The sequence below is a fragment of the Triticum urartu genome, chromosome 4 (assembly GCF_003073215.2).
Source record: "Triticum urartu cultivar G1812 chromosome 4, Tu2.1, whole genome shotgun sequence".
NCBI lineage: Eukaryota > Viridiplantae > Streptophyta > Magnoliopsida > Poales > Poaceae > Triticum > Triticum urartu.
The window spans coordinates 608807619-608951797 of record NC_053025.1 but is presented as its reverse complement, the minus strand read 5'-3'; the positions used below and the strand labels follow the sequence as shown (position 1 = coordinate 608951797).

General features: G+C 45.6%; 2 protein-coding genes and 3 pseudogenes across 3 annotated transcripts; 2 read left to right on the top strand and 3 right to left on the bottom strand.

The window, feature by feature from the left end:
* Positions 1 to 8491: 8491 nt before the first annotated feature.
* LOC125554396 lies at positions 8492 to 22726 on the bottom strand. 2 transcript variants are annotated; one of them, XM_048717963.1, is made up of 3 exons: positions 11028 to 11169; positions 10567 to 10692; positions 8492 to 8679 (listed from the first exon to the last, which is right to left on the bottom strand). In XM_048717963.1, the coding sequence occupies exons 1-3, from the start codon at positions 11053 to 11055 to the stop codon at positions 8519 to 8521; spliced, it is 315 nt and encodes a 104-aa protein (XP_048573920.1). In that variant the 5' UTR covers positions 11056 to 11169; the 3' UTR covers positions 8492 to 8518. The 2 variants fall into 2 exon arrangements, 1 of the variants encoding a protein (XP_048573920.1); XR_007304396.1 differs by lacking the exon at positions 8492 to 8679 and adding an exon at positions 22474 to 22726 and having other exon boundaries at positions 9717 to 10692; positions 11028 to 11153.
* Positions 22727 to 64702: 41976 nt separating this feature from the next.
* LOC125554982 (putative F-box/FBD/LRR-repeat protein At3g49030) lies at positions 64703 to 66791 on the top strand. Its single transcript, XM_048718317.1, has 3 exons — positions 64703 to 65626; positions 65731 to 65877; positions 66393 to 66791. The coding sequence occupies exons 1-3, from the start codon at positions 64718 to 64720 to the stop codon at positions 66789 to 66791; spliced, it is 1455 nt and encodes a 484-aa protein (XP_048574274.1). The 5' UTR covers positions 64703 to 64717.
* A 5237-nt stretch (positions 66792 to 72028) lies between these two features.
* LOC125554980 lies at positions 72029 to 73596 on the bottom strand (annotated as a pseudogene).
* An 11297-nt stretch (positions 73597 to 84893) lies between these two features.
* Positions 84894 to 87862, bottom strand: LOC125554979 (annotated as a pseudogene).
* Positions 87863 to 101508: 13646 nt separating this feature from the next.
* LOC125554978 lies at positions 101509 to 135911 on the top strand (annotated as a pseudogene).
* Positions 135912 to 144179: the final 8268 nt, after the last annotated feature.

Below are 144179 nucleotides of genomic sequence, written 5' to 3'. Positions count from 1 at the left end.
TCCAACACATATCGTCATCTCACTTTTAGCTAGTCTCCGTTTATTCCGTAGCTTTTATTTCGAGTTACTAACACTTAGCAACCGAACCGGTATCTAATACCATGGTGCTACTAGGAGTACTTAGTAAAGTACACATTAACACAATGTATATCCAATATACTTCTATCGACCTTGCCAGCCTTCTAATCTACCAAGTATCTAGGGTAATTGTGCTCCAGTGGCTGTTTCCCTTATCACAGAAGCACTTAGTCTCGGGTTTGGGTTCAACCTTGGGTTTCTTCACTAGAGCAGCAGCTGATTTGCCGTTTCATGAAGTATCCCTTCTTGCCCTTGCCCTTCTTGAAACTAGTGGTTTCACTAACCATCAACAATTGATGCTCCTTCTTGATTTCTACTTTCGCGGTGTCAAACATCGCGAGTATTTCAAGGATCATCATATATGTCCCCGATACATTTATAGTTCATCACGAAGCTCTAGCAGCTTGGTGGTAATGACTTCGGAGAAACATTACTATCTCATCTGGAAGATCAACTCCCACTTGATTCAAATGATTGTTGTACTCAGACAATCTGAGCACAAGCTCAACAATTGAGCTTTTCTCCCTTAGTTTGCAGGCTAAGAAAATCGTCAGAGGTCTTATACCTCTTGACATGGGCACGAGCCTGAAATCCCAATTTCAGCCCTCGAAACATCTCATATGTTTCGCGACGTTTCAAAACGTCTTCGGTGCCTCAACTCTAAACCGTTTAACTGAACTATCACGTAGTTATCAAAACGTGTATGTCAGATGTTCGCAACATCCACAGACGACATTCGAGGCTCAGCACACTGAGCGGTGCATTAAGGACATAAGCCTTCTATGTAGCAATGAGGACAATTCTCAGTTTACGGACCTAGTCCGCATAATTGCTACTATCAACTTTCAACTAAATTTTCTCTAGGAACATATCTAAACAGTAGAACTGAAGCGCGAGCTATGACATAATTTGCGAAGATCTTTTGACTATGTTCAGGATAATTAAGTTCATCTTATGAACTCCCACTCAGATAGACATCCCTCTAGTCATCTAAGTGATTACATGATACGAGTCAACTAGGCTGTGTCCGATCATCACGTGAGACGGACTAGTCAACATCGGTGAACATCTTCATGTTGATCGTATCTTCTATACGACTCATGCTCGACCTTTCGGTCTCTTGTGTTCTGAGACCATGTCTGTACATGCTAGGCTCGTCAAGTCAACCTAAGTGTTTCGCGTGTGTAAATCTGTCTTACACCCGTTGTATGTGAACGTTAGAATCTATCACACCCGATCATCACGTGGTGCTTCAAAACAACGAACTATGGCAACGGTGCACAGTTAGGGGGAACACTTTCTTGAAATTTTAATGAGGGATCATCTTATTTACTACCGTTGTTCTAAGCAAATAAGATGTATAAACATGATAAACATCACATGCAATCAAATAGTGACATGATATGGCCATGATCACTTTGCTCCTTTTGATCTCCATCTTCGGGGCTCCATGATCATCATCGTCACCGGCATGATACCATGATCTCCATCATCGTGTCTTCATGAAGTTGTCTCGCCAACTATTACTTCTACCACTATAGCTAACGGTTAGCAATAAAGTAAAGTAATTACATGGCGTTGTTCAATGACACGCAGGTCATACAATAAATAAAGACAACTCCTTGATCACATCGGATGAACCACTCGGTAGGACATCATCATAATGTGCACAATGTGATCAAGGAGTTGATCACGGGATGATGTGTTACGGAACGAGTAAAGAGACTTGCCGGTAACGAGATTGAACAAGGTATCGGGATACCGACGATCGAATCTTGGGCAAGTATCGTACCGATAGACAAAGGGAATTGTATACGGGATTGATTAAGTCCTTGACATCATGGTTCATCCGATGAGATCATCGTGGAACATGTGGGAGCCAACATGGGTATCCAGATCCCGCTGTTGGTTATTGACCGGAGAACGTCTCGGTCATGTCTACATGGTTCCCGAACTCGTAGGGTCTACACACTTAAGGTTCGATGACGCTAGGGTTATAAGGAATAGATATACGTGGTTACTGAATGTTGTTCGGAGTCCCGGATGAGATCCCGGACGTCACGAGGAGTTCCGGAATGGTCCGGAGGTAAAGATTTATATATGGAAAGTCCTGTTTTGGTCACCGGAAAAGTTTCGGGTTTTACCGGTAGTGTACCGGGACCACCGGAGGGGTCCGGGGGTCCACCAAGTGGGGCCACCAGCCCCGGAGGGCTGCATGGGCCAAGTGTGGGAGGGGACCAGCCCCAGGTGGGCTGGTGCGCCCCCCCACCAAGGCCCAAGGCGCCTCCAAGAGGGAAGGGGGGCAAACCCTAGGGCAGATGGGCCCTAAGGCCCACCCCAGGTGCGCCTCCCCCTCTCCCCCTTGTGGCCGCCACCCAGATGGGATCTGGGGGCTGCCGCCACCCCTAGGGAGGGAACCCTAGGTGGGGGCGCAGCCCCTCCCCTCCCCCTATATATACTTGAGGTTTGGGCTGCCCAACAAACACAAGTTCCTCTCCTTCTTGGCGCAGCCCTACCCCTCTCCCTCCTCGTCTCTTGTGGTGCTTGGCGAAGCCCTGCTGGGGTACCACGCTCCTCCACCACCACCACGCCGTTGTGCTGCTGCTGGATGGAGTCTTCCTCAACCTCTCCCTCTCTCCTTGCTGGATCAAGGCATGGGAGACGTCACCGGGCTGTACGTGTGTTGAACGCGGAGGTGCCGTCCGTTCGGCACTAGGATCTCCGGTGATTTGGATCACGACGAGTACGACTCCTTCAACCCCGTTCTCTTGAACGCTTCCGCTTAGCGATCTACAAGGGTATGTAGATGCACTCTCCTTCCCCTCGTTGCTGGTTTCTCCATAGATAGATCTTGGTGACACGTAGGAAAATTTTGAATTTTTGCTACGTTACCCAACACTTGGCTCTCTCTCGGTGACTTTAATCTTATTAGATATCCCGGGGAGAAGAACAACTCCAACTTCTGCGCCTCTCTCTCCTCTCGTTTCAACGCCCTCATCGCGGCTTTGTCATGGCTTGAGTTGCCTCTTTCTGACCGCCTGTTCACCTGGACGAACCGCCGCACTCCCCCTACCTTGGCACGCCTTGACCGTGCGTTCTTTAACACCGACTGGGATGCAGCCCTGCCAAACTCCTCGCTGGTCTCGAGGCCTCGGGTCACCTCCGACCACTTCCCCCTCCTTGTCTCCGCCACCACCTGCGTTCCGGTCTCGCGTCAGTTCAGGCTCGAGAACAAATGGCTGCTCGATCCCCTTTTCCTTCCCTTCACAGTCCCCTCCTGGGCTCGCCCAACTCTTGTCCCGGACGGTGCTAAGGATATCGCTGCTCGGGTCAAGTCCTTTCGCCTCGCGGCAAAGGTTTGGAAGCTAACCACCGGTTCGTCCCCCTTTTCGATAACAATTGCAGATTTCTCATTGAGCTGTTTGACTTCCTGGAGGAACACCGTGTACTTTCAGGCGATGAGGTGGCCCTGCGCCGTGACGCGCGCACCGCTCTAGCCCTCTTGGTGCGCCAGCAGGATGCCTTTTGGCACCAGAGGGGGAAGTTCAGGAAGGTGGGCAAGGGTGACGAGAACACCCGGTTCTACCATGCTCAAGCCTCCCACCGGTTCCGGGTTAACCGGATCCGGGCGCTCGACGTCGGCGGCACGGTGGTCACCAGCCACGCTGCCAAGGCGGACGCCCTGCATGCCTTCTACGCCGAGCTTCTAGGCACGGCCAGGGAGCCGGTGTGGCCTTTCGACCTTCGGGCTCTGTACGACGGGACGGCGAGGGTGGACGGCGCCGCGCTCGAGGCCCCATTCCAGCTCCAGGAGGTTGTGGCCGCCGTGCGTGGCCTCGACAGGACCAGCGCGCCGGGGCCCGACGGCCTAGTGCCGGCGTTCTTTCAGGCGGCCTGGCCCGTGGTCGCCGATCACGTTATGCGGCTCTTCGACGGGGTCTTCTCCTCCACGGTCGACCTCACCTGCATCAACCGGGCGCATATTGTGCTGCTGCCAAAAGGCGATGGTGTCCTCACACCCAGCGGATTCCGGCCGGTCTCGTTGCAAAATTGTGACATAAAGCTGGTCTGCAAGGTGTTGACCACCCTTCTACAACAGCAAATCCCGGGGATCATCAACGTCGACCAGTCCGGCTTTATCAAAGGCTGGAGCATCTCCAAAAACTTTGTCTATGCCGCCGAGGTGGTCCAATGCTGTGACCGGAGGAAAGCTCCGTCTCTCGTCCTGAAGCTCGACTTCGCAAAGGCGTTCGACTCCATCAACTAGCAGAGCCTCCGTAGGATCATGGAGGTGCGTGGCTTTCATGCCCGGTGGTGCGACTGGATGGATGCCATTTTCACTCCTCCATGTCCGCGGTCCTCCTGAACGGGGTGCCGGGGCGCTGGATCTCTTGCAAGAAGGGGCTGCGCCAAGGGGACCCCATCTCTCCCTACCTCTTCCTGCTGGTGGCCGACGTGCTGCAAAGGATGATCAAGCTGGATGGGGGGATGGCTCACCCCCTGGTGGCTGGTGCTCCGCCCCTCGTTCTGTAGTATGTGGATGATACTCTCACCGTCTTGAAGGCCGAGCTGGGCACGGTGCGGCACCTTAAACGCATCCTGGATGACTTTGCAACTGCGATGGGGCTCCTCATCAACTTCCACAAAAGCACGGCCGTGCCCATGCACGTCGAGGGCAACGAGCTCCATGACATGGTCCAGGTCATGGGCTGTCAAGTTGGGAGTTTCCCACAGGTGTACCTCGGGCTCCCCCTCTCCAATCGTAAGCTGACGATAGATGACTTTCTCCCCCTCATCGCCAAGGCCGAGTGCTACCTGTGGGGGTGGCGAGCACAGCTGCTCTCCTTCCGGGGGCGGCTTGTCCTGCTCAATGCCGTCCTTGATGCGCTGCCCACATACGCCATGGCGGCTATGGAGCTGCCACCGTCGGTTCTGCGCGCCCTCGACGCGCTTCGGTGGGCCTTCCTATGGACTGCGGCGGAAACGGCCTCCGGGGCCCAGTGCCTTGTCGCCTAGGAGAAGGTGGTTCGGCCTAAGTGCGAGGGAGGGCTCGGAGTGCGAGCTCTTCCGGTGCAGAACCGCTCCCTTCTGCTGAAGCTGGTGCACCGCCTCCACTCGAGGCAAGACTCCCCCTGGGGCACCTGGGTCTGGTCTGAGCTTGGGCGCTCCCTCCTCACCCCCTCCGCTGCGTCGGCCCTGCCGGGGCCGCACTGGAACTCGCTGGCTGAGCTGATGCCAATGTACCGGGCGGTCTCTTCTGTCCTGGTGGGGGACGGGCGGACCATCGCTTTCTGGCTCGACGCCTGGCTTCCGGGGGGCGCTCTAGTGTGGCGATTGCCGTCGCTCTTCTCCCACACCACCATGCCGGAGGCCTCCGTGGCCCAGGTCCTCCGATGCGGCCTCGACGGAGCTCTTGTCCCCCGAGTAAACCACGCGGGGGCCGTGATCGTGCCATCCTTCTTCGGAACCTGGTAGGGGTGACCCTCACGGACGAGCCTGACGAACGATGTCTCCGTCCCGAGTGCGGGAAGGGCAACCTCCTTTCATCGTCCGGCGTCTATCGCCTATGTCACTTTGGAGGGGTGCGGGTGCCTTTCGCTGCTTTCGTCTGGCAGAACTACGCTCCGAGTCGGGTCCGTTTTTTCGCCTGGCTCCTGGTCCAGGCCCGGATCCACACGCGGGACGTCCTTCTCCGCAAGCACATTGTTGAGGCCGAGGGCGCTGGTTGCCCCCTATGTACTTCTCCCCTCGAGACGGCGGACCACCTCATCTTCGGGTGCGCGTTCGCCTGTAGCTTTTGGCAGGCGGTCGGCAAGATCTCCTTTGAAGCCACCACTGTCAGCGAGCTCCACTTGCTCTCCCCGCCGTCGGGGGTCCCTGTTGCTTCGGGCCCAACCTTCCTGCTGCTTTGTTGCTGGAAACTTTGGAAGCACCGAAATGCGGTGGTCTTCCAAGGGATGCCTCCGTCCCTTTCTAGGTTGCTCCGAGCTTGTAGGGAAGACGCAGTGCTCTGGCGAGTTCGACTCCCCCGCCCCCTGAAACATGCGGCTGATGCCTGGCTGGCCTGTCTGCCCAGCCCCGACTGAGCCCCTCCCTCGGGGTTGCTCTGCCTCGGCTCCCAAACTCCCTCTCCCTGACTTGTCCATGTGTATGATGTAACACCTGACCTTCTGGTCTATACCTCTATAAAGATTCAGGTGGGGAAATCTCCCCCCCCCCCCGGTGAAAATTCAAAAAAAAAATGACCGCTCCACCACCACCCTGAGGCTCGACATGAGTCAACTTTAATCGTGTCAAATATACATTGTATGGATCCTCATGCACATTAAGCAACATTCTTAATTATTTTCTGCCTATAAACCACTATTCTTCTTCGTCTTCGTTCTCCTGCTCCTCTTCACTTACTATCTCTACCTTCCCTATCCAAGCCAACCGCAACCATCAATGGCCCATCCGGCTCAAAATCCCCAAACCTTCTACACCCACACTATGAATTTTGAGGGACTTTTTGCCAATATTTTCTCCTTTCAAGTCTGCAAACAACAATATTAATGTAAAGTAATTAGTGTAAACTTGTTTATGCCCACTCATGGCCAGTATGACCACAAACTCTGCCGTCTCGCCTACATGATGTGCGTCCACTCCCACAATTTCCCCCCTACTCTGGCGAGGCCTCCAGTACTTCCGAATATTTTGTTCGGATTATTTGCCATCAAGGATAAATTAGCATACTGCGCACGAACATATGTGATAAAAGTTCCTACGATTTGACACTACAGAGGTAGAGCAACATGAAAAATAAAAGATCATGCTTCTAATATTCAGACTTCTGTAGTTTAAAAATTGGTGATAACCTTACAACATTTTTCAGACTCCCGTCCTAATTGAAAATGATTGTTGCATTAAGGAACACCTATGGAATCCAAAAAAACTAACAGCAAGCGACAGTGACATGGATGGCTACCTTATGGCTTTGGAAGTGGATGGCATGAGCCGTCGCCCAGATGCACGAAACAGTCCCAGTCATGCACAGCTAGCCGAGAAACATTGGGTCAAAACAAGGGTGTTGGTACCTTGAGCAACGACGCCATCACGTTGACAAATGCCCAACCCAACTGCTCGTGGCCATCCTCGGCCACCACCTGGACACACTCCTCTAGACCCAGGCGTTCCGAACAAACATCCTCCCCGCTTCTCCTTTGCGATGGCTGACTACCGTAACTTCTCTAGAGCGAATCCTTCCAAAGGCGCTGCCGACAACATCGTCCCTGTGGCGCTGCTCCTTCCTTTTCGTGCCTTTTGCTCCATTGACCTCCTTCCTATGAAGTTTTAGTAACAAGGTACATTTCAGTAATCAGTAAAAAAATGCATATTTTAGTACAAGAAAAATGAGCCACTTGACAAAGTTTTAGTAGAAATTAGACTTTTGTACAACAAGATATTTTAGTACGTACTAAAAAGAATAGTACAAGGGCAATCATCCGAACAATATCATCAGAAGTATGAAACTGAACCTTTAGTCGCAGCAGGTGACTACCCTTGTCATCTCAAGATTCAAGCCTCTCCTCCTATCCTGCTCTCCGAGCATGCACTCAAAACTGCAAAAAATGCAGAACATGTACATGTGTGAACTGAAATAGTAGAACTCAAACAAACCTTCATCAATAGACCTTTTTTGAACTATATGGTCGATTATGTACATGGTCCTCATAATGAAAACTAAAATATTGAGTTAGCCTTTCCCATATGTTTTTTGAAGAAAATCATAAGCATCAGCACCTACTATGTGAAAGACAAATATCCCAGCTTCTATATGATTCAGAATTCAACTGCATTCAGGCCAATATGAATAGCATCTCAAGGATCTAGGCAAATACCTGGAACAAAACTCAATGAAGAACCATAACATCAGTCAAAACTAAACATGGAAATTCTGAACTCGCTGACTTTATGTCAGTCCAATAGTAATAGTAGTACAAGCGCAGGTAGAAAATGCAATTCTCAAGGTGCATATGGATGTGCTATTATCTTGCTGCTAGAAAATGTAGCGCTCAAGGTACATATAGATATGCCATCGTCTTGCTGTTAAATGGACTGCTTGCTTTATTAGCTGGATCAGGAAACCTAGGCTACATATATAAACTTAGCATCTGTAACTTAATGGTTTTGTGACCGCAGGAAACATAAACAAGAACACCTACAGTGTATATATATATATGAGAAAATCAAACTAAAACAAACACATGATTAACCGCCCTCTTCCTTAAACTTCTCCCATTTCATTCTGCTACAGATGTAACTTTCACACCGGCTCGAATGTCAGTCCACCATATGGGTCGTCCAAGACGAGATTCTGTTCTAACAGTCATTTTCGAGCCGATTTATTATGTCTGACTCATGCAGGTAGCTTCCCTTCCCCTACACAACTCAAGCTCGTCCCTCACCGGCTAAAGCGAACTCCACCAAGATCCACCATTCCCCCGCAGTCAATTCTTCCCCCGAAGAGATCTTGCCGCTCATTCCTGGCTTCGATTGCGGAGAGCAGATCATCACATAGATTGCCCATAGTGGGGCGAATGCCGGCAATCTGCCCCCGGTCACCTGCAACCACAAGAGTCCCTTTAGTATGAATCTGATTCACACCATAACCATTTGCAACAATCCAGTCCTCTAATCCAAGCCCATCATAATTCTCAATAGTCATTAAAATATGGAATCAACACAGCTAACAATCTATCATCTATCCAAAATTGACACCTATGCTTATCATACATGCCGGAACAAAATAGCTACAATATTGCTGTCAAGATAACATTTTGGAAGCATTTTCTCTCAAATCAGTATTAATAGATCAGGCACTGACAAAATGATTATGGTAGTGTAAACCAGACGAAATGACATGGCACACACACCAATCTATCCAGGAGTGTTACATTAATCCAGCAATTTGTTCAGCGCATGGTAGCTATATAAATAGTCCAGATAACATTCATGTTGACAGAAATTAGCAATGCTTCCAACTACATGCAAAATTGGCCAGAGAGAATTTCCTAGCATGCTGAGTTTCCAAAGACTGGACTTCTTAATAATGACACACCTTCGCGTACATGCAGGAGCTTTAGGTCGATCAGGCCATAGATTGCTTCGATGCTGGCGGCGAATCTTCCGTTCGAGCTTCTGTCGCCCCTCCGCCACACATATTTGTCCGTCTCCACTCACTCCCCTCATAGGCGGCAGTTGCTCGACATGTTGATCCACTCATGGACGTCTCCACTCACTCCCCTCAAAGGAATATTGAACCGTAAAAATATTTTCAGAGTATTAGGCTTGTATCATGAATTATGTTCGCTCCTATCAATGCTTCAAGACGCAAAGCTTTCTGTGTTTGCTAAGAAAACTAAGCAGAAGATTTTTTAGAAAAAGTTCGAAATATAAGGTGTCTTGCGTTGCACCACTCGTTTGAATAATTTTTTTAGGGATTTGATTACATTTACTTATATTAGGCAAACTCCTCTATTTTCTCATGTCAATTAGTCAGGTGTAATCTCGCCCAAAACTTGTGAAATTTTCACTCCACGTGCGTTCTTTAATTTTCGTGCCAAAAACTATACACCCTATATTTAGGAACAGAGGAAGGTAAAAGGAAATCATCAATATAATTCCACAAAAACTACTACATGGAACGGACATGAAATGTTGCGGAAATTGCTGAAACCTACTTTTCTGGAACAACGATATAGAGTGTTCACTACTGACTTGCACATACTTTGCAATCAGAAAAAAGCTTCATCAAGTATGTAGATGTGGCGAAAGGGAATACAACATACAAAAGCTAGATACATAATTCCAGATAGTAAAGCTAGATGGAGCTAACACGACACAATATGCTTCATCGTTTAGCAGGTACTCCCATGCATATACTAAATCATACTGACATACACTTCAACCATCAGAACTATGCCAGAACTGGAACTGGTTTGTTCTTACATGTCATTTCCAGTGAGAAAAGGGGATGCTATAGATTCCAAGTCGCAAAAATTGTCGTAGAATTATAAGAAGCAAACTAAAAATTATAAATAATCAGAAGAACTGCTCCCGCTGAGCGAAAACACATTGCATCTGAACAATGCAAAGCAACTGCAACACATAAGCTAGCACCTTATTCATGCTTTAAAGAAGGTGTACAGTTTGAACACCTACTGGTAGCTACTATACACATTCACAAGACATCAGGCGTTTCATGCAATATTTTTTTGGGCAACAAAACATTGCTATCTGACGTAACTCGTAGTAGTAGGTAAATTCACAAACTGTGTATGTCGTACCAATGACTCTGCTGTAATCAAACTTTGAAGCTACAATCAGATAATAGAATAATATGAACTTCATTTAACTGATGTAAAATAACGAAAAGAGGCATGTCTAAAGAACACAATGGAAGCATAGAATAAATGCATCTAGAAGATTACACATTATCTAATCATATACCTTGCCACCCAAAATCTTCCCTTTGTCGTATCAATGAGTTTGATGTAAATGAGGAAGTAGTATTTTTTGCACGTACTCTAGGTGTTTTGTCATCAGTTGAACGACAATCTTCTTCATTTTTGGAAACTACATGAACAAGACAACACAATTGTTCACAGTAAGTTAGTAACCCTAAAGGATCTACCTGCTCGGAGAAATTCATAAGAACAACTGCATATACAGTAAAACACAACGAGCTCTGAATCAAAGTATAACTATTTGAAAATCTTTGGAGAAGGTTCGAACAAAAGCAAGCAATACATCCTTGCATCACTACTCGGGGTCACTAACGGAGAGGCCAATTCCTTCGAGCAGGGGAAAGGGGAATTGAAGGTGCTCAGCACAAGAACTGGAAGGGGGGAGGAATGAAAACCTCAAACCCTACCATTTGAAGAGCAGATGATATATATTTAGGCACTCACAGAAATCATCACCGGAGGTCGTGTACATATACAAGTAGGTGGTGGCATCGCCATCTCAGCTCGGTTGTCCAAGCAACACAGAATGTCCTGATCACCACACAGTTGCAATTTAAAGTGTGGGCAACTCTGCAAATTATATATATATATCCAAGGATTTAATTGGGAGTTTATTCTGCACCATTTGTGAAAACACACACTCGCAATCAATTCGTTGAGTAGACACCGTGAAATAAAATTATATTGTGAAGAATACTATTTTTTTTAGAACAAAGGCTCGCGATGAGCCCGGCTTTGAATTAACAAAGCCATCAACCGGCCAGGAATTACAACACCACATCAAGCACATCGGCCGAACGATACAAAGGAGCACCCTAGGAAGCTTACAACTCAACGCAGTATACAAGCTCACAACACAAAGAAGAGAAAGCCCAAGCTAGTACACGCCGCAGACCACAGCAAACAAGAACCAAGGATTGCGACCAACATGAACACGACGAGGACCTGCCAAAACAGAGTGGAGTTGTGGACATGGCTGAGTCCAAGGTTGGAGGAAACAAATCATCTTCCTTTGCTCTCACCGTAGAGGGACCCTACCCTCTCGCCTTGGATCGAAAGGCGCCGCCGACGGACATGAGAGACGCTCTCCCTAGAGCAGGAGAGATGTCGACCTCGAGTCCTGGAACAGGCACAGAGCACACCTCCTAGGACATAAGCACACCTCATCTGACACACCGGCGCAACCAAGGACACCTGAAAGACAGCGGGAAAGCCACCGGGAGCAGCCACTGAAGAACAAGCAGCAAGGACATCAGGAGAGGCCGCAGAGCGACGAGGACGAACCAGACCTCCCCACTGCCACCGGATAACCAGAGCCGCCCAAAACTCCACCTTTGTCGCCCCTCACCCGAATGCACGCTCCCCAGGCAGCACCTCCAAGGAGGACACGACGCGCAGCGCGCCGTCACCCCCAATCCAAGAAGGATTTTGGGCTTTCAACCGGGAGGGGAACGGGGGTGGATTGGGATGGGACCTCGGCTGCACCTCCAATGAGGAAGGGCGTCGCTGCCGCTGGGCCGGACCAGCCGACCGATGGTTTCCCACGGTCTCAAAAGCACACCACCGGGCACCCATCCACACCTAGCCGGCGACCGAAGCTGCTGAAACCGGCGAGGATGAGGAGCCAAAGGGAAGGGGAGCCGAACCTCAGATCTGGCGAGGAGGGGGGGTCTCCACACCGCAGCCACCACCCGCGTGGTCGGGAACACCGGCCAGGATCCCCCCAGACGCCGCCAGCCGGGAGGGCGCCGCCGCCGCACCATGAAGGGCCATCGCCCCAGATCCGCCGTCCTCCGCTAGGAATGGAGCGAGCAGGGCCTCGCCGCCACCATCACCGGCGACCGCGCAGGCTTGTTGGCGGCCTCCTCGGGTGGCGACGAGGGGGGAGGAGGCGGGGGGTGGCGGCGCTAGGTGGGAACCCTAGTCGCCTCCCGAGTCGCCCGAGCGGACGACGTGGGGGCTGGGTGAAGGAAATATGCCCTAGAGGCAATAATAATGTTATTATTTTATTTCCTTATATCATGATAAATGTTTATTATTCATGCTAGAATTGTATTATCCGGAAACATAATAATTGTGTGAATACATAGACAAACTAAACGTCACTAGTATGCCTCTACTTGACTAGCTCGTTAATCAAAGATGGTTATGTTTCCTAACCATAGACATGTGTTGTCATTTGATCAACGGGATCACATTATTAGGAGAATAATGTGATTGACATGACCCATTCCATTAGCTTAGCACCCGATCGTTTAGTATGTTGCTATTGCTTTCTTCATGACTTATACATGTTCCTATGACTATGAGATTATGCAACTCCCGTTTGCCGGAGGAACACTTTGTGTGCTACCAAACGTCACAACGTAACTGGGTGATTATAAAGGAGCTCTACAGGTGTCTCCAAAGGTAAATGTTGGGTTGGCGTATTTTGAGATTAGGATTTGTCACTCCGATTGTCGGAGAGGTATCTCTGGGCCCTCTCGGTAATGCACATCACATAAGCCTTGCAAGCATTGCAACTAATGAGTTAGTTGCGAGATGATGTATTACGAAATGAGTAAAGAGACTTGCCGGTAACGAGATTGAACTAGGTATTGAGATACCGACGATCAAATCTTGGGCAAGTAACATACCAATGACAAAGGGAACAACGTATGTTGTTATGCGGTCTGACCGATAAAGATCTTCGTAGAATATGTGGGAGCCAATATGAGCATCCAGGTTCCGCTATTGGTTATTGACCGGAGACGTGTCTCGGTCATGTCTACATTGTTCTCGAACCCGTAGGGTCCGCACGCTTAAGGTTTTGATGACAGTTATATTATGAGTTTATGCATTTTGATGTACCGAAGTTTGTTCGGAGTCCCAGATGTGATCACGGACATGACGAGGAGTCTCAAAATGGTCGAGACATAAAGATTGATATATTGGAAGCCTATATTTGGATATCGGAAGTGTTCCGGGTGAAATCGGGATTTTACCGGAGTACCGGGAGGTTACCGGAACCCCCCGGGAGGTATATGGGCCTTAGTGGGCTTTAGTGGAAGAGAGGAGAGGTGGCCAGGGCTGGGCCGCGCGCCCCTTCCCCCTAGTCCGAATAGGACAAGGAGAGGGGGGCGGCTCCCCCCCTTCCTTCTCTCTCTCCTCTTTCCCCCTCCCGAATCCTATTCCAACTAGGAAAGGGGGGGGGGGAATCCTACTCCCAGTGGGAGTAGGACTCCTCCTGGCGTGCCCTCCTCCTGGCCGGCCGCACCCCCCTGCTCCTTTATATACGGGGGCAGGGGGCACCCCTAGACACACAAGTTGATCCACGTGATCATATTCTTAGCCGTGTGCGGTGCCCCCTCCCACCATAATCCTCGATAATATTGTAGCGGTGCTTAGGCGAAGCCCTGCGACGGTAGTACATCAAGATCGTCACCGCGCCATTGTGCTGACGGAACCCTTTCCCGACACTTTGCTGGATCGGAGTCCGGGGATCATCATCGAGATGAACGTGTGCTAGAACTCGGAGGTGCCGTAGTTTCGGTGCTTGATCGGTTGGGCCGTGAAGACGTACGACTACATCAACCGCGTTGTGCTAACGCTTCCGCTGTCGGTCTACAAGGGTACGTAGATCACACTCTCCCCTCTCGTTGCTATGCATCACCATGATCTTGCGTGTGCGTAGGAGTTTTTTTGAAATTACTACGTTACCCAATAGTGGCATCCGAGCCTAGGTTTTATGTGTTGATGTTATATGCACGAGTAGAACACAAGTGAGTTGTGGGCGATATAAGTCATACTGCTTACCAGCATGTCATACTTTGGTTCGGCGGTATTGTTGGACGAAGCAGCCCGGACCGACATTACGCGTATGCTTACGCAAGACCAGTTCTCCCGACGTGCTTTGCACAAAGGTGGCTAGCGGGTGACAGTTTCTCCAACTTTAGTTGTACCGAGTGTGGCTACGCCCGGTCCTTGCGAAGGTTAAAACAACACCAACTTGACAAACTATCGTTGTGGTTTTGATGCGTAGGTAAGATTGGTTCTTGCTTAAGCCCGTAGCAGCCACGTAAAACTTGCAACAACAAAGTAGAGAACGTCTAACTTGTTCTTGCAGGGCATGTTGTGATGTGATATGGTCAAGACATGATGCTAAATTTTATTGTATGAGATGATCATGTTTTGTAACCAAGTTATCGGCAACTGGCAGGAGCCATATGGTTGTCGCTTTATTGTATGCAATGCAATTGCGCTGTAATGCTTTACTTTATCACTAAGCGGTAGCGATAGTCGTGGAAGCATAAAATTGGCGAGATGACAACGATGCTACGATGGTGATCAAGGTGTCGCACCGGTGACGATGGTGAGCACGACGGTGCTTCGAAGATGGAGATCACAAGCACAAGATGATGATGGCCATATCATATCACTTATATTGATTACATGTGATGTTTATCTTTTATGCATCTTATCTTGCTTTGATTGACGGTAGCATTTTAAGATGATCTCTCACTAATTATCAAGAAGTGTTCTCCCTAAGTATGCACCGTTGCGAAAGTTCTTCGTGCTGAGACACCATGTGATGATCGGGTGTGATAGGCTCTACGTTCAAATACAACGGGTGCAAAACAGTTGCACACGTAGAATACTCAGGTTATACTTGACGAGCCAAGCATATACAGATATGGCCTCGGAACACGGAGACCGAAAGGTCGAGCGTGAATCATATAGTAGATATGATCAACATAGCGATGTTCACTAATGAAACTACTCCATCTCACGTGATGATCGGACATGGTTTAGTTGATTTGGATCACGTAATCACTTAGAGGATTAGAGGGATGTCTATCTAAGTGGGAGTTCTTTAGTAATATGATTAATTGAACCTAAATTTATCATGAACTTAGTCCTGGTAGTATTTTGCAAATCATGTTGTAGATCAATAGCTCGCGTTGTTGCTTCCCTGTGTTTATTTTGATATGTTCCTAGAGAAAATTGTGTTAAAAGATGTTAGTAGCAATGATGCGGATTGGATCCGTGATCTGAGGTTTATCCTCATTGCTGCACAGAAGAATTATGTCCTTGATGCGCCGCTAGGTGACAGACCTATTGTAGGAGCAAATGCAGACGTTATGAACGTTTGTCTAGCTAAATATGATGACTACTTGATAGTTTAGTGCACCATGCTTAACGGCTTAGAATCAGGACTTCAAAGACGTTTTTGAACGTCATGGACCATATGAGATGTTCCAGGAGTTGAAGTTAATATTTCAAGAAAATACCCGAGTTGAGAGATATGAAGTCTCCAACAAGTTCTATAGCTAAAAGATGGAGGAGAATCGCTCCAGCAGTGAGCATGTGCTCAGATTGTCTGGGTACTACAATTGCTTGAATCAAGTGGGAGTTAATGTTCCAGATAAAATAGTGATTGACAGAATTCTCTAGTCACCATCACCAAGTTAGTAGAACTTCGTGATGAACTATAATATGCAAGGGATAAGGGAAACGATTCCCAAGCTCTTCGTAATGCTGAAATTGACGAAGGTAGAAATCGAGAAAAACATCAAGTGTTGATGGTAGACAAGACCACTAGTTTCAAGAAAAGGGCAGAGGGAAGAAGGGGAACTTCAAGAAGAACAACAAGCAAGTTGCTGCTCAAGTGAAGAAGCCCAAGTCTGGTCCTAAGCCTGAGACTAAGTGCTTCTACTGCAAAGGGACTGGTCACTGGAAGCGGAACTACCCCAAGTGATTGGCGGATAAGAAGGATGGCAAAGTGAACATAAGTATATTTGATATACATGTTATTGATGTGTGCTTTACTAGTGTTTATAGCAACCCCTCAGTATTTGATACTAGTTCAGTTGCTAAGATTAGTAACTCGAAACGGCAGTTGCAGAATAAACAGAGACTAGTTAAGGGTGAAGTGACGATGTGTGTTGGAAATGGTTCCAAGATAGATATGATCATCATCGCACACTCCCTATAATTTCGGGATTAGTGTTGAACCTAAATAAGTGTTATTTGGTGTTTGCGTTGAGCATGAATATGATTTGATCATGTTTATTGTAATACGGTTATTCATTTAAGTAAGAGAATAAATTGTTGTTCTGTTTACATGAATAAAACCTTATATGGTTACACACCCAATGAAAATAGTTCGTTGGATTTCGATCGTAGTGATACACATAATCATAATATTGAAACCAAAAGATGCAAAGTTAATAATGATAGTGCAACTTATTTGTGGCACTGCCGTTTAGGTCATATTGGTGTAAAGCGCATGAAGAAACTCCATGCTGATGGGCTTTTGGAATCACTTGATTATGAATTAGTTGATGCTTGCGAACCATGCCTCATGGGCAAGATGACTAAGACTCTGTTCTTCGGAACAATGGAGCGAGCAACAGATTTGTTGGAAATCATACATACTGATGTATGTGGTCCGATGAATATTGAGGCTCGCGACAGGTATCATTATTTTCTGATCTTCACAGATGATTTGAGCAGATATGAGTATATCTACTTGATGAAACATAAGTCTGAAACATTTGAAAAGTTCAAAGAATTTTAGAGTGAAGTGAAAAATCGTCGTAACAAGAAAATAAAGTTTCTACGATCTGATCATAGAGAAGAGTATTTGAGTTACGAGTTTGGCCTTCAGTTAAAAACAATGTGAAATAGTTTCACTACTCACGCCACCTGGAACACCACAATGTAATGGTGTGTCCGAACGTCATAACCGTACTTTATTATCTATGGTGCGATCTATGATGTCTCTTACTGATCTACCACTATCGTTTTGGGGTTATGCATTAGAGACAACTGCATTCACGTTAAATAGGGCACCATCTAAATCCGTTGAAACGACACAATCTGAACTGTGGTTTGGCGAGAAACCAAAGTTGTCGTTTCTTAAAGTTTGAGGTTCCAATGCTTATGTGAAAAAGTTTCAACCTGATAGGCTCAAACCCAAATCGGAGAAGTGCGTCTTCATAGGATACCCAAAAGAAAATGTTGGGTACACCTTCTATCACAGATCCTAAGGCAAGATATTCGTTGCTTTGAATGGATCCTTTCTAGAGAAGGAATTTCTCTCGAAAGAAGTGCGTGGGAGGAAAATAGAACTTGATGAGGTAACTATACCTGCTCCCTTATTGGAAAGTAGTTCATCACAGAAATCTGTTCCTGTGACTACTAGACCGATTAGTGAGGAAGCTAATGATGATGATCATGTAACTTCAGATCAAGTTACTACCGAACCTCGTAGGTAAAACCAGAGTGAGATCCGCACCAGTGTGGTACGGTAATCCTGTTCTGGAGGTCATGTTACTTGACCATGATGAACCTACGATCTATGAGGAAGCGATGATGAGCCCAGATTCCGCGAAATGGCTTGAGGCCATGAAATCTGAGATGAGATCCATGTATGAGAACAAAGTATGGACTTTGATTGACTTGCCCAATGATCGGCGAGCCATTGAGATTAAATGGATCTTCAAGAGGAAGACGGACGCTGATAGTAGTGTTACTATCTACAAAGCTAGAATGGTCGCAAAAAGGTTTTCGACAAGTTTAAGGTGTTGACTACGATGAGAGTTTCTCACTCGTATCTATGCTTAAGTCTGTCCAAATCATGTTAGCAATTGCCGCATTTTATGAAATCCGGCAAATGGATAAACAAAACTGCATTCCTTAATGGATTTATTAAAGAAGAGTTGTATATGATACAACCAGAAGGTTTTGTCAATCCTAAAAGTGCTAACAAAATGTGCAAGCTCCAGCGATCCATCTATGGACTGGTGCAAGCATCTCAGAGTTGGAATATGCGCTTTGATGAGATGATCAAAGCATATAGTTTTATACAGACTTGCAGTGAAGCCTGTATTTACAAGAAAGTGAGTGGGAGCACTACAACATTTCTGATAAGTATATGTGAATGACATATTGTTGATCGAAAATAATATAGAATTATTCTGCAAAGCATAAAGGAGTGTTTTGAAAGAAGTTTTTCAAAGAAAGACCTCGGTGAAGCTGCTTACATATTAAGCATCAAGATCTATAGAGATAGATCAAGACGCTTGATAAGTTTTTTTTCAATGAGTACATACCTTGACAATATTTTGAAGTAGTTCAAAAATTGGAATGGTCAAAGAAAGAGTTCTTGGCTGTGTTACAAGGTGTGAAATTGAGTAAGACTCAAAGCCCGACCACGGTAGAAGATAGAAAGAGAATGAAAGTCATTCCCTATGCCTCAGCCATAGGTTCTACAAAGTATGCCATGCTGTGTACCAGATCTATTGTATACCCTACACTGTGTTAAGCAAGGGAGTACAATAGTGATCTAAGAGTAGATCACTGGACAGTGGTCAAAATTATCCTTACTGGAATAAGGAAATATTTCTCAATTATCGAGGTGACAAAAAGGTTCGTCGTAAAAAGTTACGTCGATGCAAGTTTTGACACAGATCTGGATGACTCTAAGTCTCGATCTAGATACATATTGAAAGTGGGAGCAATTAGCTAGAGTAGCTCCGTGTAGAGCATTGTAGACATAGAATTCGCAAAATACTTACGGATCTGTATGTGACAGACCCGTTGACTAAAATTATCTCACAAGCAAAACATGATCACACCTTAGTACTCTTTGGGTGTTAATCACATAAACGATGTGAACTAGATTACTGACTCTAGTAAACCCTTTGGGTATAGGTCACATGACGATGTGAACTATGGGTGTTAATCACATGGTGATGTGAACTATTAGTGTTGAATCACATGGTGATGTGAACTAGATTATTAACTCTAGTGCAAGTGGGAGACTGAAGGAAATATGCCCTAGAGGCAATAATAATGTTATTATTTTAATTCCTTATATCATGATAAATGTTTATTATTCATGCTAGAATTGTATTATCCGGAAACATAATACTTGTGTGAATACATAGACAAACTAAACGTCACTAGTATGCCTCTACTTGACTAGCTCGTTAATCAAAGATGGTTATGTTTCCTAACCATAGACATGTGTTGTCATTTGATTAATGGGATCACATTATTAGGAGAATAATGTGATTGACATGACCCATTCCATTAGCTTAGCACCCGATCGTTTAGTATGTTGCTATTGCTTTCTTCATGACTTATACATGTTCCTATGACTATGAGATTATGCAACTCCCGTTTGCCGGAGGAACACTTTGTGTGCTACCAAACGTCACAACGTAATTGGGTGATTATAAAGGAGCTCGACAGGTGTCTCCAAAGGTAAATGTTGGGTTGGCGTATTTCAAGATTAGGATTTGTCACTCCGATTGTCGGAGAGGTATCTCTGGGCCCTCTCGGTAATGCACATCACATAAGCCTTGCAAGCATTGCAACTAATGAGTTAGTTGCGAGATGATGTATTACGAAACGAGTAAAGAGACTTGCCGGTAACGAGATTGAACTAGGTATTGAGATACCAACGATCGAATCTCGGGCAAGTAACATACCGATGACAAAGGGAACAACGTATGTTGTTATGCGGTCTGACCGATAAAGATCTTCGTAGAATATGTGGGAGCCAATATGAGCATCCAGGTTCCGCTATAGGTTATTAACCGGAGACGTGTCTCGGTCATGTCTACATTGTTCTCGAACCCATAGGGTCCGCACGCTTAAGGTTTTGATGACAGTTATATTATGAGTTTATGCATTTTGATTTACCGAAGTTTGTTCGGAGTCCCGGATGTGATCACGGACATGACGAGGAGTCTCGAAATGGTCGAGACATAAAGATTGATATATTGGAAGCCTATGTTTGGACATCGGAAGTGTTCCGGGTGAAATCGGCATTTTACCGGAGTACTGGGAGGTTACTCGAACCCCCCGGTAACCTAATGGGCCTTAATGGGCCTAGTGGAGGAAGAGGAGAGGAGGCCTAGGGGCTGCCGCGCGCCCCTCCCCCCCAAGTCCGAATTGGACAAGGAGGGGGGGCGCCCCCCCTTTCCTTTCTTCCCTCTCCTCCTTCCCCCAAGTCCTAATCCAACTAGGGAAAGGGGGGGGAGTCCTACTCCCGGTAGGAGTAGGACTCCTCCGGGGCGCCTCCTCCTATGGCCGGCCGCACCCCCCTTGCTCCTTTATATACGGGGGCAGGGGGGCACCTCTAGACACACAAGTTGATCCTCGTGATCGTTTTCTTAGCCGTGTGCGGTGCCCCCTTCCACCATACTCCTCGATAATATTGTAGCGGTGCTTAGGCGAAGCCCTGCGACGGTAGAACATCAAGATCGTCACCACGCCGTCGTGCTGATGAAACTCTTCCCCGACACTTTGCTGGATCGGAGTCTGGGGATCGTCATCGAGCTGAACGTGTGCTAAAACTCGGAGGTGCCGTAGTTTCGGTGCTTGATCGGTCGGGCCGTGAAGACGTACGACTACATCAACCGCGTTGTCATAACGCTTCCGCTGTTGGTCTACAAGGGTACGTAGACTACACTCTCCCCTCTCGTTGCTATGAATCACCATGATCTTGCGTGTGCGTAGGAATTTTTTTGAAATTACTACGTTACCCAACACTGGGAGGGGGGGGGGAAGGTCCAAACCACCCAAGCCAATTCCAGTAGTATTTATCAAACAGGTGAAACAAACTAATCAGGTGCATCTCAGGGAGCTCTACAGGTGTCTCCAAAGGTAAATGTTGGGTTGGCGTATTTCAAGATTAGGATTTGTCACTCCGATTGTCGGAGAGGTATCTCTGGGCCCTCTCGGTAATGCACATCACATAAGCCTTGCAAGCATTGCAACTAATGAGTTAGTTGCAAGATGATGTATTACGAAACGAGTAAAGAGACTTGCCGGTAACTAGACTAGGCCTTAGTGGGCTTTAGTGGAAGAGAGGAGAGGTGGCCAGGGCTGGGCCGCGCGCCCCTACCCCCTAGTCTGAATAGGACAAGGAGAGGGGGGCAGCGCCCCCCCTTCCTTCTCTCTCTCCTCTTTCCCCCTCCCGAATCCTATTCCAACTAGGAAAGGGGGGAATCCTACTCCCGGTGGGAGTAGGACTCCTCCTGGCGCGCCCTCCTCCTGGCCAGCCGCACCTCCCCCTGCTCCTTTATATACGGGGGCTGGGGGCACCCCTAGACACACAAGTTGATCCACGTGATCATATTCTTAGCCGTGTGCGGTGCCCCCTTCCACCATAATCCTCGATAATATTGTAGCTGTGCTTAGGCGAAGCCCTGCGATAGTAGTACATCAAGATCGTCACCACGCTGTTGTGCTGACGGAACTCTTCCCTGACACTTTGCTAGATCGGAGTCCAGGTATCATCATCGAGCTAAACGTGTGCTAGAACTCGGAGGTGCCGTAGTTTCGGTGCTTGATCGGTCGGGCCGTGAAGACGTACGACTACATCAACCGCGTTGTGCTAACGCTTCCGCTGTCGGTCTACAAGGGTACGTAGATCACACTCTCCCCTCTCGTTGCTATGCATCACCATGATCTTGCGTGTGCGTAGGAATTTTTTTGAAATTACTATGTTACCCAACACTTGGGGGGGGGGGGGGGAAGGTCCAAACCACCCAAGCCTATTCCAATACTATTTATCAAACAGGTGAAACAAACTAATCAGGTGCATCTCTGTAAGCAAAGAAAAAGGCAGACCAAAATCTATAGGATATGCGACATATATACGTCATAATACCTTGACTTTCTTCCAGAGACTAAACATTGGTTTGTGGACTAAAAACTCAAAGAAAAAATTACCAGAATGGGTAAATGAGTAATGCAACAAACATGCACATTACTGAGATAGAACACATGTCCAGTGCATACAGTTATAAACAACCATACTTATATAATTTCCATGTGAGAGAAGTATATTAGGTTATGAAAGAAAGCACCATCATTCGTGATTTTAACATACACGACTGATGTCATGTCACAATGTTGCCAACCGGCTTGCCCATGACACGGCTAGATTCTGTCACCTCAGTCTTTGTAATGTCATCCTGTTAGGCCATGCCACATCTTGCAATGTTGTGAGTAGATGACAAATAAGATGTAGCAGTGTATAATGGAATTAGGGGTGGATCAGAAACCAAACATGCGTGGGGGAGGTACTCTGCCCGCCACTTCCCATCCCTTGAGGGGGCGTGGAGGGATCTCTCGGCGACCATCACCTTAATGCTCGACCCATGAGACTGCCATGGATGGATTCTCACCTGCGTCGATGCCACGCGCACGATGCCACGACCGCGGTTGCTACAGCCTAGCTGTAAGGGAATCCTTTGCCTTAGGGTTTTGGTGATGATGACAACACACGTGGACTAATCGTGCGCCATAGTTTTCTCAGGTACACATGGTGTGGCGCAAGACGGTTAGGTCTTCCCTCTACGCGGAAAAGATCGAAGACGGAATTTCCGACGTTTTTGTTCCTTTGGTCGTAGGATATCCATACAATTAAGAGGGAATCCGCATTGGAAGGTATTGGGTGAACCATTTCACGTACACATTCTTTGCACCCACCATATACCTTCCGTTTCGAGGAGAGAGAGGTTCCCCATCATCTATTCTGTGCAGTCCTGCTCTTGGCGGTTGCACCGCTTCATTGAGTGGTTGTACCGCTGGCTGGTAGTTTTGGTCCTACCACCGCCCCTGGTACCGGTCAGGGGTGACCCCCTTCTGGACCAGGTGCGGTTGTAGACCGGTGGTGGAACGGTAGTTCCGGTTTTTCTCGATAAACCGGTACTACCGGTGTTCAGGGCGGTAGTACCGCCTCGGACCCCACTGCCCAGGAACTTCAGGCCCAACGGTAGTTCCGGTCCAACCTCCGCTCCAACTACCGGCTTGAGGGTTTTTCTTTCTGTTGTGGCCCGGTAGTTGAGCGGTGGCTGTGCGGTAGTTCCGGTTTGTTCCGATAAACCGGTACTACCGGGTGCTCCACCGAAAGTACCGCCCTGGTGCCCTAGGAATGGTTTCCCGCATTCACCGGTTGTACCGGTGTCTTGTGCGGAAGTACCGGTCCCATGCATTTCTACACATAACGGTTGGATCTTGGGGGGCCTATTTAAGGAGGTGCTTCTCCTACCTCCCACCTACCTCTTGCCTCTCTCTCTCCTCCATTACTGCCATTAAATCTTTCTTGCCCGATCTCTCTACCTAGCCACCCAAACTTGTTGATTTGCTAGGGATTGAAGGAGGAGACCTAGATCTACACTCCCACCAAAGGATATTTGATTCCCTCATACTTTCTTGTGTGGATTTTGTTACTCTTGGGTGCTTGGGTGCCCTAGACGGAAGAGGTCACTTCAGAGCCACATTCCATTATGGTGAAGCTCCGAGGTTTCATTGGGAGCCTCCAATTAAGTTGTGGAGAGAGCCTCAACCTTGTTTGTAAAGGTCCGGTTGCCGCCTTCAAGGGCACCAATAGTGGAATCACGGCATCTCGCATTGTGTGAGGGCGTGAGGAGAATACAGTGGCCCTAGTGGCTTCTTGGGGAGCATTGTGCCTCCACACCGCTCCAACGGAGACGTACTTCCCCTCAAAAGGAAGGAACTTCGGTAACACATCCTCGTCTTCACCGGCTCCACTCTTGGTTATCACGTGCCTTTACTTGTGCAAGCTTATTTGTGTTTTATCCCTTGCTTGCTTGTGTTATTGTTGTTGTTGCATCATATAGGTTGCTCACCTAGTTGCATATCTAGACAACCTAGTTTGATGCAAAGTTTACGTTGGTAAAGAAAAGCTAAAATTGTTAGTTGCCTATTCACTCCCTCTAGTCAACTATATCGATCCTTTCAATTGGTATCAGAGCCTCGTCTCTTTATTAAGGACTTTGTCATGCGAAGAGTATGGTTGACACCGTAGACGGTGCGGAGGAGCACTCCGGTGTGAATCCAATCTCGTCTACGGCCGATGGGGGAACCACAGTCTCTCATGAGGAATTCAATGTGTCTTTCGACACATTGAAGACCTCCATGACGATCGAGGTTGAAAGCATGTTTAATAAATTCATTGAAGGGCTTAAACTTTCCACCGCACCGTTGAAAGTGGGTGATCCCACTAACAAGGTGACGGATGCTAACTCTGACAAGGGGGAAGCTACTAGTGAAAAAGGTCCTTCCTCTAGTGGTAAGAATGGCACCGACATCTTTTCCCATGTGGAACCTCCACTTGTTTCTGGTGGACCGATTCCTTCTACTCATTTGAATCATGCCGGTCCTCCCCTAAGATTGTGAAAAATGAGGACTTTGATTCTTGGTTTTATCGCTTTACGCGTCATTTAAATCATGTGAATACTAATCTTTGGAGAATAATTGAAGAAGGTTTCTATCCGCATGACCCAAGCAACTTCACCCCAAGAGAGGCCGTGGATAACCAATTCAATGAGAATGCTCTCTTCGTCATCCAAGATGCAATTCCACCCGAAGATCTCCCTCATCTTCGGCCCTTCGCCTTAGCCAAAGATGCATGGCTTTGTGTTGTCTCCCTCTAATGGGGTAGCGCAAGCATTCAACGCTCCAATTATGAAGTAGTGCAAGATGAAGCCGATGGGTTTGCAATGAAAGAAGATGGAGAACCTCGTGAGCTTTATCGGAGAGTAACCAAACTTGCGGTCTCACTCCGAGATCATGGGAGCAAGGACACTGATGACAATTGGATCAAGCGCAAATTCCTTAAGGCAATGATGCCTTACCACAAGGCCATGTCCTCCGTCATTCGTCAAAGGCCAGACTTCCACACCTTGTCCTCAAGTGAAGTGTTGGATGAGTTTGTGGCTATGAGCATCCTGGACAAGACCACCGACAATGCAGTGCTACGTTCTCAAAGAGCAAAGAAGCCCAACCTTGCATTAAATGTCAAGGTCAGTGTGGAAGAAGAAGAAGAAGAAGAGGAAGAAGAGGAGAGCAACCCCGAAGATACAAAGTATGATTATCATGAGCACATGGCTCTCGCTTCACGACAATTTTGGTGTAAGAAGAACTCAAGGCCCAACTTCAACAAGAACAACTCAAGTGGCAACAAGGTCAAGCAATGTGTGAGGACTTGCTATAATTGTGGCAATGTGAGCCATTTTGTTGCGGAATGCCCTTATGAGAAGAGAGAAGACAATGGTGGCAAGCTCATTCGAAAAGAAAAAGCCAAGTCTTTCCCGAACAACAGCAACTTCACCAAGAGGGCTCCTCCCAAGGGGTTGGTTGCACAAGAAGAGTACAATGAGGATGATGATGACGATGAAGGCGTTGACTCAGTTGCTATGGCCTCCGTGGCCATTGCAACAACTCCTCGGGTATCCCTCTTCGACTCACCCAATGAGAACATCATCGCCAAGTGCCTCATGGCTAAAGCAACCAACAAGGTAACCCCCAGCATCAAAACTACCATCATTTCTAATCCTTCCTTGACGGATTGCATTGATGAAAATGTGGGGCCTAATGAGGAAGAAAATGAGTTTGATTCCTTTATGAGTAAGCTCAAGGGTAAGTCCAAGAAGCACTTTGTTGCTCTCTTGGAACAACTTGGTGAAGCCAATGACACCATCGAGGCTCACGAAGAAACCATCTCTAAGATGGAGGGGCATAGTCGTGATTATTCCTATGAGATATCAGATCTCTCTAATGCTCTTGAGGAAGAGCGTGGTCTTAGTTTGGCTCTTGAGGAGTCACACAACGATGATCATGCTAAATTAAAGAAAGATCTTGATCATGCTTGTGTCTTATCTCGTGTGCTAAATTCTGAGAAGGCCAAACTTGAAGTTGATCTTGCTAGACTCAAGGAAGAGTTTGATATACTTGACAAGGCCCATAAAGCCTTGAAAGTTATTCATGCTAGTCTTAAAGAGTCTCACGATCAACTCCAAGTGAAGCTAACTAAGGAGAAAGCCACCTTTCTTCATATGGTTTTGATTGATAATGCAAATGCTACTAACCCATGTTGTGAGCATGTGCATCTTATTGAGGAGAATGCCAAGTTGAAGATGCAACTTGAGAAGGGCCTTGAGTCATGCATACAAGGTGAGAAGAACCTCAACGAACTTTTGAGTAACCAAAAGGAAGTTGTATCCAAGGAGGGGATTGGGTTCGCACCCAAGCCCAAGAACAAGAAGAAGAATTACAAGACCAAACGACCTCCTCCTCTCAAGCAAACTTTTGTGAAGGAGGGAGAGGGTGCTCCCAAGGAAAATAAGAACAATGCGAAGGGTGGTGGTGTCAAGAAGGGCAATGCCACCCCTTCCAACAAAGCCGACGACTTTAACCCTTCTTATGTGTTGTGCCGTGCTAGTGATGGGCATGTTTATGCCAAATTTGTTGGTTCTCCTTATGAGTACATTGAATGGTCTATTTGGGTTGCTAAGACCCTTGTCACTAACATCAAAGGACCCATTACAAAATGGGTACCTAAAACCAAGCATTGATCTCTAGTAGGTGTTTGCTTCCGGTGGAGGATCATGGTTGCTCGATAGTGGAGCTAAAAATCATATGACCGGAAGCAAGGACTTGGTGGTGGACGTGCACAAGATTCCATCTATGCCCACCAATGTCGAGTGGGGTGATGCCTCGTCTTCTAAGGTATTGGGACTCGGCAAGGTTGTCATTTCTCATGATCTCATGATCGAGAAGGTCATGCTTGTTGAGTCCCTTGCATAAAATTTACTTTGCGTTTGTCAACTTGCACTCATGGGGTTTTCCACCTTCTTTGATATCGATACCGTGGCCCTCTTGTGGAGAAAGACTCTTAAAGTAGCCTTTGTTGGGCATGTCGAGAACGGTCTCTATGTGATTAACTTTTCGGACCGACCCACTAAGACCGCGACATGCCTAATGGCTAAAGTTGACGTGGGATGGCTTTGGCATCACCGTCTAGCCCATGTCAATATGAGATCTTTGCAAAGTCTTCTCAAGGGGGACCATGTCCGTGGACTAACGAATGTTAGTTTTGCTAAAGATCGTGCTTGCAGTGCTTGTATCGAAGGAAAGCTACATGAAAAGGCTCACCCTCCCACGACTATCATTTACTTGAAGAGGCCTTTGAAGATCCTTCATATGGATCTCTTTGGGCCTCCATCCTTTGACAGTCTTAGGGGTAGAAAGTATTGCTTGGTGATTGTGGATGACTATTCAACATACACTTGGGTATATTTCTTCAAGAGGAAGAGCGAGACCCAACAAACCGTCATTGACTTTGCAAATGAAGCCCAATGTCAACACAATGCAAAGATCTTGACAATAAGAAGTGACAATGGCACCGAGTTCAATAACTACACCTTGGATGAGTTTCTTAGTGATGAGGGGATCAAGCATCAATATTCCGCACCGTACACCCCTCAACAAAATGGTGTTGCGGAGAGGAAGAACCGGACGTTGATGGATGCGGCAAGGACCATGATGGCGGAGTTCAAGTCCCCATACAACTTTTGGGCCAAATCCATCAACACTGCGTGTCATGCATCAAATTGTCTCTATCTCCGCAGAGGCTTGAACAAGACTCCATATGAGATACTCACCGGTAACAAGCCCAACCTCAAGTACTTTTGAGTGTTCGGGTGTAAATGTTTCATTCTCAAGAAAGGCGTTCATTTGTCTAAATTTGAGGCTAGAGCTTATGAGGGCATATTTGTTGGTTATGCTACAAACTCTCATGCTTACCGTGTCCTCAATAAGTCCACAGGGCTTATTGAGGAGACGTGTAACGTGGAGTTTGATGAGAATAATGGCTCCCAAGTGGAGCAAAGTGGCACTTATGATGTAGGTGATGAAATTCCTCCTCAAGCCATAAGAAGAGTGGGTGTTGGTTTTATCCTACCCATTGAGGAACCCCTTGTGGTCGAAGGAGAAGGACAATGTTCCACTCAAGTGGAGCCATCACCAACCCAAGGCCCACACGCTTCCGAAGAACAAAGTGAAGGCCCTCAACCTCGAGAACAAGACCAAGTGCAAGATCAATCCCAAGATGGTTTTGTAACATCAAGTGATGCCTAAGGTCAAGTTCTCTCCTCTGAGCAAGTTCAAGATCAAGAGCTTCCTCGAGATCAAGAACAAGCTCAAGACAGCGCCCAAGATGATCAAGTGACCGCTCCTCGACTCACCCCCGAGGAGGAATTGGAGCGTCGTGCTGCCAAGATTGCTTCCAATCTCTCCACCAAGGGTCATCTCATGAAGAATGTGCTTGGAAGCATTCAAAAGGGGGTAAGCACTCGTAGACAATTGGCAAACTATTGTGAACATCACACGTTTGTCTCTTGTGTTGAACCCCCAAAGGTATATGAGGCGCTCGAAGATCCGGATTGGCTTAATGCCATGCATGAAGAACTCAACAACTTCGAGTACAACAAGGTGTGGATATTGGTGCCAAGGCCAACGGGGAACCACAATGTCATTGGAACCAAGTGGATATTCAAGAACAAGCAAGATGCTCATGGGACCATCGTACACAACAAGGCAAGATTGGTGGCACAAGGCTACTCCCAAGTCGAGGGTGTCGACTATGGTGAAACCTTTGCTCCCATTGCTCGCCTTGAATCCATTTGTTTGTTGATTGCTTATGCTTCTCATCACAACTTTAAGTTGCAACAAATGGATGTTAAAAGTGCTTTTCTTAATGGTCCTATTAATGAGTTGGTATATGTCAAGCAACCCCCAGGGTTCGAGGATCCCTACTTTCCTGATCATGTGTATCAGCTCGATAAGGCACTCTATGGCCTTAAACAAGCCCCACGTGCGTGGTATGACCACCTTACTGAGTTGTTACAAGACCGTGGATTTGAAGTTGGGCTAATTGACCCCGCTCTTTTTACTAAGAAGGTCAAAGGGGAGTTGTTTGTGTGCCAACTATATGTTGATGATATTATCCTTGGTTCCCCTAACAAAGCTTTCAATGAGGAATTTGCCGCTCTCATGACCTCTAAGTTCAAGATGTCTTTGATGGGAGAGTTGAAGTTCTTCCTTGGATTCGAAGTCAAACAAGGGAGCAAAGGAACCTTCATCAACCAAGCCAAATACACTCAAGACATGCTAAAGAGATTCAAGCTAAGTGATGTCAAGACGGCTTCCACTCCAATGCCCACCAAGTGCCAACTTGACATTGATCCCAATGGTAAAGCGGTGGATCAAAAGGTATATTGCACCATGATTGGCTCCTTGCTTTACCTTTGTGCATCTAGACCGGATATCATGTTGAGTGTGGGAATTTGTGCACGGTTTCAAGCCGCACCTAAGGAAAGCCACTTTGTGGCGGTTAAGCGAATCTTTCGATATTTGGCTCATACCCCAAACATTGGCTTATGGTACCCAAGAGGAGAAAACTTCAAGCTTGTAGGATATTCGGACTCCGATTGGGCAGGAGACAAAGTGGATAGGAAGTCCACTTCTGGAGGGTGCCAATTCCTTGGTTGCTCTTTGGTGAGTTGGTCTTCCAAGAAACAAAGTTTTGTGTCTCTCTCGTCCACCGAAGCGGAGTATGTGGCGGCCGGTAGTTGTTGTGCACAACTTCTTTGGATGAGGCAAACTTTAAAGGATTACAGTGTCATTTGTGACAAAGTGCCTCTTTGGTGTGACAATGAAAGTGCCATCAAGATTTATCTCAACCCGGTTCAACACTTCAAGACGAAGCATATTGAGATTCGATATCACTTCATCCGGGATCACATTAGGCGAGAGGAGATCGAGCTCAACTATGTCAACACTCATGATAACCTTGCAGATATTTTCACGAAGCCTTCGGATGAAGCAAGATTTCGCGAGTTAAGGCATGAGCTAAATATCATTGATTCGAGAAATGTTGCTTGAACCCTTGCACACCCCACCATACTCAGCTTGTTATCTTGTTTAGGTGTAGGCATGGACATAGGGGGAGTGTTGTTCTCTCAATGAACTCTTCCTCCCCCATTATGCATAAATTGATCAACTCTTTCACATTAGCTATTGTTGATGGTACTTGTGCTTCAAAGGTGAGTTTTGGTCATGGGCCCAAGGATAACTCTTCGCGGCGCCATACCCTCTTAACTCAAACATAGGTGGCTTCGGCCACTGCCCTTGTGCTTAGGTGTTTTTCCTTGTTGGGAGTTTCCGTTTGCCTAGATGTTTGAATTCTCTAAAGAGTGGCTTTTCTTGGTTGCTTCTTGCACTCTTGAGAGTCTTCTTCATCATATTACAGTGACCTGCTTCTATCCTAAGCCTTCTTATCCCAAGCCATCCATTCCAAATGTACACAAGTTGATCTCCTTGTGCTTGGGATGTAGCAACCTGACGGTACAACCGATGGTCAGACCGGTTCTACCGGTCCTCCCCTCTGTTGTACAGTCTCAGCGGTACTTCTGGTCCTGCACGAGCGGTTCTACCGCTCCTGCCTGTACCAGTACTTCTGACCGGAACTACCGGTGTTTGGACGCGGTACTACCGCTGCTTCTGGAGCGGAAGTACCACTCTCAACCGCCTAGTAGTTACAGGACTGGTACTACCGCTCCTAGGAGTGGTACTACCTGTTGACATCTGGGGCGTATAAAAGGGACGTGGGCAGAAGGGGTCTTTCTTTTCCCCTTCATGCTCGTCTTCCCCTTTTCTCCCACGCCGCCGGTTGCTTCGTCCTTCTCCCCGGAGTGCCCTCAGGCTCTCCGGATCGGTTGGCCTTCCATCGGATCTGCTCCGTGGAGGCCGCCTCCTCTTCGATCTCTTCCATGGATACCGGTAATGCCTTGTTCTTCTCTTTTTTTAGGGTTCGTCGTTTTGAATCCAACCCTAGGGCATTGCTTGTATTCCCCCATTTTCGACCAAATGGTTGGTGGGAGAGATCCGTATAGCCTCTTTCTGCTTCCTGTGCATACGTAGTAATAGGAATATGGCATATAGATTCGAGAACGGGCGGTTCCAGTTCTTCCACTCGGCGGTTCCGCTCCCAGCGGTACTACCGCTCCTTGTGAGCGGTACTACCGCCCGGGCGGTACTACCGGTTTCTCTGAACCTATGTATCCTTTTTCTCTTCTACCCACGTATATGAAACATATTCCTCTAATCTTGTGTACATTCCTCTCATCTATGCTGGGGTTTTTGTGTGCTTTCTGTGTGCGTGTGCAGGTGGCTCTAGCTCTCGTGCTGCTTAGAAGCCTCAGAATACCAAGAAGAGGGCTCGTAGGGGGAAACCTTTGGGTGACAATGAGGATGATCATGAAGTGGTGATTCCTACCAAGACCACTCGTTGGGAGAAGTCTGTTGCTGCCAAGCAGCGTGTTGCTTTGCCTATGCACAAGCGGAGGATGCCGGACTAGCAGAAGTTTCGTTTCCAGGATCCCTAGTCTGTCGCACCGAATCCCCGTTGGAACAACTCTCAGTTCCGGAATGAGTTACAGTTGAGGATTGTGTCAGAAGTTTTAGAGCATCACAAGAACAAGTTCACCGGGATGTGGTCCATTGACATCAACCATTGGAAGAACAACCTTGATTACTTTGGAGAAGCTTTGGAGATCTGTGAAGAGTTTGACTTGATCAAGCTCATTACTGTGAACTATGATTTCGATGTGCAGCTCGCCCATCAGTTCTATGCTATAGTCCACTTCGGCTCTGATGTGGAATGCCATCTCTCCTTTATGTGCCGTGATGAGTTCTTTCATGTTCCATGGAGAGCCTTCTGCAATGCTCTTGGTTATGAGGATACCGGGATTGAGGGTCAAGGTGGCATCCGTCCTCACGACCGTGCTCACCCCATGGACAAGGTGAAGCTCGCCCCTCTATACATCCCTGGACATGGCATTGTGGGCAAGTCAAATGATCTTCTGCCAGTCTATGACATTATGCATCGTGTGTTCCGGTGTGTGGTGCTTCCCAAGGTTGGGAATCAAGATGATATCTATGGTTATCTGGTGGATTTTCTTGTGGCCATGAAGACCAAGAGGGGATCCGGTGCCATGTTGGATGTATCCAAGTGGCTATGGGAGGAGATGTACTACATGGTGTTGTACCGCAAGGTACCGATATATGCTCCTTTTGTGATGCAGTTTCTGAGCACCGTTTGGGCAGTCCGTAGGCCAGGAGAGCCTCTCACCGCTCCTGCCAACCTCATGGAGCATGAGGTCAAGGAGCTAAGGAAGAAGAAGCATAAGACTCCCCATTTTTCTATGGGCAATCAGAAAGATGTGTATGCTACCTCAGATGACGAGGACTTTGAGTTGGAGCCTGGGGTCTAGCCCACCTGGGTTGAGAAGCTGACTTCCATGATCAAGAAGACCTTTTGCTTGCAGACCCATATCCAGAAGAAGCTCTACAAGGCCCACTGATGACCCACAAGTATAGGGGATCTATCGTAGTCCTTTCGATAAGTAAGAGTGTCGAACCCAACGAGGAGCAAAAGGAAATGATAAGCGGTTTTCAGCAAGGTATTCTCTGCAAGCACTGAAATTATAGGTAACAGATAGTTTTGTGATAAGATAATTGGTAACGAGCAACAAGTAACAAAAGTAAATAAAGTGCAGCAAGGTGGCCCAATCCTTTTTGTAGCAACGGACAAGCCTGGACAAACTCTTATATAGAGAAAAGCGCTCCCGAGGACACATGGGAATTATCGTTAAGCTAGTTTTCATCACGTTCATATGATTCGCGTTCGGTACTTTGATAATTTGATATGTGGGTGGACCGGTGCTTGGGTACTGTCCTTACTTGGACAAGCATTCCCACTTATGATTAACCCCTATTGCAAGCATCCGCAACTACAAAAGAAGTATTAAGGTAAACCTAACCATAGCATGCAACATATGGACCCAAATCAGCCCCTTACGAAGCAACACATAAACTAGGGTTTAAGCTTCTGTCACTCTAGCAACCCATCATCTACTTATTACTTCCCAATGCCTTCCTCTAGGCCCAAATAATGGTAAAGTGTCATGTAGTCGACGTTCACATAACACCACTAGAGGATAGACAACATACATCTCATAAAAATATTGAACGAATACCAAATTCACATGACTACTAATAGCAAGACTTCTCCCATGTCCTCAGGAACAAAGGTAACTACTCACAAAGCATATTCATGTTCATATTCAGAGGAGTATTAATATGCATATAGGATCTGAACATATGATCTTCCACCAAATAAACCAACTAGCATCAACTACAAGGAGTAATCAACACTACTAGCAACCTACAGGTACCAAACCTAGACTTAGAGACAAGAATTGGATACAAGAGATGAACTAGGGTTTGAGAGGAGATGGTGCTGGTGAACATGTTGATGGGTATTTCCCTCTCCCGATGAGAGGAGAGTTGGTGATGACGATGACGATGATTTCCCCCTCCCGGAGGGAAGTGTCCCCAGCAGAACAGCTCTGCCGGAGCCCTAGATTGGTTCCGCCTCATGGCGGCGGAGTCTCATCCCCAAAAGCTTGCTTATGATTTTTCTTTGGACGAAAGACTTCATATATCAGAAGACGGGCACCGGAGGGCCAACAGGGGGCCCACGAGGCAGGGGGCGCGCCCAGGGGGGTAGGGCGCGCCCCCACCCTCATGGCCAGGGTGTGGGCCCCCACAGGTATTTCTTCTGTTCAGTATTTTTTATTATTTCCAACAATAACTTTCGTGGAGTTTCAGGACTTTTGGAGTTGTGCAAAATATGTCTCTAATATTTGCTCCTTTTCCAGCCCAGAATTCCAGCTGCCGGCATTCTCCCTCCTCATGTAAACCTTGTAAAATAAGAGAGAATAGGCATAAGTATTGTGACATAATGTGTAATAACAACCCATATGAAGGAAATATGCCCTAGAGGCAATAATAAAGTTATTATTTATTTCCTTATATCATGATAAATAATTATTATTCATGCTAGAATTGTATTAACCGGAAACATAATACATGTGTGAATACATAGACAAACAGTATGTCACTAGTATGCCTCTACTTGACTAGCTCGTTGAATCAAAGATGGTTAAGTTTCCTAGCCATAGACATGAGTTGTCATTTGATTAACGGGATCACATCATTAGAGAATGATGTGATTGACTTGACCCATTCCATTAGCATAGCACTTGATCGTTTAGTTTGTTGCTATTGCTTTCTTCATGACTTATACATGTTCCTATGACTATGAGATTATGCAATTCCCGTTTACTGGAGGAACACTTTGTGTGCTACCAAACGTCACAACGTAACTGGGTGATTATAAAGGTGCTCTGCAGGTGTCTCCGAAGGTACTTGTTGGGTTGGCGTATTTCGAGATTAGGATTTGTCACTCCGATTGTCGGAGAGGTATCTTTGGGCCCTCTCGGTAATGCACATAACTCAAGCCTTGCAAGCATTGCAACTAATAAGTTAGTTGCGGGATGATGTATTATGGAACGAGTAAAGAGACTTGCCGGTAACGAGATTGAACTAGGTATTGGAATACCGATGATCGAATATCGGGCAAGTAACATACCGATGACAAAGGGAACAACGTATGTGAAGGAAATATGCCCTAGAGGCAATAATAAAGTTATTATTTATTTCCTTATATCATGATAAATGTTTATTATTCATGCTAGAATTGTATTAACCGGAAACATAATACATGTGTGAATACATAGACAAACAGAGTGTCACTAGTATGCCTCTACTTGACTAGCTCGTTAATCAAAGATGGTTATGTTTCCTAACCATGGACAAAGAGTTGTTATTTGATTAACGGGATCACATCATTAGGTGAATGATCTGATTGACATGACCCATTCCATTAGCTTAGCACCCGATCGTTTAGTATGTTTGTAGGATCGAAAGTATGTCTAGAGGGGGGTGATTAGACTACTTGACCAAATAAAAAGTTAACCTTTTCCCAAGTTTAGTTCTTGGCAGATTTTCGCTATTTTAGGACAAGTCAAGCAATCATCACACAATTCAAGCAAGCATGCAAAGAGTATATTGGCAGAGGAAAGTAAAGCATGCAACTTGCAAGAATGTAAAGGGAAGGGTTTGGAGAATTCAAACGCAATTGGAGACACGGATGTTTTTCCCGTGGTTCGGATAGGTGGTGCTATCCTACATCCACGTTGATGGAGACTTCAACCCACGAAGGGTAACGGTTGCGTGAGTCCACGGAGGGCTCCACCTACGAAGGGTAATGGTTGCGCGAGTCCACGGAGGGCTCCACCCACGAAGGGTCCACGAAGAAGCAACCACCCACGAAGGGTCCACGAAGTAGCAACCTTGTCTATCCCACCATGGCCATCGCCCACGAAGGACTTGCCTCACTAGCGGTAGATCTTCACGAAGTAGGCGATCTCCTTTCCCTTACAAACTCCTTGGTTCAACTCCACAATCTTGTCGGAGGCTCCCAAGTGACACCTAGCCAATCTAGGAGACACCACTCTCCAAGAAGTAACAAATGGTGTGTTGATGATGAACTCCTTGCTCTTGTGCTTCAAATGATAGTCTCCCCAACACTCAGCTCTCTCTCACAGGATTTGGATTTGGTGGAAAGAAGATTTGAGTGGAAAGCAACTTGGGAAGGCTAGAGATCAAGATTCATATGGTAGGAATGGAATATCTTGGTCTCAACACATGAGTAGGTGGTTATCTCTCAGAACATATGAGTTGGAATTGTGTATGTGTTCTGATGGCTCTCTCCATGAATGAAGAGGAGGTGGAGGGGTATATATAGCCTCCACACAAAATCCAACCGTTACACACAATTTACCAATCTCGGTGGGACCGAATCAACAAACTCGGTCGGTCCGAAAAGGTAAACCTAGTGACCGTTAGAGATTTTCGGTGGCACTGACATGCAACTCGGTAGGACCGATATGGTTAGGGTTTGGGCATAACGTAATCTCGGTGAGACCGATTACACAAACTCGGTGAGACCGAGTTTGGTAATAAGCTAACCAGAGAGTTGGTCAGGTAAACTCGGTGGGACCGATTTGCTCTTTCGGTGAGACCGAAAAGTTACAAAAAGGAAACAGAGAGTTTACATTGCAATCTCGGTGGGACCGATTCGCTCTTTCGGTGAGACCGAAAAGTTACGAAAGGGAAACAGAGAGTTTGCAATCCCATCTCGGTGAGACCGAGATCCTTATCGGTAGGACCGAATTGCTAGGGTTTGGCAGTGGCTTATGACAAGTGAAACTCGGTGGCGCCGGATAGAAAGAATCGGTAGGACCGAGTTTGGCTTAGGGTTTAGGTCATTTGTGGATATGGGAAAGTAGTTGAGGGTTTTGGAGCATATCACTAAGCACATGAAGCAAGAGGCTCATTAAGCAACACCTCATCCCTCCTTGATAGTATTGGCTTTTCCTAAAGACTCAATGTGATCTTGGATCACTAAAATATAAAATGAAGAGTCTTGAGCTTTTGAGCTTGAGCCAATCCTTTGTCCTTAGCATTTTGAGGGTTCCACTTTCACATCCATGCCATGCCAATCATTGAGCTTTCCTGAAATAATCATCTTGGAATAGCATTAGCTCAATGAGCTATATGTTGTTATGAATTACCAAAACCACCTAGGGATAGTTGCACTTTCAATCTCCCCCTTTTTGGTAATTGATGACAACATATAGATCAAAGCTTCGACAAATGATAATAAGCATGAAATATATCGTCACTTTGAGAAGTATGTGACAAGTAAGAGCTCCCCCTAAATTTGTGCATATTTAAAATTTGCTTTGGACTGCAAATGCACAAGAAGTTAGAGTCATGGGTTACTCTTCCATGTCACATACATCTTGGTGGAGCGCTTAAAATGATAAGAATGAAATACATGCACTCATCACCAAGAGTAGTGAATGATCACATAAGATAGATAAGATAATAATATTAAGCAAACATTAAGTGTAGCTTTTGATCAAACACATGATCATCAATGTCTCACAGATAATGACGTAGTATCTCACACAAAAGCAAACAAAGTTTGAAAAACCACCAAATAAAACAAAAGAGAATAAAAGCAACACTCTCTCTCGAAGCCTATGATCTATACATTTTCTCCCCCTTTGGAAACAAGTTACCAAAAAGTTCCTAGAAAATGCATAGTGCTAAGTCGACACTCAGGCTTGATCTTCAGGTGGTGGTGGAGTCCGGAGCACTCCAAGGACGAAGCCTTCTGTAGACGTGGTCGGAGTCGAGGCTGAAGTGGACGCTGGAGCTGGTGGAACTGAGGCTGTAGCTGGTGCAGACGTGGTGGCTCTGGTGTCAGCAACTGGCACTGCAGACGACCTCGGACCTCGTGGCACTCTGGCAAAGGCATCAGTTGTAGTCTTGCCTCTCCTCTCCCGCATGTCATCCTGGAGCTGCTCCACTGCAATCTGAATCTCTGTCACTTTGACATCCAAGTCAAAGAACTTTTGTTCCATGATCCTCTCTAAGCTTGCCTGGTTCTGAGTTAGGGTGGCTAGTCCTTGCTCAATCCGCAGGGTGGATGCAATCAAGTAACCAAGCTGCTCTTGTTTGGTTTTCAGGAAATATTCAGATGCCTCCTCCTGAGTTGGCATCTTGGCAGCTTTCTCCTTCCTCGCCTTCTCCTTTTTGGCTTGTGCTTGGGCAGATGATGGCTCATTCTCAGTCATGACCACTTGATTATCTTCAAAGTCGGGACGGATGGGCAGGTGTTCCTTGTCCAATAAGTATATGCCCGTGCCCATCTTGGAGTTGATGAGCTCCTGAATCTGTGGGGCATATCCACAGCTCCTCTTCTAGTCTGCTGCTGTCCTCTTGATTGTTTCAATCATAAGGCTCATGACTTTGAATTTCTGTGGCACGTCAAAGATATGAAGCAAGTTGATCACGTGGCCTCTGATCATCTTGTGATCTCCAGACTTGGGCAATAGGGTGTGCCTCAGAATCCAGTTGATGGTTGGCAGCCCTGACAGAAGATAGTGTACTGAGCCAAACTTGAAAGTGTCAAGTGCTTCATTTGGAATCTCCTCTACATGTTTGACATTGAGTTGTGGTCCATCTTCTTCTTGGAATAGACATCCAAGTCATCCTCATGCTCTTCTGGGGCATTAATCAGCTGAGCCCATTCAGCAACTGTTGACTGGTACCTCGTACCCTTTGACATCCATACAATCCTGCCATCTGGATAAAAATGGGCTGTGGAGTAGAACTGCATGATGAGTTCCTCGTTCCACTTTGTGAGCTTCTGCCCAACAAAGTCCTCTACTCCACATGCCTTGAAGCTGTCCTGCACTCTAGGGTAGTACTCTTCGTTGTCCTTGATGTATTGCCAATCGACCCATCTCATATCACAGACAATGGGCTTCTTATCTAGCAGCACTGTCTCATAAAAATCTTGCTGCTCCTTGGTGTGAAACCTGTAGTCAACTGCAGTCCTTCTCCTTGAAGCATACGGGTCTGCTTCTCTCCACTTCCTGAGCCCTGAATCTCTCCTAAGCTTCATATCCTCAGCCACAGGATGAGCATCATTGTGGTCTGGGATCTTGGGCTTGAGCTTTCTAAGAACATTCTCTTCCTCTTCTTCTGCAGCTGAGGCACTGGGGCCTTGTTCTTCTCAGCAGCTGGGATGCTTCTTGTGTTCCTCTTTCGCTTTGTCTTTGGAGCTGGCTTGGCCTTGGAAGCAGCTGACCCTGATCTTATGGCATCACCCATCAGCTTGGGTGCCTTAGGTGCTGGTGCAGCTACCTCTTCTTCTTCCTCCTCATCTTCCATGATGGAAGCTATGCCAAGCACTCTGGCTACAGTTTTCTTCACCCTTTCTTTCCTCTTCTTGCCTTCAGCAGCAACTGGCTCAATGGGAGTGGGCTTCTCAGTTGAAGCTCTGGCCTTTGACATAGGCTGCCTGCCTGCTGGCCTTTTGATCTTCATCCCTGGTTTTATGCCCTGTGCTGGCTCAACTCTCTTGGAAGTTGCTTCCTCTTCTGCCACATAATCCTCATCTTCTGAGTCTGAGGTTCTCTTCTTTCTCTGTCTTGTGGCAGCTTTAGGCAGATTGCTAGGGGTGCTCCTGCTGCCATCATCTGAGGAACTTGAGGGACTAGTGCCCTCACTCATCTGCACTTGCTGCTCTGACAAGTTCTGGCTATCACTTTGGTCTGACATGATGCAAACTCTGACTGCTGACCCTGTGAATAGGTTAGAGATGAGATAGAGTGGATGAGCATCACAAAATGCAGAGATTTTTTAAAAAGAATAATTCAAAAACTTAGTTTTAGTTTCCCACTGAAAGCATCTCGGATCTACCAATTTCTAAACTCGGTGATACCGAAGCAGTTTTGGAACCTAAACTAGTGAACTCGGTCAGACCGAGTCACAGTTCGGTGGCAAAGAGACTGCTAGGGTTTCACAAAGTTCCAAAATCGGTCACACCGATAAGTAATTCTTGGTCAGACCGAGTCTCACTTGTGCAATGGCATAAGCCAAATCAGTGGGACCGAGTTTTTCAACTCGGTGGGTCCGAGATGGTTTCGGCGGAAACCTAACCCTAAAATTTTCGAATTAAACCTAATCTACAAGTTCATTGACTGGATAGGAGTTTATCAAATGTGGCAAGAATCATGATGATCACGATGTGCTAGGAATCAGATTGGAGAATAGCACAAAGATCGAGTCCATACCCTAGTTCGGCGGAGACTCGCTACGGCGGCAACGGCGGGGTAGAATTCCCGTTGACGGCGACGGAGACCAGCGACTGGAGGCAACTGGCGGCGAGAAGACGATCCGGAGACCAAGTTGGCAGAGCAGGCTATCGCGCGGGCGAAGGGGTTCGGAGAAATTTCCAAATTTTTCCCGTGACTATATATAGCCCAACCCTGTCGGTGTGACCGAGTGGAACAACTCGGTGGCACCGAGATGCAAAACTGTATACAGTTGTTGCAACTCGGTGTGACCGAATGGTTCAAATCGGTTGCACTGAGATCGAAAACCTAGATCAACTTAATGATCTCGGTAGGACCGAAAGTAGGATATCGGTCAGACCGAGAATCATAAAGAGGTTTTGGAAGTTTAAGTCTATGATGAATCGGGGACTCCGAGCGTTCCTCACACAGAGTGGTTCGAATCTGACTTGATCAAATTTTGTGATGTAGCATGAATAGAGTTTGCGACGAGAAAATCATAGATAGCTAGAGGAGGTTCTTAGGCATTCTTGTCCATCCACTTGGCAAAGGAAATAAAACCAAACAACCAAAACAACAAGTGGATGTCCTCGAATGAGTAAAATATGCAACCAACATGCTCACACAATAAGATGGCAAATGAAATATGTGACAAAGCATGCACAACCAATTCTAGCATCTATCAAGCAATTTGCGATGACTAGGTCATCTATATATGAGTGTATTGACTTAGGAGTCAAGTGAGAACACTTGATCATAGGTCATACTCATCGTTTAAGCTCAAGTGGGGTTACCACTTTTACAAAAAGCATTGTTGTGTTCACATCTTTAGAGTTGCTTTAGCTCAAGTCTTAGAGTAAAGCTCCCCCTAGATGTGATATCCCCCCTAAGAGGGATGAACTAACCTTGGGTTTTGTCGATGATGACTTCATGTAGATGTTGAAGATGTGGATGCTCAATGTTGATGTAGATCACTTGGAGCTATCCATTTGAGTGAATTGCACTTTCAATACCTACATGGGTTAGTCCCACAAGGAACAAACAAGGATATCCATAGACATAGAGTGATTCACACACAAGATGATGTCCATGAAAACTTTTAAGTTACCTTGTCCCTTGTCTTACCAACAAGAGGGTTTGTGACTCCTTGAACTAGTGCAAGATGTGGAAGTTGATTGCACTTGTTCTTGCCAAAATGATAAGAGTGAAGTATGTTGGCGGAGTCACCCTCAAGAACTCTCTAGTTCTTCTTCTTTTGGATCCACACCATCTTGATGGGAATCCTTGGAGTTGTAGTCGTACTTGATGAAGTGGAACTTGACGTGGTCTTGGGAATCCACTTGACTAAGGTCTTAGGAGCTTCTTCAAATGCATCAATTTCCTCTTGAAGCTTGTCCTTGCCTTTTTGCTTGTAGTCTTGTGGTGGAAGATCATCTTGAGCTTGTGTCCCCTCGAAAGAAGTATTATACTTCTCTTGTTGAGGAACAAACTTTGTCTTGGGGTATTGATCTTCTTCCCATTCAACTCCATTGGCATTGAACTTTCATTCAAAACCAACACCTTGATTCTTCCGGTGCATTCCTTGCTTGCGCACAATTTCCTCGAATTGCTTACTCCCGGCAAGGCTTTTGTACACTCCTTTCTCTATAATTCCCTTCAATAAGCTATTTTCTTGCTCAAGTGTAACTTGGCTAAGAGAATCATTAGTGGAATCAAGAGAACTACTAGAAGCAACAATATTGGATATAGCATGATCATTGTTAATACTAGAGGAAGCATCTTTCTTGTTCTTGTTACTGGACTTGACTTGAGGCATGTAAGTGGATAAGAGTAAATGCTTGGCAATGTAAGAAGAACTTTTCTTGCGGAGATCATCATTGATTGCTTTTAAGAACTCATGCTCTTGCTCAAGATTGAGCTTTTCAAAGCGTAACTTCTCATGAGCTCTCAAAAGTTCTTGATGATCTTCGAAGATAGTTTCATGAGCTAACTTAAGAGTGTTTAGTTCTTTAGTTAGAGCCTCAATCTTCTCCTTATCATTGTCATTCGTTTTATCTTGATTAGCATGATTAATTGACGTTTCATCATAGTATTCATCACTAGAGTTGTCAACAAGTAAATCATCACCTAACAAGTCATCTTCATCACTATTAAAATCAACATACTCGGGGTGTGTTACCTTAGGACCTTTGGCCATGAAGCATCTTCCAATTCCTTCATTTGGTGAGTCAAATATGTCGTAGGAGTTGGTTGACACAAGTGGTAGACCGGCAACACCTTCATCTTGAGTATCTTCGGAGTCGGAGTGATAACTTCTCTCGGAGTGGCTGTCGGAGTCGGAGCCGGATACCCATTCACCAACATGAGCTTGATGTCTTCGTTTTGTGTAGCTCCTTGATGATTTTTCCTTCCTTTCCGAATCCTTGCTTCTCCGTGAGTATCTTCTTTCATAACAATCATCTCTACTCCTTCTCTCTCTTGGTGGTGATTCTTTGCTTCTTCTTTTGGAGAATCTTCTCTTCTCTTGTGGGGAGCCGTACACTCATTGGAATAGTGTTCGGGTCATCCACAATTGTAGCAGTTTCGCTCTCGACTAGAAGATCTTTTGTCATTGTAGGACCTTGACTTGAAGCTTCTATCTCTGCTTCTGCTCTTGTAGAACTTGTTGAAGTTCTTCACCATTAAGCTCAATTCTTCGTTGAAGTTTTCTTTCTCACTTGACGATGTAGGGGCTTCACATGAGGCTTTGTAGGCACCACTTGATTTGTTGTGAAGTTCCTCTTTATCCTTAAGTGACATCTCATGAGCAACAATTCTTCCAATCACCTCTGTTGGCTTGAGATCTTTGTAATTGGGCATCATTTGGATCAATGTGCACACGGTATCATATTTTCCATCCAAGGCTCTTAGAATCTTCTTGATGATGAATCTATCGGTCATCTCTTCACTTACTAAGCCGGCAATCTCATTTGTGATGAGAGCAAGCCTAGAGTACATTTCAGCGACACCTTCACCATCCTTCATTTTGAACTTGTCAAGTTGACTTTGAAGCACATCCAACTTGGATTCCTTGACGGAGTCGGTACCTTCGTGCATATCAATCAAAGTGTCCCAAATTTCCTTTGCATTCTTAAGACGGCTGATTTTGTTGAATTCTTCGGGGCACAATCCGCTGAAGAGAATATCACAAGCTTGAGCATTGTATTGCAACATCTTCAACTCATCCGCGGTAGCTTCACGGTTTGGTTCTCTCCCATCAAAGAAGTCACCTTGCAAACCAACACACACAATAGCCCAAACGGTGGGGTTATGTCCAAGAATATGCATTTTCATTTTATGCTTCCAACTAGCAAAATTAGTACCATCAAAGTAAGGACCTATACGGTGATAATTTCCCTCGCTAGACGCCATACTCTCCTAGGTTGTGAAACCAAGGCTATGACCACCAAAAGCTATGGAGATCAAAGCAAATGGAGACCAAAGCTCTGATACCACTTGTAGGATCGAAAGTATGTCTAGAGGGGGGGGGGTGATTAGACTACTTGACCAAATAAAAACTTAACCTTTTCCCAATTTTAGTTCTTGGCAGATTTTAGCTATTTTAGGACAAGTCAAGCAATCATCACACAATTCAAGCAAGCATGCAAAGAGTATATTGGCAGCGGAAAGTAAAACATGCAACTTGCAAGAATGTAAAGGGAAGGGTTTGGAGAATTCAAACGCAATTGGAGACACGGATGTTTTTCCCGTGGTTCGGATAGGTGGTGCTATCCTACATCCACGTTGATGGAGACTTCAACCCACGAAGGGTAACGGTTGCGCGAGTCCACGGAGGGCTCCACCCACGAAGGGTAATGGTTGCGCGAGTCCACGGAGGGCTCCACCCACGAAGGGTCCACGAAGAAGCAACCACCCACGAAGGGTCCACGAAGTAGCAACCTTGTCTATCCCACCATGGCCATCGCCCACGAAGGACTTGCCTCACTAGCGGTAGATCTTCACGAAATAGGCGATCTCCTTGCCCTTACAAACTCCATGGTTCAACTCCACAATCTTGTCGGAGGCTCCCAAGTGACACCTAGCCAATCTAGGAGACACCACTCTCCAAGAAGTAACAAATGGTGTGTTGATGATGAACTCCTTGCTCTTGTGCTTCAAATGATAGTCTCCCCAACACTCAGCTCTCTCTCACAGGATTTGGATTTGGTGGAAAGAAGATTTGAGTGGAAAGCAACTTGGGAAGGCTAGAGATCAAGATTCATATGGTAGGAATGGAATATCTTGGTCTCAACACATGAGTAGGTGGTTATCTCTCAGAACATATGAGTTGGAATTGTGTATGTGTCTGATGGCTCTCTCCACGAATGAAGAGGAGGTGGAGAGGGGTATATATAGCCTCCACACAAAATCCAACCGTTACACACAATTTCCAATCTCGGTGGGACCGAATCAACAAACTCGGTCGGACCGAAATAGTAAACCTAGTGACCGTTAGAGATTTTCGGTGGGACTGACATGCAACTCGGTAGGACCGATATGGTTAGGGTTTGGGCATAACGTAATCTCGGTGAGACCGATTACACAAACTCGGTGAGACCGATTTGGTAATAAGCTAACCAGAGAGTTGGTCAGGCAAACTCGGTGGGACCGATTTGCTCTTTCGGTGAGACCGAAAAGTTACAAAAGGAAACACTGAATTTACATTGCAATCTCGGTGGTGGGACCGATTCACTCTTTCGGTGAGACCGAAAAGTTACGAAAGGGAAACAGAGAGTTTGCAATCCCATCTCGGTGAGACCGAGATCCTTACCGGTAGGACCGGATTGCTAGGGTTTGGCAGTGGCTTATGACAAGTGAAACTCGGTGGCGCCGGATAGAAAGAATCGGTAGGACCGAGTTTGGCTTAGGATTTAGGTCATTTGTGGATATGGGAAAGTAGTTGAGGGTTTTGGAGCATATTACTAAGCACATGAAGCAAGAGGCTCATTAAGCAACACCTCATCCCTCCTTGATAGTATTGGCTTTTCCTAAAGACTCAATGTGATCTTGGATCACTAAAATATAAAATGAAGAGTCTTGAGCTTTTGAGCTTGATCCAATCCTTTGTCCTTAGCATTTTGAGGGTTCCACTTTCACATCCATGCCATGCCAATCATTGAGCTTTCCTGAAATAATCATCTTTGAATAGCATTAGCTCAATGAGCTATATGTTGTTATGAATTACCAAAAGCACCTAGGGATAGTTGCACTTTCAATGTTGCTATTGCTTTCTTCATGACTTATACATGTTCCTATGACTATGAGATTATGCAACTCCTGTTTGCCGGAGGAACACTTTGTGTGCTACCAAACGTCACAACGTAACTGGATTATTATAAAGGAGCTCTACAGGTGTCTCCAAAGGTAAATGTTGGCTTGGCGTATTTCTAGATTAGGATTTGTCACTCCGATTGTCGGAGAGGTATCTCTGGGCCCTCTCGGTAATGCACATCACATAAGCCTTGCAAGCATTACAACTAATGAGTTAGTTGCTAGATGATGTATTACGAAACGAGTAAAGAGACTTGCCGGTAACGAGATTGAACTAGGTATTGAGATACTGACGATCGAATCTCGGGCAAGTAACATACCAATGACAAAGGGAATAACGTATGTTGTCATGCGGTCTGACCGATAAAGATCTTCGTAGAATATGTGGGAGCCAATATGAGCATCCAGGTTCCGCTATTGGTTATTCACCGGAGACGTGTCTCGGTCATGTCTACATTGTTATCGAACCCGTAGGGTCCGCACGCTTAAGGTTTCGATGATAGTTATATTATGAGTTTATACTTTTTGATGTACCGAAGTTTGTTCGGAGTCCCAGATGTGATCACGGACATGACGAGGAGTCTCGAAATGGTCGAGACATAAAGATTGATATATTGGAAGCCTATATTTGGATATCGGAAGTGTTCCGGGTGAAATCGTGATTTTACCGGAGTACCGGGAGGTTACCGGAACCCCCCGGGAGGTATATGGGCCTTAGTGGGCTTTAGTTGAAGAGAGGAGAGGTGGCCAGGGCTGGGCCGCGTGCCCCTCCCCCCCTAGTCCGAATAGGACAAGGAGAGGGGGGCGGCGCCCCCCCTTCCTTCTCTCTCTCCTCTTTCCCCCTTCCCGAATCCTATTCCAACTAGGAAAGGGGGGGAATCCTACTCCCGATGGGAGTAGGACTCCTCCTGGCGCGCCCTCCTCCTGGCCGGCCGCACCCCCCTTGATCCTTTATATACAGAGGCAGGGGGCACCCCTAGACACACAAGTTGATCCATGTGATCATATTCTTAGCCGTGTGCGGTGCCCCCTTCCACCATAGTCCTCGATAATATTGTAGCGGTGCTTAGGCGAAGCCCTGCGACAGTAGTACATCAAGATCGTCACCACACCCTCGTGCTGACAGAACTCTTCCCCGACACTTTGCTAGATCGGAGTCCGCGGATCGTCATCGAGCTGAACGTGTGCTAGAACTCGGAGGTGCCGTAGTTTCGGTGCTTGATCGGTCGGGCCGTGAAGACGTACGACTACATCAACCGCGTTGTGCTAACGCTTCCGCTGTCGGTCTACAAGGGTACGTAGATCACACTCTCCCCTCTCGTTGCTATGCATCACCATGATCTTGCGTGTGCGTAGGAAATTTTTTGAAATTACTACGTTCCCCAACAGTGGCATCCGAGCCTTGGTTTTATGTGTTGATGTTATATGCATGAGTAGAACACAAGTGAGTTGTGGGCGATATAAGTCATACTGCTTACTAGCATGCCATACTTTGGTTTGGCGGTATAGTTGGACGAAGCGGCCCGGACCGACATTACGCGTACGCTTACGCGAGACCGGTTCTCCCGACGTGCTTTGCACAAAGGTGGCTAGCGGGTGACAGTTTCTCCAACTTTAGTTGAACCAAGTGTGGCTACGCCCAGTCCTTGCGAAGGTTAAAACAGCACCAACTTGACAAACTATCATTGTGGTTTTGATGCGTAGGTAAGATTGGTTCTTGCTTAAGCCCGTAGCAGCCACGTAAAACTTGCAACAACAAAGTAGAGGACGTCTAACTTGTTTTTGCAGGGCATGTTGTGATGTGATATGGTCAAGACACGATGCTAAATTTTATTGTATGAGATGATCATGTTTTGTAACCAAGTTATCGGCAACTGGCAGGAGCCATATGGTTGTCGCTTTATTGTATGCAATGCAATTGCGCTGTAATGCTTTACTTTATCACTAAGCGGTAGCGATAGTCATGGAAGCATAAGATTGGCGAGACGACAACGATGCTACGATGGTGATCAAGGTGTCGCGCCGGTGACGATGGTGATCATGATGGTGTTTCGAAGATGGAGATCACAAGCACAGGATGATGATGGCCATATCATATCACTTATATTGATTGCATGTGATGTTTATCTTTTATGCATCTTATCTTGCTTTGTTTGACGGTAGCATTTTAAGATGATCTCTCACTAATTATCAAGAAGTGTTCTCCCTGAGTATGCACCGTTGCGAAAGTTCTTCGTGCTGAGACACCACGTGATGATCGGGTGTGATAGGCTCTACGTTCAAATACAATGGGTGCAAAACAGTTACACACGCGGAATACTCAGGTTATACTTGACGAGCCAAGCATATACAGATATGGCCTCGGAACACGGAAACCGAAAGGTCGAGCGTGAATCATATAGTAGATATGATCAACATAGTGATGTTCACCAATGAAACTACTCCATCTCATGTGATGATCGGACATGTTTAGTTGATTTGGATCACGTGATCACTTAGAGGATTAGAGGGATGTCTATCTAAGTGGGAGTTCTTAAGTAATATGATTAATTGAACTTAAATTTATCATGAACTTAGTCCTGGTAGTATTTTGCAAATCATGTTGTAGATCAATAGCTCGCGTTGTTGCTTCCCTGTGTTTATTTTGATATGTTCCTAGAGAAAATTGTGTTGAAAGATGTTAGTAGCAATGATGCGGATTGGATCCGTGATCTGAGGTTTATCCTCATTGCTACGCAGAGGAATTATGTCCTTGATGCACCGCTAGGTGACAGACCTATTGCAGGAGCAGATGCAGACGTTATGAACGTTTGGCTAGCTCAATATGATGACTACTTACTAGTTTAGTGCACCATGCTTAACGGCTTAGAATCGGGACTTCAAAAGACGTTTTGAACGTCATGGACCATATGAGATGTTCCAGGAGTTGAAGTTAATATTTCAAGCAAATACCCGAGTTGAGAGATATGAAGTCTCCAACAAGTTCTATAGCCAAAAGATGGAGGAGAATCGCTCAACTAGTGAGCATGTGCTCAGATTGTCTGGGTACTACAATCGCTTGAATCAAGTGGGAGTTAATCTTCCAGATAAGATAGTGATTGATAGAATTCTCTAGTCACCATCACCAAGTTAGTAGAAACTCGTGATGAACTATAGTATGCAAGGGATGACAAAAACGACTCCCGAGCTTTTCATGATGATGAAATCGATGAAGGTAGAAATCAAGAAAGAGCATCAAGTGTTGATGGTAGACAAGACCACTAGTTTCAATAAATGGGCAAAGGGAAGAAGGGGAACTTCAAGAAGAACGGCAAGCAAGTTGTTGCTCAAGTGAAGAAGCCCAAGTCTGGTCCTAAGCCTGAGACTAAGTGCTTCTACTTCAAAGGGACTGGTCACTGGAAGCGGAACTGCCCCAAGTATTTGGCGGATAAGAAGGATGGCAAAGTGAACAAAGGTATATTTGATATACAGATTATTAATGTGTATTTTACTAGTGTTCGTAGCAACCCCTCGGTATTTGATACTAGTTCAGTTGCTAAGAGTAGTAACTCGAAACGGGAGTTGCAGAATGAACAGAAACTAGTTAAGGGTGAAGTGACGATGTGTGTTGGAAGTAGTTCCAAGATTGATATGATCATCATCGCACACTCCCTATACTTTCGGGATTAGTGTTGAATCTAAATAAGTGTTATTTGGTGTTTGCGTTGATCATGAATGTGATTTGATCATGTTTATTGCAATACGGTTATTCATTTAAGTAAGAGAATAATTTGTTGTTCTGTTTACATGAATAAAACCTTATATGCTTACACACCCAATGAAAATAGTTCGTTGGATCTCGATCATAGTGATACACATAAACATAATATTGAAACCAAAAGATGCAAAGTTAATAATGATAGTGCAAACTTATTTGTGGCACTGCCGTTTAGGTCATATTGGTGTAAAGCGCATGAAGAAACTCCATGCTGATGGGCTTTTGAAATCACTTGATTATGAATCAGTTGATGCTTGCGAACCATGCCTCATGGGCAAGATGAATAAGACTCCGTTCTTCGGAACAATGGAGCGAGCAACAGATTTGTTGGAAATCATACATACTGATGTATGTGGTCCGATGAATATTGAGGCTCGCGACAGGTATCATTATTTTTCTGTTCTTCATAGATAATTTGAGCAGATGTGAGTATATCTACTTGATGAAACATAAGTCTGAAACATTTGAAAAGTTCAAAGAATTTCAGAGTGAAGTGGAAAATCATCGTAACAAGAAAATAAAGTTTCTATGATCTGATCGTGGAGAAGAGTATTTGAATTACGAGTTTGGTCTTCAGTTAAAACAATGTGAAATAGTTTCACTACTCACGCCACCTGGAACACCACAGTGTAATGGTGTGTTCGAACGTCGTAATCATACTTTATTTGATATGGTGCGATCTATGATGTCTCTTACAGATTTGCCGCTATTGTTTTGAGGTTATGCATTAGAGACAGCTACATTCACATTAAATAGGGCACCATCTAAATCCGTTTGAGATGACACCGTATGAACTATGGTTTAGCAAGAAACCTAAGCTATCGCTTCTTAAAGTTTGAGGTTGCAATGCTTATGTGAAAAAGTTTCAACTTGATAAGCTCAAACCTAAATCGGAGAAGTGCGTCTTCATAGGATATCCAAAGGAAACTATTGGATACACCTTCTATCACAGATCCGAAGGCAAGACTTTTGTTGCTAAATTCGGAAACTTTCTAGAGAAGGAGTTTCTCTCGAAAGAAGTGAGTGGGAGGAAAGTAGAACTTGACGAGGTAACTGTACCTGCTCCCTTATTGGAAAGTAGTACATCACAGAAACCTGTTTCTGTGACACCTACACCAATTAGTGAGGAAGCTAATGATAATGATCATGAAACTTCAGAACAAGATACTACTGAACCTCGTAGATCAACCAGAGTAAGATCCGCGCCAGAGTGGTACGGTAATCCTGTTCTGGAAGTCATGCTGCTAGATCATGATGAACCTACGAACTATGAAGAAGCGATGGTGAGCCCAGATTCCGCAAAATGGCTTGAAGCCATGAAATCTGAGATGGGATCCATGTATGAGAACAAAGTATGGACTTTGGTTGACTTGCCCAATGATCGGCAAGCAATTGAGAATAAATGGATCTTCAAGAAGAAGACTGACGCTGACTGTAATATTACTGTCTACAAAGCTCGACTTGTCGCAAAAGGTTTTCGGCAAGTTCAAGGGATTGACTACGATGAGACCTTCTCACCCGTAGCGATGCTTAAGTCTGTCCGAATCATGTTAGCAATTGTCGCATTTTATGAAATCTGGCAAGTGGATAAACAAAACTGCATTCCTTAATGGATTTATTAAAGAAGAGTTGTATATGATGCAACAAGAAAGTTTTGTCAATCCTAAAGGTGCTAACAAAATATGCAAGCTCCAGCGATCCATCTATGGACCGGTGCAAGCATCTCGGAGTTGGAATATACGCTTTGATAAGTTGATCAAATCATATAGTTTTATACAGACTTGCAGTGAAGCCTGTATTTACAAGAAAGTGAGTGGGAGCACTACAGCATTTCTGATAAGTATATGTGAATGACATATTGTTGATCGGAGATAATGTAGAACTATTCTGCAAAGCATAAAGGAGTGTTTGAAAGGAGTTTTTCAAAGAAATACCTCGGTGAAGCTGCTTACATATTGAGCATCAAGATCTATAAAGATGGATCAAGACGCTTGATAAGTTTTTCAATGAGTACATACCTTGACAAGATTTGGAAGTAGTTCAAAATGGAACAGTCAAAGAAAGAGTTCTTGCCTGTGTTACAAGGTGTGAAGTTGAGTAAGACTCAAAACACGACCACGGCAGAAGATAGAGAGAGAATGGAAGTCATTCCCTATGCCTTGGCCATAGGTTCTATAAAATATGCCATGCTGTGTACCAGATCTATTGTATACCTTACACTATTTTTGCCAAGGGAGTACAATAGTGATCTAGGAGTAGATCACTGGAAAGCGATCAAATTATCCTTAGTGGAATAAGGATATGTTTCTCGATTATGGAGGTGACAAAAAAGGTTCGTCGTAAAGGGTTACGTTGATGCAAGTTTTGACACTGATCCAGATGACTCTAAGTCTCAATCTGGATACATATTGAAAGTGGGAGCAATTAGCTAGAGTAGCTCCATGCAGAGCATTGTTGACATGGAAATTTGCAAAATACTTACGCATCTGAATGTGGCAGACCCGTTGACTAAACTTCTCTCACAAGCAAAACATGATCACACCTCAGTACTCTTTGGGTGTTAATCACATAGCGATGTGAACTAGATTATTGACTCTAGTAAACCCTTTGGGTGTTGGTCACATGTCGATGTGAACTATGGGTGTTAATCACATGGTGATGTGAACTATTGATGTTAAATCACATGGCGATCCGAACTAGATTATTGACTCTAGTGCAAGTGGGAGACTGAAGGAAATATGCCCTAGAGGCAATAATAAAGTTATTATTTATTTCCTTATATCATGATAAATGTTTATTATTCATGCTAGAATTGTTTTAACCGGAAACATAAAACATGTGTGAATACATAGACAAACAGAGTGTCACTAGTATGCCTCTACTTGACTAGCTCGTTAATCAAAGATGGTTATGTTTCCTAACCATGGACAAAGAGTTGTTATTTGATTAACGGGATCACATCATTAGGTGAATGATCTGATTGACATGACCCATTCCATTAGCTTAGCACCAGATCGTTTAGTATGTTGCTATTGCTTTCTTCATGACTTCATGTTCCTATGACTATGAGATTATGCAACTCCCGTTTGCCGGAGGAACACTTTGTGTGCTACCAAACGTCACAACGTAACTGGGTGATTATAAAGGAGCTCTACAGGTGTCTCCAAAGGTAAATGTTGGCTTGGCGTATTTCGAGATTAGGATTTGTCACTCCGATTGTCGGAGAGGTATCTCTGGGCCCTCTCGGTAATGCACATCACATAAGCCTTGCAAGCATTACAACTAATGAGTTAGTTGCTAGATGATGTATTACGAAACGAGTAAAGAGACTTGCCGGTAACGAGATTGAAATAGGTATTGAGATACCGACGATCGAATCTCGGGCATGTAACATACCGATGACAAAGGGAACAACGTATGTTGTCATGCGGTCTGACCGATAAAGATCTTCGTAGAATATGTGGGAGCCAATATGAGCATCCAGGTTCCGCTATTGGTTATTGACCGGAGACGTGTCTCGGTCATGTCTACATTGTTCTCGAACCCGTAGGGTCCGCACGCTTAAGGTTTTGATGACAGTTATATTATGAGTTCATGCATTTTGATGTACTAAAGTTTGTTCGGAGTCCCGGATGTGATCACAGACATGATGAGGAGTCTCGAAATGGTCGACACATAAATATTGATATATTGGAAGCCTATATTTGGATATCGGAAGTGTTCCGGGTGAAATCGGGATTTTACCAGAGGACCGGGAGGTTACCGGAACCCCCCGGGAGGTATATGGGCCTTAGTGGGCTTTAGTGGAAGAGAGGAGAGGTGGCCAGGGCTGGGCGGCGCGCCCCTCCCCCCTAGTCCGAATAGGACAAGGAGAGGGGGGCGGCGCCCCCCCCTTCCCTCTCTCTCCTCTTTCCCCCTTCCCGAATCCTATTCCAACTAGGAAAGGGGGGAATCCTACTCCCGGTGGGAGTAGGACTCCTCCTGGCGCGCCCTCCTCTTGGCCGGCCGCACCCCCCCCTTGATCCTTTATATACGGAGGCAGGGGGCACCCCTAGACACACAAGTTGATCCACGTGATCATATTCTTAGCCGTGTGCGGTGCCCCCTTCCACCATAATCCTCGATAATATTGTAGCGGCGCTTAGGCGAAGCCCTGCGACAGTAGTACATCAAGATCGTCACCACGCCGTCGTGCTGACGGAACTCTTCCCCGACACTTTGCTGGATCGGAGTCCGGGGATCGTCATCGAGCTGAACGTGTGCTAGAACTCGGAGGTCCCGTAGTTTCGGTGCTTGATTGGTCGGGCCGTGAAGACGTACGACTACATCAACCGTGTTGTGCTAACGCTTCCGTTGTCGGTCTACAAGGGTACGTAGATCACACTCTCCCCCCTCGTTGCTATGCATCACCATGATCTTGCGTGTGCGTAGGATTTTTTTTTGAAATTACTATATTCCCCAACAGTATGTAGTTATGCGGTCTGACCGATAAAGATCTTCGTAGAATATGTGGGAGACAATATGAGCATCCAGGTTCCGCTATTGGTTATTGACCGCAGACGTGTCTCGGTCATGTCTACATAGTTCTCGAACCCATAGGGTTCGCACGCTTAAAGTTCGATGACGATTATATCATGAGTTTATGTGTTTTGATGTACCGAAGGAGTTCGGAGTCCCGGATGAGATCGGGGACATGACGAGGAGTCTCGAAATGGCCGAGACGTAAAGATCGATATATTGGACGACTATATTCGGACATCGGAAATGTTCCGAGTGATTCGGGTATTTTCGGGGGTACCGGGGAGTTACGGGAATTCGTATGGGCCTTAATGGGCCATACGGGAAAGGAAAGAAAGGCCTCAAAGGGTGGCCGCACCCCTCCCCATGGGCTGGTCCGAATTGGACTAGGGAGTGGGGGCGCCCCCTTCCTTCCTTCTCCTTTTCCCTTCCCTCTCCTTCCCTCCTACTCCTACTACTTGGAAGGGCTCCTAGTTCTACTAGGAAAAGGGGAATCCTACTCCCGGTGGGAGTAGGACTCCCCTAGGGCGCGCCATAGAGAGGGAGACCAAGTTGGCAGAGCAGACCCGTTGACTAAACTTCCCTCACAAGCAAAACATGATCACACCTTAGTACTCTTTGGGTATTAATCACATAGCGATGTGAACTAGATTATTGACTCTAGTAAACCCTTTGGGTGTTGGTCACATGTTGATGTGAACTATGGGTATTAATCACATGGTGATGTGAACTATTGATGTTAAATCACATGGCGATGTGAACTAGATTATTGACTCTAGTGCAAGTGGGAGACTGAAGGAAATATGCCCTAGAGGCAATAATAAAGTTATTATTTATTTCTTTATATCATGATAAATGTTTATTATTCATGCTAGAATTTTATTAACCGGAAACATAATACATGTGTGAATACATAGACAAACAGTATGTCACTAGTATGCCTCTACTTGACTAGCTCGTTGAATCAAAGATGGTTAAGTTTCCTAGCCATAGGCATGAGTTGTCATTTGATTAACGGGATCACATCATTAGAGAATGATGTGATTGACTTGACCCATTCCGTTAGCATAGCACTTGATCGTTTAGTTTGTTGCTATTGCTTTCTTCATGACTTATACATGTTCCTATGACTGTGAGATTATGCAACTCCCGTTTACTGGAGGAACACTTTATGTGCTACCAAACGTCACAACATAACTGGGTGATTATAAAGGTGCTCTACAGGTGTCTCCGAAGGTACTTGTTGGGTTGGCGTATTTCAAGATTAGGATTTGTCACTCCGATTGTCGGAGAGGTATCTCTGGGCCCTCTCGGTAATGCACATCACTCAAGCCTTGCAAGCATTGCAACTAATAATTAGTTGCGGGATGATGTATTACGGAATGAGTAAAGAGACTTGCCGGTAACGAGATTGAACTAGGTATTGGAATACCGACGATCGAATCTCGGGCAAGTAACATACCGATGACAAAGGGAACAACGTATGTAGTTATGCGGTCTGACCGATAAAGATCTTCGTAGAATATGTGGGAGCCAATATGAGCATCCAGGTTCCGCTATTGGTTATTGACTGGAGACGTGTCTCGGTCATGTCTACATAGTTCTCGAACCCGTAGGGCCCGCATGCTTAAAGTTCGATGATGGTTATATTATGAGTTTATGTGTTTTGATGTACCGAAGGAGTTCGGAGACCTGGATGAGATCGGGGACATGACGAGGAGTCTCGAAATGGTCGAGACATAAATATCGATATATTGGACGACTATATTTGGACATCGGAAAGGTTCCGAGTGATTCGGGTATTTTCGGGAGTACCGAGGAGTTATAGGAATTCGTATTGGGCCTTAATGGGCCATACGGGAAAGGAGAGAAAGGCCTCAAAGGGTGGCCGCACCCCTCCCCATGGGCTAGTCCGAATTGGACTAGGGAGGGGGGGGGCGCCCCCTTCCTTCTCCTTTTCCCTTCCCTCTCCTTCCCTCCTACTCCTACTACTTGGAAGGGCTCCTAGTTCTACTAGGAAAAGGGGAATCCTACTCTCGATGGGAGTAGGACTCCCCTAGGGCGCGCCATAGAGAGGGCCGGCCCTCCCCCTCCTCCACTCCTTTATATATGGGGGGAGGGGGCACCCCAAAGACACAACAATTGATCTCTTGATCTCTTAGCCGTGTGCGGTGCCCCCCTCCACCATAATCCACCTTGGTCATATTGTAGCGGTGCTTAGGCGAAGCCCTGCGTCGGTAGAACATCATCATCGTCACCACGCCGTCGTGCTGACGAAACTCTCCCTCAACACTCGGCTGGATCGGAGTTCGAGGGACGTCATCGAGTTGAACGTGTGCAGAACTTGGAGGTGCCGTGCGTTCGGTACTTGATCGGTTGGATCGTGAAGACGTACAACTACATCAACCGCGTTGTGCTAACGCTTCCGCTTTCGGTCTACGAGGGTACGTGGACAACACTCTTCCCTCTCGTTGCTATGCATCACCATGATCTTGCATGTGCATAGGAAATTTTTGAAATTACTACGTTCCCCAACACCATAATGCAATAAATATTGATATAAAAGCATGATGCAAAATGGACGTATCACCCACGTTGCTAAGAAGATGGCGCGTCGCAGGCAGATTCTGTTGATGAGGCACCTTAGTGTGCCAGATGTGAAGAGTGGCTCCGAGAAGACCATTACTCCTGAGGATACTTGGTGCTTGGAGAACTGTCAGTGGTCTGATGAAGCACATGCTTCTTCCTCTGTCCGTGTTCCTGAGGCAGCTACTGCGACGGCTGAGGAGTCTGAGGAGTCTGATGAGGCTCAGGATCCTGACGATGATATTGATAATGATGCATCAGACAGCTCCGCGGCCAGTAGCGAGGAGGTCTACTGAGCCCCGGGGCGCTAGCTTCGCTCTGTTCCTTTTTGGTGTCTCGATGCCAAAGGGGGGGAGAGCCCCATTAGGTAGGTCACAGGAGTTGCATGGGTGGTTATATCTGCAGTTGGTCTTTCTAGTTTATTTTCCTGCTCTTTCTAGTGCTCTATGGACTTATTCTATGTTGTGATCTCATGCATGGTGTAAGACATGCATCGTTCGGGTTATCTATGCACTCTTCGTTTAGTAGAGTTTATTATATGTTGGTTTATTATATGTTGTCTCTACTGCTTTAATTCATTACGGTTGTTTTGCGCTCTTCGGTTGGTCTATAAAATCCAGGGGGAGCATTCCCTAGTATGTGAACTTTGCATTCCAAAAGCAAACTCTTAATAGTGCTCACACTCAGGGGGAGCCCCTCCTTTATTTTTAGAACTCTGGACTAATCGCGTGGTTGTCATCATCCACCAAAAAGGGGGAGATTGTAAGGGCATCCTTTGCCTTAGGGTTTTGGTGATGATGACAAGACACGTGGACTAATCATGCGCCATAGTTTTCTCAGGTACACATGGTGTGGCGCAAGACGGTTAGGTCTTCCCTCTACGCGGAAAAGATCGAAGACGGAGTTTCCGACGCTTTTATTCCTTTGGTCGTAGGATATCCGTACTATTAAGAGGGAATCAACATTGGAAGGTACTGGGTGAATCATTTCACGTACACATTCTTTGCACCCACCATATACCTTCCGTTTCGACGAAAGAGAGGTTCCCCATCATTTGTTCTGTGCAGTCCTGCTCTTGGCGGTTGTACCCTTCATTGAGCGGTTGTACCGCTGGCCGGTAGTTCCGGTCCTACCACCGCCCCTACTACCGGGGTGACCCCCTTCTGGACCAGGTGCGGTTGTAGACCGGTGGTGGAACGGTAGCTCCGGTTTTTCTCGATAAACCGGTACTACCGGTGATCAGGGCGGTAGTACCGCCTCGGACCCCACCGCCCAGGAACTTCAGGCCTAGCGGTAGTTCCGGTCCAACCTCCGCTCCAAATACCGGCTTGAGGGTTTTTCTTTCTGTTGTGGCCTAGCAGTTGAGCGGTGGTTGTGCGGTAGTTCCGGTTTGTTCCGATAAACTGGTACTACCGGGTGCGCCATCGGAAGTACCGCCCCGGTGCCCTGGGAAGGCTTCCCCGCATTCACCGGTTGGACCGGTGCCTTGTGCGGAAGTACCAGTCCCATGCATTTCTGCACATAACGTTTGGATCTTGGGGGGGGGGCTATTTAAGGAGGTGCTTCTCCTACCTCCCACCTACCTCTTGCCTCTCTCTCTCCTCCATTACTGGCATTAAAGCTTTCTTGCCCGATCTCTCTCCCTAGCCACCCAAACTTGTTGATTTGCTAGGGATTGAAGGAGGAGACCTAGATCTACACTTCCACCAAAGGATATTTGATTCCCCCATACTTTCTTGTGTGGATTTTGTTACTCTTGGGTGCTTGGGCGCCCTAGACGGAAGAGGTCACTTTGGAGCCACATTCGATTGTGGTGAAGCTTCGATGTTTAGTTGGGAGCATCCAATTAAGTTGTGGAGAGAGCCTCAATCTTGTTTGTAAAGGTCTGGTTGCCGCCTTCAAGGGCACCAATAGTGAATCACGACATCTCGCATTGTGTGAGGGCATGAGGAGAATACGGTGGCCCTAGTGGCTTCTTGGGGAGCATTGTGCCTCCACACCACTCCAACGGAGACGTACTTCCCCTCAAAAGGAAGGAACTTCGGTAACACATCCTCGTCTTTACTGGCTCCACTCTTGGTTATCTCGTGCCGTTACTTGTGCAAGCTTATTTGTGTTTTATCCCTTGCTTGCTTGTGTGCTTGTTGTTGTTGCATCATATAGGTTGCTCACCTAGTTGCATATCTAGACAACCTACTTTGATGCAAAGTTTAAGTTGGTAAAGAAAAGCTAAAATTGTTAGTTGCCTATTCACCTCCCCTCTAGTCAACTATATCGATCCTTTCACTGGCCTCTCCTACAAGCAAAAAAGTAAATCACACCAAAATCAACACAAAAGGCGCACCAAATCAAGTCGAGAAGTGAGAGTGTAAGGGATTCATCGTACCTGATCCAGAGAGACGGCGGCGGCGGCGATCCGGAGCGGCGGTGGTGGCGATCCGAAGAGGGGCGGTAGTGAGGGGATCATCACACGTGCATGCGGGTGGGCTGGAGGGGATAGTGTGTGGCGCGGGGTGGGGTGTGTGTACGTGTGACCAATTCCTTAGTGTTGGTTTTTTTTCATAGGTTTATTTTCATAGATTTTTTCCCCTGGTTTTTTCTTGATCGGCCGTGTGGGAGCCTGGGAGGTGGGAATCGAGCGTGTAGGAACCTTGTGTGGGCATCGTTTTTTTATTGGTTCAGTGCTGGTACGTGGGAGGTGGGAATGAGGACGAAAAAAAATCCGGGTTTGGTGGGACGAAATTTAACCCGGAACGGAGACTACCAGCTGAGACATTAGGAGTAGAGATATGTTGGCCGGGTGATAGTGATATCCAACTAATGGCACCATAACCTCGCCTCGTCGTTGTTGGTGCTAGGCCGAGTCGACGGCATCATGTCGTAGGCATGCGCTGCCTCCTCCACGGTGGCAAACGTGTCGAGCCACCTCTTCTATCGCTTATCTAGATTTGGGATCTTCGTTGCCCAAGTGCCTATGGTCGCTACTGCATGCCTCGATACTTTGGCGGTGGCCGCTGGTACATGGAGGCTTGAGGATGCTGTGGCGGCCCGAATCAGAGGTCCAGAGGCGGAGCGAGCACTCGTTCCGGCTCCTTGTCGATGAGCTTTTGAAAACTAGATGCGTCGATTCCAGCGAAGGTAGTGGTCGGCAGACGAATCGAAGTGTGGTGGTGGTGGTGGTGTGTGTGTGTGGGGGGGGGGGGGGGGGGGGGGGGGGGGAGGGGTGCACGTGGGCATGTGTGGTGGTCATCGGAGGCAGGTTGAATGTTAAAAAAATTTAATCATACTAAAAAACATGTTTTTAAAATTATTCATAGATTTCAAAAAAAGAAGCCAAATCAACACCCTTAGGACATGTCCAACGCGGACCCTCAAAACCACATGCATACGTTTGGACCGTGTTGACCTAACGTGCTTTGCCATCCGACGTATGCCTGTATCCGTCCACTCGGCGATCTGGACGCACCTTTTCTCGCAAACCACGTCCATGTGGGGTGGGGGGGGGGGGATTTGTGGGCGTCCAGAGCGCTGTCACGTCCGCTTTTGACTGCCCTGCCCCACCCAAACTCCCTCCCTTGCCAGCGTTTCATATCATTATTTTACAATTTTTATATACTTTTGTCAACAATTTATATTATTTTGGGATTAACATATTGGTCTAGTGCACATTACCCGTTCCCTTTTTTGCATGTTTTTGTATTTCGCAAAATTCATATCAAACCAAGTCCAAACACGATAAAAAGTTACAGTAGTTTTTTTTGTATTTCGCATGTTTTTGTATTTCACCACACCAGTCCAACGCAGAGTAGTCGCAGTAGCCCCATTGGTCGTCGAGAATGCACGCGCCGAATTTCATGGTGGAGGTGCAGTGTGGGACGGGGCCGTGCTCCTTGTAGCCCTCCAGCCAGGCATGAAGGAAGCCGAGCATGGGGGGAGCTCCGTGGTGGTCGTGGTAGCGACCGCGAAATCGAGCGTCGGAGAGGCGGTCGAGATAGAGCTTGCTGGTGAGGAAGGCTCGCCCGGCGAAAGGCGGAGGAAGATCTCCTCGAGGAGCTCGTCCGGCAGTGGCAGCGGCAGTGGCATCGTGGGTGGCGGGGGCGAGTCTTTTTTTGTTTGAGAAGGTGGCGGAGGCGAGGGTTGCAATCGGGAGGGGATCCGTCTGGAGTGGAACGGTTCAACCTGTTTTTGTTTAGTTGTGCGTGGCATGCTCAGCTCAGTGTACGTCGGCGGGTTCTGTTTGCTAATTGCTGACACCGTTCGAGGATTCTGTTTAATTTTGACAACATTTTTTCAGTCCTAAGATTTGCCATGTCAAAAGTGTACTTCACTTAGTCTGACAGCATTTCTTCCACTGGTTGCCGAGGCGGACGATATCACTTGGGCTGGGCATCTGTAGCCTTCTCGCCTTCTCCTGATCAGTTCCTGAGACGAACAATTGTTTGTCTACATTCCAGTACATGATTAAGCAATATCATGTTATCAATTTTAAAATTTATTGCTTGATGGTCTGACACATTAGGCAGTTTATTATCTGTTTGAATCCATAGCGAGAAAAGAAATGCAAGTTCTACCATTTAATAAACTCATGGTTTAGTATATTGAAACATATATAGATGCAACATCCACACATGAGAAGTTTGTTCACTACAAACGTGTTGCACCTACGGTTCATTACATTCAGACATTCATAGTTGCAACATCCATACATGAGAAGTCGGTTCACTACATTTTTCGATAAAAAAAAGTATTAATATCGCGAAGATACCAATTACACCCGACCTCTATACCAACAAGATGCCCAAAAGGATCAAGGATACATACAACCAAAAAAGAATATAAAAAGAACAAAAAAAGGAAAAAGAAAAAAAGGCCGCGTCATGGTGAACAGTCACTAGCAGCAGCAGCACTCTAACCACCACCAAAGACAACACTCAAAATACAAAAGATATTCTCCAAAAGCAACGCCTTCAAGAAAGAAACAATGCACAAGCGTTGTCGTTGCCTGATCGAAGATCTTAGGCTTTCACCCCGGAGAAAGTCTGAGTTCACCCAAACAATACCTTCAACAAGGCGATTGTCAGGTACAACCAATACAGGCAAGACCTTAGGCTTTCACCCAGTGAATCGATACTCGATACTCGAGGAGCACCACCAAAAATGCATTCCTCCAGTGCTACCGCCCCTCGCTTGCCGAGGCCGCTGAAGCAAGTTACCATACATCTGGCACACAAACTTCATCGCATCCAATATACCCTTCCACCAACGATCCAAGACCTCCAATCGCATCCGCCTTGACTTTCCCACCTCTATCAATGTCTCGGGAATCTTTACTTAGACATGTCCCATGACACTGATAAGAGAGCGAAGCTTCGCGCCGCACCCTCCTAAGGCCGTGTTTGGCTGATAATAAGAGCGCATGCGACCGGAGTTTTCCGGTCTAGATATCAGGGGCGACATACGCCAATCCATATAGATCTCCGACTGGAAAAACCGAAACTCGTCAGCTGCCAGATCCAAGAGGTCAACATTCGGCAGAAAGATGACTTGGCAGAAGAAGAATGCTAGGGCTAAGATCCGGCAGAACCAAATCGGGACAAGCCACCACAAAGGACGGGAGCTCTGCCACGACCTAGCACACCACCGGATAGGACCTCGTCTGAGCCGGGTGCGCCGACGAGAGAAGGCCAGGCTGTCGATCGGCAGGAGCCCCGCCAGCCGCTGGCACACCTCGCATGCCTGCCATGGCCCAGATCCGGCAATGTCGGCTGGAACCAGACACGGCCGCTACCGCCCGGTGTCGCTCTCCATGGCCTGTCACACGGCCGCCCCTCTCCCGATGCGCAACCACACGTCAGAGTGCAGCCGTGCAGTGATGCCCCACAGGAGCAACACCTCCAGATGCGCCTTACCAGCCCACGACAAGCTAGCGCACGAGGGGACAAAGGAGACAAGACCAAAGACACGGATGATCACTTTGGCGAACCTAGGCACTGACTCAACTGTAGTATCTTCGCCAATGCAAAGATACTCGTCGGCATAGTCAGCCGGAATGCCATATGCAATCACCCGCATAGCTGCCAAGAGTTTTTGACATGCGCTAAAGCCCAACAAGACCACGGCGTTTCTCCTTTGAGTAAAAAAGCGAGAATTGGCCTCGCAAGCTTGCACAATTTTTACGAAGAGGGATCGGCGCATTCGATACCTTCTCCGGAATAGGTGCAGCGGATAAGTAGGATTATCGGCGCAGTAGTCTTGCATCAACGTCATGTTTCCGAGCTGGCGGTTGCAAGGGATGCAAGGACGGCCGACGGCCGATCCTCACCGTCTCTTGTGGGTTCGATCCTCGACCTCCTTCACGGCTAGGACCTCCACCACCATCTGATGCCGATGGCGATCGAGCATCGACTCCACGTCCGAGTCGTCAGAAGATGAGTCGGATGAATCCTCAATTAAAAATATGCTCGCATGGACTCAAATCCATCTACAAAACCGCATTCGAGCTCGCATCAAGGAAATTTCAACACGCGCGGTCGAGCTAGGGGCTAAGTAGGGGCTCACCGGTAACGACTCGGCGGCTCGGCGAATCCGAGGCGGGCGGGGACTCGAGGCGGTCAATCCGGGGCGGCGGCGACCCGTGGGCGGCTTGGCTCGGCGGATCCAAGGCTCCAGCGAGTGGACCGGGTGCAGTGCGGCCCGGCGATGCTATTCTGCTGGCGGAAATGGCCGGAATCGCAGGCGGCGGGTGGGCGGCGACGGTGGTGGGCAGCTGCAGGAGGGGATGTGGGGAACGTGCGTGCTGAAATGTCCCTCCTGCCAACCGCTTTCACGGGATACAGGGCACCAACGGGGGGGAGGGGGGGGTGGGGACCTGGGTTTCCACGGGTTGGAGGCGGCAATTTACTGCGCTCCTCAAATTTTTTAAGGGTCGGGCGCATTTACGGTTTCTGTTCAGGTCATTTTTTTCCCACAAAACCGTAAACCGATGGTTATTTTGCGGGTCGGGACGATATAAAGCGTGTGCTAGAGATGCTGTTAGGACAAGCGCAGCTGCATATTAACCATGAGTGCAATCATAGCAAGCGAATTCTCCCTCGTCCTCCTCCTTTTGTAGGGTATTTCAGGGATCGAGGGCTTTGTGGTATTCATTGATGAATCCCTTCATCTCTACTAAGTGACTATGCATTGGATGAGCTCTATATTCGTATGGTAGGCTCTGTTCAATTTGTTGGATGCACGGGCCCACTAGCTTTTCTCCTTGACTTTAGGTTGACTTTCAAGAATCTTATACTCTTCATAATCATATTCCGCCAGTTCCTTTAATTTGCTTCATACTTTGTCTGGAATCAGGTGGGTGGGGGGAGGGCGGCTATGAAACCTACTCGGCTAGCGTGGAGTCTCATGGGATCCGCATATGACCGATGGTTTAAATTTTCTTATTTTACTGGTTGGCTTCGGCAGTCAAACAGTTTGGCGAAAAGCCAAGTGTGAGAATCAAACATATTGGAGCGAGGCGATTTGGAGCTCAGGCTGTAATGAGCCCAAATTTCTCTAAATAAGAAAAATAAATAAAAAGCATATTTTTTAATAGGACATTATATCGGTATATTTAAAAATGTAAATTTGTTAGGAGATATTTAAGATTTGAGGTAACTAAAAAGACTAACTTGTGAATCTATAATACTAGCAAGCATTGCATCTGCAATTTTCATATCTGAATATTTTTATTTTTTATATACCAATATATAGAAACAAGCACTACATGAAAATTTGCACTTCGAAAGAAAAACTTTCTCCACTAAAAAAAGACTTTCTGATTTATACACACATATAAAAGCCATAAAATTGCATGAAAATGAAGCCCGTTATCCAACTGGCATTTTCGAGCACTTTGCACTGGTCCTAGCTAGGGACAAGGATATACAATGTTTTCGAAAAAGGTAAAAAGAAAAGCACACACACGTTATAGCATTATAGTGTAGTAACATATATTTGTATAAGCTTTCTTCTGAATATCGGTAGTGGTTTTTATTGAGATATTGTTACATTTTGTTAAAAAAAAATCCAAACTTCTTTGCAAAATAGACCTGCTACAGGTACGATAAAAATTCATACAATCAGACTCATCTGACGTTGTGGGCTCAAACATCGGGAAGCGTGCCTGTCTCTTATATTATACAAAAATCATATGAAAAACCATCGTACGCAAGGCAGATGCATTTGGAAAATCAGCACAAATCTAGTGTAGAAGGTTATAATTATAGCCAAATTTCATAGTTACAATTTTCTGTGCGAACATTCATATTTATTATTTTTGTTGAAATATATGTATCCGTGTTTTTTATGAAACTTGACGCCACAACTTCGAGAGGTGTATTGGGAAGCGGAGTGCAGGAGGCCTCCCAATCCGCGGCCGCATCTCGGCGACTGGTTCTAGCTAGGGTTTCAATTCATCAATCGGCCTCCCAATCCAAGCCATGGAGTCGCCGCCTCTCAAGCTCAGCGTCGGCCGAGGTGAGGACAGGATCAGCACGCTCCCCGACGAACTCCTCCTCCGAATCCTCGAACGCCTCGACCTGCCCGAGGCGGTCCGCGCCGGCGCAGTGTCCACGCGGTGGCGCCACCTCCCTCACCAGCTCTCGGTCCTGATGCTCGGCATCCACGACATGCCGGTCGAGAACATGGACGCGTTCACGGGCGCTTTGATGTCTGTGTGTCCCCCGGCTGACCGGAACTGCGAATGCCAGCGCAGCCGTGCCATCAAGGCGCTCGTCCTCGGCTTCTACCTATCGGCCCTTCATCTGAGCTCCATCGGCAGCGCAGTCCAAGACGTCATCAGCCGTGGCAAGACCAGATGCCTCGTCTTTCAAATATCCCCGCCGCCTGTGGACAACAACACTGCTCAGCAGCCGCAGCTCGCTGAGTTGGGGCAGCAATTCATGTCCTTCTCCCGCGCCTACCAGGTCGCCTTCCGGTGGCTCACCAGGCTACACCTCAGGAGCTTTGCGTTCGGTGACTCTGACATCACCGACCTCATCACCGCTTGCGATAAGCTCAAGCATCTCAACATGAGGTCCTGCAGACTGGTTGATCGGCGCTCTGCGCTAAAGATTGACACACCATATTCTGGGCTCCAGGAGCTCGAGTTTACACACTTTGGGTGCAAGAGGATCGAGCTCATATCCGTCCCCAAGCTCAGGACAATGCTGTGCCATTCTTGGCGCTCCAAGAACCCTCCAGTTCGCTTCGGCTACGTTCCAGAGCTTTGCAAAGTCAGCCTCACTCGTGAGGCCAAGGTGTGGCAGGCACCATTCCTGCTGAGCGAGTGCTTGTCAAGGAGTGCAACGAACCTGTCGAAACTCCATCTCAATTTTTGCCACCAAATGGTAAAGCTAATTATTCTGCACCGTATAATTTTCTTGTGGACACATATCGTATGTTCTTCTTTACTAATTTATGCAGACTATTTGTGTTCCTCTTCTTGGTGCAGATATGGATTAATCCGGAACATCCGAAGCAGCTCACGGCTATATTCAGAAATCTAGCCGATGTGTCCCTTTCTGGCATCTTCCCTGAGTGTGATCTGAGCTGGACCCTATTTATCCTTGAAGCTGCACCTGCCCTGCAGAAGTTTACAGTAAGTTTGCTACTCTACCTTTTTAATTTAATCCACACCTTAGCCTGGATATGGCACGTTTTCGAATATTCAGCATTAACAACATACCTGCAAGTTAATCTAATTTTTTATCACTCGCAAACTCTAATGTATCACAAAATTTTGAAGCAGTGCATACAGGCTGCAATGAAATTGGGACATATGGAACGCATTGATTGTATTGTATATGAATGATACTATGAATGACAGGGCAATCCAAACGGAAGTTCTGTAGCTCTGGTTTTGAACTTTGCAGACGAAAAAAAAATCATGTTGAATCGTACCTCGTTTAGAGTTATCTGAAGCATATTCGCATGTCTTACTCTGCCATAATTTAGTTCATGCAAGTTCGTCCAAACTTAAATACTACTCCGAGATATGTTGTAAATTTTCAAATGGCAGATATTTTAATATCAAATGTTACTGCATTGTCCTACATGGCCTGGTGTCAACTTTTCTTAACATGCCTTGTTTATTTTCTTTGCCCGCGCATGAAGTTATCTCGAGCTCAACTATGTGCCAAAACGGCCGTGGACAGTGCCAAGAAGACCAACGTGGTGTGGGGACCATCCAAGGATTTCAAGCACTTGAACTTGAAGAAGCTGGCATTTCAAGGGTTCGAGGAGGAAGACAAGGTGACAAGCTATATAAGGCTAGTCATGGAGCGAGCTGTGGGGTTGAAAAGAATTGTGCTGCTTGGTGAACTCCCATGCCAGGACTGCAACGACTGTAAAAGAAAATGCATGGTTGGTGAACTCCCATCCAAGGACTGCAAGGACTGTAAAAGAAAATGCAAGGTGGATAAAGCTAGGAGGCATCGGGTTAAGGAGCAACTCGCCCATGGATCCTGCTCATCTGTGGAGATAATAATCTGCACTCTGAAATGCCATCAATGAATATCGACCAGTATTCCAAGAAAGGAACTCTGAATCTGGAGATAATTTGTGGTTATTAATTGCCTGAGAATGCTTGATTCGTGTGGACCTTGCAGTGTAGCAGCTACATCCTACATCGAAATTGCTGTGCAGAGGACAGTACACACCCGACATGCAGCCAACACTTATATCAAACGGTGGAGTAGTGTAGCTGCGTGCATCAGATGGTGCAATCTTCAGCATCGTTCAGAAATCGTCTGTGTACTGTCATGTGTATATCAGGGTTCTAGCTACATTATGTGTGCACTGCAATCTGGATGCCTGCTTTTCTCCTTCAGTTTACCAAGAAATTTCCTACCTACTATATGTTGATCTGTTTACCTGGCTTTGTGTGTAGTAGGCTTGGGTCTCTGGGAATGTTTGCTAGTCCCTCCGATCCATAATAATTATCGTGGTTTTGTGTACCTGGATTTTTCTAGTCAATATGAACATGTGACGGAAGCAATGGATGCGAGGTTGATCACTTGATCGTGCCAACGGTGTAGAGAAAATATTTGTGCACCTTTTTTCCTATGCTAATTTGTGCCTGGATTTGTCTGACTCTGGCAAGCCTTTAAAGTTGTGTACTTGATATCAACCAGTATTCAAATAAAGGAAGTCTGACATTTTTCCAGCAAGAACATAATCTTGCCAATGGGGATAAATTAATATCGAGAGGACAACCCAACCCAGCAAACAGTATATATGTTTTAGCATTTACAATAGCCACCCTCAGAAAGTGTTTGCTCAAAGGTAGCATGCCCCATTCTTTTGTATATCATCAGTCTGCAAATTCCTCGGCTGCAGCCAATGTTTCTGATCATTCTACTGTACTCCTCGGCTGATCCTACACCATCAGTATGCATGACTCAAGTGGTTGTTCCCAGCAACAATACCAATGAACGGTGCAGGCAGGTTCAGCCGGGCCTTCAGGTTTACAGATGTGCCCACTGAAATGAATATCTGCGCCTTCCAAATAACAAGAATAAGCCTTTCTTTGAACGATTTCGTGGTAGTTGATCTTGATGCCGACATCAATATACCAGAGATTTCTGAAATAACTCAAAGATAATATATTGGTAAGACTTTTGAAACAGTTCATATAAATATAGCTTTGTGTTGCTTTGCTCAAATGATCTTCTAATCTCTAGCAACAAAATTAGTTCACACATTTTCTGCACATAAATCCCTCACGGACCTTGCAAGCTATGCACATTTTCTATGCACCATATAAATTTCCTCTGCACACATATCATATGTACTTCTCTTCCAATTTCAGCTGTGTATTTGTGTTCTCATACAGATTTGGATTCAACCAGAACATCTGAAGGAGCTCACTGCTTTATTCAGAAACCTGGTCGATGTGTATCTTTTTTTTTTAATCTTCCCTGACTGTGATTGAGTTGGACCTTATTTATCCTTGAAGCGGCATCTACTCTGCAGAACTTTACAGTAAGTCTGTTACTCTCTACTTTTTTTAAAAAAAATTAACCCACATCTTAGCCTGTATATGAATCTGTCTAATATGACAGGTTTTCGAATATTCAACATTAGCAACATACCTGCAAGTTAATCTGCTTTTTGATCACTCCCCAACTCTAATGTACAGGGCCGGTCCTGAGATTTTGGGGGCCCGGGGCGAAAGTAAAATTTGAGGCCCCTTAATATAAACATCATAGCAATGATAAATAACAATTCTAAAAAAATAATAATAAATAATATATGCATCTACAAAATGTTATCAATAATTACTTAAATGCATCCAAAAGCCAATATTTATATAAAATAACTTATACAATGTACCTACAAATTTTCTTGTAAAATTCTTCGATGCAAAGCCACTTACGATTGTGTCGATGTCAATCTCATCCATCGATTTCTTCTCGATACATAATTTGTTCATCAATAATTTCAAGTTGGAAAGCATCCTTTTAGCTGATGCAAGAGTCACCGATTCAGTACGTAAATCTGAATAAATCTTTAAACACCATGAGTTTTTTAAAACCTTTCTTCAAAGAAGTGATCAATTAAAACAAACAAATATTTAACATGAAAATCCTTCCAACTTCTAGAATTCCTTCTTGGCTACTGAAAATTGTAGTATCAAACTATTTCTTCCTCTAGCACGAAGTTTTACTGAAAATTGTAGGAAAATTATAGTATGATATACCTTGGATTGATTAGATCGGCGTCAGTGGCTGGACGCTCGGCGACGATGCGATTGCGTTTTCTGGTGGCAGGCACTTGGCGATGTGTGTGCTGCGTCGTCGCTGCGTTCAGCGCCGGGAGACCTGTCTGCCCTGCGCGACCTGGGATCTGGAGTTTTGAAACCATGGAACAGAGAATAGGAAATTAGGGATGAACTGATGTCGCACGATCGTTTTCTTTTACTGAAGGAGAGTGTCTCGTAATAATAATAACGGCACGACGTGATTTACGTGCGTACTTGCTCTTTTTTCCGTCCTGATCGTACGCTGATTGAAGCGATTTACATGCGTACGCTGCTGTCTGCCGTCCCTTTCTATTTGGATCTGGCTACTTCTTTTCCTACGTGAAGCTATCGCTTATGGGCTGCTTTACATTCGCGTAATTACCTGGGAGGGGGCCCCTCGATCCTGGGGGCCCGGGGCGGCCGCCCCCGCTGCCCCCCCCCCCCCCCCCTCAGGGCTGGCCCTGCTAATGTATTGCCAATTTTAGAAGCAGGCTGTATTGCAATTGGGACGTATGAAACACATGGATTGTATTGTATTTGTATATGAATGATAGTGCAATGCAAACAGAAGTTTTGTTGCTCCATTTAAACTTTGCAGAGGGACAGTGTCCATGCAAGAAGAAGAAAGATCATGTTGGATCATACCTTGTGTTAGAGTTATCCAAAGCATATTGGCATGTCTTACTTTGCCTAGGATTTAGTTCATGCAAGTTTGTCCAAAAACTCTATAAGTACCTAAACTTAGAGACTAGCTACTATCGAGCGTTTTGCAATATTTTATTTGGAGGATATATTTTATATTAATTGTTATTATGTTGTGCTGCCTTATTTATTTTCTCTGTCTTTGCATGAAGTTATCTCGTGTTGACTATGTGCCAAAACGCCCAGGGAGAATGCCGATAAGACCAACGGTGGTATGGGGATCATCCAAGGATTTCAAGCACTTCAACTTGAAGAGGCTCACAATTCATGGGTCACGGAAGGAAGACAAGGTGACAAACTATATAAGTCTAGTCATGGAACGAGCTGTGGGGTGAAAGAGAATCGTGTTGCTTGTTGTGTTGGAGTTAACCTAGCCTATAAATAAACTTATACGGTGATGGACTCCTGATCCGAACCGGACAGGAATCACGGTCGTGATTAACTCCAACGATCACCCAAGCACTTCAACTTGAAGAGGCTCGCAATTCAAGGGTTTGGAAGGAAGACAAGGTGACAAACTATATAAGTCTAGTCATGGAACGAGCTGTGGGGAGAAAGAGAATCGTGTTGCTTTTGTTGTGTTGGAGTTAACCTAGCCTATACATAAACTTATACGGTGATGGAGTCCTGATCCGAGCCGGCCAGGAATCACGATCGTTCTTAACTCCTACAATCACCCCCCTAATCATGATGTCATCACGTTACAGCTTCAACGCCGGTCCTTCTTCGCATCTTCAAGAACTTCTCTCTTCCCAAAGACCTGGTTAGGATATCTGGTAGCTGATCATTGGTGCAAATGTAGTTGACCTTCATCTTACCTTCTTCCACGCGGTCCTTTATGTAGTGATACAATGTATCAGTATGCTTGCTCCGATCAGGCCGCACTGGATCCTCACATAGAAAACTTTCAAACTTGCTATCAACAATGAGTACAACTTGTTCCGGATATTGATCCTGAGATCACCGTATAGCCCTGCTAGCCACACACCTTGACACGCCGCAGCGGCCGCTACAATATACTCTATTGCATCAACTGCAGGTATTTTACTCTTCTTGCTCAGCTCAAGACGAGGTTCCATTGAAGCGTGAACTGGATTGCAATCTTTCATGCCACGGCTTTCAAATACCTTCCTTGTGTATGTCTCATGGCATAGTGCAATCCCCTCCGTCTTTTGATGTACCTCTATCCCGGGGTAGTATCTCAAAAGACCTAGATACGGCTATCGAAGAGGGAGGTCATCAACTAGCACGCTCATTTTAGAATAAAAGAAATGAAAAAAAGGAAAAAAGAAAGAATAAAAGAAATGATAGGTTCTAGTTTACCAGATCCGGCTGGTTGGTGAGGTGGTTACACCAGTGTATATCGAAGAGGGAGGCCATCAACCAGCACACTCATTTTTTGCGGATTAAAAACACGGGGAAAAACTACATGGGCCGGCCTAGTGCAGGGAGCTTCAGGCGGTCGTTTGTAAAATACACATTAACGGGCGCCAAAAATAGGATTCACCCAGAATCCGACTATGGACACTTGTGGAAGACCCCTTGTTTGCTGGTGTCTTGGGCTGTAGGTTCTTGTTTACCTGATCCTACTGGTTGGTGAGGTGGTTACACCCGTGTATATCAAAGAGGGGGGTCGTTGGTTCGAAGCACGCTCAATTTTTGCGGATTAAAGACACGGACAAAACTACATGGGCTGGCCCAACGTGGGGCGCTTCACTCAGTCGTTCGTAAAATACACATTAACGAGCGCTTAATATTCGCTCAGAATCCGACTATGGACACTTGTGGAAGTCCCCTTGTTCGCTGCTCTCTTGGGCTATAATCTTTATGGGTCTGGGCCTTCAGCTAGGCCATATGTAGCCATGGGCCTATCACGTAGGTGTTCCTTCGTCAATCTGTCTATTTTGCCAACTGAAGTTCATGCTCTTGTCCTGGATGCTTTTGATATTGGTGTCCTGTTTCAGAGTGCCACAGCTATTGCAAATGCAGAATAATGCCGTTGTTTTTTTCTATTATTTGTTGTTTCTTCTATTGATTTCACTTGTTATCATTTTCTATTTCAGGTTTCAAGTAAAATTTTGAAAATAGGTGCGTAGATCCAATACAGTAGCCATTTTAAAGCAGAGCTTAAATATATTGCCCATAAAGTTTTTCTCGCCACCAATATCCAAAACTAACCAATTTTTTTTATATTTTAGAGAAAAGGCATACGGCCGACCAAAAACTAACAACTGACTAGGCGCGATCATCGCTCTAGTAGCAGCCATGAGCACTTATTTTAAGAGTTTTTATAATTCATTGACAATCAACATATTGTTATTTTGACAGACAAGGAGGATTCATGTGTGAGTCGCTCCTTAATCCGATACCTGCTAGCTTTGTCAACAAGGGATCTTGTGGACTCAAGTTCAAGGTCCGTGGCATTGCACTTATCACAGGGGTGTTTACCACGCAGCTCGATTCTCTTCAAACCCACGGCTCGTTCCATGAAAAGTCTTAGATCATTTGTCACCTTGTCTTCCTCCTCGAACCCTGCCATCACGAGTAACTTCAAGTTCAGGTGCTTCCAATCCTTGGATGGTTCCCGCAGCATGTTGGTCTTCTGGGCACTATGCTCAGACGTTTTGACACATGGATGTTGATTTCGATACAACTTCATGCATGCACACAGAAGATAAACACATATTGCAGTTACGTATCTCCTTTGCAATTTATAAAAAAATGAAACCAACAATACCATTATTTAAGTTCAAGGTGAAGCTTACTGTAAAATTCAGTAGGGCAGGTGCAACTTGGACGATAAACATGGTCCAGTTCAGATCACACTCGGGAAAGATACAGTTAAGATACACATCAGTCAGGTTTCTGAATATTGTAGTGAGGTGCTTGGGATGCTCAGGTTGAATCCAAATCTGCAGCAAGATGAAGAACACAACAAACAACTAAAATTAGTAGGTAAGAAGAAATATGATATGTAGATGCAAAGAGGAATTCATGTGGAGTGGAGAAATAAACATACCATTTCACAACCAAAATTGAGATACAATCTCGACAGATTCGTGGCACTCAACAAGCACTCGCTCAGCGCAAATGGCGGCTGCCACACCCCAGCACGTGAACCAAGGCTCACCTCACGAAGTTGGGGAACATGGCCGAAGTGCACCGGAGGGCTCTGGCAGGGCCAAGACCAGCACCACACTTTTCTTAGCTGGGGGACAGGGATGAGCTCGATACGTTTGCAGGCAAAGCCAACGAACCAAAGCTCCTGGAGCCCGGAGCATGGCGTGTCAATCTTGAGTGCGGAGTGATGATCAACTAGTCTGCAGGATATCAGGGTGAGGTACTCGGCGTCTCCAAACGCTAGCTTCTCGAGGGTTAGCACGGTGAGCCACCGGAAGGCGACGAGGCAGGCATGGGAGAAGGAGATGAACCGCTGCCCCAACTCGGCGAGCAGCAGAGTGGTGTCGCTCGAGGGCGGCGAGAATATATCAAACTCGAGGTATTCGGTCTCGCCGCGGCTAACGACGTCCTCGACGGCGCGGCCGATGGAGCTCAGTTGGGGAGGGTCCGACATGTAGAAGCTGAGGGCGAGGGTCTTGATAGCACGACTGCACACGGAGCACGGAGGCGGATAGATGGACAGCAACCTCCGTGCCGCGTCGGTGAACGCGTCCATGATCTTGATCGGCGTGGCACCGTGGAACTGGTCGACGTGAGCTCTAGGTGGAGGCGTTCGAGGATTCCGAGGAGGAGGTGGTCGGGAAGAGTGCTGATCATGTCCTCATCCTCACCGATGTTGGAACGCCGATTGAGCGACTTGTTGCGCTTGCGCGGCGGCAGAGAGCCGAGGCGACGACCCGATCGCAATTCCATCGATTGCCGCAGCCGCAAGCGAAACCCTCCTGGTAACGTAGAGGAGGATTCTTGATGAGCTCCTATAACAGAATAAGCCGTGGTCGATCACCGAGAGAAAAACCATGAGCCCAAACTTAGACAGTGGTTTAGTATCACAGTAGTTTTGAGTGAGAGTTCTTGTACCTATTACTCTTGAGAGCTGCGCACTCTCTAGACGGACAGGTTTCGGCTTCTAGTGTTGAAGAGTTTTTGTCTTCACCGAGCCAGATTTTCAGCAACCAAGAGTGATTGTGGTTCGTGAAGGTTGACCGAAGGTTTGGAGATCGCCGACAAGGATCTATCACGAGTGAAATCAACTTGAGTCTGATCAGCTCTATGTTGAAGGAGAAAAGGGTGAAGAGAGTTTATCTTCCGTGTTAAGTCACAGCCCCTTCAACCAGATGTAACCCTTTGCTGAAAGGGTGAACTGGTCTACCAAATCTCTTTGTCGTCATGGAGCACCACTGGTTCTATTCTTCTTCACTGTAATTCTTTCCGCAGTTATTATGTGTGCTTCGTGATGACTATTATCTGATCTGATACCCTCTGCTGCATATCCTTCGTCATATCTCACGTAGAGTTATGTGTCATTCGTAGGCTGAGTTATTATTCGTTGTAATTTTCCTTCACAACTCTGCTTATGTTCGTTGTCATGATCTTAGTTCTTTTGGCATCCTGTATTACAATTATTATTGTTAAGCCTGTTGTTGCCTACGCTCGAATTATTATTGCATCTTACCTTGAAGGCTTTGTTCCTCAGTAGCTAGCTTGTTGGGTTTTCTGATCTACCGATCTTTAATTTCGCAGTTTTGCTTGGGTTCGGTTCAAAATATTCGCAAGAATTTTTGAATCTCCCATTCACCCCCCCTCCCCTTCTGGTCGATATACTCTCGGTCCTAACAGAGGTGCTACATTTTTTTTGTCACGTAAGATGAAAATATGTGCTGTTTTGTTACTAACGAGCTTAACAAGCTACTCGTTAAACTCGTTAACTCGTTTGTTAAGCTCGTTAAGCTTACCGAGCTAAAATCAATGATTGGCTCTTTGTTAAGAAGCGAGTTACGAGTTTAATGAGCCGAACTATCGAGCAATCATTAAGCTCGCGAGCTACGAGCTTTTGGTCCTGCCCAGGAGGTGGTCCGAGATCATCATCTCCGCGGATTTTGAATGGCGGTGGCTCCATGATTGCAGCCCAGATTGGAGTCTGGAGAAGAGGCCGATCGATGTGGATAATTTATTTGGGCCAATAGGTGCGACGTTTTTCATGCGAATTGGAAGGAGTGCGACGTTGTTGGAATGAATGGCTGCGATGCGACGTTTTAGAAGCAAACAATAGCTCCAATGCGACATGGCTCTGTTTAACCATGAAATGAAAAACACGAGGGGTTAGCGATTCGAGTTATGACACGCGGGACCTAGCAGTTACTCGCATGCGGGTGGGACCCACAACTTATCCACGCAAGCATGCCCGTGCTCATCAGCGTGCCCCGACCCGAGCCAGCCACGAGCCCGAGCCAGCCCACCCCACCCCCCGCCCTCCATTGCTTGCCCTGCCCCTTTCCTTTCCCACCTTCTTCTTCCTCTGCTCCAGCAACGAAGCGCGCCGCCGGCGAGTGATGTCTAGCTCGACTTCGGCCTCCCGCCAATCATGGACGCAGTATGGTCCACTGCCATTGACAAGATGCCCCGATTGCCCGCGCATGGAGCCTCTGAAGCATTTGACTTGTGTGAGGGAAGAAAATGGCAACCTTGGGCGCGAGTTTGTGAAATGCTTGAGCAAGCCACAGCCGGGGCAGGTTAGATCTGTGTTCTTGACCAATCCTATGGTCTAATTTCTCCCGATTTCTTTCTTTTTTCCTCGAATTAGGGCGGTGGATCTGGGTGGTGGATCTAGGATTCATGCGCCTCCGGCCCCCTGTTTTTCAGGTTCTGAAGAAATGTGGGCATTTTGAGTGGCTCGATGACTATGTTGAAAGGTTGAAATTGGAGGGATCAACCGGAACCCAAGAGCTCAATTTTGGGGGGCGGCTTGCCATGGAACAAGCCCCCAATTTGGCGGACAGAGCCGATCCGATGATGCACAGTGCAGAACTGAAGTGTGAATAGAATAAAATTGGCAAGCAACTAAAGCATCTGATCGATTTGAAGTAGCAAGCAAATATGATGGTTGGAGCATTTTATGGTTGTGTCATTGCTATGGGTTTATTTTACTTGATGTTCATCAATCACTAGAATTTGTTAGAGTTTCAGTTAGTGTGTCAACTAGTTTCAGGGGTGCCCAGTAGTTTGAGTTAGCCAGGGACCATTTGTTAGATGAATTTGAATTAGTGTGAAGCAAAACTTGCTTGAATTATTGTAATGATATTCTCAGGGGCCCTATTCAGTGTTCATGCTCTGTTTCCTCTGTTTTTGTTCTTCAGTTAACAGAGTACACACCCAAATTCAGTTTCTAGTAAAAAAAACAAAACTGGGCTGCCGAATAGATGTTGGGCCGTGAGAAAATGGGCCCTGAGAAAATAACCATGCCCAAGACCAGCTCACCCGCGTAGGGGCACCAGCCCACCTCTAACTTCGGCAAATAAAATGGGGCCCAATAAAATGTTACTTGTCCTTTTATTTTGCCTTTTTCTTGCACTAAATTTTGTGATGGATCATTTTTTGATGCAGTAAAGCTAAATGTTAATTGTTTTTATGCATGTCTACGGTTCCATGAACTAAATGAGTTGCATGCGTGCATGAAGTGCCCGAAGTAAATTAGTTTGCATTTCCTAGTTGCACCCATGTCCATAGTGGGTTTGCATGGGGCTCCTAGTTGCATGTCCATGGTTTGGCTAATATTTTGAAGATGTTGTGTGTGGTGATTGGGGTGTAGAAACCCGGGCCCGTAGCAACCCATAGCAATACACGAATAATAAGCAAAAACAACCCATAGCAATCCACAAATAATAGCACAAAACACACAATATATATAGTAGCATACCCAACGATTATATAGAAGCATAACGATTGCAACCCATAGTTCCACGATAGCCTTACAACTCCATGATAGCCTTACAACTTAAAGTACAAATAAAACTTAATAATAGTAGCATAATGATTACAACTTAACAAAACTAATAAGATAGATCTATAGCAAGCTAGATAGATAGGGGGGCACCAAACGCGGGTTCTTCGGGTTCTTCTTCTCCTCCTCCTCTGGGGCCACCTCGCTCCTCGGGCGCCCTCGCTCCTCCGGGCGCCGCCCTTCACTCCTCCCCCTCCCTGTTGTTGATGGGGTACGGGAGCGTGTGCATAACGCCGTTGTTGGGGAAGATGCCGTTGAAGTCGGTGAAGATATTGTAGGTTGTGAAAGCTATGAACTCACAACCAACCCAATACACTCGCCTGAGGAGATGGAAAGCATCGAAAGGGTTAGTGAACGTGGCGAGGAGCCCAACCACAACGCCGTTGTGGTTGACCTCCTCAAGATGGTACATCCGAGGAGAGCCGCGGGGGAGGTGGCGGAAGCCGGCCGCAAGGAAGAACTCCGTTAACTCCCTTGCGCCCCTCCACCTCGAGATCGCCCAAACCCTAAGGGTTCTCTCTACATACACTCCGGCCGGGTAGAGCCTTTCCGGCGTGGTTGGGGGGAAGCGGTAGGTGGGGCCATTGTACTGCATGGTGGCGGGGTGGCTCGAGGGCTCGATCGGGTTTGATGGAGAAGAAGGAAGAAGGAGGGCAGAGGAGGCAGAGGATGGGGTGTGGATGAGGAGGGAGAGGAAGACGATAGTGCCCGGCTAAAATAGCCCAAGTGCGACGTGGTTTCACCCCATAGAATTAATGGGCGGGCGGCGTTTGGTGGCGCCCCATGAAAGTGTGTACACGAGCATGGGAAACGGGATGCGATCCTTCTGTGCCACCGGTCGCGGGTCAAGGGGGACGGGTTCACGCACGCGTCTGTGCCGTCGTGGGTCAAGGGGACACGCCTACTGAAGGAAATATGCCCTAGAGGCAATAATAATGTTATTATTTTATTTCCTTATATCATGATAAATGTTTATTATTCATGCTAGAATTGTATTATCCGGAAACATAATACTTGTGTGAATACATAGACAATCCAAACGTCACTAGTATGCCTCTACTTGACTAGCTTGTTAATCGAAGATGGTTATGTTTCCTAACCATAGACATGTGTTGTTATTTGATTAATGGGATCACATCATTAGGAGAATGATGTGATTGACTTGACCCATTCCGTTAGCTTAGCACTCGATCGTTTAGTATGTTGCTATTGCTTTCTTCATGACTTATACATGTTCCTATGACTATGAGATTATGCAACTCCCGTTTGCCGGAGGAACACTTTGTGTGCTACCAAACGTCACAACGTAACTGGGTGATTATAAAGGAGCTCTACAGGTGTATCCAAAGGTACATGTTGGGCTGGCGTATTTCAAGATTAGGATTTGTAACTCCGATTGTCGGAGAGGTATCTCTGGGCCCTCTCGGTAATGCACATCACATAAGCCTTGCAAGCATTACAACTAATGAGTTAGTTGCAAGATGATGTATTACGACACGAGTAAAGAGACTTGCCGGTAACGAGATTGAACTAGGTATTGAGATACCGACGATCGAATCTCGGGCAAGTAACATACCGATGACAAAGGGAACAACGTATGTTGGTATGCGGTCTGACCGATAAAGATCTTCGTAGAATATGTGGGAGCCAATATGAGCATCCAGGTTCCGCTATTGGTTATTGACCGGAGACGTGTCTCGGTCATGTCTACATTGTTCTCGAACCCGTACGGTCCGCACGCTTAAGGTTTTGATGACAGTTATATTATGAGTTTATGCATTTTGATGTACCGAAGTTTGTTCGGAGTCCCGGATGTGATCACGGACATGACGAGGAGTCTCGAAATGGTCGAGACATAAAGATTGATATATTGGAAGCCTATATTTGGATATCGGAAGTGTTCCGGGTGAAATCGGGATTTTACCGGAGTACCGGGAGGTTACCGGAACCCCCGGTAGGTATATGGGCCTTAGTGGGCTTTAGTGGAAGAGAGGAGAGGTGGCCAGGGCTGGGCCGCGCGCCCCTCCCCCCTAGTCCGAATAGGACAAGGAGAGGGGGGCGGCGCCCCCCTTCCTTCTCTCTCTCCTCTTTCCCCCTCCCGAATCCTATTCCAACTAGGAAAAGGGGGGAATCCTACTCCCGGTGGGAGTAGGACTCCTCCTGGCGCGCCCTCCTCCTGGCTGGCCGCACCTTCCCCTGCTCCTTTATATACAGGGGCAGGGGGCACCCCTAGACACACAAGTTGATCCACGTGATCATATTCTTAGCCGTGTGCGGTGCCCCCTTCCACCTTAATCCTCGATAATATTGTAGCGGTGCTTAGGCGAAGCCCTGCGACGGTAGTACATCAAGATCATCACCATGCCGTCGTGCTGACGGAACTCTTCCCCGACACTTTGCTGGATCGGAGTCCGGGGATCGTCATCGAGCTGAACGTGTGCTAGAACTCGGAGGTGCCGTAGTTTCGGTGCTTGATCGGTTGGGCCGTGAAGACGTACGACTACATCAACCGCGTTGTGCTAACGCTTCCGCTGTCGGTCTACAAGGGTACGTAGATCACACTCTCCCCTCTCATTGCTATGCATCACCATGATCTTGCGTGTGCGTAGGAATTTTTTTGAAATTACTACGTTCCCCAACACCTGCCCCGGGTTCTCTGCGTGTGCCGCCCGTGCATTCATGCCGTAGCCCATTAATTTGCACATCTTGCTAGGGCTTGGCTAGAGGGCAACGTTCGGTCGATGGGAGACGTGACAGTAATGGACGCCTTCATTTGCCCATCTTGTAACGGGCAGCACGCCATTTGAACTGCATCGATACCCACATCGATACCCCATGCCAGTATTGCGTCCTCAAAGAGGAGCACGCCATGTACAGCACGCCATGCAGCGTTGGCTTTTTGGTTGTCTTCATCGGGCTGCTGCATTATGGCCGGGTGCATGCTTTGATGCGACGATGCATCGGTTGTAATGGTAGGCATGCGACAGCTTACTGCGTCCATAGGGGTGGCGGAGCAGGGCTACGTCGAGGCCATGCATGCAAGCACGAGCGCAGTTCTGCGGGTGAGCATGCATGCTACGGGTAGGCACGGGCACGCATGCAATGCTGGAAAGGGCACTGCGTAGGCTTGGTCCATGCACCGCGTCAACTCTTGTCGTTGGATTCAAATGAACGGTCCTGATGCCCCAATGAGAGAGGCTGATCCAAACCCCACCGATTCAACCAATCAGTGTGTCTCATGTGGATCGATGCACACTGATTCAACCAATCAGGGCGTCTCATGCAGATCGATGCACACTGTAGCTAACCCTAGCGCCTGATCTCAACCGTCCATGCACAACGATCGACGACCCAGTAGTGTGCGGGGTTTTGAGGGGTTTTGAGGGGTTTGAGGGGTTTTGGCTGATTAGGGTTGAGCATAACTAATTCAAAAAAAATCAAAAAAAATAAAACTTGCGCACATAGTCTTATTATGTCGTATAGTAACGAGAAAAAAAATATAAATATGATTTACATACATTTTTGCGAAAAATCCTTCACAAAATTGTCATTCCTCGAACAATATAGTATGGAGTTCAAGGGAGAGAGTAGTGGGCACCCGAGAGTATAGGTGGGGTTTTGAAAATGAAAAGTGTGAAAACCTCACCAAAACTTCATTTTGGATTGACTAAGAAAGATCTTAACTTACTTTTCTCATTTTCATGTTTTAAACTTGTTTTAGATATAATTTTCTATTAAACCTTGTTTTTCCAAAAAAAGAAAATAATAGAAAATTAATTCAATAAATAGTGAGACTTTAGATTTACACTATATAGGTAGAATAGATGTGTAGAAAAATTATTTGTCTGGTTTAGACAAGGTGCAAAAAAACATGCTTAAATATGAGGCCGTTTACCCTACCTTTGGAGGTCATTTGAGACACACTTTTCATGACTATGAGTTCAACTTACCAAAAGGGCTCGGAATGATCAGCAAACAAACATATTTCAGTTGAGGTACTTTAGATAGCATTAAAACATCAATACCCCACCCCTAATTCAAATTTGAGCCCAAATTTGAATTTAAATTTGAATTTTATTTGGTTGGTTCAGACAAGGTACCAACAAACAAGTTCGAATAGAAATACGGGATACATAGTGACTACCAGTACGCACCAAGTTACAAATATTATTACATGCCCCAAATTTCCAAACTGTTCTCTGTTCTACCTCTTCCTACCACGTCGCGTGCCCTTCTTCGCCTTAGCACTTCTTGTTTTTGGTTCAACTACACACACAAGTTCACTGATCATCTTGGTTTTTTTCACTGGTCTTTTCAACACCTCGCCAACACCCTCGTGATCAGTGTCTTCAGTCTCAATGTTGACAGCAGTTTTAGTTTCTTCGATGTGTACCTCAACATGGGTTTCTTCAGTCTGAACCTTGACATGCTCAGGTTCAGTTTCAACCTCGAGAGCGGTTTCTTCAGTCTGAACCTCGACACGCTCAGGTTCAGTTTCAATCTCGAGAGCAGTTTCTTCAGTCTAAATGTTGACTGCAGCAGGATTTTCTTCACTCTGCTCAGGCTGAGGCACACTTCTCTTCTTTCTACCGCCATTGACTCTTGCTTTTTTTGTTGGCCAACACTGTTCAACAACAAGGGGCTGACTTGCTCGCTTCCTCCTGGCCAATGGGAAAATATTATAGATATAGTAATTGGAAAAAAGCACCAAATCAAAACACAAACAAATAAACAAGAACATACTTTGGCTTATCAGGAGTGTAACGGCATTTGACAGATCCCACTCTGTGCCCAAGTTCCTGGCACAACTTGCATCTGTTTTGTTACCTTTTTGGGCCCTTTTTGGCTTTCCATCTTTATTTCCCTTCTTACTACTCCCACCTTTCTCAAACCATGCCTTGAATCTACTCTGTTTAGGCCTGCCAGCCTTTCTTTTCGTCAAGGGAGGACACATGGAAAATTCAATGTCCACTTCAGGCCACTGAGACTGATCTGTAAGTGCTGGAATTGGAGTAGCATATGCAGCTTTGAATCTTGCTACCGAATAATATTCATGCAAATATGGGTGCATGTTTATCTTCGGTTGGGATGCTAAGAAGAGAATGGCATGCTCACATGGTTTACCAGTGTGTTGCCACTCGAGGCAAGTGCAATCATGCAATTCAGTGTTAACAACATGTCTCCTTCCAGTTTTGTTATCTCTAACTTCAGCACCCCAAGGTGAAGATTTTTCAACAAACAAATGTGAAAGACATCTGCTCCTATAGACCACCTGTTGTACCACTGCTGCAAGCTTATCACCTTGCAGACAATCACCTATCCTTCTTCTCAATTCCCACAACCGCATGAGCATGATCCTGATTTGGTCAACCATGTCATGCACAGGAAAATCTTTTAACTCCTTCACCTTGTTGTTGAAACTCTCTGCCAAATTGTTGTTGATGTGGTCACACTTGATGGCAGTGTTGAATGCTGACCTGTACCATAACAAAGAATGGTAGGTGTTCAGCCATGGACCAAACTCATCACATGCTGCCATTATCTTATCAAGATGATATTTGTGTGTCTGTCTAGTGTAAGATCTTGCTGCTGGCCACATGCGCCCAAATTCTTCTCCTCTAATTTTTTTGATCAAATTCATCCACAAATGACCGAAGCACTCCCTCTGCTCAGCATGTGGGAAAACATTTTTCACTGAATTTTCAAGCCCCTTACATGCATCTATGTGTATAGCCAAAGGTGACACTGGCCCTAGGCATCTTTTCAACTGGATCATGAACCATGTCCATGAAGCCTCTGTTTCTGACTGAAACAAGCCAACAGCAATAGGAAACATCCAGTTGTGTCCATCTAGAGCATTGCATGCTGCCAACTGACCATTCCACTTACCTGTCAAAAATGATGAGTCTATGCTCAAATATGGACGGCACCCTGCTTTGAACCCATCAATGCAAGGCTTCAAAGCCATAAAAAACTTGGAGAACTTGACTTCACCTTTGGCTGATACCTCTGTATCTATCTCCACAACACTGCCAGGTGACCTCTTTTCCACCTCTGCTTCGAAGTTGTAAAGCATCCTAAATGTATTTGCCCAATCACCATATAAATTTTTCATTGCCCTTTGTTTTGCCTTCCACACCGTGGTATATTTCAGTTTAATGGGGTACATATTTTCCAAGTCTACTTTGAGTTTCTTCGCAATAGTGTTTGGTGTTTTGGCTAAAATTGGGGTGATCTTTTCTGCAACCCAAAGTTGTGATGTCATGGTTGATACTCTCCGTGAACTTGTAATACAAGTATGTTGATTGGGGATTTGGTTAACCCTGACTGTACTTCCATCAGGTTGCAGTCTAGCAGATATGTACCACTTGCAAGGCTTCACACTACGATCAAATCCTCTGCACCTCGCATAAAACTTCTTTCTATCAGTCCAAACAGTCTTGGCACCAAACTCATGTTTCACTGCATAAGTCTTGAAACACATCCTAAACTCCTTCATGCTTGGGAACAACTTGCCTACTTCAATGATAGGGTTTTCTTTGTCATACACATGCACCAACTCATCATCATGTGCATCATCTACTTCATCTGCAGCTTGTTCCATCAACTGTCCATCTACTTCTTCATCAGCATTAGCAGGCAAACTAGATTCACCCCTCTCCTGCTTATCTCTGTCATCGAATGGAATGCCAAAAAGTTTGGCCATCTCAATGTCAGGCATTGGTGCAATGAGCAAATCAGTAGGCTCATCTAATTCAACTACATTCCAATCAACAGTTGCTGCAGTTTCAGTTTTAGTTCCAGTCACCTGTCCCTCTTCGGCTATTACTGTAAGCTCAGTACACATGGGAATCAATGGCCTTTGTGTAGTCCAATCATCATCTACCATCTGTGCAGCCAATTGTGATGGCACATATCCAACCTTCAAAAAAATGTTCAGATCAACGAGCTCAGCAAAAAAATTAGCCCGTTTGCTTGTCCAGCCATTTTGCCGATCGATTTCTTCAACAATCTGTTCACCATCTTCTATTCTCACATACTCTCCTTTCCAATCATCAAACCTCAACAGTGATACTTCTTGCTCTGGACCCCAAGCAACATTCTCCCCAATTTTTTCCACCCATTTCTTCATTGCCGTCTCTCCCATGTTCTGTAGAATTTGTGGATCAATCTCTGTAAACTCAACCTCCCATTTAACAATTGTGTCTCTCTCAATGTTCTGTATGCTACCATCAACTAATTTCGCCTTTGATGGAAAGAAATTAACTGTCAATTCGAAGGTCCGAGCGGTAGCATCCCCTCTGTCAGTGGCGGACAGTATGAGCCCGTGAGAAAAAGGGGGAAAAGCAGACGAGTCCACCCCCTAATTGCATGCAAAATTGGATCGGGGAGAGGCGCATTACCTATTTGAAGTTGAATCTGGCGGCTCCATCTCAGTATGCCCACGGGCTCCCCTCACAACCTATCGATTCCGCAAGCGAAAACAGAGGAAACGAGTTGAGACTACGGGTCCGAGAGAGGAACGGGAGGGCGACTAGGGTTTGAATTCACTCACCATTTTCTGAGGACGAAGACTCCGCCGCCGTTGAGAATGAGGGCTCCGCCGTCGCCACCGAGAACGCAAGATCCGCCGCCACCGGAGAAGAAGGGGGGCAGAGTGGCAGGCCTGGCACGGTCGGGCGGCAGGGCACGGTCAGCTGTTTTGACGAACAATTAAGTTGGACCCACATGTCCTAACATAAACGGGCGGGCTTGGTTGATGACCAATTTAACCACATGTCCTAACATAAACAGCCATTCCCTCGAACAACGTCGCACTCTTGCCAATTCACCTCAAATGTGTCGCACAGGAGCTATTGGCCCGATTTATTTTGGATGATGCCAAAGACACATTCTGAAAAGAGAGAGCCTCAACAGGTCAAGAGTTAATTTGAATGATGCTCCTGGCAGGTAAACAAATAAGCATACAGTAAGTACTAGGTAATTTCTCAGTAAATTGGAAGACAAATGCATGCATCCAGAATTCCAAATCGCAGTACACACATAATTTAGTTATGCATTGCGAGGTCCACACCAATCAAGTATTCTTAGGCCACTAAAACTAGAAATTAAAATTGGGAATGGCTGTGCGTCATACACTGTCATCACTCTACCTGCTGCAAGCCTAGGATCCCTATGATGCTATTAGCATTCCTTGACAATATAGTATCGATCAACATATTATTATTGCCACGGACGAGGAGGATCCATGGGTGAGTCGCTCCTTAATCCGACGCCTGCCATCCTTTTCCACGTTGGATCTTTCAAGGTCGATGGTGTTGCAGTCCTCGCATGGGTATTCACCATGCAGCTGGATTCTCTTCAACTCCTTAGCTCGTTCCATGACAAGCCTTATATAGTTTGTCACCCTGTCTTCATCCTCGCACCCGAAGATCAGCAACACCTTCAAGTTCAGGTGCTTCAAATCCTTGGATAGCTCCCAGACCACGTTGGTCTTTTGGGCACTGCTCTCGGGTGTTTTGACACATGAATGTCGAAATAACTGGATGCGAGGAGATAGAATTACAAGTAACACAGGTTAATTAAACTGCAGGGCAATGTAACAACATTTGCAATTAAATATAAGTTTAGACCCCTGCAGAGTTTTGGAGGAATTTGCATGAACTAAATCTAAGGTAAAGTACGACAGGAATATGCCTACTACAGCTATATTATTCATGTTTCTTTCAATCAAGACACATTATTATAACATAGAATTTCAATCAAGAGGGCTATGTGCATCACTTGATGCAGAGGGCAAGCCTTCCCCCGTTTTAGAAAAAAAAAGGGAAAGTTGTGGCTACAGCAGAGAGCACAACACCCACCTATCTAACCATCCATTTTGTGCCCCGGCGATCTGTGCGTAAACACATCTCTCTTTTCTGTTTGTCCCAAACCAAACAACATTTGGACTTCAAACTTTGCAGATGAGCATTTAGAATTAAAATGTGTGAAAAAATTCGGAATTTTTGGTGCATTGTAAATCATTAAAACATTTTTTCTTAATAATAATAATATCATATTTTATATATTTATATTGGACAAAAATTTCGAAAGTATTTTCTAGACATTGTAATCCTCAAGTTATATTGGCCCACAAAGTATGAAGTCCATATGTTTTTTCATTTTGGAGAAACAAAAAAGAGAATCCTTCATATAGTAAATTAGTTGTTTACCACAGATCTCAAAGCAATGTTAGATGGTACAGATAAGGGGTACAGTGCACCTAGGTACGAAAAGAAACGTCGAATGAGCCATACCCAGGATAAGATGTGGATTTAATTAAATGTAACACTTACTGTAATACTCCGCAAGGCAGGTGCAGCATCAAGTGTAAACAGCGTCCAGCTTAGATCACACACGGAACATACCCAAAAGAAACACAGTGGTCAAGTTTCTGAATATAGCAGCAAGGTTCTTCGGATGTTCTGGCTGAATCCAAATCTACAAGAAGAACAGAAATACACAGCTGAAATTGGTATGGAAGAACATATGACATGTAGATGTAGAAGATATTCATGGCATGTGTATAAATTAACTTTACCATTTGGTGGCCAAAATTAAGTATCAGTCTCGACAGGTTCTTGGCACTCCTTGATAGGCACTCACTCAGTTTGAATGGTGCCTGCCATGCCATGGCTTTATTAAAAAGACTTACATCACGAAGCTCTGGAACGTAGCCGAAGCGCACTGGAGGGTTTTCGAAGGACCAACATACGCACCGCACTTGCCTAAGCTTACGGACAGAGATGAGCTCGATCCACGTGCACATAAAGTAGATGAACTTGAGCTCCTTGATTCCGGAACAAGGCGTGTCAATCTTGACCGCGGAGTGCTTAACCAATCTGCAACAACTCAGGGTGAGGTGGTCGAGCCTATCACAAGCGTTAATGAGATTTGTGACGTCGGAATGTCCAAAAGCAAGGTTCTTGAGTGTTAGCCTCGTGAGTCAAGATGGCAACGGGGACGAAACCCACCAGGTTTTGCTTGCCCAAACCCATCCCCACGAGAAAATCACAAACCCGTCCCCGTCCCATCAACATGCGCGGGGTTAAATTTTTGCCCGTCCCCTAAACCCATCGTATTTTCAAAACCCACGGGGAATCCGTCCCCACGAGCAGTCAATGAAAACAGCAACATTTGAAAGAAAAACAGGAGCATATTACAGCAGCAGGAAATGGCTGGGGGACCTAGGTTTAGGTTTAGGTGTCGTGTTGTACAGGAGAGAGAGTCCTAAAGAGCGAGCAACACTGCATCGACCGAGTGAGGGGTTGGTTTGTACTCCAGGGCCTCGATGTTGTGGGGCTCGGCTCCTCGGGCACTGTGGCTTTGGGCCACTTGAGTCAAGATGGATCGGTGTGTGCTAAATAATGTATTTTGACGGGTTTCATCGGGTTTCGGGTTCCGGTAGTACTCAAACTGGTTTAAACCCGTCAAACATGCCGGGTTTAATAATGTACCCACAAGCAGCCCCGCGGGGATAGAAAGTCGCCCATCCCCGTCCCTTAATAGGGTAAAAACCCGCGGGGACGCGGGTTTCGAGGCCCCATTGCCATCTTGACTCGTGAGACATCGAAAGGTGACCCGGCAGGAGCGGGAGAAGGACATGAACTGCTTCCCAAACCTCGTTTTGTTCCCAGACGGCAGGGATATGTTAAACTCGATCCTTTCAGTCGCGCTGTGGGTGACGACGTCGTCCACGGCGCGGCCAATAGAGCAAAGGTGAGTGGATGACATGTAGAAGCTGAGACTTAGGGTCTTGATGGCACGACTGCTGTTGCAGTCAGCCGCAGGAGAACACGTGGACAACAACCTGCGCATCGCGCCCATGAAGGCATCCATGGTCTTGAGCGGCGTGGCGCCGGGGAAGTGGCCAACATCGAGGTGCAGGTGCGATAGCTGGTGTGGGAGGTGCTGCCACCGCGTCGAGACCGCGCCGGCGCGGACCACCAAGGGAAGGTCGACCTGTTCGAGGATTCCGAGGAGGAGGTGGTCCGAGAGCGTGCTGATTCTGTCCTCATCCCGACTGATGTCGATGTTGGACGGCGTTGACTCCGTGATATGATTGGAACGCCGATTGAGCGACTTGTTGCGCTTGCGCGGCGGCAGAGAGTTGAGGCGACGGCCCGATCGCAATTCCATCGGTTGCCGCTGCCGCAAGCAAAACCCTCCTGGTAACGGGCCCTGTTTGGTTCATAAGTTCTAGGATTTTTTTAGTCCCAACTTATAAGTCTCAAGTCCCTAAAAAGTCTCTACCTGTTTGGTTCCTGTGACTTATAAGTCTCTATAAGACCATATTACAACTATGACCCTGTTTGGTTCATAAGTCCTATGACTTTTTTTAGTCCCAACTTATAAGTCCCAATTCCCTAAAAAGTCCCTACATGTTTGGTTTCTGGGACTTATAAGTCTATATAAGACCATATTACAACTATAAGTCCCTATAAGTGCCTCCTTGAGAGTCTTATTTTATAAATCCCAAATGCCCACTTTAAGTCCCTATAAGTCCCTCCTGTTTGGTTTAGATGTGACTTATAGGGACTTATTTAAGTCCCTAGACCAATAAGTCTGGAAACAAACACCCTCTATAAGTCTCTATAAGTTCCTCCTTGAAAGTCTTATTTCATAAGTTTCAAATACCCACTTTAATCCCCTATAAGTCTCTCCTGTTTGGTTTAGATGGTACTTATAGGGACTTATTTAAGTCCCTAGACCAATAAGTCCCTGGAAACAAACACCCTCGTAGAGGAGGATTCTTGATGAGCTCCTATAACAGAATAAAGTCGTGGTCGATTAGCCTCTGGCCAATTAATCAGCGCACTTTTTTTTCTACATGGAATTAATCAGCACAAAGACAAACATAATTCCTGCCTTGGCACAGTAGGATTCTTCGGAGTTTCCTAGAAACTGAATTGAATAAATCCACAAAGATCATTATTGCACACAAAACAGATCATCCACATCGATCGACCTCTTCTCCTCCTAGGTCGTGCTTTACCTAGGATTTAGTTCATGCAAGATCCTCTCAAACTATACAGGGGTCTAAACATTGAGACCTTTTTTTTGCGGGTACAGACCTTGTAGAGTGCATCAGATCAATACTAACCATTTATTTATGTGTTTAGACCGCCCAGATATGGAGATACTACTGTAGATTTTTGGTATTATATTTTGCATTGAGGGGCAATTTTGGTATTTCGCTGTGTAGCCCTCCTGGTGTCCTAGCCAGTAGTCGGCGGCGGCAAGATTGCCCCGCCATTTGTGTTCCCACTAGTAGAAAACTGGGCTTTGATCCAGGCCAGATAAATGCATTAGTCCTGTTTGTGTTACGAATCGGGACTAATGGTTGCATCAGTCTTGGCTCGTGAGGCCAGGACACCGGCCGGGCTTCGGCAGACACCAGTCCCAGTTCGTCTGATACCTTTAGTCTCGGTTCGTGTCTGGAACCGGGACTAAATGTCAGTCTTCTGTCCCGGTTCTAGCCGCAAACCGGGACTAAAGAGATGCCTATACGTATGCTCGCCCCTTCCCGCTCACCTCTTTATTTTTTGGCTAGCCCGTGTGGGAGGTGTGTGTTGCTCTGCTCTCACCTCCTATGCACATGAGGTGTTCGATGAAATGGCTGAGCCATACATAAGTTGTCAGTGTACAAAAGTAGGGGCTCCCCTTTTGCACCCCTTTACTTGTGCACGGACAGTCAGGGCCGCTCCCACGGCCACACTAAGCAGGGCAGAGGAGGGAAGCCAGAGCACAAGACGACCAAAGCAACGCCAAGACCAGAGGTGCAAAGAGAGCAAGAGGGCGAGGTGGACTCCCCTGGCAAGACCCTTGCCGGGGTGGCTTTCGCAGCCTCGGCAACATCCTTGCCGGGGAAACTTGCCTAACGGCAGCAGAGCGCGCCGCCCTTGAGCCCAAGGGGTTCCAACACCATCAACCATATTGGAACCAAGGCTCGGGAGGCACCTCTGTGGTGGCATGTAGATCTTTGTAGAGATCATAGATACACAAGATCAGATGGGAATCAGAAGACGACGATCCTTGGCGAGACCCTTGCTAAGGAAATCCACGAGACCCCCGGCAAGATCCTTGCCAGGGACGACTGCGGTGCCGCAGCGAGACCCTTGTCGGGCCCTCGGCAAGACCCTTGCCGAGGATGCCTGTGAGGCCGCAGCCAGGCCCGCGTCTGCCAAGACTCTACCGCCGCTCCCATACAGCTGCCAGCTCGACCAGCTGGGCAGGCATCTGCGTGGCAGCGCGCTGCTTCTACACCAACTCAGCAAGCACCTACGTGGTGGCATGCCGATCTTTGTGAAGGCTCCACCACCGCACCAGCCCAGCAGCCAGCCAACGTGGCACTACAACGCCTCATCAGCTTGGACGCGCGTCGAACCCAGGCGAGGCGACGACAGCTGGGACGAGATTCTTTGCCGTCCCCAATAAAGCAAGAGGGGCACGTCGGCAGCGCATTAAATGTGTTTGTCTGACGACACCAGGAGATAGAATCAGCCCCTGTACACCTTTCCACCTCCTGTGTGCCACAGTGGCAACCCCTTTTTTGTCTATAAAACGAGGCTCGAGGCATACTAGAGGGGGATTTCGGATCTTTGGGCTAGACACGCACCGTAGCTAGTTCAAGAACACAAGAACACCCAAATATACATCAAAGCAGGACTAGGGTTTTACGCGTCTCGGCGGCCCGAACCTGAATAACGATTTGTGTGCTGACCGCCAGACCCGCTCTTTGCACAACCCCGCACCCGCCAACCATAGAAGGGATCCCAGTGACCCCATAGGTGTCGTTTCCCACCGACATCTCTGGCGCGCCAGGTAGGGGCTGCGCGGTTGTGGAAATCTGGTCTTGTTGAAGCAGCGGCTTCATCGTGGTCGTCACTCCAAGGAAGCAGATGATAGAACAAGTGGCGTCCTCGGTGGACGCAATGAACGCTCACGCAGCGGCAGGAAAGCTAAGTCATGCAAAACTTTGAGTAGTTCCTTTTTATATATAAAGGTTATCGTCCCCGACGATCTTGCCCTGTGTTTGGAAAACCTGCATGCAATGGGGCCCTGCCACTATTGGCAACACCCTCGTCCTGTTTTGAGTCCGCTCAGTAGTTCGAGCGAATCCATCAAGAACAGCGGGGGTGACCCTCTGCAATTGGCAACGCTCTCTTCCGTCTCGAGTCCGCTCGACAGCTCAAGCGGCCGCGTTAAGAGGAGTGAGGTGGTTTGCCAGGCAGCAAGCGTTAAGAGGAGTGGGGATCCATCCTCAAGGCGCCGCGGCCTGGGTTTCAGCACCGGCAAGCCAACCCGGTTAACGTAGGGTGGACATACATAGGGAGATCAAACGGGAAAATAATATGCATCGTTTCAAAAGCACTGCAGAGTTATATTACACCAATAGTTGTTGTGGTTCTAACTAAAGATAGAAATTGTCTTGGTCATGAACCTGTAGTGGCGATAAGAAACGGGGTGCCTAGTCCCGGCGTTGGCCTTCTATCCTTCGAACTCCGTCGTTGTGGCTGATGACGGCCTCGATACGCTCCTCGAGCGGCGCGAGGTCCACATCCTCCGGCAAGCTCTCCAGCACAGCGTCGAAGTCAAGGTCGGGATTCGAGTATGCCACCTTGGTGAGGACCTTGGTCATGGCACCCCGGCAAAGCCTTCGGGCCTCCTCGGCCAGAGAGGCCGCCCTGTTGGAGCAGAACCGCTCCAGGGCCCCGAGAACACCCTCGAAGAACAGAGTCAGCCTGGCATTCGGACTCACGTCTGGCTCCGGGACATACCTCATGTTTGACATCCCCATGGTAGCCAACTGCGTGGTGATCCTACCGGCAACATCGGTGAGGTGGCTGACCCAGAGGTTCTCGCCCGCCACAAAATCTGTGTGGTTGGCGCCGTCGTTCTTCCGCAGCTGCCTCTCCTCCTCCAGATTCTTGGTCAGGGTCTCCTCCCGGGCCCTGACCTCCAAGAGCTTCCCCTCAAGACCCTCCAGTTTCAGCTTCAGGTCCTTGATGGCCTCGTTGGCCGTGGAGAGTAGCTCGACCTTGTCGAGGACTGCGACCTGCGCGTCAGCCAAGGCGCCTTTGGCCGCGTCCCTCTCCCCCCCGTCTTGCACCCCCACAGGGGCTTGAAGTTGTCCCGGAGATGGGCCGCGTCGACCGTCGAGGGGAAGTAGGCGAGGTGCATCCGCCGCGCCACCAACTCACTCTCCGACGGCTCCTTCCCCCCGGCATCTTTGGCCACTCCCTTGCCTTTTCTAGTTTTGGGTGCCATGGCAGCTGCGAGAGGCGAAGGATGAAGGACGGCGAAGACGCGGCGGCAGCAAGCGGGAGCAAGAGCTTGAGAAGGAAGAAGGAGGGGACGGCGGTTCTAAGATTGGAGAAGGCACAGAGGGTAAATGAGCAGCGCGCCCGCAGTTATTCCTTTATATGGGGAAGGCGTGGGCCACCTCGTTACCATTTACTGAAACGTGACGCACGCGTGCGGAAACCGCCCCACGCATGATCCCCACGTCACGCATGACCCCCCCCCCCCCACGTCGCACATTAAACGCGGGTCGTGAGGAAGCGCAGCGGACGGAAAAGTTACTACGGTAAAAATCCGACCCACCTGCCCGCGCACCGTTTTGGGCCTAGCCCAACAATGCGTCGCGCTTATGTGTGACCCAGGCCCGGGGGCTCCTGCAGGTGTACAAAAGTAGGGCCTCCCCTTTTGCACCCCTTTACTTGTGCACGGGCAGTCAGGGCCGTGCCCACGGCCACACTAAGCAGGGCAGAGGAGGGAAGCCGAAGCACAAGACAACGAAAGCAACACCAAGACCAGAGGGGCAAAGAGAGCAAGAGGGCGAGGTGGACTCCCCCGGCAAGACCCTTGCCGCGGTGGCTTCCGCAGCCTCACCAAGATCCTTGCTGGGGCAACTTGCCTGACGCCAGCAGAGCGCGCCGCCCTTGAGCCCAAGGGGTTCCAACACCATCAACCATATTGGAACCAAGGCTCGGGAGGCACCTCAGTGGTGGCATGCAGATCTTTGTAGGGATCATAGATACACAAGATCAGATGGGAACCAGAAGACGACGATCCTTGGTGAGACCCTTGCCAAGGAAACACACGAGACCCCCGGCAAGATCCTTGCCGGGGACGACCGCGGTGCCGCAGCGAGAACCTTTTCGGGCCCACGGCAAGACCCTTGTCGAGGATGCTTGCAGGGCCGCACCCGGGCCCGCATCTGCCAAGACTCCACCACCGCTCCCATACAGCTGCCAGCTCGACCAGCTGGGCAGGCATGTGCGTGGCAGCGCGCGACTTCTACACCAACTCAGCAAGCACCTGCCTAGTGGAATGCAGATCTTCGTGATGTCTCCACCACCGTGCCAGCCCAGCAGCCAGCCAACGTGGCGCTACAACGCCTCGTCAGCTTGGACGCGCGTCGGAGCCAGGCAAGGCGGCGACAGCTGGGACGAGCTTCTTTGTCGTCCCCAATAATGCAAGAGGGGCACGTCGGCAGCACATTAAATGCGTTTGTGCGACGATGCAAGAAGATAGACTCAGCCCCTGTACACCTTTCCACGTCCTGTGTGCCACTGTGGCGACCCCTTTTTGTCTATAAAAGGAGGCCCGAGGCATACTAGAGGGGGATTCGGATCTTTGGGCTAGACACGCACCGTAGCTAGTTCAAGAACAGAAGAAATCCAAAATATACATCAAAGCAGGACTAGGGTTTTACGCGTCTCCGCGGCCCGAACCTGGGTAAATGATTTGTGTGCTGACTTCCAGACCCGCTGTTTGCACAACCCCGCACCCGCCAATCGTAGAAGGGATCCTAGTGACCCCATAGGTGTCGTTTCCCACCGACATCTCTGGCGCGCCAGGTAGGGGGTGCACGGTTGTGGAAATCTGGTCTGGTTGAAGCAGTGGCTTCATCGTGGTCAACACTCCAAGGAAGCAGACGACCGAAGAAGTGGCGTCCTTGGTGGACGCAGTGAACACTCACGCAGCAGCATGAAAGCTAAGTCATGCAAAACTTTGAGTTGTTCCTTTTTATATATAAAGGTTATCGTCCCCGACGATCTTGCCCTGTGTATGGAAAACCGGCATGCAATGGGGCCCTACCACTATTGGCAACACCCTCATCCTATTTCGAGTCCGCTCAACAGTTCGAGCGGCTGCGTCGAGAACGGCGGGGTGACCCTCTGCGATTGGCAACACTCTCGTTCCGTCTCGAGTCCGCTCGACAGCTCAAGTGGCCGCGTTAAGAGCGGTGAGGTGGTTTTCCCGGTAGCAAGCATATCCGGTAGGCCATTGGGGATCCGTCCTCATGGCGCCGCGGCCTGGATTTCCGCGCCGGCAAGCCTACCCGGTTAACGTAGGGTCGACATACACAGGGAGATCAAACTGGAAAATAACATGCATCGTTTCAAAAGCACTGCAGAGTTATAATACACCAATTGTTGTTGCGGTTCTAACTAAAGATAGAAATTGTCTTGGTCATGAACCTGCAACAGCAATAAGAAACGGGTTACCTAGTCCTGGCGCTGGCCTTCTATCCGCCGAACTTCGTCGATGCGGCTGATGACGGGCTCGATACGCTCCTCGAGCGGCGCGAGGTCCACATCCTCCGGCAAGCAATCCAGCGCAGCGTCGAAGTCGAGGTCGGGATTCCAGTACGCCACCTTGGTGACGACCTTGTTCATGGCACCCCGGCAAAGCCTCCGGACCTCCTCGGCCAGAGAGGCCGCCCTGTTGGAGCGGAACCGCTCCAGGGCCCCGAGAACACCCTCGAAGAACAGAGTCAGCCTGGCATTAGGACTCATGTTTGGCTCTGGGACGTACCTCACATTTGACATCCCCATGGTAGCCAGCTGTGTGGTGATCCTGTCGGCGACATCGGCGAGGCGGCTGACCCAGAGGTTCTCGCCCGCCACAAAATCTGCGTGGTTGACGGCGTCATTCTTCCGCAGTTGCCTCTCCTCCTCTAGATTCTTGGTCAGGGTCTCCTCCCAGGCCCTGACCTCTGAGAGCGTCCCCTCAAGACCCTCCAGTTTCAGCTTCAGGTCCTTGATGGCCTCGTTGGCCATGGAGAGTAGCCCGACCTTGTCCAGGACTTCGACCTGAGCGTCAACCAAGGCGCCTTTGGCCGCGTCCCTCTCCCCCCATCTTGCACCCCCACAGGGGCTTGAAGTTGTCCCGGAGATGGACCGCGTCGACCATCGAGGGGAAGTAGGCGAGCTACGTCCGCCATGCTGCTAACTCACTCTCCGGCGGCTCCTCCCCCCCGGCGCCTTTGGCTACTCCCTTGCCTTTGCTAGTTTTGGGTGCCATGGCGGCTGCGAGAGGCGAAGGATGAAGGACGGTGAAGACGCGGTGGCGGCGGCGTGCGAGAGCAAGAGCTTGAGAAGGAAGAAGGAGGGGACGGCGGTTCTAGGATTGGAGAAGGCATAGAGGGTAAATGAGCAGCACGCCCGCGGTTATTCCTTTTTATGGGGAAGGCGCGGGTCACCTCTTTACCATTTATTGCGACGTGACGCATGCGTGCGGAGACCGCCCCTCACATGATCCCCACGTCACGCATGACCCCCCCCCCCCCACGTCGCACGTTTAACGTGGGTCATGGGGAAGCGCAGTGGACAGAAAAGTTACTGCAGCCAAAATCTGCCCCACCTGCCCGAGCACCGTTCTGGGCCTAGCCCAACAGCGCGTCGCGCTTATGTGTGGCCCAGGTCCGGGGGCTCCTGTTGGTGTACAAAAGTAGGGGCTCTCCTTTTGCACCCCTTTACTTGTGCACGGGCAGTCAGGGCCACGCCCACGACCACACTAAGCAGGGCAGAGGAGAGAAGCCGGAGCACAAGACGACCAAAGCAATGCCAAGACCAGAGGCGCAAAGAGAGCAAGAGGGCGAGGTGGACTCCCCCGGCAAGACCCTTGCAGGGGTGGCTTCCACAGCCTCGGCAAGATCCTTGCCAGGGCAACTTGCCTGACGCCAGCAGAGCGCGCCGCCCTTGAGCCCAAGGGGTTCCAACACCATCAACCATATTGGAACCAAGGCTCGAGAGGCACCTCCGTGGTGGCATGCAGATCTTTGTAGAGATCATAGATACACAAGATCAGATGGGAACCAGAAGACGGCGATCCTTGGCGAGACCCTTGCCAAGGAAATCCATGAGACCCCCGGCAAGATCCTTGCCGGGGACGACCGCGGTGCCGCAGCGAGACCCTTGCCGGGCCCTCGGCAAGACCCTTGCCGAGGATTCCTGCGGGGCCGCAGCCAGGCCCCCGTCTGCCAAGACTCCACCGCCGCTCCCATACAGCTGCCAGCTCGACCAGCTGGGCAGTCATCTGTGTGACAGAGCGCGGCTTCTATACCAACTCAGCAAGCACCTGCGTGGTGGCATGCAGATCTTCGTGAAGGCTCCACCACCGCGCCAGCCCAGCAGCCAGCCAACGTGGCGCTACAACGCCTCATCAGCTTGGACGCGCGTCGGAGCCAGGCGAGGCGATGACAGTTGGGACGAACTTCTTTGCCGTCCCCAATAAAGCAAGAGGGGCACGTCGGCAGTGCATTAAATGCATTTGTCCGACGATGCCAAGAGATAGACTCAGCCCCTGTACACCTTTCCACCTCTGGTGTCCCACTATGGCGACCCCATTTTGTCTATAAAAGGAGGCCCGAAGCATACTAGAGATGGATTCGGATCTTTGGGCTAGACACGCACCGTAGCTAGTTCAAGAACTCAAGAACACCCAAATATACATCAAAGCAGGACTATGGTTTTACACGTCGCCATGGCCCAAAATTGGGTAAATGATTTGTGTGCTGACCGCCAGATCCGCTCTTTGCACAACCCCGCACCCGCCAACCGTAGAAGGGATCCCGTGACCCCGTAGGTGTCGTTTCCCACCGACATAAGCTTTCTACTCTTCAAGCTCGACCTCCAAGCTCCAGTTTCCCCAAGATTTTTTTACGTTTGGCGGTCCATCCCGTCCCATCCCCGTACTCACCGTCATCGATCACCCGCGTCGATCTCATCGCCGGCACCACCGTGTGGTGAGCCTCTTGTTTTTATCTTCTTTGTAAAAGAAAACATTCTTACTTGGATGATTTAGATAGCTACTTGTATATTTTTCTTACTTTTATTATTGTTTGTTATTATATAGTGCCATGGTTTTGGTATCCGCCCCCGTCGGCTCTCGTCCAGTCTATGATTCGGATGTGGTATATTATATTTTATAACTATTTGTTTCATTTAGTGTTTATGACAATTATGCCGACCAACGTGACTTAGATGTTTTTATCTAAGAGGTATGTGAACCGGAAATTCCAACCGACCCTCTTGTCGAGAGGTTAAGTTTAGTTGAAAAAGAAAATAATAATTTGAAAGAAAAATTGAAAAGAGTTGAAGAAGAGAAGGTGAAATTGGAGTTGCATGTTGCCGATGTCGTCGATCTACACAAGATCCAGATGGGTGCAATGGGCTTGAAGATTAGAAAGACTGGATGATACCCCGCGCGTTGCTGCGGGAATTTATACTTCTATATAGGAGGATGTTTATGGAGTGAGAAATAGTGAAACCATGGAGAAATATATAAATATATGTTTGTTTGAACCATTGATTGAATGATATGAATAGACATAAAAGTTAGGGTAATTTACTTGATAAGTGAATTGGTAATCTGCTATGATACTTAATTCGGAAAGAAGTCACAGACCATTGTTCACCTTGGAATAAAACAACTTCCCATGCGATCAGAACTACCAAAAATGCATTAATCTTGTATTGTACCGGAGTTGCATATACCAACTGGATCGGATCCTTCTTAGCATGCTAGTATGGTACATGATAATTATACAATCAGTCTATTCGTAATTGATTTTGACCCGAATATAAAGAACTAACACGACATGTTTCATCACAATAATAATTAGTACAAAAAAGCTGAAAAGCAAAAAAATCTGCTAGCATATATGAACTCAAATATGATATCCTCGTAGTATCGCAAAGGAAACAGAACACATATGTCCCTGCATATACATATGCAAATAGTAATCTGGCAAGTAAACAATATCAATTAGATAATCTAAAACCCAGAGGCATAATAATTGATAACTCAAAACGTGTTATATACATTAATGTACACTGTAGTTCATCTAAAAGAATACTACAGATTAAGCAAGCGAAGACATACCAATATTATTGTTCCACAAGACTGGAAGGTTCCCATTGCAACCACTCATGCACAGTTCTAACAGGATAATCACATATGCTCTACCTGATCGAAGAGATTGAAGAGACACCCCTGCTTATAATAAAAACAATATACCATTAAACATCATCAGACTAAACCGATTATTTTTTCGGCTTTGCGTTGGAGTCTATGATTAATCTTTGATAATGCAAAAACAAAACACAGAGTGTTGAACCGTCACCAGTTCACTACACATCCAGCCATATCTGGTCGGCCACCCTCTTTGCTGGAGTTTGCGACGTGCACAACCGTGCCCAATTTTATGTGAGAGAGCAAACATTGACCATGATCATTAGCAACGACCCGGGAAGAGGCACGCGAGATAAACAACACTCACTCGCCACCAGGCGAGACCCAAACATGGTGACACGAAAATAAAGAGAAGTCGAGCCGCATGTTTCCTCTATATGGTGCAAGAAGTTGGGGAGAAGAACCTGGAGAGGAGCGACAAGCCCCTGCCAGGGGCCCTCCTTAGTCCTGCATCGCGACGGTGCCGTCCGCGAGCCATTTGATGCAGCCTTCCTGCATGCGTCATATCCAGCCAACACATGTGAGATCCATCTCCCTTCTTCTTGGTTTATTTGGGGTCTCCTTTCTGTTTGTTTGTGGTGGTGTGCAGGTGATTGATGGGGCGAATAAACTACACGCAGATCCATCTCTTTGCTTTGTTTGTTCTTGGCTGGGTGGAGGTGAATCTAGGCGCTGTGGTTCAGATTGGATCCGCAATGGAGAGGGGGTCAGGGGAGGGGATTAAACGTTTAGGAAGCAGCTGGAGAAGGAAGAGTCAAATATAAACTTATAGGGAGATAAAAGGACAGGTGTTAAAGATTGGAAGATGGCTGGCCCTCTGTATGTTCCGTGCTATGGTAAATAGAAGTAAGGGAAGGAACAATCGTGGCTGTACGTATATTAAAGATTGGGATAGATTTTGTTTTTTCATTCACGGAAAAAAATTGGTGAGACCTGATGAGGTGGGCTGCGTGGGATTGCATGAGGTATGACATGGCGGGTTGCTGATGTGTATATGTTGCATGTTGAGATAAATGAAGTAGTGGGGGGTGAACTTCTTAAGTATATAGGATTAGAAAATATGACATTGATAATGAGGCTTGGTATCATTATGTTGTTAGATCAATTGTTACCTTAGTTACGATTTTGATCGCATTTGTTGTTGAATTTAATTTTTTTTACATAGTTGTATGTTAGTTTCAATGTATGTTTTAATTAGATGCTCTAGAGAGCTGTATGTTGTTCTATGAGAACAATGTATGAACTTTATGTATTTTTTTCGGTAATAACATTTGATCACTACTGTACTTTGGTTTTAATGTGATGATGAATTTGTATTAATTTGGTCATTTCTCTATTAATTTATGATATGTTGTAATGGTTTTTGATACACTTAATTATATAATGCATGTAGATGAACCGACAATGGATGTACGGTGACCGATGCACCTCCGAGTACATTACGAGCCTGCATATTTTTCTCGATGTGGCCGAGGCAACCAAGCAGAATGGTTTTATGTATTGACCATGTACTGTTTGTGGGAATACGAAGGATCACTCTTCCTTGAAAACCCTTCACATCCAGCTGCTTGAGAAGGGTTTAATGCCACACTATAATGTTTGGACCAAGCACGGAGAAAGACGGGTTGCGACGGAAGAAAACGAAGAAGAAGAGGATGATGACAACTATCCCCCTGAATACGGTGATACTGCAACGGGGGAAGCTGAAGATCAAGAGGAACCAGACGATGGGCCGGATGATGATCTTCGTCGGGTCATTGTTGATGCACAGAGAGAATGCCAAAGTGAAAGGGAAAGGTTGAAATTCAATCGCATGTTAGAGCATCACAAAAAAGGGTTGTACCCAAATTGCGAAGATGGAAACACAAAGCTCGGTACCGCACTGGAATTGCTACAATGGAAGCTAGAGAATGGTGTATCTGACAAGGGATTTGGGAAGCTACTGAAAATAGTGAAGAAGAAGCTTCTGAAGGATAAGGAATTGCCTGACAGTACTTACGAAGCAAAGAAGGTTCTTTGCCCTCTAGGTTTGCAGGTGCAGAAGATACATGCATGCCCTAATGACTGCATTCTCTACCACGGTGAGTACGAGAATTTGAACGCATGCCCGGTATGCGGTGCATTGCGGTATAAGATCAGACGAGATGACCCTGGTGATGTTGAGGGAGAGCGCCATAGAAAGAGGGTTCCTGCCAAGGTGATGTGGTATGCTCCTATAATACCCCGGTTGAAACATCTGTTCAGAAACAAAGAGCATGCCAAGTTGTTGCGATGGCACAAAGAAGACCGTAAGAAAGATGGGAAGTTGAGAGTACCCACTGACGGGTCGCTGTAAAGAAAAATCGAGAGAAAGTGGCGGGACTTTGCAGATGACGCAAGGAACACATGGTTTGGTTTAAGTATAGATGGCATTAATCCATTTGGGAAGTAGAGCAGCAATCATAGCGCATGGCCCGTGACTCTATGTATCTATAACCTTCCTCCTTGGTTGTGCATGAAGCGGAAGTTTATTATGATGTCAGTGCTCATCCTAGGCCCTAAGCAACCCGGCAACGACATTGATGTGTACCTTAGTCCATTAGTTTAAGAACTTTTACAGCTATGGAATAAAAAAGATGTACGTGGGATGAGCACAAACAAAAAGAATTTGACCTACGAGCATTGTTGTCTGTAAACATCAATGATTGGCCTGCTCTTAGTAACCTTTCAGGAAAGACAAACAAGAGATACAACGCATGAACACATTGTTTAGATGAAACTAAAAGTATATGTTTGGACAAATGCAACAAGAATGTGTACCTGGCCCATGACTCTAACGTAGGAGGCCCCTCAGCAGAATCCTCCTCTGCCTCAGCTGTCTCCGGCGCGTCAGCCGTCTCTGCTGCCTCAGCTGTCTCTGGTGCATTAGCCGTCTCCGCCGCCTCAGCGGGCTCCGGCGCGTCAGCAGACTCCGCCGCCACAGCAACGGCAGAAGAGAGCCGCCGCCGCTCCAGCTGGTAGCAGTACAAAAGGGAAGAAATTCAGAGCTGGTCCAAGCCTCAAGGCTCCTGCCAAGTTACCATATGAGAGCACTAACAAGGAAAACAAGGACATAGTGGCTGCCCAAGTGAAGGCCCATTTTGAACGGAAACGTCCACCTCCGAAGGAAATAATAGATCCGGTGAATGCGAAGTGCTCTCTGGATGCCCTTAAGTGACCAACGCCGCCTTCGCCGCAATCACACTATGAAAGTTGTATTTAAAAGACATATGATTAAGCGCGACGATCGGGAAGTACTATCAGTGCTGCAAGATGAAGTAAGAAAAAAATCCCCAGCTCGGCGAACAGGAGAAGCAATCGTGCCCCTACTCAAGGTGTCTAGCAATATCGATAATCATCCGGGGCTAGCGCCTGGTACCAATCTTGGTGATTACATGGGCGATGATGTATAGTTTGAAATGGATGAGGTGGTAGCACTGTTTAGATACGAGCACAGGAAGCCTCTCCTCAAACCTAATCAGCTCCTGCATCTACCAACGATGATGCAAAGATTGCATGATTGGTACTTGAAAACCTGCAGCAAGGATGGGACCGACAGTATGTTGGCTGGAATTAAAGGTGAGCACGACTTCATCGGCGTCAACCTAATGTACGTTGAATTTGTGGAATTATTTCAGTTATTCAATCAAGACGTCATCGACAAAACTCTCATGACTTGCTACTATCTGTAAGTATTATTTCTGTAATTAAGTCTCTACCTCAGCTCCTTCATTGCATGTATATATAATTATCCTCACTACATTATGCAGATTGAAGATCGTCGATTGCAAAAGAGGACAAATTTATGACATTGGGTTCATTATCCCAAATACCGTAAATGAATGAGCGGTACAAAACAAAGCCAAAGATACTAAGGAAAATTGCTAAACGCGTTCCGTCGACATCAAAACAAAAGGGAAATACTCTTTCCTTACAAGTTCAAGTGAGTGTTACTGTCTTGTGCATATTCGGTTTCGCTTACTCGAGGTTAAGTGTAATTGATGAGTTATGCGTGCGCAGTTTCCACTTTATTCTGATATCCATTAAGCTTAACGTGGGAGTAGTAACCATTTTAGACTCGAGACGTAAAGAGCCTAAGCTATGGACGAACAATAGTGAAATGCTCCATAAGTGGCAACTTTCGTTCATTTCTTGATATCAAGTAATCAATTTTTTTGCCGGGCAGGGTTTGGAAAAAGTTCACCATAATGGTTCCGGTTCTGAAGAAGGAGCTTCGATTTAAACACCCCAAAGTAAGTAGTATTAGCTAGTTCCGTACATCTCTAATTGATTCTTATTTTCATCAATACCATTATCATGCTTGATTATCAGTTGGATTGAACTCTATTCTCTTAAAGTGCTTCACTAGTAGAAAAAGGGTCAAATGTGAAGCACATTAGTGCCAGTTTGAATTTGAGCCAGCACTAATGTGTGCATTAGTGCCGGTTCCAACGGCTAGCCGGCCGCTCTCATTAGTACCGGTTCGTGGGGAACCTTTAGCACCGGTTCGTGCCATGAACCGGTACTAAAGTGAGTGGTGGCAGGATGTTGTCAGTCCGAGGCCCCTCTAGCACCTTTAGTACCAGGTCGTATCACGAACCGGTACTAAAGGTCGTCCTACATAGACCCTTCGTCCACCCGAGGTCGCTCTGTTCTTCCCCTTTCCCCTCTCCTCTCTATTCTTTTCCCTCTTCCTCTCAAGCTCATCACACATTTTGTCCAAAATTTGTCAAGATTTGAAGGCTCCCATCCATTCAAATGATCACAAAGGTTAGCAACTTTGTCCTTTTATCTCTCATTGCTAGATTAGCTCGTGCAATGCTTTATATAGTGATTGATTTTTGAGTTTAGTAATTTGGGAGGAATTATATATATGAGCTAGTGTTTGATTTATATGCAATTTGAGGTCAAAAATAACACTTAGTTTGCATATGTAGGTGTGGTTTACTTAGTACCTTCTAAATCTCCGTCGTAACCACCGTCGATCGCTCGCAATGTCCCGTCGCCGGCACCACCTTGTGGTGATCCTCTTGTTCATGAAGTTTTATATAAAAAATTGATGTTTGTGTGATTTGGATATATAGTTACTCGTATAATTATCTTACCCATACGTTGTTTGTTATACATAGTGCCATGGTTTGATATCCGTTCCAGTCGGCCCTCGTCCGGGTTATGATTCGGATGTGGTATATTCTCTTTTAAAACTATTCATTGCATTTCGTGTTTGTGACAAATTATGCACATCAAGTTGACATAGATATTTGTATGTAGGAGGTAGTTGAACCGGAAGTTCCAACCGACCCTATTATCGAGAGGTTAAATTTAGTTGAAAGAGAAAACGAGGATTTGACGGAAAAATTGAAAAGAATTGAGGGGGAGAAGATGGAATTGGAGTTGCATGTTGCCGATGTCGTCGATGATCACATGATTAAGATGGAGAAAATGCGCTTGAAGATTAGAAAGATTAGAAAATATGCCATTCATAGTGAGGCTTGGTATCATTATGCTGTTGGATCAATTGTTACCTTAGTTGCGATCTTGATCGCATTTGTTGTTGCATTTAAATTCTTTAGCTAGAGAGTTATTTGTTTGTTGCATTTAAGTGTTGTATGATCTTTATGTATGAACTTTATGTATTGTATTAATTTGGTGTTTTCAGTGCCGTGTATTGAAGATGAGCCAGCAATGGATGTACGATGACCGATGCTCTCCCGAGTTCATTAATGGCGTGCATACTTTTCTGCTTGCGGCTGAGGCTGTAAGAATGGTCACAATTACTCTATGTCAAGAACCATTCACATCGACCTATTTGAGTCCAGTTTCATGCCCCACTATAATGTTTGGACCAAGTATGGAGAAAGAGGGGTTATGATGGAAGACAATGAATAAGAAGAGGACGACGACAGCTATCCTGGCCATGGGTTCCCTGAATACGATGATACAACAATGAGGGAAGAAGCTGAGCCGGTAATGCGGGAAGAAGCTGAGCTGGCAATGCGGAAAGAAGCTGAAGAAGAGGCATCGGATGAGCCCGTTGATGATCTAGGTCGGGCCATTGCCGATGCAAAGAGAAACTGCGCAAGTGATTTGGAGAAGAAGTTGCAGCGCATGTTAGAGGATCACAAAAAATTGTTGTACCCGAATTGCGTAGGTGACAAGAAAAAGCTGGGCACCAGACTGGAATTGCTACAATGGAAGGCTAAGAATGGTGTATCCGACAAGGGATTTGGAAAGTTGCTGGTAATGATAAAGAATATGCTTCCAAAGGATAAAGAATTGCCCGAGAGTACGTACGAAGCAAAGAAGGTTGTCTGCCCTCTAGGGTTAGAGGTCAGAAGATACATGCATGCCCTAATGATTGCATCCTCTACCGCGGTGAGTACGAGGATTTGAACGCTTGCCCAGTATGCGGTGCATTGCGCTATAAGATCAGCCGCGATGACCCTGGTGATGTCGAGGGCGAGCGCCCCGGGAAGAAGATTCCTGCCAAGGTGATGTGGTATGCTCCTATAATACCACGGTTGAAACGTTTGTTCCAAAACAAAGAGCATGCCAAGGCGATGCGATGGCACAGAGAAGACCGTAAGAAAGACGGAAAGTTAAGAGTACCTGCTGACGGGTCGCACACTGGTAGAAAAAGGGCCTGTTGTCCCGGTTCGTAAGGGCCTTTTGTCCCGATTCCTGAACCGGGACTAAAGGGTCGGTACTAATGCCCTGTCCCTTTAGTCCCGGTTCAATCCAGAACCGAGACAGATGGGCCTCCACGTGACCTGTGCGCAGAGCTCAGGCAGGAGACCCTTTGGTCCCGGTTGGTGGCACCAACCGGGACCAATAGGCATCCACGCGTCAGCATTTCTGTGGCTGGGGTTTTTGTTTTTTTTGAAAGGGGGGGGGAGGGTTTGGGGTTTTTGGGCGGTTAATTTAGGTGTTTCATATATTGTGTTAGCTAGCTATAATTAATAGAGAGAAGTGTCCTCTCTTATGTCCGTGCTTGGTCGACGCTATGTACTATACATACGTATAGAGAGGACTAGACACGCTAGCTAGCTAGTAAGCAAACGAAGGAAACAGAAGATCGTCATGAACATATATGCATACAGAGAGAAGTGATATCGACCACCTCTCCTTCTCCGAGAGATTGGTCGAACAACAAGTTCTCGTATATCTATCCGACACTACCGGCTACATATATACAATAATTATCTCTTACAAATATAATCATACAGACTCATGGTCCACATAGTATTCTCCGTCTTCAGCGATCACGTGGTCAAGAAAGAATGCCGCCAATTCCTATTGAATTGCTCGCATGCGAGCTGGTGCTAGGAGTTCATCCCGCTTCCGAAACATCTAATTTGAAGAAGGGGGTCAATACATACATATATATATATATATATGAATGAATGAAACTCAACACAAATGATGGTAATAAAATAAAATTGTGAATGTTGTTATTTACGTACTTCATATTGTTCATCAGTGTAGCCCCGCTCACAGGTCGTGTGGCAGATGGACTCGCAAACATAGTATCCACAGAAATCATTCCCTTGTTCCTTCCACAACCACTTTACAAGAAATAGAGGTTAATCAAACTGATAAGCAAGAATGCCAAATGGTATTGATGAAACTAGCGCTTGAATCAATTGGAGATGCACGGAACATGCTACTATAGTACTTACTTTCGGGTGTCTAAATTGCAGCTTCTTCGGGAGTCTTGGAGCTTTTTTGGAGAATTTTTTCCAAACCCTGCCAGACAAGGAAAACAATTACTTGATATATCAGGAAATGAACAAAGTTGCTGATATGGTGGATAATGATCGATTTAACTTCTCGAGCATTTGAGTCATGTCCGCATAGTCCTGAGGATCTTTTCGTTTTGAGTCTAAGACGGTTACTAGTTCCTGCTCAAGCTTAATCTCTAGGAGAATATAGTGGTAACTGCACACGCATGCATAACTCATCAATTACATTACAATAATCTTGACTAATATATAAGGGAAACCGAATACGCACAAGATAGTAACACTCACTTGAAGTTGTAAGGAAAGAGTATTATATCTTTGTTTTCATTTATTACCAACGATCGTAGAAAGTTAGCCTCGGTATCTGCGGCATGAAATTTAACCTGAGTTTCATCTATGAGATATGTGTTAATGAACCCAATATCACCGACTTGTCTTTTCTTCAATTCGGCGATCTTCAATCTGCATAATATAGTGAGGATGATTATAAATACATGCAATGAAAGAGCTGAGCTATATAGACAGATTTAATGACAGAAGTAGTACTACTTACAGACAGTAGCAGGTGACCGTTGTTTTATCGAGGGCCAATTGATTGAAAAACTGAAAGAACTCCTCAAATGGAACAGGAAACAGTTCAATTCCAATGAGGTCATGCTCCTTTTTAACTTTCACATACAAAGTACTCCTCCCCCAGAGTCTCTGCAGATTTTCAAGTACCAATCATGCAATCTTCGCATCATCGTTGATAGAGATCTTTCATCTATGACGAGAGGCTTCCCGTACTCGTATCTTTGTATCTGCACCTCCATGAAATCATAATGTACATCGTCGGGCAGGTAATCGCCAAGATTGCTATAACCGGGCACCATCCTCGGATCATTAGCGACGTTGTCGCTAGGCACCTTGAGCGGAGGGCACGATTGCTTCACTTGTTCACCGAGCTGGGCAATTTGTTTCCCAGCTCGTCGTTCTTTCAGCCTTTTATCACTGACAGTACTTCCCAACTGCTCCGCTTCGGCAAATTCCTTTCCAATAATGCGCTCATAGTTTCCTTTTGGCGGAGACTTGGGTGGTTTTGTCAGGGCAGCCACAGTGCGCTTCATTTTCACCGGATCTACCTTCTCCTTCGGAGGTGGATGTTTCTTTGCTTTCACCCCTTCAAAGTAGTTCCTCACTTCTTCTCGTGCGATCTCGGCGTTCTCCTCCGGGGTCCTCTCGTATGGTAACTTCTCTGGAGTCTTCAGAGAAGGACCGAATCTGTATTTCCTCCCGCCTCTAGCTGTACTGCTAGACGCCGGCAGAGCAGATGGAGCGGTTGTCTTCTTTACTTGCTTACGAGGCGGAGGAGAAGGACTACGACGCGCCAGAGCAGCCGGAGCGGCGGCAGGTCTCTTCCGCCCTTGCTGACGAGCCGGAGAAGGAGGAGGCTGGCTGCTCGGGCGCGTCGGCGCAGGCGGAGAAGGAGGCGGAGTGCCGCCACGCACCGGAGAAGGAGCCGGTCGAGTGCCCTGATCGTCACTCGCCGGAGGAGGAGGTGGTGGAGGAGGCGGAGTGCCCTGACTCGCCGGAGGAGGAGACGGTGGAGGAGGCGGAGTGCCCTGACTTGCCGGAGGAGGAGGAGGAGGCGGAGGCGTCCAGTTCGGAAGGTTGATGAGCTCCTTCCGCCATAGGCATGGAGTCTTCAGAGCAGACCCCAGCCTAGTCTCCCCTTCACCGGTAGGGTGGTCAAGCTGGAGGTCCTCAAATCCCTCCGTTATTTCATCCACCATCACCCTAGCATATCCTTCTGGAATCGGCTGCAGTGAAAAGTTGCGCCGGGTTCAGTAGGATAAACAGAGCCAACAACCGCCTTGACCTTCAAATTCATCCATTGCATCATAAGGTGGCAATTTTGAGACTCCATGATAGCATCCATGGGATAGCTGGCAGGAGCCGTCAAGGCATGCTCCGGCTGAAGCAGCTCGGTGGAAGCCACGCTGCTTCTCCGCTGAGATGGCGGGGTAGCTTCGGGGGAAGCTTCGGGAGTACGTTTGCTGCGATTTGCTTCTCGTTCCTCTATCGCTTGTACCCTTGCTTGCAACGCCTGCATTTGGGTCTGTTGCAATTTGTTCCTCCTCTCCTGGGATTTGTAACCGCCTGCGTCCGGAAACCCAACCTTCCACGGAATGGAGCCTGGCATGCCTCGTGTCCGTCCAGGGTGCTCAGGATTCCCGAGGGCCATTGTGAGCTCGTCGTTCTCTCTGTCTGGAAAGAACGTCGCCTGCTGCGCTGCTTCGATATACTGCTGAAGCTTCTTGACTGGTATGTCCATTTGATCGTTCGTCCAAATGCACTTCCCTGTTACAGGGTCCAAGGTTCCGCAAGCCCCGAAGAACCAAGTACGGCAACCGTCTGGCCAGTTAATTGTCTCTGGTTCGATCCCTTTATCAACCAGATCATTCTCAGTCTTGGCCCACTTAGGCCGGGCTACGAGGTAGCCACCTGACCCCGTGCGATGGTGATGCTTCTTCTTCACAGCATTTTTCTTGTTTGTCACCGACATCTACTTACTCTTTTCCGATGTCTTGTGGGCCACAAATGCGGGCCAGTGATCTCTGATCTTCTCATATCTGCCCTTGAATTCTGGTGTCTCTTTATTTTCGACAAACTTATTCAGCTCTTTCTTCCACCTCTTGAATAGTTCTGCCATCCTCTTAAGAGCAAAAGACTTGATTAATTGCTCTTTAACTGGCTTCTCTGGATCATCCTCTGGTGGTAGGGTGAAATTTGACTTCAGCTCAGTCCAAAGATCATTTTTCTGAATATCATTGACATAAGACACCTCAGGGTCTTCTGTAGCCGGCTTTGACCATTGCTGGATGCTGATCGGGATCTTGTCCCTAACCAAAACCCCGCACTGAGCAACAAATGCGCTCTTTGTCTGGAGGGGTTCAATCGGTCGGCCGTCGGGCGCGATTGCTATGATCTCAAACTTTTCATCCGAGCTCAACTTTTTCTTCGGGCCTCGTCTCTTTACCGAAGTTGTGCTCGATCCGGAGGGCTAGAAAAAAGAACAAAGACTTAATTAATATGTGTACATACCAAAACAATGAATGCATCAATTAGCTAGTCAGCAGAAGCTTAACTAATATATATACCTGGCCGGACTCGGTTCGGTCACCGGAGACGTCATCACGGTCTCCTTCTTGCACCAGCATTGGGTCCGGAGCCGTCCTCACGGTCTCCTTCTTGCACCGGCATTAGGTCACCGGAGCCATCATAATCATAGCCAGCTGCTTCCAGACCATCGGTGTCGTTGAGAAACAACGAGCAGACGGCATCACTTCCTCGTGCGATTATGTCCCCCAACAACTCTTCTTGTACTTCGTCTCGGGCGGTGTCCATAGTTTCTACAAATATTGACAACATGGCAATTATTATTCAAACATGAAAGATGGATATATTAGTGGCAAACGTAGAACTAATATTAATTAGTGGCCTCGATGCTGCTTCTCTAGGGTTTGGGATGGCCTCGACGCTGCTTCTCTAGGGTTTGGGGTGGCCTCGACAACGCTTCAAGGATAAAAAAAGAAGAGGAAGAAGAAAAAAAAGAGGAGAAGAAAGAATAGAGGAGTAAGAACTCCTCTATTCTTTCTTCTCCTCTTTTCTTCTTCTTCTTCCTCTTTTTTTTATCGGGAACGAGGGTCGTCGAGGGTCACCGAGCGGTAGAGGAAACCCTAAATAGCAAGTATCGTGGGTGTGAGATACATGTGGCCGTCGGTGTCGGACACTACATCCACGTCCCACAAGTGACGTGGTAGAGGAAACCCTAAATAGCAAGTTTCTGTTAGTACCAATGCACCCCTTTAAACCCGGTTGGTGCTACCAATCGGGACCAAACGCCCTGTGCTGGCGCGGTGCGGTCGTAAGTTTAGTCCCACCTTGCTAGTTGGGAGGGGTTCGGAGTGGTTTATAAACCTCGCTGCCACATCCCTCTCGAGCTCCTCTCTATTGCAGGCATACGTGCCTAATCTGTGCACTGCTATGCCAATTGGGCCTGCTGGGCCTTCTGCGGGCCTGAATCCTGGCCCATGGAAGGGTTTCTAGTCGTATTCATGCCGTGGAGGCCTAGTAGGTGGATTTTTTTTGTTTTCTTTTTTGCTTTTTATTTTTTTATTTGTACTAAATACTTATAGTTTTTTAGTGATTTCTTTTTTGCTTTTAGGTCACAAAAATTATAAACTTTCTGTTAGTGCCATTAGTTTTAAAATTTGAATTTTTTTTGTTTCCATCTTTTGTTTTCTTTTTTGCTTTTTTGATTTGTACTAAATACTTATAGTTTTTTAGTGATTTCTTTTTGCTTTTAGGTCACAAAAATTATAAACTTTCTGTTAGTGCCATTAGTTTTAAGATTTGAATATTTTTTGTTTTATTCTTCTATTTTATTTTTTGCTTTTTATTTTTTTATTTGTACTAAATACTTATAGTTTTAAAATGTATGTGAATCACTAGTTTATGAATAACTTTACTATGAAGTTAGATTTTTTGAGTGATTCTTTTTCCTGCTACTTAATATTACAATGTTTTACCATTATACTCTATTTGGTAATTTTAGGTTATTTTAATATCTGTTTTAATCAAAAACAAATTTTGTAATTTTTTCTATTAAATTCTTTTTGCTATTAATGTGTTGAACAAAAAATACTTTCTGAATTTAAGTTGTATAAATTTTATATAAGTTTAGTTTCAAAAACACTAGAGGTTTATAAAAACTTTTTAGTTGATTCCTTTTGCTTTTTTGAGCTATAAGACACTGAAATTGAAAAGCATTTCAAATGAACTCCGGAAAGGTTGAAAGTTGGCATGGTATCATCATTTCAACCACATAGCATGTGCAACAAGGTTGAGATGGTTACGGCAAAAACTGGATGCACTTCGTGTACAAAACGGACAATCTCTTTCGAAGTATCAGGGTTTCGGACGAAAGATCATCTGTTACAAAGGGATTTCATTTTCTTGAACTTATTTGAACTCCATATTTTTTCTGTGTTCAAAATGCACCATTCAAAGCCACATCATCAATTTTCAACCCTTTCTGACTTCATTTGTTATTTTTCATGCATTTATTGATTTTTTTGAGCTATAAGACCCTGAAATTGAAAAGCATTTCAAATGAACGCCGAAAAGGTTGAAAGTTGGCATGGTATCATCATTTCACCCACATAGCATGTGCAACAAAGTTGAGATGGTTACGGCAAAAACTGGATGCACTTCATGTACATAACGGACAATCTCTTTCGAAGTATCAGGGTTTCAGACGAAAGATCATCTGTTACAAAGGGATTATATTTGCTTGAACTTATTTGAACTCCATATTGTTTCTGTGTTCAAAATGCACCATTCAAAGCCACATCATCAATTTTCAACCCTTTCGGACTTCATTTGTTATTTTTCATGCATTTACTGATTTTTTTTGAGCTATAAGACCCTAAAATTGAAAAGCATTTCAAACGAACTCGGAAAAGGTTGAAAGTTGGCATGGTATCATCATTTCACCCACATGGCATGTGAAACAAAGTTGAGATGGTTACGGCAAAAACTGGATGCACTTCGTGTACAAAACGGACAATCTCTTTCGAAGTATCAGGGTTTCAGACGAAAGATCATCTGTTACAAAGGGAGTTCATTTTCTTGAACTTATTTGAACTCCATATTTTTTCTATGCTCAAAATGCACCATTCAAAGCCACATCATCAATTTTCAACCCGTTCTGACTTCATTTGTTATTTTTCATGCATTTACTGATTTTTTGAGCTATAAGACCCTGAAATTGAAAAGCATTTCAAATGAACTCCGAAAAGGATGAAAGTTGGCATGGTATCATCACTTCACCCACATAGCATGTGCAACAAAGGTGAGATGGTTACGGCAAAAACTGGATGCACTTCATTTACATAACGGACAATCTCTTTCGAAGTATTAGGGTTTCAGACGAAAGATCATCTGTTACAAAGGGATTTCATTTTCTTGAACTTATTTGAACTCCATATTTTTTGTGTGTTCTAAATGCACCATTCAAAGCCACATCATCAATTTTCAACCCTTTCTGACTTCATTTGTTATTTTTCATGCATTTATTGATTTTTTTGAGCTATAAGACCCTGAAATTGAAAAGCATTTCAAATGAACTCCGAAAAGGTTGAAAGTTGGCATGGTATCATCATTTCACCCACATAGCATGTGCAACAAAGTTAAGATGGTTACGGCAAAAACTGGATGCACTTCATGTACATAACGGACAATCTCTTTCGAAGTATCAGGGTTTCAGACGAAAGATCATCTGTTACAAAGGGATTTCATTTTCTTGAACTTATTTGAACTCCATATTTTTTCTGTGTTCAAAATGCACCATTCAAAGCCACATCATCAATTTTCAACCCTTTCTGACTTCATTTGTTATTTTTCATGCATTTACTGATTTTTTTGAGCTATAAGACCCTGAAATTGAAATGAACTCTGAAAAGGATGAAAGTTGGCATGGTATCATCATTTCACCCACATAGCATGTGAAACAAAGTTGAGATGGTTACTGCAAAAACTGGATGCACTTCGTGTACAAAACGGACAATCTCTTTCGAAGTATCAGGTTTTCGGACGAAAGATCATCTGTTATAAAGGGATTTCATTTTCTTGAACTTATTTGAACTCCATATTTTCTCTGTGCTCCAAATGCACCATTCAAAGCCACATCATCAATTTTCAACCCTTTCGGACTTCATTTGTTATTTTTCATGCATTTACTGATTTTTTTGAGCTATAAGACCCTGAAATTGAAAAGCATTTCAAATGAACTCCGAAAAGGATGAAAGTTGGCATGGTATCATCATTTCACCCACATAGCATGTGAAACAAAGTTGAGATGGTTATGGCAAAAACTGGATGCACTTCGTTTACAAAACGGACAATCTCTTTCGAAGTATCAGGGTTTCGGACGAAAGATCATCTGTTACAAAGGGATTTCATTTTCTTAAACTTATTTGAACAACATATTTTTCTGTGTTCAAAATGCACCATTCAAAGCCACATCATCAATTTTCTACCCTTTCTGACTTCATTTGTTATTTTTCATGCATTTACTGATTTTTTTGAGCTATAAGACCCTGAAATTGAAAAGCATTTCTTATGAACTCCGAAAAGGATGAAAGTTGGCATGGTATCATCACTTCACCCACATGGCATGTGCAACAAAGTTGAGATGGTTACGGCAAAAACTGGATGCACTTCGTGTACAAAACGGACAATCTCTTTCGAAGTATCAGGGTTTCGGATGAAAGATCATCTGTTACAAAGGGATTTCATTTTCTTGAACTTATTTGAACTCCATATTTTTTCTGTGTTCAAAATGCACCATTCAAAGCCACATCATCAATTTTCAACCCTTTCTGACTTCATTTGTTATTTTTCATGCATTTACTGATTTTTTGAGCTATAAGACCCTGAAATTGAAAAGCATTTCAAATGAACTCTGAAAATGTTGAAAGTTGGCATGGTATCATCATTTCACCCACATAGCATGTGCAACAAAGGTGAGATGGTTACGACAAAAACTGGATGCACTTCGTTTACATAACGGACAATCTCTTTCGAAGTATCAGGATATCAGACGAAAGATAATCTGTTACAAAGGGATTTCATTTTCTTGAACTTATTTGAACTCCATATTTTTTCTGTGTTCAAAATGCACCATTCAAATCCACATCATCAATTTTCAACCCTTTCTGACTTCATTTGTTATTTTTCATGCATTTACTGATTTTTTGAGCTATAAGACCCTAAAATTGAAAAGCATTTCAAATGAACTCCGAAAAGGTTGAAAGTTGGCATGGTATCATCATTTCACCCACATAGCATGTGCAACAAAGTTGAGATGGTTACGGAAAAAACTGGATGCACTTCGTGTACATAACGGACTATCTCTTTCGAAGTATCAGGGTTTCAGATGAAAGATCATCTGTTACAAAGGGATTTCATTTTCTTGAACTTATGTGAACTCCATATTTTTTCTGTGATCAAAATGTGCCATTCAAAGCCACATCATCAATTTTCAACCCTTTCTGACTTCATTTGTTATTTTTCATGCATTTACTGTTTTTTTGAGCTATAAGACCCTGAAATTGAAAAGCATTTCAAATGAAGTCCGAAAAGGTTGAAAGTTGGCATGGTATCATCATTTCACCCACATAGCATGTGCAACAAAGTTGAGATGGTAACGGCAAAAACTGGATGCACTTCGTGTGTTACAAAGTTGGCATGGGATCATCATAATAGTTGCAGGAGAAAGTCTTCACTTTTTCTTCGCTTGTGTCATTTGCTTATTGCGCCGTAACCATGGATAATCTTCATCGTTTATCAGGATGCTTGGGTCAGCCTTGACATTGAAGGGAGGAATTTCATGAAACTTTTCATAATCTTCAGACATGTCTGTCTTGCCGTCCATTCCCAGGATGTCCCTTTTTCCTGAAAGAACTATGTGGCACTTTGGCTCATCGTATGATGTATTCGCTTCCTTATCTTTTCTTTTTCTCGGTTTGGTAGACATGTCCTTCACATAGATAACCTGTGCCACATCATTGGCTTGGACAAACGGTTCGTTAGTGTACCCAAGATTTTTTAGATCCACTGTTGTCATTCCGTAGTGTGGGTCTACCTGTACCCCGCCGCGTGACAGATTGACCCATTTGCACTTAAACAAAGGGACCTTAAAATCAGGTCCGTAGTCAAATTCCCATATGTCCACTATGTAACCATAATATGTGTCCTTTCCGCTCTCGGTTGCTGCATCAAAGCGGACACCGCTATTTTGGTTGGTGCTCTTTTGATCTTGGGCGATCGTGTAAAATGTATTCCCATTTATCTCGTATCCTTTGTAAGTCAATACAGTCAAAGATGGTCCCCTGGACAACAAGTACAACTCATCACAAACAGTGTTGTCACCTCTGAGACGTGTTTCCAACCAACTGCTGAAAGTCCTGATGTGTTCACATGTAATCCATTCGTCGCACTGCTCCGGGTGTTTGGAGCGCAAACTGTTCTTGTGTTCATCGACATACGAGGTCACCAAGGTAGAGTTCTGTAGAACTGTGTAGTGTGCTTGAGACCAAGAATATCCGTCCCTGCATATTATTGAGTCACTTCCAAGAGTGCCTTTTCCAGTCAGTCTCCCCTCATACCGCGATTTAGGGAGACCTATCTTCTTAAGGCCAGGAATGAAGTCAACACAAAACCCGATAACAACCACTGTTTGATGGCCCATGGAGATGCTTCCTTCTGGCCTAGCGCGGTTATGGACATATTTCTTTAGGACTCCCATGAACCTCTCAAAGAGGAACATATTGTGTAGAAATACGGGCCCCAGGATGACAATCTCGTCGACTAGATGAACTAGAACGTGCGTCATGATATTGAAGAAGGATGGTGGGAACACCAGCTCGAAACTGACAAGACATTGCGCCACATCACTCCTTAGCCTTGGTACGATTTCTGGATCAATCACCTTCTGAGATATTGCATTGAGGAATGCACATAGCTTCACAATGGCTAATCGTACGTTTTCTGGTAGAAGCCCCCTCAATGCAACCGGAAGCAGTTGCGTCATAATCACGTGGCAGTCATGAGACTTTAGGTTCTGAAACTTTTTCTCTGGCATATTTATTATTCCCTTTATATTCGACGAGAAGCCAGTCGTGACCCTCATACTGAGCAGGCATTCAAAGAACATTTCTTTTTCTTCTTTCGTAAGAGCGTAGCTGGCAGGACCTTTATACTGCTTCAGAGGCATGCCGTCTTTTTCGTGCAATCGTTGCAGGTCCTCCCGTGCCTCAGGTGTATCTCTTGTCTTCCCATACACGCCCAAGAAGCCTAGCAGGTTCACACAAAGGTTCTTCGTCACGTGCATCACGTCGATTGAAGAGCGGACCTCTAGGTCTTTCCAGTAGGGTAGGTCCCAAAATATAGATTTCTTCTTCCACATGGGTGCGTGTCCCTCAGCGTCATTCGGAATAGCTAGTCCACCGGGACCCTTTCCAAAGATTACGTGTAAATCATTGACCATAGAAAGTACGTGATCACCGGTACGCATGGCAGGCTTCTTCCGGTGATCTTCCTCGCCTTTGAAATGCTTGCCTTTCTTTCAACATTGATGGTTGGTCGGAAGAAATTGACGATGGCCCAGGTACACATTCTTCCTGCATTTGTCCAGGTATATACTTTCAGTGTCATCTAAACAGTGCGTGCATGCGTGGTATCCTTTGTTTGTCTGTCCTGAAAGGTTACTAAGAGCGGGCCAATCGTTGATGGTCACGAACAGGAACGCCTTAAGGTTAAATTCCTCCTGTCTATGCTCATCCCACGTACGTACACTGTTTCCATTCCATAGCTGTAAAAGTTCTTCAACTAATGGCCTTAGGCACACATCAATGTCGTTGCCAGGTTGCTTAGGGCCTTGGATGAGAACTGGCATCATAATGAACTTCCACTTCATGCACATCCAAGGAGGAAGGTTATACATACATAGAGTCACGGGCCAGGTGCTGTGATTGCTGCTCTGCTCCCCGAAAGGATTAATGCCATCCGCGCTTAAAGCAAACCATACATTCCTTGGGTCCTTTGCAAACTCATCCCAGTACTTTCTCTCGATTTTTCTCCACTGCGACCCGTCAGCGGGTGCTCTCAACTTCCCATCTTTCTTTCTTTCGGTTCTCACTGTGCCATCGCATCAACTTGGCATGCTCTTCGTTTCTGAACAGACATTTCAACCGTGGTATTATAGGAGCATACCACATCACCTTCGCAGGAACCCTCTTCCTGGGGGTCTCGCCGTCAACATCACCAGGGTCATCTCGTCTGATCTTATATCGCAATGCACCGCATAATGGGCATGCGTTCAGATCCTTGTATGCACCGCGGTAAAGGATGCAGTCATTAGGGCATGCATGTATCTTCTCCACCTTCAATCCTAGAGGGCATACGACCTTCTTTGCTACGTATGTACTGTCGGGCAATTCGTTATCCTTTGGAAGCTTCTTCTTTAATATTTTCAGTAGCTTCTCAAATCCTTTGTCAGCCACAACATTCTCTACCTTCCACTCCAGCAATTCCAGTACAGTACCGAGCTTTGTGTTGCCATCTTCGCAATTGGGGTACAACCCTTTTTTGTGATCCTCTAACATGCGATTGAACTTCAGCTTCTCCTTTTGACTTTCGCATTGCGTCCTTGCATCGACAATGAACCGGCGGAGATCATCATCATCGGGCACATCGTCTTGTTCCTCTTGATCTTCAGCAGCTTCACCCGTTGCAGCATCATTGGGCACATCGTCTGGTTCCTCTTGATCTTCACCAGCTCCCCCCGTTGCAGCATCACTGTATTCAGGGGGCACATAGTTGTCATCGAACTCTTCTTCTTCGCCGTCTTCCATCATAGCCCCTATTTCTCCGTGCCTCATCCAAACATTATAGTGTGGCATGAAACCCTTGTAAAGCAGGTGGGAGTGAAGGATTTTCCGGTTAGAGTAAGACCTCCTATTCCCACATTCAGTGCATGGACAACACATAAAACCATTCTTCTTGTTTGCCTCAGCCGCATCGAGAAACTCATGCACGCCCTTAATGTACTCGCAGGTGTGTCTGTCACCGTACATCCATTGCCGGTTCATCTGCGTGCATTATATATAATTAAGTGTCCAAATTAATAGAAGCTCATCGTCACATTGAAACCAAAGTGCATACATAGTTCTCATGTAACAACATATAGCTCTCCAGAGCATCTAATTAATTAAACCATACATTGAAACTATGTAAAACATTTCGATGCGAAAACAAATGCGATCATAATCGCAACCAAGGTAACAATTGATCCAACAGCATAATGATACCAAGCCTCGGTATGAATGGCATATTTTCTAATCTTTCTAATCTTCAAGCGCATTGCATCCATCTTGATCTTGTGATCATCGACGACATCCGCAACATGCAACTCCAATATCATCTTCTCCTCCTCATTTTTTTTATTTTTTCCTTCAACAAGTTGTTTTCTTCTTCAACTAAATTTAACCTCTCGACAATAGGGTCGGTTGGCATTTCCGATTCACATACATCCTACATAAATAAAATCTATGTCACATTGGTCGGCATAATTTTCATAAACAATAAATGAACCAATAGTTATAAAGATAATATATATACCACATCCGAATCATAGACAGGACGAGGGCCGACGGGGGCGGATACCAAAACCATCGCACTATATAAGATGCAATAATAAAAGTAAGAAAATAATACAAGTATCTATGTAAACATACTAGTAAGAATATTTTTCCTTTCAGAAAGAAGATAAGAACAAGAGGCTCATCACGGTGGTGTCGGCGATGAGCTCGGCGCGGGTGATCGACGGCGGTGAAGACGGGGATGGGGCGTGATGGACCGCTAAACCTAGACAAATATTGTGGAAAATGGAGCTTGGAGGTCGAGCATGGAGAGGAGAAAGCTTCAGTAGTGTGGCTCGGGCATTCCATCGAACACCTTGTGTGCATAGGAGGTGAGCTAGAGCACCACCAAGCCCTCTCCCCCTCGGCCAGAAAAAAACAAAGCAGTGTGCTCTGCTCTTACGAGAGGGGGTATATATAGGCACTTCATTGGTCCCGGTTGGTGGCATGAACCGGGACTAATGGAGAGCCTTTGGTCCTGGTTCAAGCCACCAACCGGGACCAATGGTGGTGGGCCGGGAGCGAGGCCCATTGGTCCCGGTTCATCCCACCAACCGGGACCAAAAGGTCCAGATGAACCTGGACCAATGGCCCACGTGGCCTGGCCGGCCCCCTGGGCTCATGAACCGGGACCAATGCCCCCATTGGTCCTGGTTCTGGACTGAACCGGGACTAATGGGCTGACCTGGCCTGGACCAAAGCCATGTTTTCTACTAGTGGCAGTGGAGAAAAATCGAAAGAAAGTACGGGAAGGAGTTTGCAGATGACGGAAGGAACGTATGGTTTGGTCTAAGCGCAGATGGCATTAATCCTTTTGGGGAGCAGAGCAGCAACCATAGCACTTGGCCTATGACTCTATGTTTGTATAACCTTCCTCCTTGGTTGTGCATGAAGCGGAAGTTCATTATGATGCCAGTGCTCATCGAAGGCCCTAAGCAACCCGGCAACGACATTGATGTGTACCTAAGGCCATTAGTTGAAGAACTCTTACAACTGTGGAATGGAACAGGTGTACGTGCGTGGGATGAGCACATGGGGGAAGAATTTGACCTAAAGGCGTTGCTGTTCGTGACCATCAATGATTGGCCTGCTCTCAGTAACCTTTCAGGACAGACAAAGAAGGGATACCGCGCATGCACACACTGTTTGGACGATACCGACAGTATATATTTGGCTAATTGTAAGAAGAATGTGTACCTGGGACATCGTCGATTTCTTCCGAGCAGGCATCCCGTAAGAAAGAAAGGCAAGAATTTCAAAGGTGAGGCGGATCACCGGACGAAGCCTCGCCACCGTACTGGTGCTGATGTACATGATATGGTCAAGGATTTGAAGGTGGTCTTTGGAAAGGGTCCTGGTGGACAACCTGTTCCGAATGACCCTGACGGACGCGCACCCATGTGGAAGAAGAAATCTATATTTTGGGACCTGCCCTATTGGAAAGACCTAGAGGTCCGCTCCGTAATCGACGTGATGCACGTGATGAAGAATCTTTGTGTGATCCTGCTTGGCTTCTTGGGCGTGTATGGGAAGACAAAAGATACACATGAGGCACGGGAGGATCAGCAACGTATGCATGGAAAAGACGGCATACATCAGGGTCATGCAAGCTACGCTCTTACCAAAGAAGAGAAGGAAATCTTCTTTGAATGCCTGCTCAGTATTAAGGTACTGTCTGGCTTCTCGTCAAATATAAAGGGAATAATAAAGATGGCAGAGAAAAAGTTCCAGAACCTAAAGTCTCATGACTGCCACGTGATTATGACGCAACTGCTTCCGGTTGCATTGAGGGGGCTTCTACCAGAAAACGTTCGATTAGCCATTGTGAAGCTATGTGCATTCCTCAATGCAATCTCTCAGAAGGCAATCGATCCAGAAATCATACCAAGGTTAGAGAATGATTTGGTGCAATGTCTTCCAGTTTCGAGTTGGTGTTCCCACCATCCTTCTTCAACATCATGACGCACATCCTAGTTCACCTATGTGAAGATATTAACGTTTTGGGTCCTGTATTTCTACACAATATGTTCCCCTTTGAGAGGTGCATGGGAGTCTTATAGAAATATGTTCATAACCGTGCTAGGCCAGAAGGAAGCATCTCCAAGGGCCATGAAAATGAGGAGGTCATTGAGTTTTGTATTGACTTTATTCCTGACCTTAAGCCGATTGGTGTTCCTGAATCGCGGCATAAGAGCAGACTGGATGGAAAAGGCACGCTAGGAGGGGAACAAATAATATGTATGGATGGACATTCTCTCACTGAAGCACACTACACAGTTCTATAGAATTCCGCCTTGGTGGCTCCGTATATGGATGAACACAAGAATTTGCTACGCTCAAACACCCGGAGCGGTCTAATCACTGGATTACACGTGAACAAACCAGGAGTTTCGTCAGCTGGTTGCAGACACGTACCATGCATGACGCCTCTATTGAAGATGACATGTACTTGCTGTACCAGTTACCATCTTCAAATATAATGACTTTCAAAGGGTACGAGATAAATGGTAATACATTTTACACGATCGCCCAAGATAAGAAGAGCACCAACCAAAACAGTGGTGTCCGCTTTGATGCAGAAACCAAGACGGGAAAGGAAACATATTATGGTTATATACAGGACATATGGGAACTTGACTATCGACGTGGTTTGAAGGTCCCTTTGTTTCGGTGCAAATGGGTCAATATGACACGAGGTGGGGTAACGGAAGACCCGCAGTACGGAATGACAACAGTGGATCTCAACAATCTTGCGTATGCAGACGAACCATTTGTCCTAGCCAATGATGTGCCAAAGGTTTTCTATGTGAAGGACATGTCTACCAAGCCAAGAAAAAGAAAAGATAAGGAAGCGAATGCATCGTACGATGAGCCAAAGCGGCACATAGTTCTTTCTGGGAAGAGAAACATCAAGGGAGTGGATGACAAGACAGACATGTCAGGAGATTATGAAAATTTTGATGAAATTGCTTCATTCACAGTGAATATTGACCCGAGCATCCAGTTGAATGATGAAGATTTTCCATGGCTACGGCTCAAAGGGACACACGCGAAGAAAAAGTTTCAAACCCAAAGATCTGGGATGTGATCGGCTTCACTATCATCACTTTCTTCTGTGTTTCACACCCAGGAGGGAATCTCTGTAATAGTTAGGGTAGCTAGTTATGTGTTTTGGCATTTGAAACGCGAAGAAAATTTATGTGCAAGCAAATTCTTTCACGCATTTACTGATTTTTTCAGCTAAATGACCCTGAAATTGAAACGCATTTCAAATGAACTCAGAATAGGTTGAAAGTTGGCATGCTATCATAATTTCACCCACATAGCATGTGCAAAAAAGTAGAGAGGGTTACTGCAAAAACTGGATGCACTTCGTATACAAAATGGACAATCTCTTTCGAAGTATCAGGGTTTCGGACGAAAACTCATCTGTTACAAAGGCATTTCATTTCTTAAATAACCTAAGCATTACCAAATTGAATATAATGATAAAACACACTAATATTAAACATAAGAAAAAAGAATCACTGAAAAATCTATTTTCAAAGTTAAGTTATTCACAAACTAGTGATTCACACAAATTTCAAATAATTCAAAATTTAAACTATTCAAATTTGTAAACTACCTGTACTAACAGAAAGTTTGTAATTTTTTGTGCCTAAAGCAAAAATATTCACAAAGAAACTCTAAATACAGCAAAAAAACAACTCAAAAATAAATAAAGCAAAAAATAAAAAAGCCCACCTACCGCGCCACAGCGCCCTGCATACGACTAGAAACCCAACCTGTTGTTGGGCCAGGATGCTGGCCCGCAAAGGCCCAGTAGGCCCACAGGGCAGCACAGAACATTTAGGCCTAGTAGGCCTGCTTTGGAGAGGAGCTTGAGGGAGCTACCGCACTGGAGCTTGTAAACCAGTGCGGACGCCCCTCGGCTAGCGAGGTGGGACTAAACATTTCGAACCGCACCTGCGCCAGCGCACCCCCTTTAGTACCGGGTGGTGGCTCAAACCGGTACTAAAGGGGGGGTCTTTAGTACCGGTTGGAGCCACCACCCGGTACTAAAGGGGTGCCGTTCCCGCTGCTTGGCCTGGCCAAAACAGACCTTTAGTACCGGTTGGTGGCTCCAACCGGTACTAAAGGTTGTTCTATATAAGAAAACACTTCAAAAAATTTGTCAGTTTCTCATCTCCCCCTCTGCTTCTTTCTCCTCTGCCCGGTCGCCACCGCCCCTCGTCGCCGACCCCGTCGCCGACCCCATCGCCGTCCGTTGCCCTCGCCGTCCCCGTCCCCGTCCCCGTCGTCCCCGTCGCCACGCCGCGCCCCGTCACCGCGCCCCGCCCCGTCCTCCCATCGTCCCCGCCCGGCCTGTCGCCGCCCCGTCCCTTTCATCGCCGCCCTGTCCCCGTCGCCGTCTCCGCCTCCGTCCCCGTCGCCGCCCCCCGTCGTCGCGCCTCGCCGGTGAGCTCCTACCCCGGCCGCCATGTACCACACACACACACACAATCTTTCTGTTTTTTAGTTATAGAATTATTAGAAATGTTAGTTATATACAAATGTTTTTTAGTTATAGAAATATTAGAAATGTTAGTCATATAGAAATGTTAGTTATATAGAAATATTAGAAATGTTAGTTATATAGAAATGTTAGTTATATTAGAAATGTTAGTTATATAGAAATGTTGGTTATATAGAAATGTTTTTTAGTTAGAAATATTAGAAATGTTAGTTTTAGTTATAGAAATATTAGAAATGTTTGTTTTAGTTATATAATTTAGAATTTGCATATATGAAATCACAATCCATCATTTAAAAATGTTACTTTACTTTTGCAGCATATAGTATTTGTTGTCGAGGATGCCCGGCCCGCATCCTCGCCGTCGACCCGTTCGCGACGACGTCCTGCTTCAGAGGACCCATGTCCGGGACTGGGCTCCGCCGGGCTGGCACTGGGAGGTGCTACCTTTAGTGGCGCGACGCTTGGTGAGGAACCCGGCCCCGGTTCCCATCGTCAACCCTCATCTCCTTTGGTGGCGTTCGCGTGGGCCACTTTCGGTGCGGAGGGAGCTGGCCTCGCCGGAGGTGGTACGTCGCCGTGTCAGGGAGGAGGACGAGCACGTCCATCGCTACATGGCTGCTATGGACGCCAGGTTCTCAAATACCTGGCAGGTTCTTTGGGGAGATCACCCGAGCTGTGATCCAATGATGGTTCCTTCACTTTGGTTGTCCACCGCTTAGATTACTCTCTAGTATTCAATCTTTATTAGCTAGCTAGCTAGCTAGTGATGTATTCGATATATAATATTCGAGATGATTTATTCGAGATTATATATATATTATTCGAGACGATGTATTCAAGATTATGTCTATTATTCGAGACGACGTAATCGAGATTATATTCGATGATGCTTATTATGTACTGTGATTGATTCAGTTTTTCCTTATTAATTGATTGCATCCATGCATTGTAATTTGAATATATTTCTTTTGGATTAATTAAACAAAACCTATGACGGACAATACTGGCAGAGCGGGAGAAGAGGCCCTATTCAATATCATACGCAATCCTCACGGGCCAGATGATGATCAGAATGAAGAAGATTATGACAGCTCCGAATATCTAAACAACACCGGGGAGGGTGATATGATATTCGATCGCGACGACCGAATTGATGAAGTCATGAACTATGAACATGACGAAGAAAATGTTGATCTTGAAACAACAAAGACCGGCGAGGTATATATATTTATATAAGCAGGCATCTGGTGATCATCACAAGTTTTAAATGACTTGAAGATATATTAACGAATCGATCTTTCTTCTTTCAGCCATCCGGATCGAGCAAATCTTCAGGCAACAGGAAACGAGGCCCGAAAAAAAAGGTGAAGGAGGGAGTAAAGTACAATATCGAGGCCATCAAACCTTATGGCGAACCATTAGCGCCTAAGAAGATTGCGGACAAGTTCATTCGTCAGTGCGGAGTTCTTGTGAAGGACCAACTCCCGATCTCCCTTCAAGAATGGAGAGAGCCAGCAAAGCCACGTCCTGGAGTTACTTTTGTCGATGACAGACAAAAACTTCTGCTTTGGGAAACTCTCATGGAACATTTCACCCTACCAGATCATTTCACAGATGCAGATGTGGAGAAAGTCAAGGACACTGCTCTTAGGAAGATGGCGGTTGCATTCAACAACCACAAGAATCGTGAATGGGCCAAGTACATCGAAGGAGGAAGGAAGACTCCAGTATTCGAGGGAACACTAGAGAAGCAAAGTGCTCATTGGGACGATTTCGTGAAATTGAAGGATTCGGAATTATCTAAGGAACGGTCGAGAATAAACAAGGCCAATGCCACAAAAAAGGATAAGTTCCATAAGCTGGGGCTAGGTGACTATGCAGTGGGAATGCCTAAGTGGGATAAGTCTGAGAAAAAGATGGATCGGAGGATGCAGGTGTCACTCCAGAAACATTGAGCTGCCCCCCAGGTGCAGGACTTGGTTCTATGCGCATGGGGGGGAGTTGGACCCGAAGACAGGCAAAGTTTCAAAGAAGGCTTGTCTAGACAGAGCCGAAGATAAGCTACTTGTTGCAATAGAAGAGGCTCGATTGGGGGTGTTCCAGCCCAACAGAGAGAATGACGAGCTTACGCGTGCCCTGGGAAATCCTGAACACCCGGGAAGAACACGAGGCATGCGCGTTATTCCGTGGTATGAGGGGTTTCCGGACTGGAACACTGACTACAGAACCCGTGCGAGAAAGAAGATTGCGGAGGAGAAGAAGAGGAAGATGGAGGAGGAGCAGAGGAAGCTAGACTATGAATGCCTTCAAGGCCTAGAATCAGCGCACACGGACTTGGCAGTCAAATTCCAGCGGCAGCAGGAGCAGATCAACTCACTTAGCCAGCAAAGAGGGTCTAAGCAGCTGCAGCAGCTAGCGGATGATCCAGCATTGGATAGCACCGTCCCATCCATGCCGAGAAGCAGCGTGGGTTCTACCCCGGGCGACGCATTGCTGGATAGCTACCCAGTGGATGACATCATGGAGAACACTAACTGCGAGCTACCCTTCAAAATGAAGAACATATCAATGAAGGTGGCGGACGCCCTTGCTATTACAAATCCCCCCGAGGCAACCTTCCATTGCAACCCGATTCCAGCGGGCTATGCTCGTGTCTTGGTTGATGAGGTGGTGGACCAATATTCGGGGCTAGAGCTTGACATTCCTGGAGGTGACGATGAACACACACTGGGAGAGGCTAATCATCGTATCATACTATGGAGAAAGGATTGCATCATCTTTCGAAGGCCACCGACACCGCCTCATCCGACTCCTCGTCGAAGTCCGCCACCGAGTCAGCAGACTCCCGCTCCTCCAAGTCCACCAACGCATCAGGCCACTCCTCCTCCAAGTCCGGCACAGCTTCAGGCCACTCCTCCTCCTCCAAGTCCGGCAAAGCGTCAGGCCACTCCTCCTCCAAGTCCGACACAGCTTCAGGCCACTCCTCCTCCTCCAACTCAGCCACGTCAGCCGTCTTCGCTCCCTCAGCAATCATGGAAGAGAGCCGCCCCAGCTATGGTGCGTAGTGGTACAAGTCGAGGTAGTACTGGAGGTATAGGCAGAGGCAAGGGATTTCAATATGGTCCAAGCCTCGCGCCTCTTCCGCAGAGGCCTTATGACAAGTCCGAGGAGGAAAACGTAGCCATATCGAAGGCCGAGGTGGAAGCCCATTTTGCACCGAAACCGCCACCACCGCCAAGGGAGAAAGTGCCTGAGGAAAAGATTGACCACTTCATTCGTATGGCTAGAGCACCAGCTCTGAATCCTGTTGACACAGACTATGAGTGCCACATCAAGAAGTTAAATCGAGCACGTCTACAGAAAGAGGCGAGCTCGAGCTCGAGCAAATCAGCTGGCAAAAGCAGCGATAAAACCGTTCCCCAGCTGGGAGAACAGGCGGCGCAATCAATCCCCCCGCTTGTTGTGCCAACAACACATGAGAGTAGGTGCGCCCAATATTATTGTGGGCAAACCGTTAACGTTCCCGGGCTGGGTGATGGGGTAATAACCGAGGAGCATATTGAGCAGGCTGAAACGCTCATGATCACTGTTGGACAACTCCTCGATATCGAGCCCATGTCTCTGACTAGAGAGGAGGAAATAAAGTGGAAATATGTTCGGGGCCAACCTTTGGTCGAGCCAGACGAGGTCAAGAAGCTCCCAACGAGAATGTATGAATTGCATCAATGGTACATGTGTTGGGGAACGTAGCAATAATTCAAAATTTTCCTACATGTCACCAAGATCAATCTATGGAGTCATCTAGCAACAAGGGAGGAGTGGATCTACATACCCTTGTAGATCCCGCGCGGAAGCGTTCAAGAGAACGGGGTTGATGGAGTCGTACTCGTCGTGATTCAAATCACCGATGATCCTAGCGCCGAACGGACGGCACCTCCGCGTTCAACACACGTACGGAGCAGCGACGTCTCCTCCTTCTTGATCCAGAAAGGGGGAAGGAGATGTTGATGGAGATCCAGCAGCACGACGGCGTGGTGGTGGAAGTAGCGAGATTCCAACAGGGCTTCGCCAAGCGCTGCGGGAGGAGGGAGATGTGTCACGGGAGGGAGAGGGAGGCGCCAGGGCTTAGGTGTGGCTGCCCCCCCTTCCCCCCCACTATATATAGGGCCAAGGGAGAGGGGGGGGGGCGCAGCCTTGGCCCTTCCTCCAAGGAAGGGTGCGGCTAGGGAGGAGTCCCTCCTCCCCAAGGCACCTCGGAGGTGCCTTCCCCTTTTAGGACTCTTCCTTTCCTTATCTCTTGGCGCATGGGCCTCTTGGGGCTGGTGCCCTTGGCCCATATAGGCCATGGCGCACACCCCTACAGCCCATGTGGCCCCCGGGGCAGGTGGCCCCACCCGGTGGACCCCCGGGACCCTTCCGATGGTCCCGGTACAATACCGGTGACCCCGAAACTTGTCCCGATGGCCGAAATAGCACTTCCTATATATAATTCGTTACCTCCGGACCATTCCGGAACTCCTCGTGACGTCCGGGATCTCATCCGGGACTCCGAACAACATTCGGGTTTACCGCATACTAATATCTCTATAACCCTAGCGTCACCGAACCTTAAGTGTGTAGATCCTACGGGTTCGGGAGACATGCAGACATGACCGAGATGACTCTACGGTCAATAACCAACAGAAGGATCTGGATACCCATGTTGGCTCCCACATGTTCCACGATGATCTCATCGGATGAACCACGATGTCAAGGACTTAATCAATCCCGTATACAATTCCCTTTGTCTATCGGTACGATACTTGCCCGAGATTCGATCGTCGGTATCCCTATACCTTGTTCAATCTCGTTACCGGCAAGTCTCTTTACTCGTTCCGTAACACATCATCCCGTGATCAACTCCTTGGTCACATTGTGCACATTATGATGATGTCCTACCGAGTGGGCCCAGGGATACCTCTCCGTTTACACGGAGTGACAAATCCCAGTCTTGATTCCTGCCAACCCAACAGACACTTTCGGAGATACCTGTAGTGTACCTTTATAGCCACCAAGTTACGTTGTGACGTTTGGCACACCCAAAGCACTCCTACGGTATACGGGAGTTGCACAATCTCATGGTCTAAGGAAATGATACTTGACATTAGAAAATCTTTAGCATACGAACTACATGATCTTGTGCTAGGCTTAGGATTGGGTCTTGTCCATCACATCATTCTCCTAATGATGTGATCCCGTTATCAACGACATCCAATGTCCATGGTCAGGAAACTGTAACCATCTATTGATCAACGAGCTAGTCAACTAGAGGCTTACTAGGGACATGGTGTTGTCTATGTATCCACACATGTATCTGAGTTTCCTATCAATACAATTCTAGCATGGATAATAAACGATTATCATGAACAAGGAAATATAATAATAACCATTTTATTATTGCCTCTAGGGCATATTTCCAACAACATGGACATTACCAAGATTTCCAATCTAGTGTCCCTCATGGTGAAAGTCAAGAAGGATCATTGCTACCATGAGAAAGCTGTGTCCGTTGAGTATTCAGAACTATTTCAGCTATACAATCAAGACGCACTCGACAAATCTATCGTTAGTTGCTACTGTCTGTAAGTGATTTCTTTCTGTAATTTAAGTCTCAATCTAGCTATAGTGATCATTTTGATCAATCATTACCTGTAATTATCCTCACTATATTCTTTTCTGTGGTATTATGCAGGATGAAGATTTATGAAATGAAAAAAGGTGGACGCTATGGCATTGGGTTCGTTGACCCAAATACCATTAATGAATACACATGGAAATTAGATCCATATTACGAAAAAAGTGTAGAGGAAAGCATGCTAGAGTTCTTCAAGTGCCTCAAATACAATGAAGATATACTACTTCCTTACAACTTCGAGTGAGTCACACTATCTTGTACTACAAATTCTATTTTTGCCTACTAGCTAGCTACATGTTTTTGCTTACATATGCCCGCTTAATTAAGACATGGAAACGTGTGTGCATGCAGATTTCACTAGATCTTGTTAATCATTAAAGTTGATGAAGGAACAGTTGAAGTACTAGACTCACTACTTAAGAAACCAACTGACTACACCATCGTGAAGGGGATAGTCAACAGGTAATTTCAATCATTATTAACTATATCTCGGCCTATTTAATTAGTTCGTCATTTCCTGATAACAACTATTTAATAACCCTTTTATTCATTTTCTTTGTCGGCGGGTAGGGGTTGGGCAAAGTTCATCAGGGCCATCTCTTTAATTATCATGCTTGATTAATTATTATCTAATCAAATTCCATTCTCGTAAAGGCCCTGAAGCAGGCGCCGGGGAATAATCTGCGTGCATACTACATTTGCGAGAACATTCGCATGATGGCGTCCGAAAGGAGCAGATCTCAAAGACAGGAGTGGGTGCGTTTGTCAGAACACTATTCACAATTTTTACACCATTATCGATATCTAGTCACACAACTAATACACATGCATATTGATCTCCTTCTTAACAGTTCAAAGAGGTGCGGGAGAAGCTCCTACCAGAGGACCGCATAGAAGCAATTCAAGAGGAAATAGCGGGATTTTTGCTCGACCAGGTCATAGATCCCAAAGGAGAATACTATTACCCGCTACCGCCCCCATGAACCACTTCCAATTGTTATCGTGCTCCGAAGGCACCAATTAGGCTAATGCCACTGGCTCCGAACGCACCAATTAGGAGAAATTGTAGATAGCTAGCTAATTGTATGTGTGTGTGTATATATATATAGGGTCGCGCTATTCGTCACCCTAGGTGAGGAATAATTATTCTTCACCCCCCCTCTATTTTACCATCAATGCACCCTAATTTTACGTTCCGTAAGTTTTGTCTTATTTCCGATGCGAAAAGAGACCGTAAGAAAATATATAATCGCCGTAAAAAATATTTTATGTTATGTAAAATTACAAACGTAAAAACATAAGTCATAAGATAAGAAAATTTGCAGTTTATGTGTATTTTAGATTATGTTTTTACGTTTGTAATTTTGCATACCATAAAATATTTTTTACGACGATTATATATTTTCTTACGGTCTCTTTTTGCGTCGGAAATAAGACAAAACTTACGGAACATAAAATTACGATGCATTGATGGTAAAATAGAGGGGGATGAAGAATAACTATTCCTCACCCAGGGTGACGAATAGCACTATTCTAATCCCGGGATTAGAATAACTATTTGGATCATGGAACGCCCTATATAGACGCCGCGGAGTGGATACCGAACTCCGAAAAAAACCAACCTCCCGCACCACCCGTGCCGATTCCCCAACCTCCCGCACCACCTCTGTCGATTCCCCCCGGCTCCCCCACCCTCCCATCATCGCCCTGGCTCCCGCCGCCGCCCCCCAACCCCGACGCACCTCCTGCTTCCGGCCACCCGACCCCAATGCCCACCTCCTGCCGCTGGCCACCACACCCCAACGCCCACCCGCTTCCGGCCACCGAAGCCGCCGCCCCAACTCGCGAGCTCCGCCACCGCCGGCGTAGCCCCCGCGCCCTGTTACCGGATCCATCGGCCGCAGCGGCACGACGCCCACCTCCGCCCCCTTCCCCCAGTGACCCCGACCCCATACTGCATCAGGAAACCGCCGGTGGCCTCGGATCTGAGCATTGGCCACTAGTTCTGCGGATGCTCTTGTGGGGGTTGTGCTACTCCGGCGAGCTCCTTCATCCTCGACCACGGCGCGCCGACGATGCCCTCCTCCCTCTCGTTCCCTCTACCATCCCCGAGCCCAAATCCGACGAGCTTGTCAGCCGGCGAGCCTTGCTGTCCCTACTACTACCACCACCCTATGTCCATCGTGCCTATCCACGATATACCTGCAGCTAGAGGAGGGCTCGGCCTGCAGCAAAAGGAGGGCATGACCTGCAGCTGCGTAGCCACATCCATCAGAGAATATAGAGGCGGCTGGGTCATGGATCTTGCACGCGCCCCTCCGGCCAGGAGGCTGCCACCAGCAGTAGGTCGTCTTTCCACACCTCCCTGTACAGAACGCTGACAACTCCAAGCTTCTCAGTCCCTCTACCCTCCTCCAGTGTTCCTTTGCATAAAACGATCTCTGGTCCCAACAAGCTAGGAGAGGTTTGTGTATTGTTGCTCACGAGGAAAGTTTATCTAAGTTGACGCAAAAAAGTTCGTTTTGTAATTCATGGAAGTTTGATGCCTATGCATGTGAGACTGGAACTGTTTTCATTTCATGAAAAGCCAAGAAAAATTTGTGGATGTGTTGTAGGTGTGTATCATGTTTGTTTAGAACTATTTTAGAACTATTTTTGTCATGTTTGTTTCTCCATATTGGTGTTATAGTGTTAGTTTTCTATGTTCATGGAGTAAAAAATTATGAAGTTCAATTTTGAGAAAGCAGCAAGTTCAAACAATATGAAAACACAAAAAAACATTGAATATAAACTTTTTTAGTGAGGTTAAAATTGGAAAGGCATGATAAAAAATTGTTCTCTGTTCCTTACGGTAAAAAAATGTATCATCTATTGGTTGGTTTCCCCAACTAGTTGCTCTCTAACACACATTATATTGCTGCTTTCCTTCTCCTTCATGAAACCTTTACAAAAAATAGAGCATAGAAGTTCAATACTAAAAGCAAAAAACAAGCATGCATTTCTTGAAGACAAAAAAAAAGGTTGATGCGAAGTTCATATTCTCTGCCGCGGAAAAACGTGCATAAAAAAGGTGTGATTTCGAAAGTTCGGGTGTAACGAACATCGAAGTTCAAACCAAAAAATCCAAAAAAATCATGGAATTCAAAAGAATAAAAACTATGATGTTTCATGAAAAAAATTAGTAGCACGCAAAGTTCATGTTTCAGAAAATTTCGAAGCTCACGTGTACCACGTACAGAACAAAAACGATCAAATAAAAAAGGGACCGCCTAACCCGTTTCAACATTAAAAAAATGAAGTTTTAATATCATAAAGACAAATTTGGAAGTTCAAAAAAATTGTGCAAGAAGTTAAAAAAAGTAGTTCAAAAATCTTTATAACGGGTTTTCCCCGTTTGTAAAAATATCAGAGAAGTTCAAATTAAAAAGAGGAGCATCTCAAAAGATTGTATAAAAACTGATTTTCCCCATTCTATAAAAACTAGAAGTTCAATTTAAAGTAACGGCGCGGTATCGTTGTTTTATATAAAAAAGCATTTTCCCCGTTACTAACCAATAAAACTAAGAAGTTCAAATTTAAAAATGATGAAGTTCGATGTCTATAAAACATTCGGATTTTTCACATTATTAAAAAAACAAGAAGTTCAAAATTTTAAAACAAAGAGGTTAAAAAAACTCGAGTTTCCTCGTTACTAAAGAATAAAGCTAAGAAGTTCAAATTAAAATAACAGAGAAGTTCAAATTTCTTAAAAACCTCGAATTCTCGTTCTAAAGAATAACTAATAATTTCAAATTTAAAAAATAAAACAACAAAAAAGTTTTAAAAGGATTTTCCCCGTTTTTTCAAAATTTGGATTTTCCCCGATACTAAAGATTAAAACAAGAAGTTCAAAAATTAAATAATAAGCTCAACTTTTAAAAGTAGAGCGCTTCAAAATTTCATAAAAAGATTAAGAAATGAAACCAGGAAGTCCATATTAAAAGGATGGAGAAGTATAGAAAACTCAGATTTTCCTCGTTATTAAAGAATGAAAACAAGAAGTTCAAAAATTAAATAACAAGAAATTCAACTTTTAAAAATAGAGCGCTTCAAAATTTCTTAAAAAAGATTAAGAACTTAACTAGGAAGTCCATATTAAAAAGATAGAGAAGTTTGATGATTATACAAAACTCAGATTTCCCTCGTTATTAAAGAATGGAAACAAGAAGTTCAAAAATAAAATAACAAGAAGTTCAACTTTTAAAAATAGAGCGCTTCAAAATTTCAAAGAAAAAAATTAAGAAATAAAACAAGGAAGTCCAAATTAAGAAGATGCAGAAGTTTGATGATTATAGAAAACTCAGATTTATCTCGTTTATTAAAGAATGGAAACAAGATGTTCAAAAATAAAATAACTTCTAAAAAAGTTGTTGCTAGAAGTTCAAGTGCTCTGTCTGGGGAAGTTCAAAAATTCTTGTGAGAGAGGTTGAACAAAAATACATGACAGAAGTTCAAGATGAAAATGGCGGGAAGTTCAACTACTACACGAAATGCGTTTCAGATAGGAAAATAAGAATAGAAAACAAAAGGCTTAAAATATTTTGTTGCTAGAAGTTCACGTGCTACTCCCAGTGAAGTTTGAGATCTCTAGTGGGAGACGTCCGACCTTCAGTTACATGTAAAAAACAGGAAAAAACGATGTTGTTTTACGCATTCAAAAATATATTTTGAACCATTGCGAGTATGAAAAACTCATCAACACAAAAAAGTTGCGTGTTTTTAATAGCTTTACATCGGTACATCATTTGCTCAATTACGGTAAGTTGTTTGAGAATTACGGGAAAAAAACATCACGTCAAAAAACAGAGTGAAGTTCAAACAGAACTGCCACATAAGTTCAAGTACTTCACGCGATGCATTTTCGACGAATCTGTTTTGCGATAAAGGCAAAAAGAATGATCTCGCCGTTTTTGAAATTACTTGAAAACAGCTAGGAATGAGAGAAAGTCGTCAACAGGAAAAAGTTTCTCATTTTCTGTAGCTTTTCAACAGTATATTATTTGCCCCATTCCGATAAAGTTTGTAGAAATTACGGCGGAAATACATTTTCTCCATTTTTGAAACTGACTTAAAACCGTAAAGAATTGGGAGAAACATTACATACCAAAAAGTTTCGCATTTGTTCAAGCTTTCCAATGCCATATCATTTGCTGCATTCGGACGCACGGTTAAAAAATTAGCTTGAAAATACGAACTTGGTAGGACTTGGACCATTTTCTAAATTACTCTTAAACCAATCAAAATTAGAAAAAAACTATCAAGATAAAGAAGTAGGGCATTTGCATAAGCTTTGCAACACCGTATCATATGCCTCCATTGGATTAGCCGTTTAGAAATAACATCGAAAAAACGAACTCAGCTGTTCGGTTTACGAAATTTTACGTTTTTTAAAATCACTATTTAACCATAGAGAATTAGAGAAAACTTTCAACATGTGGAAGGAGCGGGTTTGCAGCAGCTTTCCAATGCCATATTAAATGCCTCATTCCGATAAACGGTTTAGAAATGCGATCGAAAATACGATTCATGTTTTTTGTGCGAAGAAAAAACGGTTTTCAAAACTGCTCTTAAACCGCTTATATTTTGCCAAGTTGGGTCAAGATATTGGTCTCCATAGCTTTCCAACGGTATATTGCAAGCCCAATTTGGGAAATGTTGGCGGAAGTTCAACCTAGTTCATAGGGAAGTTCAACGTACTACTAGCGGGGCAGGTTAGGTTGTGATCAGAATATTATTCTGACCCCGTGATCAGAATAGTGTATATATATATAGGACTACACTATTCTAATCCTGGGATTAGAATAAGTATTTGGATCACGAACCCCTATATAGGAGCAGCGAAGGTGTTCCCGAACTCACAAAAAGAAAGAAAAAGAAATCCCACCCCCGTTCCCCACCTCTCCATCGCTCTCTCCCTGATCCCCGTCGCCGCCATCCCCGCTGTCGCACGCCTCCTCCCTCACAGCTCCTCTCCCCACGGTTGGCGGGCCTCCTCCCCACGGCCGGCGTGCCTCCACCCTCCACCCCCGGTCGGCGCGAATCCTCTCATGCAGTCGGGCCAAGGGGGCAGGAGCTGCTGCCGCCCCCGCCGACGTCGTCGTCCTACGAGGCGTGGGACCTCTCCGACAACGAGGCGGCGCCGGCCACGTCCTGGGCCACCCTGCCCAACAGGGCGCTGTTGTGCCACCCACCGCCGCTCGATGTCGGGAGGTGCACCTGCATCATTGTCAGGGAGAAGGCCACCGGGGCCAGAGGCGTCGTGCTCTACTCGCTCTACACCAACGTGAGCTAATCCCCGTCCTCCCCCTTCTCTTTCTCGGCTTCAAACTTTCAAAATCCGGGGGAGAGTAGTGTGATTAGTTGCTGAGATTGGTGTCATAAGGATTCGTGTGTGCCCATCTCTCTGTTGTGCGATTGCAGGAGGGGAAGAGGCGGCAGGACCGGAAGCTGGCGGTGGCCCGGCACCGGAGGAGAGGGAGGTCGGAGTTCATCATGGCACAGAAACAGGACGGTGTCTTCTGTAGCTCCGACAAGAACTTCCTCGGAACTATGCGTGCCAATCTTGTTGGATCCAAGTACCAGATTTGGGGCCAGGTACATGATGTTCCCCTTCGTGATTCTTGATGTCGCTCTCCTGGATTCCGGACTGATTTACCATGGTATACATGAACCAATGATGAGTGTTAATGGTCGTCGATGTAGGGGAACCGGGTCAATGAGCTTAAGAGCCAGTCCAAGCGGCTTCTTGGCGTTATCGCGTAAGATTCAATCTCCGTGCATGACATGTCCATGAATTGTATGGATTTCTTGACCAATTTTTTATTTATGCAGGTTTGCCCCTACTATTATTACGCTCATGGGGAGTTTCAGAAGCATGAGGGCGTGGATCCCCAAGAACCAGTCCATGCAGGTGAGGACCAACAGTTCTGCTCAGGTAAATCCATTTGCAACACTTGGAGATTCATTAGTGAACTTGAATGGATTCGTTTAAACAAAGGAGGCATATGGTCTTTAGTTGTGGAATGTTGCTGCAGATTCAGCACGTTAGTGGGCTTCCAAAGGATTGGCGGGAGAAGAGGAGCAGAGCTGACCAACTCTGCTCAAGATCACCTTTCTACAACAATGTAAGCAGCTTCCCTTAAGAAACTTATTGAGCCTTCGGATCAACGTGTCAGGAATTGGGAGCTAAGCTTTGAGATGTAATTGTTTCACCAGTACCTAAAAGGCAATGTGTCTGTTTTCTGCATTTGCAATAGATGACGAAGCACTACGAACTAGATTTCAGAGAGAGGGTTGGGAGGATGGATACAAGGTGCAGACATCAGTGAAGAACTTCCAGATGACTTTGGAGGTAAAATTCTGCTTCGACCAGATCCCGCCGCTGCGGCCAGTGCCCCGACCTGATCCTGACGCCAGCACTCTCCCGGATCCCATGGCATGCGCGCCTCCAACCATGGCCACTGCCTTCCCCACCCACGAGAGCCACCAACCCCCCACCGGCTGGGACGGCCATGGAGGATACTGCGACCATCTAGCGGCCGCTGTGCCATCCAGCTACAGTTCAGAGCCGCCAATAGCTGCACGTCACACCCATACCCAACAGCGCCGCTGGCGCAAAGGTCGTCATGCTTTTACCGGTGCTTGGGGGTGCGTCGGAGCACTGCTGCCCACCTTGGCAGCTGCATAATTGATTCACCTAGTTTTAACAAGTACGTATTGTGTTTCAGTGACTGATCTCTACCCGTTTCACATCGAGCATGTATTTTTTCTTGTAGATGCCGGTGAGGCCAAAAGTGCCGGTGGGGATCAAAGGAGGAAGCAACAAAAGAAGTAGCCACGCGATCCAGTACAACAAGCTGCAGGCAGTGCAACATTTTTGTGCACTTCAATTCAGCTTCTACTCGCGTGCCATGCTGCCACTACCCTGGTGGCGCAACGCGCCTCTCCCTGTTAATTACTGCGTGCGAGAGCAATGCAGGTGTTGCCCCTGCACACGCAGCCTCAGCAGGCGTTGTATATTTTAGTAACAGTTTCATGATGTTGTATATAGGTGGCATTTGTGCCCGTGGGTGTTTGTGATTATTCCGAAATGGGGATATCTCATTTCATATTTCTGTTGCTTACCACATGGGTGTGTAGTGTGTGCTGATGCATGCGACACAGCCACTGCCTGGCAGCACACGCATGCCACCAAACATCCTAGTAGTATCTTTTTTAGGTCAAATGTGTGTACTACAACATGTTCAGTTGTCAGTTGTGAATTAGATACATGATATTTCGACATTTCCCATTTCAAAAATATTGATGAATATTTCTACATGTGTATATTGAACTTAAGAATTTGCATCCGATTTTTATAGACCAAAACACCATAGTTTAAAAATGCAATAAATAAAATAAAAAATCACGTGAAGTTCACTAGGAATACATAGGACATATGGAGAACAAAAACATTGACGTTATTTTTTTCAAAAGTAAATTTTTTAGCAAACCATCAAGTTAAAAGAAACAAACGTTTGTTAATCCAGCCTCGCTGAATAAAGAAGTTCAAAGGAAAACTAAAAAACACAAAACTCAGGTAGAGCAATTAGATATTATATAAAATATAAAAAATATCACATTTCGAAAATAAACTAGGATTTTCCCGGCTTCTAGAAAAACCCTAGAATTTCAAATTTAAATAACTAAGGGTTCAATGTTTATTAAATAACTAAGGGTTCAATGCTAATGAATAAATAAGTACGTTAGAAAATAGAGCATTTCATAACTTGTAAAACAATGATTTTCTCTGTTTTTTTAAAAAATCTAGAAGTTCAAATTTTATGACACAAAAGTTCAATGCTTATTACAAACCAAGAAGGTCAAATTGACAAAACAAAACGGTTTTAAAAAGTTCATAAAATACGGATTTCCTTGTTTCTAAAAAAATCTAGAAGTTTCAATATAAATAATTGAGCGGTTCGATGTTTATTACTAAATCCATAAGGTTAGATAAAATATTTTTCAAAAAGGTTTATAAAAAAGAGAAGTTCAAATGAAAATAACGAAGCGGTCCGATCTTTATTATGAAACTAGGATTTCCCTGTTACTCAAAGAATAAACCAAGAAGTTCAAAATTAAAAAAAGGGGCAGTTCAAAAAATATTGAAAAACGGAGTCTCCTATTTCTAATAAAAGCAAGAGGTTCATATTTAATGACAAAGAATTTCGATGCTTATTACAAATCCAAGAAGTTCCAATTAATAAAGATTAGTTCCAAAAAATTATATAAATCAGATTTTCCATGTTTATATACTAAGAAATAGAAAAAGGCTCACTTTGAAAATGTTAACTCTCAAAGTTCAAATTTAATAAATTGGATAGTTCGACAAAAAATAGAAAACAAAAAAGAGACATACATATCTTTGTACAAAAAAATCCCATGGAATTTTATTTTTGTCTTTGGAAAATGGATGTTTCTCGTTCCTTAAAAACACCTGAAAGTTCAAATTTAAATAACAAGCGGTATGATATTTATTAAGGAATTAGGATTTTCCCCATTACTAAAGAATAAATTAAGAAGCTCAAATTAAAAAAATAGAGAAGTTACAAATTTTATAGAGAAAATCTATTTTCACCGTTTCTAGAAAAAACCTAGACTTTCAAGTTTAAATACCGGAGAAGCTCAATGTTTAAATAGCGGCAAAGTTGCGTGTTTTCAATAGCTTTCCATCGGTATATCATTTGCTCAATTCTGTTAATTGGTTGGGGATTTATGGATAAAAAATAATACATGAAAAATAGAGTGAAGTTCAAAAAGAAGTGCTCTAGAAGTTCAACCTCTCCACGAAGTGCATTTTTGGAGACTCTGTTTTTCCAATGAAGGCATAACGCATGATCTCAGAAGTTCAGGTTGATAACTGCCAGACGTTCACGTACTACACGGTGTGCATTTTGTATTAAAAAGAATAAAAATGCAAGGCCTAAAGTTTTGTTGCTAGAAGTTCAAGTGCTCGGCCCGAGAAAGTTTAAAAATTCTTGTGAGAGAGGTTGAACAAAAATACGTGACAAAAGTTCAAGCTGAAAACAACGAGAAGTTCAACTACTGCAAGGAATGCATTTCAGGTGAGAACAAAATTATAGACAAATAAAAGCTTAAAAGGTTTGTTGAAAGAAGTTCAAGTGATCTGTCCGGAGAAGTTCAAAAATTCTTGCGAAAGAGGTTCACCTTGTATCTCCATGATCGGTTTTTTCCGTATAAAAATCGAATACAATTCTTTACTCAAAATATAAAAAGGTGAAGTTCAAATTGAAATAACAGAGAAGTTTAGAGTTTATTAAAACCTAGGATTTACCTGTTCAAAAAATGAAAAAACACAACGCCCTCTTTTACACTTAAAAAAACTAATAAACAAAAAAAATGGTTGCTAGAAGTTCAACTACTCGGCGAGGAAAAGTTCAAAAAATTTCTTCTAAGAGAGGTTCACCGTGTATTTTAGATGTCCAAAATACATAAAAAAATATGTTGTTTTTGTGTTTTAAAATAATTCTCTCAAACCAGAGAGAATTTCAAAGTGATAACAACCGAAATTTCACGTACTACATGGTGTGTATTTCATATAAGAAAAATACAATAAAGTGAAACAGAGTGAAGTTCAAACAGACATGCCCCAGAAGTTCAACTACTTCACGCAGTGCGTTTCCATTCGCAATGAAGGAAAAAATCATGATCTTGCCATTTCTCTAATTTACTTCAAAACAACAGGAAATATCATCTGTGTAAGTTCAAGTCCTCGATCGAAGAAAGTTAAAAAAAATATTGTGAGAGAGGTTTGTACAAAAAGAGTATCATTTGTGTAATACTGACGAAATGGATGAGAAAATTATAAAGGAAAATACGTCACAGAAGTTCAACGTGAAAACAGAATGAAGTTCAACTACTATAGTGAATGAATTTGAGATGAAAAACTTTTAAAATCGTCGGGAGTATGAAAAAATGATCAACACGTGAAAGTTGCGTGTTTACAATAGCTTTCCATCGGTATATCACTTGCTCAATTCCAGTGAGTGGATGGAGAGTTACGAGCAGTGGATGAAGAGCTACGAGCAAGAAAAGAACGTGAAAAAACAGAGTGAAGTTCAGGTACACGCGCCGAGAAGTTCAGGCTCTTCACGCGGTGCATTTTTGAAGAATCTGTTTCGCGATAAAGGCAGAATGCATCATCCCGCCGTTTTCGAAATTACTTGAAAACGGTTAGGAACCAGAGAAAACCATCAACATGAAAAAGTTTCGCATTTTCCGTAGCTTTTCAGCGGTATATTATTTGCCCCATTCCGATAAAGTTTATAGAAATTACGGCAAAAATACGTTTTTAACCATTTTCAAAACTGACATAAAACCATAATGAATTAGGAGAAACAATACATACAAAAAAGTTTCACATTTCTTCAAGATTTCCAATGCCATATCATTTGCTGCATTTGGACGTACGGTTAAAACATTAGCTCGAAAATACGAACTCGGTGGAACTTGTACCGTTTTCTAAATTACTTTTAAACCATTCAAAATTAGAAAACACTTTTAACATAAAAAAGTAGCACATTTTCATAGGCTTTCCAACGCCATATTATTTGCCTTAATTGGATTAGCCGTTTAGAAATGGCGTCAAAAATACGAACTCGGGTGTTCGGTTTGCGAAATTTTATGATTTTCCGAATTACTCTTTAACCGTAGGGAATTAGAGAAAACTTTCAACATGTGGAAGGAGCGGTTTTGCAGCAGCTTTCCAACGCCATATTACTTGTCTCATTCCGATAAATGGTTTAAAAATGCGATCGAAAATACGATTCACATTTTTTGTATGAAGAAAAAACGGTTTTCAAAACTGCTCTTAAACCGCTTACATTTTTGCCAAAAATTTAACTTGGGTCATGATACTGATGTCCATAGCTATCCAACGGTATATCGCAAGCCCCATTTGGACACCTTTTAGCTGAAGTTCAACCTAGTACTCGGGGAAGGTCAGGCGCGTTACTCGGGAAGTTCACGTTGTGATCAGAATATATATATTTGGATCACATCGCCCTATAAGGAGCGCGCGGTGGTGTACCCAAGATCCTGAACAGAGAAAATCACAATGACCCAACTTGCCCACAACGCACCTCCCGAACGGCCCATTACAAAATCCACGACCTCTCCCCCACCTCGACGAAAACAGATCACGCGGACGTGACCGATCTTCCTCCCACCTGCCACCGCCCCGCCCAGCCTCCCACCCGCCGCCGCGCCCTCTCCTCGGTGAACTGCACCCCGCCGCCGAACCTCCGCCGCCCACCGCATCCAACGACCCCGCGCCACCCCATCCCCAACCTCCCCAGTGGCCGGTGCGCCGCCTACCGCGCGATCGGGGCACCTCCTTCGCCATGGCCGGCGAGCCTCCTTCCGCCGCCACCCTCGGATCCAGCCACCGCAGGGCCGCAGAACCGCATGTGCTGTTCGCTGGGCCCTGGATCCCCATGCACCGTTGCAGGGCCCTGGAACCCGAGCGCCGCCACCTCCGGGTTCTTGGCTCGCCTGCTCCATCACCGCTGGGATCTCGGCTCCCACATACGCCACTGGACCACATGCCGCCGCTGACCACATCACCCCGTCGCCTACGCTTCCCCTCTTCCTCAAGCTCGCCCTGCCCCTGACCCACACCTGCCGGATTGCGGGGATCATGCCACAGCATCTCCCCTCCCCCAAGTTCGTGCGTCACAACACAAGCTCCTTCCCCACTGCCGGCCAACTGTAGCCGTTGTCGCGCGTGGACTGCAGCAACAGCGAATCTGACCTTCCCTGGCATCACCTTTCTTCCTTCTCTCATGTTCATGTTCTTTGGCTAGTTTACTGAGCAGCGCCATCCATTGCACTGTGGTCCTTGTTTTATTTCCCTTCAGAATAATGTTTGCATCTAAATTTTCTTGTTGGGTTCCAAAATCAAGTGGCATGCACTGCTTTTAGTCAGGTGAGGGCCTCCGCTACTGCTAACCTCCCGACGTTCCATGTCACCTGCTTGTGTGTGCTTATCAATGAAGGAAAAACAGACATGGGCAAGGTTATATCTACAGGCAAAAGTTCAGAAAGAAGATGGAGCGCGGTTCAACTTATTCTTGCATTTTTAATTCTTATTACAAAAAAGACATCTCAGAAAGAAGAAGAAATTCTAGGCTAATCGTCTTGTTTGATGTTCAAGTGTTCAGTTATTTTGTGCCTTTTTTGCTCTTCGTTCTGCTCAAAGGCTTGTGTCTTCAAAATCCTACACTCTGCCACTCAGCAGGTCATGGCCTCCTTTGGATGAAGGTCACGACCTCCTCTAGATGCAGGTCGTGGTGTCCATGTCGTCACTGCTCCAGCGTATCACGCTTCCATACATGGTGGTGTTTTGGACTGGAGTAATACGGAACAAGGTAGTGTGTGGAGTGGCTAAGAGCTGCCGACCATCGTGTGCGCCTCAAAACAAACTTCCTGTAGCATGTGTATGAGTTTACCCACAGTGATTTTTGTCAACATGTTCTTGGGGATGCAGACCTAAAGAATCAACTTGCTCGTTGGTCGAAACTAATATTAATCACATTAGATTGTAGTTGTTATGTGTGGCATTATTGCTTCTTTGGATTTGTTGTGGCAAGGAAGAAAAAGAAGATGGGGAAAGGACATGTGGTGGTGAGTGGATAGTGAGTGGGTAGGAACTGTCTGAAAAAGAAAAAAGATAGCATTTCAATTGGCCATTTTTTTATCCATTTGGGTAAAAAATGTTGTCCCCCATATGTTACTTAAGGTTATAATAAATGAATTTATTTATTTTAGTTTTTTGAATTTATTTATTTTAGTTTCCAACGTACAGTACAAATAGTTTTCTTACAAAGCGTTCAATAATTCCAGAGCAATTAGAAAGAAGGTCAAACACACTTACGTCGGAAGGCCATGTTTACTAAAAAAGTTTCAAAGAGTAAACATATTTTCAACGTCCAGCTTAATTAAAAATCTGAGTGTTTTTAGGAAAGATGATTGTGCTCTTTTCCGTGTTTGCTCATATGACTAGTTTGAAAATTTGAAAATAACCGAGCAGGTCAAAAAACCTAGAAGTTCAAATTTGCAAACCTAGAATATTATTTGCTTACTTAAAACCATATTTTTCTAAGAAGTTCAGAGTAAAAAATAGAGAAGGTCAAAGGTTAAAAAAACTTAGATGTTTTCTCATTACTAAAAAATAAAATGAAGAACTTCAAATTAAAAAAAAGAAAAATAAATTTAAATTTAAAAGAATTTTATCATTTTTTAAAAAACTCCAATTTTCACATTTTTAAAAATACACAAAGAAAGTTCTAATAAAGCAAGAGTGGTTCAATGTCTATAAAAAGCTTAGACATTTTTTCACATTATTAAAAAGTAAAAACCAAGAAGTTCAAATTTTCTAAAACATAGAAGTTCAAAACACTCGATTTTCCTCGTTACTAAAGAATAAAACTAAGAAGTTCAAATTAAAATAAAAGAGAAGTTCAAAGTTTATAAAAAACCTCAGAATCTCGTTCTAAAAGAATAAAACTAATAAGTTCAAATTAAAATAAGGGAACAACAAAAAAATTTAAAAGATTTTGCCCTTTTTAAAAAAATTGGATTTTCCCCGACACTAAGTATTAAACCAAGAAGTTTCATTTTAAAAAACAGAGTCATTCAATCTACATTAAAAACTCAATTTTTCTCGTTACTAAAGAATAAAACGAGGAAGTCCATATTAAAAAGATGGAGAAGCTTGATGATTATAGGAAACTCAGATTTTCCTCGTTATTAAAGAATGGAAACCAGAAGTTCAAAAATTAAAAAACAAGAAGTTCAACTTTTAAAAAATAGAGCGCTTCAAAATTTCATAAAAAAGATTAAGAAATAAAACCAGGAAGTCCATATAAAAAAGATGAAGAAGTTCGATGATTATAGAAAACTCAGATTTTCCTCGTAATTAAAGATTGGAAACAGGAAGTTCAAAAATAAAGAACAAGAAGTTCAACTTTTAAAAATAGAGCACTTCAAAATTTTATAAAAAAGGATTAATAAATTCAGATAAATATTTATAGAAAAACTCAGATATTTTCATGTAACCGAGAGAATTTCGATTGATAACTGCCAGAAGTTCACGTACTACACGGTGTGCATTTTGTTTTAAAAAAATAATAAAAAAGCAAAGACTAAAAGCTTTGTTATTATAAGTGCAACTCCTCGGTCAAAGTAAGTTAAAAAAATTATTGTGAGAGGGGTTTGTACAAAAGGACTATCATTTGTGTAACACTAACGAATGGATGAGAAAATTACAAATGAAAATACGTCACAGAAGTTCAACGTGAAAACAACATGAAGTTCAACTACTACGCTGAATGAATTTCAGATGAAAAACTTCTAAAACCATCGCAAGTATGAAAAAACGATCAACACTGGAAAGTTATGTGCTTATAACAGCTTTCCACCGTTATATCACTTGCTCAATTCTGGTGAGTGGATGGAGAGTTACGAGCAGTGGATGGAGAGCTATGAGCAAAAAATCATGTGAAAAACAGAGTGAAGTTCAGGTACACGCGCCATGAAGTTCAGGTTCTTCATGCGGTGCATTTTCGAAGAATCTGTCTCGCGATAAAGGCAGAACGAATAATCTCGTTGTTTTCGAAATTACTGGAAAATGGCTAGGAATCAGAGAAAACCATCAACATGGAAACGTCATTTTCCGTAGCTTTTCAGAGGTATATTATTTGCCTCATTCCGATAAAGTTTGTAGAAATTACGAGGAAAATACGTTTTTAGCCATTTTCCAAATTGACTTAAAACCGTAAGGAATTAGGAGAAACAATATATATATAAAAGTTTCACATTTGTTCAAGCTTTCCAACGCCATATCATTTGCTGAATTTGGACGTGCGACTAAAAAATTAGCTCGAAAATACGAACT

Excerpts from the sequence above, each read along its gene's own strand:
- LOC125554396 (XM_048717963.1), bottom strand. The coding sequence starts at position 11,055 with ATGTACACGACCTCCGGTGATGATTTCT. Across the intron at positions 10,693-11,027 it reads GACCTCCGGTGATGATTTCT|TTTCCAAAAATGAAGAAGAT; the intron begins GTGAGTGCCTAA and ends TTGTTCATGTAG. Across the intron at positions 8,680-10,566 it reads GGAAGATTTTGGGTGGCAAG|GTGACCGGGGGCAGATTGCC; the intron begins GTATATGATTAG and ends TTGTGGTTGCAG.
- LOC125554982 (XM_048718317.1), top strand. The coding sequence starts at position 64,718 with ATGGAGTCGCCGCCTCTCAAGCTCAGCGTCGGCCGAGGTGAGGACAGG. Across the intron at positions 65,627-65,730 it reads TCAATTTTTGCCACCAAATG|ATATGGATTAATCCGGAACA; the intron begins GTAAAGCTAATT and ends TTCTTGGTGCAG. Across the intron at positions 65,878-66,392 it reads CTGCCCTGCAGAAGTTTACA|TTATCTCGAGCTCAACTATG; the intron begins GTAAGTTTGCTA and ends CCGCGCATGAAG.